The 144,179-nt window shown below is 40.9% G+C and overlaps 2 pseudogenes; one reads left to right on the top strand and one right to left on the bottom strand.

Moving 5' to 3' along the window:
• Positions 1–33,778: 33,778 nt before the first annotated feature.
• On the bottom strand, positions 33,779–120,005 carry LOC114224069 (dnaJ homolog subfamily B member 6 pseudogene; annotated as a pseudogene).
• A 6,174-nt stretch (positions 120,006–126,179) lies between these two features.
• LOC114224068 (solute carrier family 38 member 6-like) lies at positions 126,180–128,693 on the top strand (annotated as a pseudogene).
• The last annotated feature ends 15,486 nt before the right edge of the window (positions 128,694–144,179 follow it).

The raw sequence follows: 144,179 nt of genomic DNA, 5'->3' as shown, positions 1-144,179 counted from the left end.
ACCTCTGAAACAAATAATACAATATATGTTAAAAAAAGAAGAAGAAGAAGAAGATAGCAGGAGGGGAATAATGAACGGGGGGAAATCAGAGGGGGAGATAAACCATGAGAGACTATGGACTCTGAAAATCAAACGGAGGGTTCTAGAGGGGAGGGGGGTGGGGGGATGGGTTAGCCTGGTGATGGGTATTAAAGAGGGCACATTCTGCGTGGAGCACTGGGTGTTATGCACAAACAATGAATCATGGAACACTACATCCAAAACTAATGATGTAATGTATGGTGATTAACATAACAATAAAAATTTAAAAATAAAATACACAGAAACTACTGTGTGTACATGTTAATCAAATTATGAATAAAAAACAGTTAGGAAAATAAGTATCAATAATGTGGCTCTCAGTGTCAGTGCTTTGCACAGTTTCATATTGTTTTATCCATTGAACCTATTCTTCAAATTACATCTCACCCAAAAATTCAAAAAGCAGAACAAACAAAAAAGCAGAATTTCTATTATAGAATCAAGCGCCATACTCCCCACAACAGCGCTGAAGTTCCTCAGAAGAGGGTCTGAGAACTACTACATTTGGCTAATATTGGTAGGCACTAGCAAATCCTTTATCCCGTCCTTCTTTTCAGTGCTCCCAGCAACTATTTTACAACACAATGACACTATACGCATTAAATAACATATTCATATTCAACAACAACAAAAACAAAAGAAGTGAGTGAAGAATCACAGGAACAATGCCATGTGATTCTCCTGTCCACTCCCCTGAGGAGCCAGGGTCCTGCACACGGTGAGCATGAGGGGCAAGAGGCGAAAATGCTATGTTATTCAGTCTTGGTTCCCAAATATTCTCATGGTAAAAGTATCTTGCCATGACAAATATAATTGTAGTAGTTAAAAACCCATCCTTTTCTAATTAAATTCCAGGAGTGTGTCCCATTGGTGGGGAAAATCATGACTGGCTTGGCTTTAGTGAAACATGAAAATGTCAGTCATCAGCAAAAATTTCAAGAGAATATTTGACAATGTAAATTTCTGCTTATCCTACTGACTTGAAAAACTACCTAATTCCCATGGAATACGCAATCCCAAATGCATAGAAGGTGAAAGCTTAGATGTGTTCAAGGATCAAAGTGGAGAGTTAATTGAACTAACTCAGGTGCAGCAGGCTTCAGGGAGACCAAACTATATCAGAACAAAGACACAGGCTCAGTCATCAATGCAACAGAACACACCGGGCGAGATGACAGGCAAGGTGTGATGGAGCTGGTGACAACAGTCAGAGGGAGCGCATTCAGGGAATTTAGCGCAAAATCAGAGACCACAGAATCTAGCAAGAATTTGTGATCCAGTTGGATGGCTGCTCGTGGGTGAACAACAGGTGTGTCCCTAGGACAGATACATGGTGATGGGGAGTCCAGAGCTGAAAAATGTGCAGAGATGCCAGCAAGCAGCTGACCCCAGGGAGTCGTGGAGCTAAGACGGCACAGGCACAACCTTGACACTCAGGGTTAGGATTTAGCAAAGAGTGACCCAACAAGACGGTCACAATATGGGCAGAACAAAGTAGTCAGCAGGTTAACCAGTCAGCAGCTAAACATCCTACAGTCGACAGAACAGCCCTTCACGACAGACAATTATCTGCCCTAAATAATGCAACTGTTGAGAAACCCTAGTATAGGGGATAAGATAAAAACATAGTCATAGAAACTGTGACACAAAATGTGGGAATAGGAGTTAACCGCACGACCAATGTAGAAAGGCAAAATTGAAGCAAGAAATGAAACCACAGCAAAAGTGAGTTGAAACTGAGTCACCAGACCTATTAAACCAGGTCTGTAGTTTCCTCCTAATTAGGCACCATGTAGGTCTTAGGATCTTGAGCACAAAGCACTGCAGCAGTCGATCCCTGTTCCACTAGCCAAGGGACCTTGAGCAATTTATTTAATCTCTACACCTCAATTTCCTTTTCTATAAAATAGGGATAATAATAGCATCTGCGCTCAGAATTGCTACAAAACTAAAATAGGATAAATGTGGGATAAGTGCTTCTAATACCATGGCCAGCTCATATTACATGGTTGATAATTAATAGTTGTAGATGGGGGCCAAATAGCTGCGCTTGGGGGGAATGTTTTTAAATAGGAGAAGACAGAAAAGAAGTGAAGGAGGGCATCGCTGGCCCATTTCATCCCAAAATTACCTGGCAGAAGGTTTTCAGAAAAATAATTAAATCAGGAATTAGATTTACATAAAACTAGAGTTTCATCATGGGTTAGTGAAAACTAAAAAATGAGAACACCAGAAGGAAAGTTCTCTAATACACTTGTTTAAAGTGTTTCCATCTTTAAACTCCTATGAGAAGGCTAACCCCATCTTTCCCAAAGTGACAAATTGTAGTATTTTGTGCTCAGCCTTGTATTCTGGGGTTTGTTTGTTTGTTTGGAGGGGGCATTTTTTTTTTAATTTTTATTTTCTTTTATTGTTCTCAGACCTGCATTCTGAAACATTCTGGGCCTGATATTTTTCCCTTACTAAAGATATTCTGGAATATATTCAATCCCCCTTCTTCTCAAGACATTAAAATACAACACTGGACTATGTGCTGGAGCATCTAACACAGACGAACCAAGGACTCTGACCAACAAGGTCCTGCTTGTCCTATTCTAATGCATGATTAATTTCCTGGAATTCACATAATGAGAGACCAAGAAAAAAAAATGAGAGGAAGTGGAATATTATTATTTTGTACATTTGTTCCTAAAAGTAGCTAGGCTAGGGTTTCCAAACCCCTGCTAAATCCCCAGACAGATCAAAGGAAGACACCAACATCACCAACATGCATTGAAAACTCATCTTCGGAAAGATGCCAACAGAATGTCAACTATACTTCAATTAAGAATATACATATGCCAATAGAGAAAAGTCACATCAAGGTCTGGCACTTTGGATCCTATCTAAGGAAGGAGACTGAGCAAGATTCCAAAACACCCTTTCTACAGAATGTTTTGCCTCCCCCTTCAGCATGGACCCCAAAGATAGCATTTAGAAGGTACCTAAGTAGTATCTCCTGAGTTAGAGAAAATGAACATTGCCAGTCACCAGAGATAGAAGTCTTTACATATTTGAGTAGACGTGGGCATTTCAAAATTCATGAAGTCACCCAATTGGCATATATATGTGTCCTTAAATACGATGATTTCAGATCCAGGGCAACCAGGGCCGCATCCTGCGTCATGGTCACCTTATGAACTCAACTGGCTCAGGTGTCTAGTCTGCCTTCCTTGGAGTGTTAAGGGTAAGAGAAAGGCAACATGCTTCTTGGCCTACTAATTGTTTCCAGGAAGAGGAAATGAGCATAATGCTGGATGACATCTTTGATAATAACAACTAACATTATGTAGTTTTGCCACCTGTTTTCAGATATATTATCTCATCCGAGCTCAACATGTCCATTTTACAACTTTCAGAAAACTAAGTCAGAGGTGTTAAGTGACTCACCCAAGGTCATGCAGCTAGAAAGCAATGAAGACCCACACCTAGACCCAACTGATTTCACATCACATTCTTGTGATCCCACACATCATGCTACTTCCCAGTATCTCAAGAAATTGAGAAGGGGAATAAGAGGTATATTTCAGCTAAGAGACTGCCCCCCACCCTTTCTACCATAGCGTCAGGAAGAGGATATTTTCCAGCTTCCTACATTTCAACCATCAATATGGAAGGACTTTACAATATAATCCAGCCATCTCCTTCCTGAATATTCTCCCCACTCTCGTTCACACAGGGAATGATGCTTTCTGGAGTTATCTATGAAATTATTTTCTATCACTATGTCATATCCAGTTCATAATGTTGTACCCCAAAATTAAATGGCTTAGATCCTCTTATTAGCAGTAGTTTTCATCTCCACGCTCAGATCAAACTGAGGAAGAAAAACTGAATTGTGTCCATGTAGTTAGAGTTGACCCTTGAACAAAGTGGGGGTTAGCAGTGCCAACTCCAGTGCAGTTCAAAATCCACCTAGAACTTTTGACTCCCCAAAAACTTAAATACCCATAGCCTACTGTGGACCAGAAGCCTTACCAATAACATAAACAGTCAATAAATAACATATTTTGTATGTTACATGTATTATATACTATATTCCTACAATGAACTAAGCTACAGAAAAGAAAGTGTTAAGAAAATCATAAGGAAGAGAAAATACATTTCTATTACCGTACTGTATTTATTAAAAAAATCCACAGGTAAGTGGACCTACACAGTTCAAATGTTGTTCAATGGTCAGCTGCATCTTATTTTAAAAAACAACACTTTAATATTACTGTATATATGAAAAAATTCACCTTGGGAAGAAATGTGTGTTTGTGCATGCACGTGTGTGTGTGTGCACAGAGAAAGGGGCAATCCACAAATTTCACAATGCAAAAAGACTTCAGAATATAAATACAAAAGCTCAAAGTGAAAAATCACTTGTTTTTAATCAGAGTAGTAATGACAAACCTTTGGCATGCCAAATACAGATGACTGTTTAAGAATTTACCATTACAGTGTATACTTATTTAGAGTAGTTTTTCTCAATTGAAGTTATATTTAAACCTTTAAAGTATGTTCTAAGTTTCCTTTGGTGCTAAGCTGTGAAATAAGTATGTGCAATTATGGGCAATAGCTGAGCTGCAGATTGTAATTTTTATGGGTAATGACAGATTGATCATCTTTAACATAATAATAATTTTTGTAACTTCTATAGTAACATTAACCTTCAAAACATTAGCTAATTAATGCTTTAAAAAAATCCTCACAAACCGTAAGAACACGTAAATTCCTCATGCCCTATTGATGCTTTATATACTTTCCATTAACTGATTAACTTTTATTTAAATAACTTGAAAAACATCTGAGAACTCATGTAACGTGAAAATAAAACCTGAAGATTATTTTTCCTGGCATTAGGAAGACAACTTCTTTGTTTATTATTCTTTGCTTAAATTGCCTTTATCATTTAGGGAATACACTCTCCAGACCCCACCCTTCACTCTCCTCATTGTCTGGGCTTATGTTACATAAGGAGAGAGTCATTCGCCTTTGACAACCAAAGTGAGAGGCAAATTGCTTTAGCTACGTGGGACATAAACTGCTAGTCCAACTACTACCAAACCCACATCCCCATAAAATATGTCATGTGGGTTAACAGGAATAAGGGGTTCTTGTATCATATCTTAATAAATTCAAAATGCCTCTCCCACTTCTCCCTTTATTCTCTATTTGTATGAATATAATAATAATTTATTAAGCACTTACTATCTACCAATTACTGTGGGTTCTATGTACATTAACTCATTTAGTAATTATAAAAACTCTATGAGGTAGATATTATCATTATCTTTATTATTGTTGTGATATCATTAATCTAAATAAGATAGACTCAGAGACGTTGAAAAATTTGCAAAAGATGAAACAGAGAAAGCCAGATCCACCTGATCATAAAGCCCATTATACTAAGCAATACACCAGTGGTTCTCAAACTTTGGCTGGCATCGGATCACTGATAAAAAATATAGATTTCTAGGCCTCACCCCACAATTTCTGATTTGGTACATCTGGGATGGGTCCCAAGAATTTGCATTTCTAACAAGTTCCCAACTGTTACTCATGAAGCTCAAGGACCACACTTTGAGAACCATAGCAATACACTAATCGATGTTAAAATATTGATGCTTCCTCCCATAGATGGTCCTGTCAAAAACATAATTTGAAATAGAAATGTTTATTTATTTTAGTGGATGTTGGCCCATGTTCTTCTGGCAGGAAAAAAAAAATATAACAGGTACTGGTACTCAAAGGGGCATGTTTTATCACAAAAAAAAATACCAGTCCTATGTAAGATTTTTTTTTTTATTTATTTGAGAGAGTCTCCTGTCCTCACGTATCAAATCTGTAGGGGAGATACTCCCTTTAATTCATGTCATTCTTGCTCTTTCTTTAAGAAGCCTTTAGCCATTTCTTTATTCCCCTGAGGACAAGAACATCACCTATGCATCCATTTTCTGAATCCCATCCTTGGACCTCCCCAGCCCAGGTCTGTCCTGGATGTACAGCTCGTGTGCAAAACTAGCAACAAGGAGGATGCTGCCCCCCCCTCACAAACCTGCTGCAGGGCCTTTTCCCCATGTTAACGTGGGTTCGCTCTTCATTCCATAGGTTCAAGAACTGAGCACATGATTTACTGCTATGGTAAATCTGCTTATGCTAAAAACTATGCCAAGTCTAAGCTTGGAACAAGATTTTATAGGCCAAGTAGTAAACCCTGTAAAATCAGGGTTTAAAATGGAAAATATTATTCAGACTAATTATGGGTCATGCAATTGGGTATTGCTATAGCAAGCTTTTCTTTTCTTAAATGTTATCCCAAATGAGACCATCAGAAGAACATATGTGCTACAGACAGAGCCCAAATTCTTGGCCCGTAAGTAGAATAAGCCTGTGGTGGCAAAGGCGTGTGACTACCACCAACATCCCTACGGCAGTTTCCTCATTAGACAGCCACGTAATGAGACTTCTCAAGCCCTCGTCGACAAAGGATAACGGTCTTTAGTTTTTAAAGTGTGGGGTAGAGGAGAGGGGAGAATGGAGAAAAACAGAAGAAATCACTCCTAAGTTGGGAAAAAGCATGTCTGCTTTTTATGAATAAAAATAAACTTGCTATGAATTCAAGAGCTGAAAAGATTTCATTTCTGGGATGGAAACAAATTAAATGTATGAAAACTGTTTACTATAATGGCTACAATTGATATAATCGTAATGATGGCCTATTATTTTTGTTCAACTTCATTTCAATTGAAATAATAGCTTCATGAACAAATCCTAAAGTCCAAAATGACTGATTAATTTATACTCTAAGAGATGAAATGAGTTCTAATTTGAAATATTCTTTCCTCTGCTCACAATGTACAAATGGGGTCTTTGCTGCTAATTCTTGGTATTTGTGACAAAATCAGTCCACATTTCCCAAGTAAACTTACTTTCATTTTATGATATAATTAAAGGGCTTCACTGAAAATGATGGAGGGGGAGGAGCTTTGTTTAAAAATGTTCTAAGAGCCAAGGCAAAATCATGACATGCAAAGTAAGCTATCTGAAAAAACAAAGCTATAAGGCATTTCACTCAACAAGCATATATTATCTAACATTTTTTATTTCTTTATTTATTTTTTAAGAAGAATTAGCATATACCTCAAACTTCATCTTCTTATTGCACACCTTAATAACATGAAAAAATACATACTAAGAGAAAATGCAATTATTATGTCCTTAGAAAAAATTAAATTTATCACAACATTCTTTCTCAGTATATAACATTTGCTTCCTAGAAAATCAGAACAACATCCAGAAAGGCAGCACAACCTAGCACCAACACATCTAAGGTTCTAATAAGAACTCAAAATGGATTTGGAAAGACATTTAGCATTTGGCTACAATCTTGGTTCAAAACCACTGGAGCATCTCCAAGTGAAATCTGAAATTGGCCCTCAGACACAGGGGGCAAGGAGAGACCAAAGAAAGAAGCAGGCGACTCCAGACTGGTAGGTGACGGGTTTAATAAGCAAAGGAACTTACCTAGGAGGTTTGTCTTGGGTCACCACAAGACAAATAGATTTCCACCCCTGTGTGCCAGAATCTTCGAAGTTTGTAGAGAGGCCTTACCTGGGTGAAGTCACGTATCCAGTCTAACACCTTAAACTCTCTTGAGGCTGCACCCTTGCAATGGCTGCTAGCATGGAAATAGGCAGAATGTATGTTCCAAGGACAGGGGAGGAAGTAAGGAGCCTCCAATTGCCTGGGTCCCGTTCATGGGTCAGCTGGTGGTCACGTCCTCTCAGTGACCTTTTCCAACACTCCACCCCTGGCACTCAGCTTTTACAATCTTATACGTCCTCCTCCTCCTCCAGAATGTGTCCTGAGTGGTCAGAAAGGGGTTTTATTAGCATGGAGGTGGCTCATTTGATGGCTGTCTTGCTACACTGCAGGAAGATGCCATAGCAACAGTTTAAGCATGTAGAAGAGAAACACAAATTAAGATAATGATTCTCAATATAAGTAACCATTTGTTCCACCAAGAGCCCCACCACCTGAACCATTGATTTACTAAGTCCCCCAGGCTGCGGGGGGGGGGGGGGTGTCAGATCTCTCAGGGTGTTCCCTTGAGTCCTCATACGATTTAATATAAATGATACATTAGCAGATTCATCAGGTATGAACACACAGCATTCTGTTTGGATAATAGCCCAAGTGCCTTGTGAGGCAGTAATAATGTCCAAAGCCATCCTATTTTGGAGGACAACTTTTCTCATTGATATATTCCAGTGATCAGTAAAGCCAGACTTTGTTGGTTATCATTTAAGTCTTCCTAAGTGAATTTGGAAAGGGCTTCTATGTGTATCATATCCTCCAGACTCTAGGAGGGAACAAAGATGGCAGCCAAATGATCATATCGGTGGAAAACAACGTGCTTACCTGGCTTTGAGGAGAGGGAGGTTGGCAGGTTTAGGAACTTGACCAAGTTGTTGGCATCATTACATGCTGGAGGCAGCACTGGCAGGTGTGAGGAGATAGACTGGGGGCAGGATATGCCAGACCAGGACCCTCACCTTCTCCCTCTTCCCATGGTGCAGGTTTCATTCCAGACACAGTGTATTTCAACAGGTCCAGCTTGCAGCAGGACAACAGGATCCCAGTGGAGACTGAGTAGCTCCTCCTTACCTAGGGGTTCAAAGAAATTCACCCATCCAGGTGGGACGCCCGATCACAAATGCCGGTAGATGACACCTTTGTCAGGTGTGATGGTCTTGCTGTTCTTAGCAGTATAGCACGTTGGTCCACCATTGGAGTCGGGCAATGGCTGTCTCTCCTGACTTCCATACTTCTGTGTTAGAGGTCAGACAGCATGGGGCACTTCATCCATTTCACTGTCACCCACCACAACACCCAGCGCGATCTCACCTCGCAGCGTTCTAATCAGGCTTGGTCACAAGCACTAGGACCTTAATCCTCTGCAGTTTGATGCACGCCCCACGCCCACGCCCCGCAACTCCAGCTTGGCAAAACAGCACGCTAAGATTCTCAACTTACCCTGCTTTCCCACCTTGTCTGCCAGACCAGAAGCTAGCAGAGTGGCAGACACCAGCATGTGCTTCTCTAACCTCAGCTCTTCTTCCCAGCTTTCTACCCCGAGTTTCAGCCTCCAGCCGGGCCTTGCGGGCCAGCCTAAGCACTCACAGCAGAGGCCGGCCCACAGTGGCAGCCATTTGCTTTCTTTCCTTCCCCCTCCCCACCACCCCCCTTGCACTCCACAGTTTCTCCAACAAATGCATTAGCCCAGCCAATGTCTTCGGGGCGCCCCAGACTTGGCGCAGAGATTCCTCAAGCAGCCAACATAGGGGCCGCTCCTCCGCACACAGACCTCATCGACCAACTCAGGATTCCCCCCGCGCATGCTCACTCGCCAGTCCTCTTTTTTTAGTCTCCTGGGGGGCCCCCAGGTGTTGGTTCCTAACCAGGGGAGTTCTGCGGGTGAAATCCCAAACACGCCCCCTCCGTGGAGGGCAAGGAGAGAGGAAGAAGGAGGCGGGCCACTCCAGATTGGTCCCGGTGGGTTGAATAAGCAACGGAACTTACTTACAAGGCTTGCTCAGGCAGCTGCAAGATGGGCAGATCTCCACCCCCACCCGTCAGAATCTTAAAAGTTTGTGTAGAGGCCTTAACTGGGTTCAGTCGTTACCATTCAGATGGTCTCAACAACACCTTACTCTCAAGGCTACTCCTTGAAATGGCTCTGGCTGTGGGACAGGTGGGCAGAAGGTACGTTCCAAGGACAGGGGAGGAGCTGAGGAGGCTCTAATGGCCCAGGTGCAGCTCAGGTGTCAACCTGAGCTCCGATTGCCTGACCTCAACATGGAGTCTAGATTTAAACTTAAAAAAAATAATAATAATTCTGATCCCATTAAATTTGTAAAGGCAAATCACTTCACCTTTTGGAGGAAAAGGATCTATTGTTACCATTTTTATATAAAGATATTGATAAGAAAGTGCTATCAAAATGCAAGAAGCCTATTAGCCCAGAGAATTGTCACTGCATCACTTTTATACCTGAAAAGACTAGAAATGCCACAAATCTATTTTTTTTGTCAGCAAATATGTGTGATCACTACTAGGTGCCAGGCACTGTGCAAGATGAATAAGACAAAATCCTTGCCCTTAAGAAATGTACAGTCTAGTAAAAGGATAGAGTGACATAAACAAATAGAAGAAATGAAGTCATATAACTGCTATGATAGAAGTTGGTGCAGTGAAATATAAAGAAGAGAATAGTTAGTTCTTCCAGTTGATGGATGAGGAAGGTGAGGAAATGTTTCAGGAGTTTTCAGCTTCACGAAGAAAGTAACTTGAACTAGGTAAGGAAAGATGTGTAAATCTTCCCAGGTAAGCAAAGATGTTCTCCAGAATTAAGGGATCCAACCTAGAGGAAGGGAGGCCATAGGACAATACCTGGGACAATCCAGGTTGGAGACAACAAGAGGCAAGCGAGGGTAGTAGCTTGAGAACGGGACCTGGATTAGAAAGTAGGAGCAATCAACTTTAGTGCTTGATTGGCTGAAGGAAGAAAGGATAAGGAAAGGCGGGAATCATAAATGACTCCCAAATTCCTAGGAGGATAGTGGTTTCCTTTCCTAAAACAGCGAATTCATCTATTAGCTTTGGAGTAAAATAACAGTGAGTTTAGGTTTGGCCATTCTGAGTTTCAGGAAAATGTGATCATCAAATATCAGCCACAATCATTCACAATTAAGATGTCAGGCCACAGTCTGTCAGTCCACCCCTACTAACACCAAAGCTTCTTCCATGTTAATATTTAAAGAAGATGGATAGCTCAGTTTACTCTTGAAGTTAAAGAGTAAGGTGGTCTTGCTTAAGTGCAGGTGAAGCAGAATGGAAAATGTGGCAGAAACATTCTAAGAACATACCTCCACTCCCATATTCCTCCCTGCCTGATATAACCCCTTATGTAGGGTTACTCCCATATTCCTCCCTGCCTGGTGGAACCCCTTATGTAGGGTTACTCCCATATTCCTCCCTGCCTGGTGGAACCCCTTATGTAGGGTTACTCCCATATTCCTCCCTGCCTGGTGGAACCCCTTATGTAGGGTTACTTGAAGGCCAAGGTTATGTTATACCATGGGACTAGAGCATGACCCTGACCCTGGTTAAGCCAGACTTTGCTTCAGTTTTTGGTTCACACTATGATATCTGATTAATGGAGCCTTGACTTACCTTTTTTCCCCTACCTATATTTTAGATCTTGTACCTGACTTCTAATATGTGATGGTCCCTAACTCTCTGGATAGGCCATCTGAGTTCCCTACCCCATGCTTTAGCTAGGTAACTTGACTTTCCTAAACCAGTCAATCTACCCAGTAAACCCCTTCCTCCAACACCACCCACAAGCTTAACATAATCAGCACATTTTATCATTAAAAACATATATTAAATAGCCATAATGAAAGACAGTTGAGCTCAGTCTATAAAGAAGCAAGCTAATTCTGGTACTGTCCATTAGAAGTTTGTAGATGAATACAGCACACACAGACAAATGAAGCAGCACTAATCAAATACATACTTTAAATGAATACAATAAAAGTGCCAGAGACCACCTATGTCCACAGGGCACCTTTCAAAATAGCTAAGGGCTCTGAGCATATCGTTTATTTCCCATCAGAGTAACGTGTTTTGAACTTGCCTTAAGAGACCACCTGCCTAACATGAATGCAGGCCCTTTACCCAGTGCATTAGGCAATAAATAAATAAATAAATAAATAAATAAATAAATAAATAAAAATTTTTTGAAATTCTGAGAGAAGGAGTTAAACAAAATGCATTGCTTAGCCAGCTCCAGCTTCACATTTGCCTGTCTCCATAAGCAATGCTTTCCTTAAAACTATCCCACATGAAGTCTCAAGCTCCCCTGCTGTGTCCTCAGACCCCTGAGAACTGAAACAGGCTTTCAGCTGTTCCACAAGCTGAAGTGATGCTCAGCAATGACCCTACTTAATGGCTTATGGTTGGTGGAGAGGCTACGACCAATCTTGCTACAGGTTTCCTGGGGTCAGTTAAGAGACCCCACTCCACACAGGATCACCCAGAAAGTTTTGGGGATAATTTGGAGGATGTGCAGGGCCCTCTACATTGACGTTAGCATAATTATAGGTTATGAAGCCCTGAAGAATCATTCTACATGTGTTAGAAGCATGAACTCTATGAAGCATTGTTAAACTGAAGACCACCAACCAGAAAGACCACTTAATTTTAGAACCCAGGGTGGTCTCCATATGCAGATTTCATAGTTTTTTATTATGAGCAACAAAAGGTTAAATACATGGTGCCAGGTGCTAAGTGAAGAGTGAGCCTGTTGAGTACAAGTAGAGTTGGAAGAAAATTACCACCTCTCACCTAGTTACTTAAGAAAGACACTTCAAGCAGCATACAGCAGCCAAAGAAGGCAGTAAATAAGCCTGTGTAGCATCAGAAATCAGAGGTGCGGTAGTCTCAAATGCTTCTGATCTGAGGTTTTTCTTAAGCTGGCATGGGCCGCCCCAGGACAGTGCTACCAGATGCCCCCTCTAATGTTGCTCTTGCCTACCCTACATCCCCTCTCTACCCTCGGGAGGAGGGGGGTGGAGAAGAAGAAATCAGAGTTGCTTTAGAGGAGCTGAGTTAGGGGGGAGAAAAGTGCAAGTGCTAGACCACTAAATACGGCAGGCTGTACTCCAGGGCCCAACTCCACATGTGAAGGATCTCTGTCCACTAACACTTCTGCCAGTTCTCTCTCGGGCTTTAGCAGCCAATGGAATGCCACAGGAAGGCACAGATAAGTACTTATCAGGCTGTAACCTTTACAGAGATAAATATGACTGCAGATACATGCACACAACCATAAGCCTTTACAAGTAAAGTTCAATTAACAACAGGAAAATAAGGAGGGGGTGACTGCTGGTGGTCCTCTCGAATTTGGAATGTGTGTGCGCATAATAATAATAAAAAAAAAAGCATCTCACTACGTCCTTAATAAGCCTTCTTTTCCTAATTTCTTTCTCCAGTTATCAAAGCTTACATAAATTCTCCACCAAAGGAATTAAGGAAGCCATTTCTGCCAGGCTGCCAGCATAAAAGGAGCAGAATTTTCCACTACAGGTTGCTGGAAGGTATATTTATCACTGCTTCCTCATGCATGCTGCATGTGAGCTCTGAAACGAGCATATGGCAAAAAATGTTTTATTGTGGCAGGGATGTCCTACTAACTTGACGAAACACATTAGGCTTTATTAGGCTTTATAGCTGCTCTTTGCACATTGTTAACAAATCCTGTAAAATCCAGGAGCCCTCCTTTTAAACAGTTATGAGAATTCACTGACTTCTAATGTCTCATCCTAAAACAGGAGAATGGTCAATGAGATCCAATCGGAGCACTTTCTGAAAACTTAATTTTGAACGTATAGGCCCTAATAAAGCTAGATTAGCAGCTAGTTGATACACTGTCTGAATTTTACTTTCACAGTTGAAATTGTGCATCCTACTTTCTGCACAGGACCAGCTGGCTTATTTTGGTAAGTTGGTGTTTTCAAAGAGTTTTTTAAAAAATCCCATAACCTTTTTTCTTTTAGTTGGGCTGGTTTTTGCTCAGCACGAGTTGGCTAATGAAATTCAATCTTTTGAATTCACCTTTTTTAAAATTGGCCCTATTTTCTGGAAAAAAAAAATGATGCGCCACTATTAAATGCTTACAGCATAGTGTCCCAGGGACATGAGGTATTCTGATTTCTGTTCCTCCATAAACAATCACAAAAATAAATAAATAAAATAAAATTGCCTGCAAAGCACATCTTAATGATCAAAGTCCCAACTGTTGCAAGGTAAAATGCGTATCATTAGGGGCCACGAAACCAGCGATGCTGATATTAGCTGTTCCTGTTTCTGAAGCATCATCCAATTCCTTCACACTAGATCCGAGCAGTGGTTTGGCTTTTTAGAAATCCCTAGACACTTTGAATCAAATTTCAGAGACTACAAAAATTTAGCTCTAGTTTAATGTTCTCAAATCAGGGATGAGAGAGACCAAGGTCCAGCTAGATTCAATCACGTGCTTAAAATCAACTAATACCGTTAAAGAACTAATACTTTACTGTGCGCCAGATGCTATCCTAAATATCTCACAGGGATTATCTCATGTGTACCTCTAAACAACCCTAGGGAAAAGTGTAATTAGCATTTGGTATTCGTTTTCTATTGCTGCATAACAAGTCACCACAAACTTATGGGCTTAACGCAACACAAATTTTATCGTCTCACTGTTTCCGTGGGTCAAGGATCCGGCACATTTTGGCTGGATTCTCTGCTCAAGCTTTCACAAGGCTGAAATCCAAGTGTCAGCTGGCCAAATCCTCATCCAGACTCCGGACTAGGAAAACTGGGAAAAGATCTATTTCCAAGCTTGTGTGATTAAGTCCTTCTTTTCTTGCTGTTTTCACGTTGTGTAGAAACTAGGAATTCTTGAGAGTCTGAATTTTGTTTTCATTTTTTAGAAACGCAAGGAATTGTAGTTCAGACGCACTAAGTTAGAGCATTTACTTGTGAATTGATGTACATGAGTCGGTTTCCTTTCTTAAACATCCACTTTTTATGGGAAAGGTATTCCTATTTCTTACTAGTGCTGCTGTTGGTTAGGTGCATATTCTAGTTTCAACAGGAACAGGAAGTTATTTGCCTCCTGATTTAGTAAGCACCCAATTCCACATTTCTCTGAAGAACTAGATGGGCCAGACCCCCAAGAGTTTATGAATGCACAGGGCATACATGAAATAAACAGCGGAATAAAACTGTAAAATCATCATGGCAATGAATATAATGCATACGTTTAATTAGGTAAGGTCAAGGATTAAAACATTTTAGGATGGGGCATCTGGGTGGCTCAGTCGGTTAAGCATCTGCCTTTGGCTCAGGTCATGATCCCAGGGTCCTGGGATCCAGCCCCGCATCTGGCTCCCTGCTCCGCGGGAAGCCTGCTTCTCCCTCTCCCACTCCCCCTGCTTGTGTTCCTGCTCTCGCTGTGTCTCTCTCTGTCAAATAAATAAATAAAATCTTCAAAGAAAAAAAAACATTTTAAGGATGAGAGGCAAAGAAAGCACACAAGAGGACAGGGATATATTCTGTTTCCTTATTGTGGATCACACTTGTCTGCTCCTTACTCCCTGATCCTAACCCCTGCAATCAAACTCTATGCATCTTTCAGATCCCAGCTCAGGTACTATCCCTTCCAAAGAGACTTCCCTTACCCGAGTTCTAGGTTAAAGGTTCCTCCTGAGATCTGTACTTGTCCTATCATAGCACTTACCATACTGTGTTATCATTACCCATTTTCAAATATATTTTTCCAAATATTCCAAATATATAGGACACCAAAAGGTCCCCAAGAGTGGGGGATGGGCGGGGGAATCTCCATCTTATTCTCCATTATATCCTCAGCACCTAGCACAGTGTCTGGCCTCTAGTGGACACGAATTAAATGTATGTTAAGTACTTGAATTAACTTGAGCCTGGTATCCAAGAGAATCCCATAATACGATAGAGCTGAAAGGAAATAATCTGTTCCTTAACCAGTCCAGAAACCCCTAAGGGTAAAGATGAGGTTCCAGAAATCATCATTTGAAGTGTCCCATTTAATTAACACATTCAGCTCAAGTAATCGGTACCTTCCATTCATTGAGCATCCTCTATCTAATGGCAGGAGCTGTGCCAAGCATGGAGCTCAGCAGAAGTGGCCTGAGGTTTGCAGTGCTGCTAGTGAGCCCATGCCTCCATCTGGCCCTCCACAGAAGGCATCACAGTATCTTGTGCTCCCCTGAGATCATTTCTCCCCCAGAAGAACCATCCAGTGGCTTCACATCTCACTGACTATCTAGGACAGTAACCTAATTGGTTATCTACATCTAAATGATTGTAAAACTAAACCCATCATGCCTTCCAACTCTGTCGCCACCAAAATTCCACATCTCCAAGGTCACCCATCGAGACCTGTCATCACCTACTGCCACCCAATTCCACTTCAGCCACCCATGTCCAAGGTCATGCCCTTCATTTTATCTCAAACCACTGAAACCCCTCTGAGAACACAATTTCAATCATTCCATTCTGATAACCGTCTCCTAACCTCCCACCTCACTTGTGCTATTATTCTTATTCCAGGAGTTTGTCAAACATACGGAAATCTCCAATCCACTATTATTACTTTGTTACTGTGTAGCACCTCTCCTATCTTCCCAGCTGTGATATAAGACCTACAATTCAGGTTCAATATTGTATGTGGCTTTGACATCTGGGGACAGTATAGGACGGGCGTCAAATGGCCTAAACCGCAAGTTCCCCTCTCCACTCTGCTGCTGCAGAGAAGGTCCCTAGCCAAGCAATACTCCTGATCATGGGAACCGGGTATAGTTCCTGCTTACCCTGAGTAGTACCTTTTAGCTCCCTGCAAGCCTGCTAAATGATTAAAACAGGCTAATCACATCCTCCAGCAGGAAGCAGGGGGCAATTTATCCTCTTGTTAGCACCACAAAACCTGCTTCCAACAACCACTGGTTGTTCACTCTGTTTCCAAGTGCAACCCCCGTGTGGTCCTGCATAGCATTCAGCGTCCTCTCCCTCTCTTGGCCATAAGTATACGTCACTAATAAACTACTGTAAATCTCATCTGTCCAGTGTTAAGGGTCATGTGTTCAGCCATCCTCATAACCCTAAGGCAGGAATCCCTCCCTCACCAATGGGGTAAAGACACCAGTCCTCATAACCCATCTTGGATTCCATGACTCATTGATACAGTCATCATACAACAAACTTTTAGCTACCTCGCCCCTCATTTTCATCCTAATACCTTTGTAGAAAGCACAGTTAGTTAAACTCAATTATGGGTTCCACATCTACAAGAACTCTTTAGTGAAGAAAGTCACGACCACACATTTTAAGTGAGTACTTAACATGATCTACAATCCTTTTATATCCACTTAGTAATTCCCCACTCTCTGAGATTAGTATTTCATACTTACATCCTATAATCCCCAGGCTCCCTACCCCATTCCCCCAACTAACTACACTCCAACCATACTAACCTTCTTTTCATTCCTTGAACTCATTGAAAGTGGTTCATTCCTGTGTCTTTCTTCTTCCTGTTGTCTACCCAGAATACCCTTCCCGAAATATTTACATGACTACTGGCAATAATAATTCATCTCAAATGTTATTTTCTCTAAGAAAAGACCTACCCTAACCATACCAGCTACAGGGGCCCCCTATGTACCAGTTCACTCTGCCACATTATCCTGTTTTATTGTTTTTAATGCACTATCTGAAATTATCTATTTATTTACCTTTTTTTTAATAGTCTATTTCTCTCCCTTCAAAATAAAGCTGCTCAAGAATCAGACAGTTTCCACCACTTCATCCCAAGAGTCAAAACAATTCCAGGTGCATAGTAGGTGCTCAACAAATATTTGTTGAGCTAATGACTAGGAATTAATTTTCACATAGAAGAGGGAGACAGTGGGAATACTAAGTATTTCACATCACATGATGGCAATACCAGCTTTCCAACTTTATTTCTTTAAATGGACTTCTGCTTATAATTTTTAATCATTTGCAAATTGACAGATCTTGATTTAAGCAAATTATCAGTCTGAACCACCAATCATTTATGTTTTCTTAACAGTCACATATTTATATTAGCTCTGGAAAATTTAATAATACAAATTTTAAATAATATAAAATAAATAAATATAAATATAAATAGTATAAAATATAATATATTATATGATATTATAATATAATTATAATTGTACCTATTATAATATATACTATATATTATTATTATATACCATTATTATATATAATATATAATTATTTTATGGCAAAAGTCTAATCAAAAAATTGAATCCAGGGACGCCTGGGTGGCTTAGAAGGTTAAGCATCTGCCTTTGACTCGGGTCATGATCCCAGAGTCCTGGGATTGAGTCCCGCATTAGGCTCCCTGCTCAGCGGGAAGCCTGCTTCTCTCTCTCCCTCTGCTCGCTGCTTCCCCTGCTTGTGCTCTCTCTCTCTCTCTCTCTCTGTCAAAAATAAATAAAATCTTAAAAAAAAAGAAAGAAATTGAATCTAGACCCTAATCAATATCAATAAATCCATGTATGTCCTGTACCTTCAATCATGTATATTATACTGATTTGGCTTAATGATGACTGGCATATTTGCAATAAGAGGAAGCAATAAAATTTTTCTAATATATATATTAGTGTCCTTTAACATTTTGGTCTCAAATGTTACCCGGAACCAATAGTCTCAGCTGCCTAGATTCCCTATATTACTATGAACTGTTTAGTTTTTTTTAAAGATTTTGTTTATTAGAGAGAGAAAGTGCACGCACAAGCAGGGGGAGGGGCAGAGGAAGAGGGAGAAGCAGGCTCCCCGCTGAGCCAGGAACCCAGTGCGGGACCCTGGGATCATGACCTGAGCTGAAGCAGACACTTAACCTGCTGAGCCACCCAGGCGTACCTACTATGAACTGTTTAAACTTAATCTACCATTCCGCTATATTCCATTATATTCCACCAAAATTTGTGACATGTGACTAAATGTAAGGGAGACTTTGTGGCAGGAGGCAGTATTTAAAAGTCATTTAATTCCATGAATATTCCATGGTGCCAGGCACTGTGCCAGATGCTGCGGGGGTTTCTAGGGAGAGTAAAGTATAACACCTGCTCTCAACACACAGCTCTCAGAAACACTGGTTTGAGATATAAGGGACATCATTAAATAAAGAGTTTCATTAAGGTCATCCAATTGACTAAAAACACCAACAATCTGATTTAAAAGCTATGTATCTGATGACAGAAACTTGTTACAGCCAAAGGTTAAGTGTAGCTTGACACCCATAATTTAACAACTAAAATTATCTTGTCTTTCTATATTTTCTTTTAAAGAAGTTCAGGGGAATAATATTTGGCTTGGGTGTAGACACTGGCTGACCCTGAAAATTGTTCTGCAGCATTTATAAATGGTTCTAATGTTATTTTTCCACCCTGTATTCTCCAACAGAGATGATAATATAAATATAACCAAGTAAAATCAATTTATTCAATAAGATTTGGCCCAAATCTTAGTTTGATGAGTCCAATAATTCAAGTTACCTCTGGAAACCCGTTACCAATAGACCATAGTTGGAGAGTTCTTGTCACATCAAATTCCTCCTATAGCTCAACAACTATTAGTAACTAAAAGCATTTGTAAACAATCTTTTAAGTTTTGTTAAAATTGTCTGGGCATACTGTGTAAGGAGAGAATGGTTTTTTAGAGTTAGGTCAAGGAACCCACAACAAGGAAAACTCCATTACTTTGACTTTCTGGTGGGATATCCTCCATAAGCTTAGAATGTTGTGTCGGGAATGATTTATCCTACACATCAACTGGGCTTTTGGTCCATGGATTTGGCCAGCCAGTTTGTGTTGAACGTATAGTTCTACTTAGGAAAAACAGGGAGAATAGTGGGACCCATTGACCCACCAACAATGCAGATTTTAATTCTAGGATGCTTTCAAGAATTGAGGTGGAGGGGAGTGTGTTACTTGGCACAACATAGGTGTTAACTTAAAGCTTAGATATATTTCTCATTACTTTTCCTTAAAAGGGGTAGAGAGATAAAAGAAACTAAGGAGTAGGGGCATGGATCTTTTTCAAGGAGAGAAGAATTTTCTTCTTTTACTTCTTTGTTGTCCACACGTAAGTCTCCACAGCTGTGATCTTGGGGGATGTGTCCTAGAAAGTCAGCAATTAGAACGTCAAATAGGTCTAAAAAAGTCAACCCTGATGCAAAGACATTGGCAGTGGCCAGTTGAAACAATGCTCTGAGAAATACATGTGCCATTTTTTGCCACTGCAGAACTGAACATAGGGCTCTCCTCAACCCACACAATCCTTGAATCCAGAATTCAAGGTAGCATCTTGACCCCACTGGGCAGAAGGAAACTTCTAGGCCCCATAGTCTCACTTCTTGGCCTATATATTCCCTGTTTATCTTTTAAGACCCAATCCAGACCCCAACTTCCTCTCAAGCACCCCCCTGACAATTCCAACCCCCACACATTATTCTCTCCTCAGAACCTTTATTACATGTACAGTATATGTGACATAAGTTAGCATTTTATTACGTATTGTAATGTTTTCTAGCAAAAGCCTAACTTCAGTAAAACTACAAGGGCTTGTATTTCTTTCATTATACATCAGAGGGTCTAATACCCTGTTAGTCACACAATATGTGCTTTGTAAATGCTTGATCTTGTGTTAAAAGTAAGGTCATGAATGCCAAGCTGTTGGCAAGCTGCTCTCAGAATTATCAAGATCATTTGTCTTCATATGGTCATTCATAGAGCAACCTACAGACAAGGAGCAATAAAAAGAAAACGTGGCTTTTCTTCTCAAAGGGGTTGATTTGGCAAAGTAATGATAAAGCAAAGTAATCTCAGTTTTAAGTTAGGCCCACATTTTCCAAATGACATCAAAGGCTCTTCTTTTTTCTCCAACTACTTCTAGTGTCACTGAGACCCATGGCCTGCTGATCACTTCCCTTGTGAAAGGCTGAATGTTCCCTGCTGTTATTGAGGGATGAAAACAAGACTTGCCTTAGGGATCGCGGAATCCAGATATTAGGGCTAAGGTTTATCTCTTCAACAGTGAGAGGGCAAGTCCTCCTCAGGCCTGGGATTTCATGGACAATGTGGGTAATAATGCTCATGCCATAGGGCTGCCTTACCCACGCTCATGGGCAGTGATGGGCCCCTCGTTGGACTCCTAACACCATCAGGTAGGCACTCAATAAATGGGGAGTGCATTGCTGTTGTTGTTAAATTCTTGATTTATTTATCCCTCTCCGACTTCAGCATGATGTTTTTGAAATCCAGTTTGTTCCGTTGGTTCTCATCATTTTTTAGTCAGGAACTTTTCTTGTCCTTGCCATTCCCCACCCCCTATAAGTCCCTGTCCAGGTGATGTGGCATCCATCCTATCTGTTGTCCAAGACTAAGATAGTGGTAATGTAATTACCGTGATTGACCTTTTCCCAGTAAGCTGGTTCACACCTACCAGTGGCAACTCTCAGATAATGTAAAATTTTCACATTCTTATTTGTCCCTCTTTCTGGCAAACTGCTTTTGGGTATCCTTGTACCTTCTAAAAACCACATCACTTTGGGGGGGAGGAAAAGAACTAAAAATCAAAACAGTGTTCATGAGCTGTTTGTTGCAATTCTGGGAAAAGATCAGACGGGATGTGGGCAGAGATTCAAATGAATGGATGAAATGAAGTAACGAGGCTCGGAAAGTATCTGTCACTACCAATTATCTACCTTCTTTCATGCTCTCCTCCCCACTCATTCTCCTTCCCCCATTACCATGGGAAATTGAGAAAATGAAATACGCAAATTAAGTGTTATCGAATTTGGAAAAGAAAAGAAGAGTTGTACTAAGGAGCTATATTATGACAAGGAGGGAAAATGTAGTGAAGGCATTATTTGCTCATTCTAGAATATCATCATTTCTTATCCAGAACTCTGTCAGGAAAGATAGTTTTCCTTGTGTCTGACTTTCATATCAAACCGTGTGCCACTTAAGGATGCAGGGACATTTACTTAAGGTCCAGTTCATGTCTAATTTTAAAAGCAAGAGCAACTTTTTCTGAAGCCAAATAAAAACAGAACTTCAACCTAAAACAAATGAAAATTTCCTATCTTGACAATTAAGTCCAGTAGAATTTTAATTCTCATACTCTGTTCTACTTCCTAAGACTTGTGTGGTCCTTACATAATTTCCTGGATTGTCCTACTTTATCTCTTCTTGCTCTTTTTATTTACCTAATAATCTAAGGAATGCAATATTCTAAATTGCAATTAAATACAAGATATCCTCTGGATAAATGGGTTTTTTATTTTTTATTTTTATTTTTTTAAGATGTTATTTATTTATTTGAGAGAGAGAGATCGAGAGAGAGAGAGCACAAGCCGGGGGGCGGGGAGGGAGAAGCAGGCTCCCAGCTGAGCAGGGAGCCCAACTCAGGGCTCGATCCTAGGACCCTGGGATCATGACCTGAGCTGAAGGCAGATGCTTAACCAACTGAGCCACCCAGACACCCCTGGATAAATGGGGTTTTTAAAAATTATATTAAATTTGGCCTTCTCCAACAAAGAAACACAATCGGTAAGTTGGAATTTACTTCATTTATACTTGCTTTATGATTTCTCCTTTCCCCTTTCACCATTCAGCTGCATTCAGCAAGAGTTAGTTGAGCATCTACTCTGTACCTCAACCTACATAAAGGAAAAGTAATACATAATTCCTAACGACAGGAGCAGATAGATAGTCTAGTTGGGATTTATTTAGTTCCTGATATGTGTGAAGTGCTACGCTAAGGCATGTTCACATTATATTAACAATTACATAACGTTACACAACAGAATACTAGGGTTTATGAAAAATGGGATTCAGTCCTATATTTGCTCAGTTCAGTCCTATCTATGCACGCACGCTCTCTCTCTCTTGCTCTCTTTCTCTCACCCATTTTTGAAGTAAGAGCTAAAGAGACTACAGTCAAGAACTTAAGTCACTTACAGATAAGGCAAAGCCAAGTGTGAGGAGGAGTAAAGAAAGAATGAGCATTGTAGTAGTTCAGAAGAGTGGCGGGATTCTTATTCCCATAGGCAGGCACATTTGCAATGTGACTTTGTAGCTCCTCACATCAAGGTGAGGTTCATTTCTCCATACTTTGAATCTAGACTTGGTCATGTGCCTTGCTTTTGCCATGTGACACAAACAGAAGCTTTGAAAAGTGCTTCTGCACTGGGGTTTGCCCTCTCCTTTCCTGTTCTTTGGAACCTTGAGACCACCATGTAAAGAAGCCCAGGCCAGCCTACTGGAGGATGAGTGGCCATGGAGAGCAGAGATGTGCTGCTCAGCTGAAGACTCTCCCCCAATACCTTCGCGCCAACTGCCAGGCATGTGAATGAGACCATCCCACATCATCCAGGCCAGCTGAGCCACCAGCTGTCTACAGATATCAACAGAGCTAACCCAAACCCCAAAATCTCCCAGATGACCCACAAAAATCAGGAGAAATAATAAAGTTGGTTTTTTTAAGTCATTTAGTTCGGGGGTATTTTTTGTCTGTCTGTTTGTTTCACTAAGATTATGTGGCATGGATACTTTTTGACACCTTAGTATTTTTTTTTTTATTTGGGAATGATGCTACTTCTCTGCGGGGGGACCTGTCAATCGCATGACTCCCACTTTCCCACCATAAGGGTGCACATGGCATTTTATGACCAAAGTTTACAGGACTCAGTCTCTATTGCTTGCTCTATAGAGAATGTTGTAGCAGAACAGGACGACTCTCCACCAAGGATCTTTGTTACCCTCCCACAAGTTGTTTCTGGTAGACACTGCCAGGACTCCATTCCCAAGGACCCTGCTATCCTTGCCTGTTCATGTGACTAGTTCTCATTTATAGACTATGAAGGGCAATGTTGTGTGTCATCTCCATACCCAGTGGTTAAGAAGTAGGGGTGACTTCTGCACCCTTTCTTCCTGTGTGGATAAAGGAAATATTGACACCCAGGGAAACCTTGGATGTCACACATTGAAAATGGTAGATCCTCCATCAGCTTGGGTCCCTGTGGACCAGAGTACCACCTCCTCCCCCCTTCCACATGACCTTTACTTCCACCACCTCTTGGCCTTTATGAGAAACTACTATTGTGGTAAGCCATGGAGATTTCAAATGTTATCTAGGACAGCAACTGGCAGTACTCTAACTAATACAAGCCCAGGCAATACAAATTAAAATGTAAAAGTATTTTTATTAGCATTTTGAAGATTCTGAAACAATTGGGGAAAGCCTACTTGGTAGGGGCAAGAGTCATCCGATACTTCACCCAATAATCCAGCTGTCAGGATGCCAAACACTGACCTTCTCACTCTCCCTGCCCCTACTCAGTTATCTCCTTACCAGCAGAAAATGGCATTTTTCTCTCTCCTCAGCCAGAAGCTGCTTGATATGTTTGCTCTCCAAGATGAATTCCGTTCCGAGGTCAGTGTTGACTTATTAATGACATCATGGGGATATCTCAACACTTCTGCCTTCTTAGCACTTTCAAAGCTTTCAAAGGGACCCTGAGCCAGAAAGATGCAAGTTGGACAGATCCAAATAAAGACGCCAGTAATATGTCCTCTGAGAGAAAGAGCTTGGAAAGAAGATGGAGACCTATGGTTTCCATTAGTGTGTATAATCATACTTGAACAAGACTAAAATCTTTGAGATATAGTCTTCAAAAGTTCTAAATTTTCCACACCTGACTATATTAATGTGAGGTAATGTTTGTCCTCAGTTTTGTTTTGTTTTTGCCTATAGTCTTTCAATAATAATATATTACCATATATTAACTTGTGGCTTTGTGGGGTGTGTGTGTGTGTGTGTGTGTGTGTGTGTGTGTGTGTGTAAAGGCTCAAAATGAATAGAAATACTTATCTAAAGACTTCTGAGTGTTGTCTAGGCACCTGGTCAGTAGCCCTCCCTGAGCCTGATCCTCAGGTCCTGGGCCCCACCACTTGCATTCTTTGGAGGATATCTGTTTGAGGTAAGGGAGTGGGACCTGGGTTAGCACAATCCCATTCAAACCATGGGTCAGCCATCAGCCATATATAAATCCAGAACCTCACTATGAGCTCTTCCCTCATTGAAAAATAGAGCTGTGATATTTTCCTGGCCTCCCCAAACAGAGACTGGAAGAGAAGACAGCAAAATGCAGAAGTGAAAACTCATACTGCTCTGGAAGTCAGGGCTCAGAGTCAGGGTGCTCCAGTGCCTCTCAATTCGTGTGGCCCTGTAGTCGTTGCCCTAAAGCTTCTGTCCTCTAACGGACTTTTAGCTGGAGAAGGAGTCAAAGAGTAAATCTATTTCTCCCGTTTCTTCAACTATAAAGCAAGGAAAATAATACACCCCTGGCTGGTTTGTTGTGCCCACTGGATCTGAGGAGCTCAGTGCAGTGCCAAGAAATCTCCATAGTGAACCATCAGTACTGGAACAGTTGTAAATATTATGCTTTGCCGAAGTCAAGCAACATCTCCATGAAGTCTTAATGCAGAGGATGTCCACACTTCTGACAAGGTTTTTCCCTGACTTATGTACTCCAGTTTCATCTATTGACCCTCATACCCCAAGGTTTTGTGGGGTCTTTTAGAACTCAGCTGGGGGGGGAGAGGGAACACAGCCCCATTCTCTTCCCTCCAGAGACTACCCTGAAAAGTACTCTCTTTGAAGCCCAAATTAACCAACTCAGTTACCCTTGGATCACTGGAATAACCACTTCATGATCATAATTATTCTCTCTCAAGTGCTTTTTACCTTTACAAAGTTCTTTGCAAATATCTTTCTCTTCAGAGTAATGTATATCTTTATATACAGAGATCTTTATCTTTATTATACATATCTTTATATATGTTTATATGTATAGATATCTTTATAGATATAGTTATCTTTATATCTATGTGTGTATATATATATATAAAATTTCCATTTCTACAGTGTGGAAATGGTATTTGCAAAATTCTTTCTTGTAAGCTTGATATTTAGAGTTAAGACATTTTGGGGGAAGATTGCTAACGACATAAAAAAGTAAAGTGACTTACATTAACTATGTGTGATCACATGTTTGATTTTGTATAGATCTTAAGATACCAGGTTCTTAAAAGAGCCTAAGAAATATTATCCGATGATAACTTTGATGGTTTTGAGGCAAATTACACATTCTAAGAACAAGATATAAATTCTTGTCCCCTGCATGCCATAATGTCTCCTTTAAGCCACCTTGTCAAAACCCATTTACAACCTTCTTACTAGGTTCATAACTCTTTGTTCTTACTTAGAGATTTCCTACCCATTAGAGACCATAAATTAAAGCACACCAAGATAACCATTTGAGGACTAAGCTTTCATTATGAAAGCTTCTTGGATAATACCCAGTATCCTTGTTTCCAATTCCCAGGAAAACTTTTCTTTCTCCAAAACCTCAAAGCCCCAATTCACGTAAATGATCAATGCCCCGTACATCTTCTATTTGCTAACACAAATCTCCTTTGAAGAGATAAAATTACAAATCACATATACCTTTCCTCCTTCAATCTAAAAAGTTTCAGTTCTGTTTTAATATTATATAAGGTTTTAACACAAATCATCACCAAGCTGTGAAATCAATACCTTGAAAGAACCAAGATTTAGCCCTAAGGAATTTACTTTGAATTACAGTTACAGATTTCAAAAGGTAAACACCTTGGAAGACTACTGGAACATATATACCCCATTTTGTCTGACCATTTGATCTCTATCAGCAGTATGTGGAGAAGTGCCTAGAGGAAGGAAGAAGCAAGGAAGAGGGAGGAAGATGAAGATCATTGTCTAAGTTGTCAGGAAGTTGACTTGCTTCATCTTTCAGTAAGTGATGAGGCAAGCTCCTTTCCACTTCCCATTTCCCAGAGCTTCTCAGGAGAAATTTCTACAAAACAAATTTCCCAACAGCAGAACAGTTGCTTCTGAATCTTCACATTTTGGAGAGGAAAATTTGAAACTCTTTTGTTCTGTAAGGAAAAAAATATGCTGTGGGAGTCTACAAGTCTATTTTTCCCCTCTGTGTATATGAAATATGATTCTCTCAGCCCAGATTGGAGATTTTAGCTGCTCTGATTCAACAATATAAAATGTAAAAAAACTAGCTGTATTATACTCTGGAGTTGAACAATCAAAATTCTGCCATTTTTGTGTTTTTGTCCACATACACAATCTAGCTTTAAATTACACTCACAGAGTAGAATTCAGTTAAACAAAATCTTCATTTGTCTGGGTTGTGATAACGATGTAATAAGCTCAATTTACATAAACCAGGAAAGAAAATGAATCTTGTAACTTAGTCATTCTATTACATGTAGATGTCACGTAAGTAGTTCAGCTGTTTTTCGCTTCTGTGCTTGTAACACAGCCCTTATAATTCTGCCTGGAGTACCTTAGTGACAGTGCATAAACATAGGGAAGATATTTACATTTCTTCGCAGAAAAGACTACATATTTGCTACACCACCGACTTCCATCTCTCCACCTCCCCAGATGAAAGGGGAAGAGAGGCCCTGAAAACCTGCTGATACTGGTTATTAGGGTGTGTAAAAAAGGATTTGTCAAGAGGTCACTGACTTTCTCTTTCCTACCTGCCAGACTAACTAAAGCAATGAATTCTTCTCCTTCGAATGCATTCTTTGGGCTGCATGGACTTTGAAGAGTCACTGAATATTAATATGTTTGGCTCTTTTTTCTGGCAAAGGAGGCTTTCTGAGCTCAACTCCAGAAGAAACCTTCTCTTCTTGCCTTCTGGCAGTCTGTAAATAGGTTAAATCAACTCGTACATTTTTTAAAAGTCAAGGTTCAATTGATATACTGAGATTCTGATTTTCAGAGCCTCAGTGGAACATATACTGATTTTTCCATTTTAAAAAAAAGGTACTTTTGTTTTGCATTCTAAAAGAATTTTTTTTTAAATACAGTTCACATGTAACTTCAGTTATGCTACTTTAGCTCTTGGCTACATTGCTTTAATGAGAAATAAAGTTTAAGAGCCTCACTGAAGCAGAGAGTTAATTTTTAAATAGGATGGAAAAGAGTACAGTAATCTGAGCATATACATAGATTCTGTATACATAAATAATTGTAAATAACATAAAACCAAGTATTCTTTCCATGACTAAAGAAGAGATATTCATGCAAAATCTTCAAAATTATTGACCCTTTTCCTTCCCCATGTATAGCCCAGCATCACATCTACTCCTTTCCTTCCAGTGCATATTTTCTCTGTTCTCTGGGTTATGGATGTCAATCTCTTCCCACAGAGGCAACTACATCTTCAACCTGATGAAGTATTAATAGAGCCTTGCCTCCAAGCTGGGCAGAGAATTCAGAGAGTGTGAGCCACAGTGGCTCAGGTTAGGTCATGATAGGCATCACTGGGGCTGGAACAGAAAATTCAGTGATAAAATATTGTTAGGTGCACAATTAACCATCCCCCCATGGACTTTTCAATCTAAAACCATTATAGCCCTTGGGCCAAAGGGGCCAGAGGTGATGCTTATCCCCTCTCCTCCCTGAGGAGAAAAAGACAAAAGAAACGACAACTCAAGGAGAAAGAGACGTAAGGCTCACTTTGCCCTTCTTGCCTACATTCTGAGAGGCTCTAAGAGCATTTTTCCACATTGGGAGGTGCTTTTTTGCCCTAAATCAGCTGCCCAATTTCATGAGTTGGCTTGAAATTCTTTGCCCACCCTCAATACCCCACCCCCATTTCATCTGGTTTCTCCTTTGCTTTCCCTAAGTCTCAATCTTGATGTCACTTTCTCTAAAAAGCCTTCCTGATTTTCCAAAGCTAGACTAGGTACCCCACCCAGGGCTCCCAAGGCCCTTCTCCCACTGTTTTTTCAGCTGTCTGCCTGGAGTATCCCTGACGACTGAGACCTGGGCTGGTATTGGGAGGAGAGAGCAGAGGAAGAGCACATGATATACAGTTGCTGAGTGAATAAGTCACAATTCTACCTCCCCATTTTCTCCACCCCCCCGCCCCGTTCTCTCATCATCTATTCCTTGTCTTTCCCAACTACCTTCATGATAGCAAAGATAAGAGAGTTGTAGAGAGGGGCGCCTGGGTGGCTCAGTCAGTTAAGCATCCGCTTCTGGCTCAGGTCATGATCTCAGAGTCCTGGGATGGAGCCCTGCATTGAGCTCCCTGCTCAGTGTGGCATCTGTTTCTCCTTCTCCCTTTGCCCCTCCCCTCTGTTCATGTGCTCTCTCTCTCTTAAATAAAGAAAATCTTTTTAAAAAGAGAGAGAGAAAGAGAGAATTGTACAGAAAAAACGCTATATTTGGCTTCAGGAGCCTTAGAAGTCCTACCTCATTTATTGTACTATCTGTGCTAACTTGGACTCAGTTTCCCCTTTAGTATCTTCCAGATTTCTTGTGAAGATAAAAACATAACACACTAAAAAACAGCTTGTAAACTTTAAATTGTCATTCAAATGTAAAATACTGTTTGAAGTCTTATTTTCCCATACCCACCATTTGACTAGAACAGCTGGTATGGTTGGATAAAAGTTATCTCTAAAATCTTTTATAGCTATAACATTCATCCTACTGAATGTATTGGTCAAAAACATAGGAACAGATGGAAGACAACATGAGTTGGTGCCACAAATATCTGGATATCTAAAATCCAATTCAGGAATCAAGAATATGGCTCACCTCCACTGGGCCCAAGGCCATGTTCCTTGGCTCTATACTGAAAGCCTTCTGGATGCTAAACCTGCCTGTTAGCCAGCCTTATCCCGTTATTTTTCCCCCCACATAAACACCTTGCCTTCTCTGGCCCATACTTACTGCTCCTGTGGCCCTCCACGTAGACTGCTCTTCCCCTTACCTTTATCAATATCATTAATCCCCAGTACACATATTCCTTTGTAATAAGCTTCTTCCACTAAGTCACACATGAAGTCCATTCATTGCGGAGAGTCTATTCATATAATCATTCAATCATTACATAAGCATTTACTGGCCTCTTACCATGTGCAAAGCACTGCTCTGGATGTGGTGAGGAATACCAAAATGAACGACACCTACTCCTTCCTCAGAGGAGCTTACACCCAAGCAGGGAAGACATAGACTAAATGAACTGTTATCTGATGTTGGAGGAAGAAAGAAGGACAAAAGCCCTCTAAAGAGGTTCAGTTAATGCATTATGGCAGCATGAGGGAAGGAGTGATAGTTTCTAATCAGGGCAACCAGGGAAGGCTTCACAGAGCACATTTATTTGAGCTAGGCCTCAAAGAAGAGAAGCAAACAGAGATTAAATTATTCTGGGAAAAGGGAAAATATGAGTAAAGGAACAGAGCCCATTTGGAGAACTATGAGTGGCCTGCATAGGGCAGGTTGAGGGATGTAATAGGACTTTAACCTGGAAAAGTTAAATTGAAGTCAAACAGAAGTATCTTATGGCCATGAGATATATATGTCGTTTTATTCAGATGGGATAAACATAGCCCTAAAGTAAGCTGAAGGGATAGTAAATGAGCATCCAATAAGTATATAGGGAGCAACCTTAGTTGGGATTGTGCCAGGGGCTGGAAATAGAGCAGGAAACACGGAAGAGGCTCTACCCTTAAGGAGGTTAACTGACTGATAAACAGGTAATTCCCAGACAGTGCAGAGGTGGAAATTCAGAGTGCTAGCCATTAGAGAGGTTAGTGGGACAGGAGAGGTATGGTCCACATACCCCATGAGAGAGGAGTTGGTGTCTTGTTCACCCTCCGTCTCTAGTGATAGGAAAGGGTCTGGTTCATAGTAGATATATGGTAAATATGTTGACTGAATACGAAGTGAATATGAAGTTCCACCTAATCTCCACCATAAGAATAAATAGAGATAGCCTGTTGAGGTATTGCAAGAAGGTAGCCTATCTAAAACTTTCAGAAATATGGATTGAGTGACTTTTTCATCCCAAGTTCTTTAATTTTCAATTTATCCACACAAATTTACCCTTGTTGTTTGCTAAACTTCCACTGTTGCCAATGCGTCCTAGCACAGGACTTGATACAAAGTAGGTACTCAATAAAAATGTATTAGATGAATGGTTGGGTAGGTGGATTAATGAATGGATAAATGAGTGGATAGATAAAGGACTGAGTGAACTATTCATATACAAGAAGCTAGATATATTGAAGAACCTTTACATAATGTTACCTCATTACACATATTTTTCTGGTCCATTGAGATGATGGGGAAAAGTCAACAAAATTTAAACACTATTTAAAAAAAAAAGATATGTAAATGTTAATAATGTAGACTCTTTGTCCAATAATTACTGCTCTCATCAAGAGAAAAGAGCAAAAATGCAAATTCTATAACTAAAATACAGCCTAATATATCATAAAGGAAGAGGGTTAAATAATTTAAGCACCATTAGGGAAGAATACCCTGCTAAAAATTAACTACGGAAACCATGTGAGGAATTCCTTTCTTTAAATATATGCTTCTTTATTAAAAACATCACATATTCTCAAAGATATTAGTCTTATCCTCATGGCTCAACATTTCAAATGCAAAACTTAACTGTTATCGATATAAAGCATCTGCTTTCCACATATGCCAATTTTTTTAGAAGTTCTTCAAATATCCTATTTTAATGGAAAGTGTCTAAAGTGTCAAATCTGAGCTTGCCACATGTTCAGGACTTAGAAAGTCAATGAATTTGCATGACATTCAATTAGACCTCTAAAAAGTCCTGGATTTCAATGATAATAATTATATTCATAATAATATATGCCATGTATTGACCTCTACGATATTTTACTCTAAGCTACCCACACAACAAACATTAGTTCTAATATTCTTGATTTGTAGCGCAATCACAGTTGGCACGAAAAATACTTCCTCAGACCTTCCAAACTAACCATGGCCCGTATATACCAAAAATTACGGTGCAAATTGGGAGTAAACTGGAGAGCATTACAGACTGTTTCAAAGGTCTCCAAATCTGCATTTGCTTTCATCCAGAAATTATAAAAATTTTAGGACCTTAACCTAAAAAAAATAATTAAGGATAAGTTCAAAGTTTTCCTAAAAGGAAAAGTTTTTCCAGAGTTTTTAGAGTAGCAAAATATCGAAAACAATTTTAAATGTCCAACTACATCCATGGGAAATTATGCTATGTAAAAAAGAGTTATGGGTGTTAATATCATAGTCATGGTTTACAGTTAAGTAAAAAAAGTATGTTCTAAAATTTTAGGTCAAATAGTCCAAATATGTGCATGCCTTTATGTGACACATGGACAAGGGGGACCTATAAGGACATACTCCAGGGTATTAACAGTGGCTCTTCTAGGTGGTAGGACTGTGAAGGACTCCTAGTTCTTCCTGTTCACTTACCTGCATTTTCCATAATGAGCAACTTTTTGTTTTTTTTTTTAAGATTTTATTTATTTATTTATTTGACAGAGAGAGACACAGCGGAGAGAGGGAACACAAGCAGGGGGGAGGGGGAGAGGGAGAAGCAGGCTTCCCACAGAGCAGGGAGCCCGATGCGGGGCTCAATCCCAGGACCCTGAGATCATGACCTGAGCCAAAGGCAGACGCTTAACGACTGAGTCACCCAGGCGCCCCAACACAATGATCAACTTTTATAACTTAAAAAAAGCTACTTTAATTTTTTTTAAAGTATAGTTTTACTTTTAAGAAATTTTCTCACACCTCAAAAAGATTAGTCTACAGTTTAGGTCTGCTCTCAGAGGTGGTGGGATGCTTTAGCCATCTTGTCTTAAGAAAGACACCCCAGGGTTATCACCTCAACATTTTATATCCCTGCAAATTCATAATGTGAGCTATTTTAAAAGTTCAAAATATTCATATATCTTGAAAAATTACAGTACGCCCTTTCCATTCTTTCCATTTTTTCTTGCTCCTCTCCCTCTTGTATTTGTAGCTGATTTGGTGAGATTGGGTTAACTGAACTCTGAAATCTACAATGCTCCAAAGCTTCACATACACACACACACACACACACACACACACACACACACACATGATTTTTCCTATTCATTATTTAATAAAATCATTTCTAACTATAATTTTAACTCAATTTACAATAGTTATCAGTCTCCAAATTGACATTTTGCCACCTAAAACAAAAGAAAATCTAAAACTTAAGTTGTACCTTTTTTTTAGGCTCCACTCAAGAAATAATGCACCAAACACTTTTGCATTCCTTTTTCCTGTATTTTTTTAAGTAAATAACAAAGACTTTACTTTTTTTTTTACCAGCTTTACATTTTTTTAAGATTTTACTTACTTATTTGACAGAGAGAGAGCATGAGCAGGGGTTCCCTGCTGAGGGGCAGGGGGAGGGCTTGATCCCAGGGTCCTGGGATCATGACCTGAGCCCAAGGCAGATGCTTAACCAACTGAGCCACCCAGGCACCCCCAGCTTTACTTTTTTAAACCTAAGCTTAACATTTAAACAATTGTCAAAAGTTACTAAGAAGCCAATATTCATGCACAACTAGAAAACATCCTCAATTTATATCAAATGAGAAACATATTACCATTAATGCATTAATATCTCTCAAAATTAAATACCAGAAAAAATTGAAATTATTTTTGGAGAAGATTCATCCTGACACTGTTAACTTCACAGCAGGTTGACTCTACTTGGCTCATGTTTCAAACACAATGGAAAAGCAGGTCCACACTGGTGTGAGCATACAAGAGTCAGGTCACTTTGGATAACATTTAATAAAAAAGCAAAGTGCATACAGAGATTTACAACAATTTAAAAAAAAAAATTAGCTCTATTATGGGGTCCCAACCATAAACTCAAAAGTCTATGATAAATAGGGCTTCGATGAGTTGTGTATAAATAATACTGCAGTTACAGTTATACTGAAAGTTCAATTATTTGAAATCTTCAAAATAAATAAATAAATAAAATGTTCCTGCTAATCCTTAAATGGGCTGGATATAGTCAACATTTCTGTTACATACGCAGATTTAATCATTTGTTGTCCAATCATAGCAGCTGCTCCTTATCATTTATCATAAGGACTTTAACTGATGGTCTTCTTCAACTTCTACTCTTTCTGGACCATCCTCGACAATTCCCTTTCTAGTGATTTTTCTGCCATTAACAATTTTAGTTGTTAGTAGAAGGTGATATAGATTTGAAGTTACACATCTCACTACCACCAAAGGCCATGTAAGAAAATGAAATGAGTCCCCCTTGACCTGGTGAACCAAAGGAAGTAAATCGATTTCTGTATCAATGAAGAAAATCCTCCACCGAAAGATGTAAATCCACTGAAGGCAAAGAAAAACAACCCGTGCCTCAGCACCTGCTTCTGCAAGAACCCCTTTGATTGCCCCCCACCAAGAAGTCCTCCAATGGGTCTTTGAAGAAGCCGAATGAAAACGGGTCCCTTCCACTTCCACCAAAAAATGCCCTGAAGACGTGGTCTGGGTTGCGGAAGGTGAAGCCAAACTCAAAGGGACTGTCAAAATGACCCACCTCCACCTCCACCTCCATTTAATCCTTCTTTGACATATTTATCATAGATATCCCGTTTTTTGGCATCTGATTACACCTCATACGCCTCAGCTACTTGTCTGGGTTTTCTCTCCACTTCTCGTTTATTCTCAGGATGCCACTTCAGTGCCAGTTTCTGATATGCCTTTTTAACATGCTCCACTGAGGCATGTCGCTGCCCGCGTAGAACTTCAGAGTGATCCAGCTGATTTAACAGGCTGTGGACTGAGTCTGAGGACAGAGCCGTGGGGTGCAAGAGCTGCTGGGGGGCAGGGGCTGCAGGGGAGTTTGGGCGCAGGGGGAAGGAGGGGTGGAGAGAGGACTAGGAATCTCGAGTGGGGGGAGGGGCGGGCTCGGAGACGCGGCCGACTTGTCCCCTCGGCTTCCGCACGGGGGCGCTGGCGGCGGTGGCGGCGGCTTCTCAGGCTCTCCATTCCCTCCCTTCTCCAACAAACAAGCAGAAAAGTTGTAACTTTCTTATTCATCCCATTCCAAAGAAATAGATGCTTCTCCAATGAACCCACATATAGCTCCATTTATAGGAACAAACTTTTCAAGTAAAAACTTTTGTACACGTCTATTCCATCATCTTTTTTAGTTTGCTGGGTCATGTTTTCCAGAAAATGAAGAATATTGGAAGAAGTCCCAGAAAGACTGGGGCAGGGCCACTATACGTCATGAATTTTCACGTAGAATTCTACTTTCAAATAGTTTTATTTTCAGCTTTTTAGTTTGGAAAACGTTCTTTTCGGAGGAGTGTAACTAAGATCTCCAAACGACACCACAATGGGAGATGCATCTTTAATCTGTTTGCAGGTAGGACAATTAACCTCACTGTTAAAAAATATAAATATAGGGGCGCCTTTGTGGCTCAGTAGTTAAGCATCTGCCTTGGGCTCAGGTCATGATCCCAGGGTCCTGGGATCGAGCCCCACATTGGGCTCCCTGCTCAGCGGGGAAGCCTGGTTGTCCCTCTCCCACTCCCCCTGCTTGTGTTCCCTCTCTCACTCTGTCAAATAAATAAAATAAAATCTTTAAAAATATATATATATTATAAAATATATAAAATTATATAAAAGTCAGATCACTTACCTAAGGCTGGGATGAAAATTATACCCACACAAAATTTTACTCTGTAAATAATTGAAATAACAGAAGTGTGGGGGGAAAGGTCAGTATGAGTATATAGGAATTTTTTGTAGCATAGTGGCCTCTGAGTCCTACAAAACTGGGTTCATAACTCTTAGTTGGCCACTTTCTAGCTGTGTCAACTTGGGCTAGGTACTTAACCCCTGAAAAGCCTCAACATCCTCATCAGTAAAAAGGGCTATAAATTAACCTACCCGGCAAGGCCCTCAGGAGGATTAAATGAGATAATCCATGTACAACACTTCACAGTGTGCCTGACACATAGGAAGCACTCTATAAACACATGTCATCATCATTTCTGAGACATGGCAATCTGTTCTATAGGCTGCTTGTTACGAATATGTACCCAATGGAGACCATAAGACACCAAAAAGATGGCAACTCCTATGAATTGCATAATGATTTTCAGTGGCAAATCAAGTGCTAATCTGCCCTCTATATACCACAGTCTGACCTTGAAAGTGTTTTCCAGACTCTGGTGAAAGTCATAGGAGCTCAGGTCTGCAGTCACAAAAGGAATGTGGCTCTTAAAAGCTTACGACAGACCACAGATATGGGGCAGTTAACTTATCAAGAGGAAATGGGCTCTGGTTTTCTTTGCAGGCCTCAGATCCAGGAGCTGCAAAGTTGAGTCACCAGCTTGCTATCTGACCCCAGGCCAGCCACTTAACCTCTCCCTGACCCCATTTCCTTACTTAAAATCAACTCTCTGCTCATGTTCCGTTCAAGTCATTATCTCTACCCACAAAAATTGGTTGTGACTAAGGTGTCCCGAAGATTTTGAAAATTAATTATTCAGTGAGTTGGGTTTACAAAATAGAACGGTGAAAGGTTGGGAAATGAATAAGTCCAGCTCTGCTTTTTGGTGTTTTGGTATTATTTTAAGAGTTCTCTTCCTGGAACAAAATCAACCCAGACAATAAGCTTTGTCTGACACTGTGACCCTAGTTGCTGATGAAGTTTTCTTGTGTTGGTATTTCTGGGAGTGACAGAATGGAAGAGAACAGGAGCCCCTTTGTCAGAGGGTAGTCAAGAGGGAAATAAATTTTTGTTATTTAAAGAGAATTTAGGACAAGCGAGGCAGTGTCATTTGTTAAAGAACTAGACCAGCAGCTTGGATTATTGGGTTTTACATTCAGCCTCTGTCTCTCTACTTAACCTAGGACAATTTAAACAACTATGGATAACCATAGGAGTAGTGCCTGAACTAAGAAGCTCTCCCAACTACCAATTTACACAAAATAAATGTACATCCACACCCCTCAGTACTCACTGAGACAAATGTCTCACCTTCCTGGGGTCTACCGTGAACACCTTGAACACAAAAGTATATTGTGTCTGTTTTTTGTCCTCACTCACACAATGACTAGCTCCAGAAATATTGCGCACAAAAGAAGTGATGAGGAAGTGTCTAAAGTGTCACATCTAAAAGTAACTGAAGTTTACTCTCTTTGTCAGAGTTTTTTAAACATCAACCATCTTCCAAAAAAAAAAAATGTCTGAAATATTCTACACCTTTTCCTGCTTTCTTGCTGACTTGACGTCAGCCATATCACCATTAATTGACTTCCTGGCCTGCAATAATTTTTGGTTTCCTTACTTGCTAACAGAAGCAGCCCTTCCTGCTTCTAATTTAGTCCTTTTAAGCTACTGAGAAATCAAATTAACAAGGCGTATCAGTTCAAGTTAGGTTCAGCTATGAGTAACAGAAAACCGACTGTAGTAGCTTAAATGCAAGAGGCATATTTGTTTGTGTAAAGAAGCTAGAGGGAAGCAGGGCGCCTAGGTGGCTCAGTCCGGTAGGCATCTGACTCTTGATTTAGGCTCAGGTCATGATCTCAGGGTCATGAGACTGAGCCCCATCTCGGGCTCCACACTGAGTGTGGAGCCTGCTTAAGATTCTCTCTCCCTCTGCCCCCCCTCCCCCACTTGCTCGCACTCTGTCAATCTCTCTCTCTCTCAAAAAAAAAAAAAAAAAAAAAAGTGTAGATGTAAGCAATACGGGTAGGAGGACTCCAGACCACCTTCTGAGGCCTTCTGTCTTTACTCTGTTCTATGTGACTTGTCATAGTCTAGGAAAGCTTTTGGAGCTCTAACCATTACAGCTCCCTTGCAAGCAGCAGAAAGAAGGAAGGAAATAATAACAAAAAGGTACAACTCTCCTCTTTTTACTGAACTGTTCTGAAAGTCCTACCAACATTTGTATGACATTTTATGCACCAAAACTTAGCCACACTGACTCCACCTAGCTGAAAAGGAAGCACGATTCTCCAAACCAGTATATTACATATATATATTCAAAGGCTCTAAAGCCTGTTTACTTTATTATTTCCCTGTTCTCAAGATGTAAAGATTGCTAGAAATCTTGCCTTTTGATAGGCAGCAATTGTCCTGAATTATCAGGAATGGAGCATTACATGTAGGGTGTTATCACATGTGCCAGTGCTGGGTGACATTTGGAAAGCAGACAAGATCTCATCTTCTTTGTAAATTCTAAGGCCATGTTTTACAATCTCTTAAAATCCATGCCTTCCTTTAAAAACATAAAAATCATATGCCTTCTTTTATTGTTATTTGAAAAAATTAAATTAGATATTATGATTCAAACTTTGCAAACACTCACATACACCAGTGGAGATCCTGAATTCACACCCACCACACTACCACCACCTGCTTTGAGACTCACTGTTCCAAGGCAATGTCAAGCAAAGGATAGACACAAAGTGTTGGTAGATGGTCTCACAAGAGGCTTGGGATGAAGGCAGTCGTGTCTCTAGATTCAGGTCTGATTATTTGGCCTGCTGATTTACTGGACACCAAATTGGAGAGGTTAACTGGAGATCTGATCCAAATTAACTGTAGTACTTTATGGACTAAAACAGAGACATGAAGGCTAATGAGACCACTAAGTAGATAATGCACTTCAACCAAATGCAAGGAGATGTCATATTTAATGGAGAAGAGGATTGTGAGAAAGCATATGTAGAGCTTCCGAGTACATGGAGATGGCTTCTTGCATTTTGAGGACCCAGTAACTCATTGAATGAGTGAATGAATGGGCATCGTACACCGGTAGGCACAGACCAGGAGATGAGGAGAGTGGGATGGTCAGATGAAAGGAACATCAAATAGTTTGGTGGTTTCCAACCAGTAAACAGAAGATCCCAGAGGGGGCCTAGTAACTATTGCAAATGTCTTCAACCCCTTATGTGCAATAAGCAATAAGCACATTTCTGTAGATTGAAAAAGAAAAGTACAATCACCTTGGTGATGGGGTGGTACAGTGTGTCAGAATATACCCTAGAGTCCACAAAGCTACTACAAGATTTCACGAAAGAAAATCTTCTCAATCTCCCAAATGCTCAGAATCTGGTAGGGAAAGGACAGCTTCAGGTTTCTAGCTCTGAGGAGCATCTCCTATGTATAATGCTTTCTGAAGATTTCCACCAAAGTAGCCCTTGAAGGCTGAGAGTTTACCAGAGCCTGAAAGGCTTCCTAGCACATCCCAAAGAAGTGCCCAGCATGAAGCTTGGAACTTCTTTGAAGTTGTCCTTTAAACATGCATGTAAATTGTATTCTATCCAATAGATAGTATTTGTTTTCATTTTATAATTTTCGCCAACATTAAAGCATGATTGCCATATTCTCCATCTTATACATAGCTCATTACACATAGCTCATTTTAAAAAACTGAAAATCTGACCTGCAAATAACCCAGGGGGTTACTGTGCTTAACCTTGCCTGAATGTTTTCATCTGCCACTTAAATAATTTTTAATGGGGTTAAAAAATACTCAGCCCTTGGGTATTTCTAAATTATATTCTGCCATCACATTTAGCTGGGTCTCCCCTCACTTTACCAGCTGAGGATGGAGAAAGGGAAGATTGTAAGCTGTCAGATGATAGTAATCACCCACAAAGGGAATGGAGAAACGGATTTTATGGAATAGCATTTCTGAAAGATCACTGACATGAAATCAGAACTATGTTTTTCAAACACAAGTAATGTAGGAACTTCTTTCAGATGAAAACTACCCATAATTTTAAGTGCAGACCTAACCATTATGACTTAAATGGCCTGTATCAGAAAGCCACCAAATGTAAATAATAATAGCATAAAACTTGGTAGTATTTCTGTGTATGTTCTTACCCAACTACATAACCAAAACAAATTTACATATTAAATAAAGGCAGAACCAACAAATTAATAGTTTTAATTTTTTTTTAAGATTTTTATTTATTTATTTAACAGAGAGAGAGAGAGAGAGAGAGAGCACAAGTAGGCAGAGCGGCAGGCAGAGGGAGAGGGAGAAGCAGGCTCTCCGCTGAGCAGGGAGCCCAATGCGGGCTCGATCCCAGGACCCTGGGATCATGACCTGAGCCGAAGGCAGGCGCCCCACAAATTAAGTTTTAATTTTATGTAACCTACAATGTTGTATAGAAAATAAATCTTTCAGTGTGAATAAGATTACATTTGATTTTTTTATGTAATAAAAACTTGAGCATAGAAGTTGCAGAATGTTAGTTATAAATTAGTCATCCAGATGACCAAGAATATGCTTAAAATTTTTTAATTATCATCAAGGTGAATGAAAAATATATTTTTTAAAGAATTCTGCATTCTTTTTTTGAAAAAGATTTTATTTATTTATTTGACAGACAGAGAGAGAGCACAAGCTGTGGGAGAAGAAGGAAGAGGGAGAGGGAGAAGCAGGCTCCCCACTGAGCAGGGAGCCCAATGTGGGGCTCGATCCCAGGACCCCAGGATCATAACCTGAGCCAAAGGCCGACGCTTACCCAACTGAGCCCCCCAGGCACCTGAATGGAAAATATTTTAATTATCGTAGAAAATACGCAGCCTTCTAAGAGTACATCCATACACTAGCACTCCTCCATGCCAAGTTTAGATGCATTCATTTAGCGGAAAGAATAAAGAAATATAAATATAATGAGAGTTCTTAGCATGCTGCATTGTTCTATCTGTTTCTGTGCCTGTCTCCAGCACTAAAGAGAGTGTTGCAAAAAGAAATGCACAGTCTGGCTCATTAGCATCTTCCTAAGTCCTAGTACAGTGCCTGACACATAGAAGGCCCTAAAAATATATTTATTGAGTGAATGAATACCTTTCCTAGAATTTCCTAGAATTCTACAGAAGGGTTTCAATCTAGGTGCTGATCAACAGAGTAAGGAAAAACTGCCCTAAAAGTCAGTGGAAGGTGTGCATTGATAAAACTTTGGATATCATTAATAGACTTCTCTCTCCCCGGGAGGATGGTCACAGCAGCTGGTGGGATGTAGAGGTCTGGGAAATGACGGGAGTTAATAGTGTTGCCAAAAGCTTTGGAGGAAATTGTGGTTCCTGAAGCCTGAGGCTAGAAGCCTGTGGTTCCTGAAGCCTGAGGTGATGAGATTGGTTTATATTTTACTTTCTTAAAAAGCTCTTTCTGGAACCCAAGGAGATAAATAGGTATATCTGCTAAATAATTTTCAATTTATGTCGATGTTAAACTCAAAAGGGAGGTGGAACCAGTCATTTTAACCCATCTTTAGGGGCGCCTGGGTGGCTCAGTTGTTAAATCATCTGCCTTCGGCTCAAGTCATGATCCCAGGGTCCTGGGATCGAGCCCCTCTTTGGGCTCCCTGTTCGGCAGGGAGCCTGCTTCTCCCTCTCCCACTCCCCCTGCCTGTGTTCCCTCTCTCGCTGTGTCTCTCTCTGTCAAATAAATGAATAAAATTTTTAAAAATACATAAATAAATCCATCCTTAAGTAGTAATAACATAATTGTGAAATATGATGATCACATGATACTAATTTCATTTTCCTGCCACTTGAAGAGAAGCTGAGAAAGGCATTCATTAACCAAGATAGCCAAATTTCTTTTCTTTCTTTCTTCTTTTTTTTGAGGGGGGGAGGAGGTGGGTTAAATTTCTTAAACATAAAAATAATCTTTTCTTTTCCTAGGTATGAATTATAAAAGAAAGTGAAATGATAAAAAAAAAATCTTCTTTTAAATGAGGCAGAAGATAACTTTTGGTGTGCCCAAAAAAAAAAAAAAATCAGAATTCAATGTGTAATTTCCAACCTTTTCCCCCATTCCTAAGAAGATAAACAGAAATATTTTCTCTCTGCAAAGGCCTAACAACTGATAACACTACTTGTTTTACCCATCCTAAGGGACAGGTGTGACAAGAGAGAAGGATCATATGATCTGATAAGAATGGAGGAAATTACATAAAAACACTTTCTCTGTGTAATTGAAGATACAAAGGAAAATTTGTTTTAACTAGAAGCTTTCATATTGAGAGTTTATAACTTAAATATTACTTTCTCTTCATGTTTTCTTGTTCAAACTCCCTTTTTTAATCTTAAAATGTAACCTAATTTCAATGGTAGGTTTTTGAAGTGGAAATTCATAGCTCTAGAATGGAATCTATAAACATAATGTGTTTGTTTTTGGTTTTTTTAATTCAGTTTAATTAACATATAGTGTATTATTATTTCAGAGGTAGAATTTAGTGATTCATTAGTTGCATATAACACCCAGTGCTCATTACATCAAGTTCAGCATCTCTTATGGTTTGCCTCCCTCTCAATTTTTATCTTATTTTTCCTTCCCTTCCCCTATGTTCATCTGTTTTGTTTCTTAAATTTCACATATGAGTGAAATCATACGGTATTTGTCTTTCTCTGACTGACTTATTTCCCTTAGCATAATATATTCTAGTTCCATCCATGTCATTGCAAATGGCAAGATTTCATTCTTTTTGATGGCTGGATAATATTCCACTATAGATCACCTCTTCTTTATCCATTCATCTGTTGATGGATGTCTAGGCTCTTTCCATAGTTTGGCTATTGTGGACATTGCTGCTATAAACATTGCGGTGCATGTGCCCCTTCGAATCACTATGTTTTTATCCTTTGGATGAATACCTAGTAGTGCAATTGCTGGGTCAGTGGGTAGCTCTATTTTTCACTCTTTGAGGAACCTCCATACTGTTTTCCAGAGTGGCTGCACCAGCTTGCATTCCCACCAACAGTGTTAAGAGGGTTCCCCTTTCTCCGCATCCTCACCAACGTCTGTTGTTTCCTGAGTTGTTACTTTAAAACATTCTGACAGGTGTGAAGTGGTATCTCCATTTGTATCTCCCTGATGCCAAGTGATGTTGAGCATTTTTTCGTGTGTCTGTTGGCCATTTGTATGTCTTCTTTGGAGAAGTGTCTGTTCATGTCTTCTGCCCGTTTCTTGACCGGATTATTTGTTTTTTGGGTGTTGAGTCTGATAAGTTCTTTATAGATTTTGGATACTATAAACATAATGTTTTTGCTGGGTTGCTACTTGATCAATCAAAAGTTGTTTGGGGTCCTTACCACGTGACTAACATAACATGTTCTTATGTATATATTCCTTCATTCTGAAATTTTTACTTTTAATTTAACATTTTAATACAGTATTACTTGTAAGTTCCCTCACATCCTTGAAGGAATAATGTGGTGGGTGGGTGGATAGATGACGGATGAAAGCATGCACAGATGGATGGGCAGACAGCTGGACAAATGGGTAAATGGATATACAGAGAAATAAAATGCTATTAGCACATGATCAGTAAAGATTGTAAGACAACATATAAAACAGCACAAAGTGTGCAATACAGATTCTGGTGCTGCAGAAATCAGGAGAGTTGATAACTGATGGGATTGATAGAAAAATGTTTTATGTCTTTTAGTCTCACACACGCCAAAAAACTCCAACACCACATGGAATCCCCAGATGTTTCTTCTTTCTGTTAAGGCCTCACTCACGACTGGGGAAAAATCACATGGTGTCTCTCCCCTTCCTCTCAGCAAAGTTTCCAACTTTTATAGCTTTCTTCTTGGTCTCTAGTCTTCTTCTTTCTCACTCTCAGAAGACTGCACTCCTACTTCCCACAGAAATGTGTAGAAATCAGATATGAATTTCCTCAACCTCTTTGTTGTCAAATCCAATGAATACATTTTGGTCCTTGACTTGCTTGACCTCTCTGAGGCCTCTGACATGACCAAGGCTTGTCTCTTCATGAAACACTCCTTTCTTGGCAACCATGAAGTTCCCCTTGCCTGAATTCTCTTACTTGTCTGGCTCTTCCTCCTCAGTTCCTTTCAGGAGTTCTTCTTCATCAGTTTAGAGTTGCTGTTTATACTAGTTAGCAATTGCAACAATAATGGTGCCTAACAAAAAGCCATTCCCAAATTCAGGTGTTTACAGTGACAAGCATGTATTTTCACCCTCTCAAGTCTGCAGCTGAACTGCCGTTCAGTCAAACTAGGGTGGGCTCTCTGCTTCAGACTGTGCGTCAGCTGGACTTGATTCTGAGTTGCAAGTCAGGCTCCACCTGGGGGCCAGTCTGCCTGTTTTTATTCTGGGGCCAGTCTGAAGGGACAGCGGCAACTGAGGGCATGTCTCTCTCACAAAAGATCACCAGAATATAAGAGGGAAGCTCAACGGCACATGTACATTTTATTTTTTTTTTAAGATTTTATTTATTTCTTTGACAGAGAGAGAGAGGGAGACACAGCGAGAGAGGGAACACAAGCAGGGGGAGAGGGAGAGGGAGAAGCAGACTCCCCACGGAGCAGGGAGCCCGATGTGGGGCTCGATCCCAGGACCCTGGGATCATGACCTGAGCTGAAGGCAGACACTTAATGACTAAGCCACCCAGGTGCCCCGGCACACGTATGTTTTAAATACTGTTCATATCATGTCCACTAACATTCCATTAGCCAAAGCAAGTCAAGGTATGGGTGTCTCATATATCCTCCATGAACCCACTGCAAGGATGTGGATATATAATGGAATTACGAGGAAGTAAGTAATTCAGAATAATCATTCAATTTTGTTTCCCAGGGTTCTTTCCTCATCCCCTTTCCCTCCTCATCTCTTCTTGGGTTCTTACCCTTTCTCATTACATGTTAACAATCTCCTCCCTAATCTATAGCTTCAATGCAGATTTTCTTGCCAATCTCCAGATCTATACAACCAGTTGCCAAATCTCTGGTTGGGCAAGGCCTCTGAAATGCAAGATAAAAGGAAAACTTCAGGAACTGCATGTCTTATCTTTCCATAGATAACCCAAATTGTGACTCCCACCTAATTAATATTTAACGAGGGGTTATTATGTATCAAGCACTGTTCTAGGGGCAGGAGATAGAACGATGAAGAAGAAAAGGGAGAAAGAGGAGGAGGAGCATGGGGAGGAGGAAGAGAAGGGGGAGGAGAAGAAGAATGCTACCCTCATGTTGCTTACATTCCACCATGCTTGTTAAATAATTCTAAATTTTTAGGTATCAGTTAGGGTTGCATCACTGTATCACTACAAATAATATAGAAAACAGATTTATTATAGGGATTAGACCACATGTGACTGTGGGAATAGTCTCTGCAGGCCGATGGAGGAGTCTATACAGGCTGTTTTCTCTGTGACTAGGGTTGATCCAGTATAGCTAGTTATCTCAAGGTCAGCCAGACTGGCAATAGGGAAGGAAAGCTGAATCAGAAACCATGAGGATGGACTGGGACCTAGGTCTGCCTCACATCTCAACCTCGGTGCCTTAGGAGACCTGCCGGTGCCCTTCCCCATGGAGCTGCACATTCACTTGGCTTAGCCCTCGGGGAAGCTGATGGAGGGAACCTGGTGAAAGGTGGGAGCCACAGACCTGGGAGCTACCCTGCACCAACTAGGTGAGCCAGCAGACCTGCAACTGCATGGGCGAGTTGCTACAGTGGCTCGTGCCCAGCACTGACCTGCAGAACTCAATATGGCTGCAATTTCATTTGAGCTTTCTTGCCTAGAATGTCTCCTGTGGCCAATACAAACCAAAAATCATCCAGGAAAGAGAATGCTGGGAAACATAGTTCCAGAGTAAATAAGGTGACACAGAATAAAGCCATTATAGTTTGTTAAAATATATATATTTTATATATATGTAATATATATACATATGTTACAAAAATATAAGTATTTTATATATATGTATGTGTATATGTACATATATAATATGACTTCAGGGTGACCTGAGTGGTGCATAGAATTTATATAATCCTAGAGATGAGACGATTCACCCAAAAGGCAAAGATCAGTATAATGGTTTATCACAATAAATGGTTTGGCCAAGCTTCAGAGGCTTATCTTTTAGAAAAATGTGCTCGATAATACACTTACCTGCTTAGGGACTTTTTAACATTTGATGGAACCTGATCAAAAGATGCTAGTAAATCAATATACAAATCCCTAGTGTTAAATATGTTTAATTATTTGGAGGAAAGATATTACATAGAGACAAGAGGATGTGTTCTTTATATGTCCGAGAACTTCCGGCCACCCAGGAGCCATTTACTCTTCCAGCAGAGTAATTTATTGGGGGCCTAAAAAAGTAAATGCACCAACCCCATGACTAGCTTACTTGCGGGTAGTAATTTACTCTCCTGGAAGCATCTGGCTCATCACTTTTACTATAGTTTTCACACATATTCTGAAGAAGGTGTCAATCACTTGACTATCTGGGTACAATTGACATAATTTAGAACAGATGTCACATCTCACTAATGGAAAGAAGGCTCTGCTTGGAGAACTGCTGAAGGGGATGGGAAGCGCATGCAGCCGGCAGGCCCTGGAGCAGAGCCCGTGGGCACAGACACTCTAGGCAAAGGTTTAAAGTAGAAGCTGACCTACAGTATACACAAGACACCCACTTTCTTCACCCTTCTTCCCTTTGCTCGCCCTCTCTCATTGTCTACTCCTCACGCCCCCTGGATCTAAGGAAAGAAGCCAATAAACTAATTCACACTAAGGTGTAAAACCCTGATAAGACAGCTATGGGATATGAACAAGGTCAGAAACCAAGGAAAAACATCCAAGTGATGAGATTTGAGGGAATCTTGAGCCAATAAGGGAGGATGTAAACCTTCAGATTCCCTCAACTTAATCCCTCCACGCACTTAGAGCCTGCCTTATGCCCTAGCACGGTGGACTCACAGATGGTAAGAATGAGGACCGTTTTTATTCAGCTCTAGTGCTTTCCCCCAGACTCCAGATGTAGGGGAAACCTCAGCCCACCTTTTGTGCTTGTTTCTTATGAGCAATTTAGGTGCTCTAACTAATAACAGGCCAGCACTGGCCTTTCCTGTATGCTGCTTTTTCTACTGACTGAAACTCAGAAGCAGTATGCTCAAAATATCTTTCTCGATATTTATTTCTCTCACTACTAAATTCTTTCTCCAAAACTCATAGGACAGATGTAGAGAAAGAGAGAGTCCTATCACAACAGGGAAATATGAATTTTCAAATAAGAGAGCAAAAGGAAATGAAATACAAAATAGCCTGAAAAGATTTCCTTTCTTGAGATTGGAGAGGCTTTCAAACCAATGCTTGAGTTTACACACTGTACAGTACTGTACTTTCAGCCCTCTAGATTCCTAAAGAAGTGTCCTTAATGGTCTAGCCTTGAATTGCCCTACCCTGTTGTCTGCCCTCCCCACTGTGCCAACCCTCCATATCCCCAGCCCATAAGCAGCTCAGATCCACGTTAATGCCAAGAAAGCCCTGCATGGGGTCCCAATTTCCTGGAGCCAAGGGCAAAAATAAAGCTATGAAATTGTTTGCAAGAGCTTAAAATAACTAGTCTGGCAAAGCTAAGCTCCACTTTGAGAGAGACAACAGAACAGCAGAAGAGAATTTTAACCATCCCACTGCCCATAAATGACCTCCCTGCTCTGCTCAGCAGTACACTTCCTTCCTATGAGAACATCTCCCCTAAGGCAGGGACCATCATTCAGCTTTTTATTTTTCACCCACATAGCATCTTTGTAAACGTCTACTGAATAGTAAAAGACCAGTAGCAATGAGAGAAGGGCTCTTAATGTAATTTAATATGACTTCAGAAACCACAACCAGGAGACAAATACATCAGTGGATGCATTTTTCTTTTAGAATGACCAAAATTTACTCATCATGAATCCTCTGTTGTAAGCATGTCCCAAAGGATTGCAAAACAAAAGCTAGATTCACCGGCTTCTTCCGTGCTAAACAAGACTCACCCTGTCCCTTGGGGCAGCCAGCAACCAAAAAGGGTTTGCACCCTGCCCCAAGGGGCAAGCAACTGAGAGCAAAAAGGAGTCTAAAATAAGGAAGGCTGGGTGGAGGAGGTTCCAGCCCCACCTGCACCATCCAGGGCACTGAACCAAGTCCCTTGGATGGAGGTCCAACAATTGAGGGCAGGTTAATCAACACCAATCTTGGCGTTTCTCTGTAGCGGGCACAGAACCAACACGATGCACTGTCAGGCGCACAGACACATGCCTTCTTGCCAAACCCTCGGGCAAGCTGGATCCAGTCTCCATTATCTAATTTGATTCTGAGCCCCTGGCTACAATGGTGGATGAGGTCCAAGCCCTAGTAAATCCCCATGCACTGAATGGTTCCCAGGAACTCAGGTCAGCTCTGGCACCTCCACGGAGTCAATGCTTAGACTATGTACCCGCCCCTCTCCTCCACTCACAGATTTCAAGCTGGGCCCTGGAGACTTCCAAAGTGGAGGGAGCCAGGAATCAGACAGGATGTTCTTAAACAAATATGAGCCGAAGCTGGCATTAGCACCAGGTTAGGTTATCTGAGATGCCAGGAGCCCTAGCACATTCCTGAATACACTGACTCCCAGAATGATGACCAATGTTTCAAAGTTTTAGATCTCCCTCAAATGTCATATTAAAGACTAAACTTGCCCTAGATACATCTATATTCATCTATAGCCATCACCCAAGACATTATTTATGTTACTCTGGCTGCCTGATAAAGTCAGGGAGTTTAGAATCAATTTGGGGTCCATCTTCATATCCTAGAATCTAGCATTGAGTCTGGCACACAATATATAAGCAACAAAACTTTATTGAAGTGAATTATTCTTGCTGGTAATGTGGTACATATCACAGATCACATACTCCTTTGTGTTAAACATATTTGTATACTATGTTGAATTTACTTATATACCATATTATAAGCTTGTAAAGGAATAGAGGCATCGTAGGTGACCAGTAAATTTATGTTCATCAAATAAATGAAGTTGGAGAAATCATGAATTTCTCAAAACCATGAAATTTTTAGAAAACAAATTTGGACTTCATATTTTGAAATATCTACCACTGAATTCTTTAACCACCATTGCTAAAAATGTTATGTATTGTGTTGAAGATTGTTGCAGAATGATATATATTGGCTTTAACCACATCTTCTAATCAATATTCTAATGCGCATAAAGGGGAAAGGAGAAACTCCCCAAAATGTCAAAGGCCTAAAGAGCAAAAAACGTATTGCCTAACATTTTCTATACCAGCAAGTCTACTTAATCAGCTCACTGTAATGGGAAAGATTTTCATAGTGTTGGTAGTCTCTGGGTATCAGCACGTGGTCTCTGGGCTTGTTACTCAGCAGTTTGGAGCTAGGGGCAGATATCCCAAAGCAACTTTCTTCTCTCAAACACACTAGACATTTAGCTGAGCCAAATGGTTCCCATGGATACTTCCCATATCAGGAATTGTGTGATGTCCATATGTTACTTGATTAATATACTTTTAGTGTTAATAAATTCAAATTGGTGAATATTAATAGAAAACAGGAAACTCCTAAGTAAAGGTGAAAATTTAATGCAAATCAATGTCCTACGCAATATAGATTATGATGCAGTTTATTAAATGAAACAGCATTTCTCAAAGGGGCTAGAAAAAAGCGAGCTAGAAAAATGCCTGGATGGCATTTTAATATACACCATTCTAATTTTACCCAAGCTAAATAATTGTATGTTATTATAATGATACACACAATTACTAGGTAATAATAGGGTTGCATTCATATACTAAGCACTTTACAATCTACAAGTACAATGGTAATGCAGTAATGGTTACCATCAAGTTTGCAAAAAGTTTGCTGCCTCTGTTGTCACATGCTCACATGCCCTAGTACAACCGAATTTTCCAAAATCCTTACAAACGTCACAAAGGAGCGAGGTAACTCAAGAAAGGTGAAGGTGGTTTGCTGTTTGCAAACGGATCTTGGCTTATGAAAAAGAACATGAATTAAGGAGCGAGGTAATTTGAGAAAGGTGAAGGAGGTTTGCTGTTTGCAAAAGGATCTTGGCTTATGAAAAAGAACATGAATTAAGCAGTCAGACTAATCTGGATTTGAATTCTGGCTCTTATATACGAGCTGTATGACCTTGGGCAAGTGATTTCACTACTCTTTCCTAATCAGCAAGAGCGATGATAAAATACCCTTCCAAAAACTGATGCAAAATTATGCCGGAATAATGTATGTGAAAGCACCTTGCATCACACTTGGAAGATAGATAGTACATGCTTATAAATATTTAGTTTTCTTCTTTATGTAGAGTGAATTCTTTGCTTAAAATTCACAGCTGATACTGGGGAGTATGGATAGCTTTACCCACTTGCCCCATTTCCCCCACATTCTCTGAGGTAGTCAGGCCCCATCACATTTCTACCCTCATCTTCCCCTTAGTCTTCAGGTAAAATGAAATTTTGGGTCTCAGATAACTGAAATTTTAATGAGCTGAATCAGGATACTTTCCTACAGACAGGGGAGGTTTTTTAGGGGGGAAGGGCATCCAGATTTTTGGTTCACCTTCGTATCCTAAAACAGCATCAGATAGAGGAAGTGGTCTGTGAGGTCTTTCATCTAAAAAAATAAATAAATAAAATAAAACACAAGCTGAAAAATCTGGGTTCCCCTGTTCCAGAGATAGGGTGGTAACTAGTTCAGTGGAGACTACGGGGAAAATACTGCGTGTTAACCTAATGAGATAATTGTACAAGGTCCCTTCCATGTAGAGAACCCAGAGCCCTTTAATATCAAAAGCTCCACTTGTGCTGAGAATATATTTGCCCTAATTTAGAAGTTCTGGAACTCTCTCAGACCACTAAAAGGAGCAAAAACTTTAAAACTGAATGCTCCTCATATGGTTTCCCTTTAGGTTATATTTAGTTCAATAAAGGAAAAGTAATTTACCTGGAAGATTTATTATGCATTTCCAAAAGGTAGACATTTACTCTCTCCTCATCACCAGGATTAGGCACAATTATGTCATTAACCTTCCAAACATTCCTTTGGGATGGTGGTGAATTTCCTAATAACCATTATGGTCAAGCTGAGGTCAGAGGTAAACAAAAGGTTAAGTATCACAGACTCTAAGGTCATATAACTTCAGAGGCAAAAACCACGATTGGAATCTAGGTTCTCTGGCTAATTACCTCACTGCCGTCCAGACTGGTATGTCTCTTCTGATGCTTACGGAGACTTTTAGTTTCTGATGTTCACGGGTCATGAGGAAAGCGGGAAAAAAAAAAAAAGGAAAAAAATGAGCAAATAACCAGGGACAGAAAGAGGCACTCCTCAGCCTGCTTCATCCTGGTTATTTATGGCCTGCCTATCAGGGACACAGCTTACACAGCTAGGGCTTTATAGAGAAAAATCTAGACCAGATGAGTGAGTGTATTCAACGTGGTCAACCAATCTGGGACAGAACAGCATCAGCTAGTACAGAGACAAAACAGGGTTCTTGCAGCTGACCTTTTTCATGCTCTCTACCTAGGAAATAAACAGAAAATTCCTTCATATTACCCAGTTTGCAGCTCAGATCCTAAGTTTATGAAGTTAAAGTAAGTGGAATTTATCGAGATTCTACTGCATGCTATACACTATGTTGGACATTTTATAAACATTTTCTTATTTAATCTTTATTAGAACCTTTCAAATTCTACATTATGCTCCCATTAACCCACTGAGACCACCAAGGCTTCGAGAGACCAAGTGAAGCAAGGTTTACACTTACCAAGCAAGGTTTAGGAGCTTCTGAAGTCTGTGATCTTTCTGTTGTGTTTTAATTTTCTTACAAAGAAATTCTCTGTAAGGTGAAGGCCAGATCAAACCATTCCTCTCTCTGTAGACCACTCATCAGCAACTTTTGACAAGTGTCTTCAGCTGGGATTTCTTTGAAGTAAAGTCAGTTCAATTTCAGGGATCAGTTTGCCTCCTCCTGTATATGCCAAGGAAAGACTGTACATAGACACTGATCACAATACCTGTTTTTATCAAAGGATCCCCCATAACCCAAACTATAAACTTCCATAAAAGGAAAATGGTGGGTTATATGGCTGCCTGAAATGGCCATAGATTCCATTGCCCCCTAGGACAGTAGTATTTAATGTTATACTTGCTAGAAACCTAAGAAAAGCATGAAAGGTAATCTTTAAAATAAACAGGACCATTGTCACATCCTTCTCTTCTTTTTTCCCTCTACTCCTGATTTAGGACTTGCCTCTTCTCTCTAGAATCTAGAATGTCTAGAGCAGGGCTTCTCAACCTCAGCATTATTGACATTTGGGGGCTGGATAATATTTTGGTACAGTGAGTGGGGACCGCCCTGTCCACTGTGAAATGTTTAGCAACATCCCTGCCCTCTACTCATTTCGATGCCAGTAATAGCAACACCCTCCCCAGTCATGAAAATCAAAAATGTCTCCAGATGTTGCTGAATGTCCCCTAGAGGACAAAATTACCCCCTGATTAAGAATCACTGGTCTCAATTATGGACTTAGTTACCAAAAAGCTGTAGGAAGCTCTAAATAGAATGTTGTTATACTGCCCCGAGATCCTTTTCAGGACACAGCAATCCTTGCTCATCTTAAAAGGCTGATATTCTGGACTCGAAAGAAAAGTAGATGGCATTCTTCGGGTGTCATCTGCAGTGAAGGAGAATAAAGAAGTTCTGATCTTAGAGAATTTGGCAGGAAGCAGTCATCCATTTCCTAGGTAGTAGATGGACCCCCCAAAAATTATAGGATGAATGGAGTCATTCTTCAAAATGTATACCTTCTCAACTGAATCTTCTTAAACTGGAATAAGTTATGGAAATGAGAAAAACACAATTTTCCACTTCTTCCCATAGTGTTATTTTTTCTTTGGTGCAAATAAATCAAAGACTAAAACTTAAAGATATTCAGATGGCCTAAACAAAGTTTCTTAAAAAAAAAAAAAAAGGAAAGAAATGTCTATTGTTAATATGTTGTTTGAGCCTTGCAAAATTATTTTAATTCTGTAATGTTTTTGCCTTTATTCCTTGGCCTTAGGAAACTTATAAAATGAGGGGAAAGTGGCACAACATAACAATAGAAACATTGATCTCCACTTTTTCCTATTTTAAATTTTTTGTAATCTGACTTGAGTCAGTTTTACCAAGGATTAATCACTGAAGTTCTTGTTTGGCTGTTAGATTTGTCTGTGAATAAACACTGGATTGTAGGTGAAATATAAGCAAATATCTCCAAGCATTGTAGTGCAGAACCAACGATGGGAGGGTTGGATTAGGAGAGGCTGGAGATAGAGCTATTTGAAGTAACAGGATACATGAATTATCTAAGTCATTCCATACTGTTAAATAGATATAGAATGTTCTAAACTCTTAGGATTCAGAGGAAAACAGTGTATATAGATAAAAAATATGCACATGCATAATGATTTAATCCTCACAACAACCCAAGAGGCAGACTGTCATTATCCCATTTTTCTGGTAAGAAACAGAGGCACAGAAAGGTTAACTAGCTCAAACTCATATAGTAAGAGGCAGAGGTGAGACCTGAACCCTGGCAGTTTGACTCCCAAGCTCACTCAACTAGAGTACACAACTCTTTAGGAGATTTAGAAGCAAGGATCTAGGAAGGAAATGGGATCATTTGTCCCAAAGAAGTGTAAAGTGATAGATCATTAAAATTATGTCCATACGGAAGGAAGACCTGGCAATAATTCTGTTAATTTTATCACCATACAGAGAAATTCCTTTGGAGTCGGGAAGAAAGGGGCCTGACCCATCCCCTTCTGCTATCTATACGCATCAGATTAGCCCTGTAATTGCCAAATGCCAAGCCCACTTGGAAGATTCAGCCATAATGTTTCTTTAAAGATAAACAGTTTTGTAAATAAGCAATCTTCCCACTCCCACTCCCACTGACGACTAAGAAGAAGCCCTGTGTGGGAGGCTGAGTAATTAGCTCAGATCTGGAGTAAGGGACTCCAAACTCATGAGGAGATTCTTCATGGTTACCTCAGATATACTGCTGGGAGTTCAACTGCCCTGCTGCTACTATTTCTCTTTTCTCCAGTCTTAGAGGCACACATGCTCCTCCTCGGTCTCTCCTACCTCCACCTGCCCTCTCAACATGGACTATCCAAGGCTCCATCCTCAGTCACCATCATGGATCCAACCATCTCTCAGAAAGCAATCCTACGTCTAAACCTCCAGCCTGACCCCTCTCCTGCCTGACTTTCAGAACCACATTCCTAACTTCCTACTGGACATTTCATTCATTTGTCCAAAACAGGACTCACATGCTTCCCCTCTCAAAAAAACAAAATAAGGAAAATCCTTATGTCAGTGACCATAGCTAATAGCCATTATGTCTGTCACCCAGTTCTCCCCACCATTCCTAGCACATCCTAACATTTACCTAATCCTGGTTTCAAGGTTTGTCACTTTTGTTCTCTTCTCTTCATTTTTATAACCTGCCTAGATTTCTTTAATGAGCTTCTAAAAGGTTACCCTGGCTCTAGATCACGCTGCCTAATACCATAGCCATGAGCCACATATAGCTATGGGGTACCCAAAATGTGCTTAGTCTGAAATAAGACGGGCTGTAAGTATAAAGGCATGCTCCATTTGAAGCCTCGGTAGGGAAAAAAAAAAAAAAAATATATATATATATATATATACACATATATATATAATATCTCATTAATAACCTGCATAGTGATTATGTGTTGAAATTATAATGGTTTTTATATATTGTGAAAATCTTGAATTATTCCATGTTTCAGCTTATATTTTTTAATGTGGCTGAATAACAGCCTCCCAAAGATACCAACATCTGAATCTTCAGAACCTGTGAGTATGTGACCTTACAGGGCAAAAGGAACTTTGGAAATGTGATTAGGTTAAGGATCCTGAAATGGGAAGATTATCCAGATAAGCCCAGTGTAATCACAAGGGTCCCTATGAGAGGGAGACAGGGGAAGAGTTGACTGCAGAAGATATTACACTACTAGTTGGGAAGGAGGAGGTAGGGGCCATGGCCCAAAGAATGTAGGCTGTCTCTAAAAGCCAGAGTTGTCAAGGAAACAGATTCTCACCAGAACACTCCAGAAGGAAAACAGCCCAGCTAACACCATGATATTAGACTTCTGACTTCCAGACCTGTGGGAGAATAAATGTGTGTTGCTTTAGGCCACAACGTTTATGGTAATTTGTTGCAGTAACAGTAGAAAACTAATACATGTAGCTCAAAGGAAATTTAATTTATATGTGGCTCCCCTTTGCGGCTCACGTTATGTTTCTGTAGGAGAGCACTGCTCTAGAATCTTCTCCCTGTCAGTCAGTTCCCCAGCTGGAGTGATCTTATGCCATCACTCCTCTGCTCAAATGCTGTCAGTGGCAATGCAGGTGGATAAAATGAAGCCCAAATTCTTGTTTGGCTCTCAGACCTCCCTTCATCACTTCACATTTGCCAGTCTTTGCCATTGCATCAGCACCCCAACCCCCGCCAAATACATACACACATACACACACATACATATACATATAGACGACACACAATGTTACATTAGTTTCAGGTGCACAACAGTGATTCGACTTCTCTATATGTTATGCTACGTTCACGGCAAATGTAGCTACCATCTGTCACCACACAACACCATTACAATACTATTGACTATATTCCCTATGCTGTACCTTTTATCCCTATGACTTATTTTTTTAACTTTTTTTTCAAAGATTTTATTTATTTATTTGAGAGAGAGAGCAACATGAGAGGGGGGAGGGTCAGAGGGAGAAGCAGACTCCCCACCCAGCAGGGAGCCCGACGCAGGACTCGATCCAGGGACTCCAGGATCATGACCTGAGCCAAAGGCAGTCGCTTAACCAACTGAGCCACCCAGGCACCCATCCCTGTGACTTATTCATTCCATGTATGAAAGCCTCTATCTCCCCCTCCCCTTCACCTATTTTGCCCATCCCCCCACCTTCTCCCCTCTAGCAACCATCAGTTTGTTCTCTGTATTTATAGGTCTGATTCTGCTTTTTTAAACATCTAACCTTTCAACCAATTTGGTCTACCTCTATTGCCACAAATTTTCCTTATTTTCCTGTTTTTGCCCCCTTTTCCAAGATGCTCGCTCTACCCTAAAGGCATTTCATGTTCATTTTTGATCAACAAAATTCTGTCCATCCTTCAGAAATTAATTTAAATCCCAATTCTTCCATGTATCCTTCCACAGCTCCCAGGAGGAGTGAATTTTGCTCCCCTCTGCATCTCTTACTGTGTGTTGTCACTTGTCCCACAGAATTACTGATATCTGACTGAGGGACAGTCCGGTGCTGGAGCACTTCACGAGGCAGGAGCCCCCCTTACCCATCCTGTTCTGCATTCACCAGTGATGCCCTTCCTGTGCCAGCAGCATCAGTGCAGAAGGTGTGGGGTGGGCTCTTGAGGGGAAACTCGACGTTTTTGCTCCACTGCCATAGGATAGGAGCTGAGGACTGATTTCTGGGCACAGTGGGTCTATTTAGAGAGGGGGCTTCCAGGAAAAGACTGGACTGTCTTCGTGAGCTGGCAGAGTCTCAAGCTGGTAAGATTTGAGATTAATGCTTCATTGATCCAATCGCAACCATACTTATAAACTGGTGAAATCTGAAACATACTGGGGACAGAGATGGGCAAGAAAATTGTGATACCAAATAAAAGACTCCAGACAGAAAAGATGGGTTGCCCAAAGAGCTTGGATAGTATCTATGCCAACCTCCTCATTTCTGACAGAACCACAACCAGAGGGCAGGTGTCAAGGCTCCTTATCCCTAATCCATTCAACTAGTTTACCTTGCCCAGTCATTTTTCTGTAGTGAGGTCTTTGAAGAGATTTTTTTTTAATTGACATGAGTAAAGTATTTTAATAAGCCTCAATTTTAAACTTCATTCATTTAAAAATAGGTATTGGAAAAAAAGTCCAGATGAGAACTGTTGTACAACTTCAACATTAAAGGTCCCTTGATTATATTCGTACGTGATGACAACTCTCCATACTCAGTTCCCTGAGTGACACCAGCTGCCCACTGTGAAAATTCTGAAACATTTCCCCAAAGAACAATGTGTTAAATTATGCTACTTTCACCGCCTTGTGAAGTCCTAGCCTCGTGCCTGTGACCTAAAACTTCTGCTTTCAGATGGATCCAATGAAATTGGACATAAACATAAGAAATGTGCCTTACATTCATAGAGTGATATACAGGCCATGTTATTTTGGTGGATCCACATAGTAACTTTGGAAGGTTGGTAAAACAGACATTTTTATCCCTATTTTATAGCTGAGGAAGTTCCTAAAGCTTGGATGTGATAGGAAATTCAAACTCATGTTCTAACACATGATCAGAAAGTGTATCTTAAAATTACAACTCACCCAGGGGGGTGCTTGGGTGGCACAGTTGTTAAGCGTCTGCCTTCGGCTCGGGTCATGATCCCAGGGTCCTGGGATCAAGCCCCACATCGGGCTCCCTGCTCTGTGGGGAGTCTGCTTCTCCCTCTCCCATGCCCCCTGCTTGTGTTCCCTCTCTCGCTGTCTTTCTCTCTGTCAAATAAATAAAATCTTAAAAAATAAAATAAAATAAAAAATAAAATAAATAAAATTACAACTCACGAACTGTTAGATTTATAAAGAAATCCCTGTTGGGACTGCATCAAAATAAGAAGCTTTTGCACAGCAAAGGAAACACTCAACAAAATGAAAAGGCAACCTACAGAATGGGAGAAGATATTTGCAAATGATATATCCGGCAAAGAACTAGTATCCAAAATCTATAAAGAACTTATCAAACTCAACACCCCAAAAAACAAACAATCCAATTTAAAAAAGGGCAGATGATATGAGTAGACATTTCTCCAAAGAAGACATCCAGATGGCCAATGGACACATAAAAAGATGTTCAACATCACTCATTATCAGGGAAATGCAAATCAAAACTACAATGAGATAACACCTCACACCTGTCAGAATGGCTAAAATCAACAACACAGGAAACAACAAGTGTTGGTGAGGATGCAGAGAAAAAGGAACCCTCTTGCACTGTTGGTGGGAATGCAAGCTGGTGCAGCCACTGTGGAAAACAGTATGGAGATTCCTCAAGAAGTTAAAAATAGAAGTAGCAGATGATCCAACTATCTCAGTACTAGATATTTACCCAAGGAATACAAGAACACTAATTCAAAGGGATACATGCACTCCTATGTTTATAGCAGCATTATTTGCAATAACCAAGATATGGAAGCAGCCCAAGTATCTATCAATTGATGAATGGATAAAGAAGACATGGATTATTATTCATCCATAAAAAAGAATGAAATCTTGCCATTTGCAACAACATGGATGGAGCTGAGAATATAATACTAAGAGAAATAAGTCGGTCAGAGAAAGACAAATGGCATATGATTTCACTCATGTGTGGAATTTAAGAAACAAAACAAACAAGCAAAGAGAAAAAAATAAGAGAGAGACAAAGCAAGAAATGGACTCTTAACTATAGAGAACAAAGTGATGGTTACCAGAGGGGATGGGGGTGGGGGGTAGATGAAAGAGGTGATGGGGATTAAGGAGTTCACTTGTGATGAGCACAGGGTGATATATGGAAGTGTTGGATTACTACATTGTACACCTAAAACTAATATAACACTGTATGTTAACTAACTGGGATTAAAATAAAACTAAAATATAAAACAAAGAGAAAAGAAATCAAGGGAAACTCTAGTTCAATTCCCTGGTTTTACTGGTAAAGGTAAGACTAGGAAGTGCTTGCTCCTTTTATCACTGAGCTTTTGGCCCTGCAGGTCCCACTTGATAAAAATACTCTGCCAGCTATCTTCCTACCCCTTTAGCCCAAATCCTCATACAGAGGCTTATTCTAATGCAGGAAGCCTTGACTGACCTCCCTAACTAATCTAGATTCCCCTATTCAATGCTCTACTCACACCACTGACTTCTCCATAGCACTTACCATGACAGTAATTTTACATTTATTCGTGGAATTCTTTAATTATACAAGATTGTATAATCAATTTTAATGTCTATCTTCCCCACTAGTTTATAAGATTCATGAAGGCCCCATTGTATCCCCAGCGTCTAAAAGAATGCTAAATTTGAATAACTATTTATACTAAGTAGATTCATTCATCTTGAACTTATGTCTCCTGACTCTAGTCAATTCTTTTTATCCACTGCATCATGGAAACCTGAGCTATTCCTTCTCTAGTTATATTCACAAATTGCTCAGAATCTTGATGATCCTGTTCCAAGTAGAGTTTCTTAAGAAAAAGTGAAAATTCCACACACAAACTTAAAGTATCCCCTCTTCCAGCCTTAGGCCCCTATGCCTAATAGAACCTGCCTGTGGAGAGAATCTGATTCGTTAATCTTGTTATTCCAGATGTAGCCCAAGTATCTCAGGCTTCACTAAATGGTGAATATAGATAGATTCCTGCTAATATTAATAGCTAATTGTCTACGACTTCAAAAGGTATGTAAACTTTTAGAAAGTCTTCCTTCAGCCACAAATATGCAAGGGAATCTTCAGGACAAATATACCTGGCCATTGCTCCCCACTCACGATCAGGTGACCCAGGAAAACACAACTTTAGCTCCCCAAAATCTAATCGAAGTCAACTCTGGGTCAGAGATTCTGCTTCTATGACATTGCTCCCTGAAAATTCTGTGGCAATGAAACTAGCATACCACGTGAGGGCTGAGTAAGAAGAGACTATTCTTTCTGTATCACCTTCATTTGGGGTCCATAGCAATGTGGCTTGATGGTGGTCTTCTCCTCCACAGGTTGACTCTTTGTCCCAGAGTACTTGGGTTGGAACGACAGTCAGCTGCCATACTTCTCCCCTCTAACCTCCAGGCCAAGGCTAAATCTGACTCTGTGAGCCAGCTTCCCTCTCCCACTTTGATGAGCCTCTCCAGAGGCCTTCTGGGGGCTCTAGATGTCCCAAATCCAAACTCCATATGTGTTGGTCTCATCCAACAGACATATTTTCATCAGTCTGGCCTATTGCACATTTTTTCCCAGTAGGTCTTTAGACCCTTTGTAAACCGAAGGGGGAAATATACCTGAGAGAAAGACTACCCCCTAACTCCATCCAGTCACCAGAAAGATCTGTATCCAGCTTCTACCCAACAAAATACCCTGTTTGAATAAGAATGGACAACTAGGTCTTCCAGGTATTACAGACACTTGAAAAGCTACCTAGAATATCAGGGAATATCACAAGATCTGCAATAAGAGAGACCTTTACCTACATCCCATCATTTACTGTCTAGGTTACCTCCGGCAAATTTCTTAACCTCTCTGGGCCTTGATTTCCTTGTCTATTAAATGGGGATCAAAATATCTATCTCAAATGTTAGGCCACTTTACATACTATATGTAACACATGTATACATACATGTAATATGTAAAATGGCCTGGCACAGAGAAAGTAACACAGACATTATTGTCCTACCACCTCCCTCTCAAAGACATCGAGACTAGAATGAAGAGAGAGGATGGGGACCCCTTTACAGACACAAAATAGGAGGAAGGGTCAAGGGCCCAACCAGTGTCCATAGATTTACCCAGCACAAGAATTACTTCCTCTGAAGTATATTCCTGCCTCGCCATCAATTTGGCACCTATGTTTCTAGGATTGATTGATGCAGCTACTGCTATCAAACCCTTCTTGAGAGAATTGAGGCAGCAAAGAAGGGACCTTCCAGGTTCATCCAGGATGCCATTAGAAGTAAAGTAAAATCGAAGTTACCATAAAGTATAGGAGAAAAATATTAAAAGGAGCTATATTTTTAGAATTCTGGGTATTTTTAAAAAACCAATCTAATAGCTGCTCTTTACTTAGAGCCTACTACCTATCCCATGCTCTGCTAGGTGCTTTATACAATATTTCTATTCAACAAATATTTGTGGAGTATTTTCCATAATCTAGGCACTATCCTAAATGCTGAGAATATAATGATAAGCCAAAAGAAATGTGTTCTCCATTCTCATCGAGTCCTCCATGGAGTCTCATGGAGCCAGAAACCCATCAAATAGTCATGCAAACAAGTGAATCATTACACACTGTGATAAGCACTATGGAGGAAAGTTATATAGCATGAATCGGGTGTACAAAAGTGTGTAAGAGACAGCTTCCCAGAAAAAGTGGAATTTGAACTGAAATCTAAAGGATGAGTAATAGTGAACTAGGGGATCGTGAGGGAGAGAAGTCTCTAGGCAGCAGAAATAGCAAGTGCAAAGGCCCTGGGGTGGGACAGAACATGTAACATTCAAGAAGTTAATTCCAGGATGGCTGGTTCACGGATAGAGAGGGAAGAATGAGGTCAAATGAGTCTGGAGAGACCCTGCAGAGCCTAGTGTACAGTATTGGAAACTTTAGGCTTTGTCCTAAAAGTGACAAGGAGTGATTGAATCAGTGTTTCAGGATTTTTCTGAAGTATCATCATACTGCAAACATATCTACATAATATGTAGTATAGAACTCAAATCCACCAGACCACTAAATATTTTGTGCATCTGATTCATAATCCAATAGCCCTCGTGAGCTACTAGCTGCCAGATAGGCCTAAACCTTTTCATGCACAATTGGTGGTGCAGACTTTTAGAATCAAACAGGCATGATATTCTCTGTGCTATGCCACTCAACACATGGGTTCAGTAGAAATGGAAAACTTATTCATGATGCTGAGGCAGATCACTGCTTCTCGTATACATTATTATAAAAGTAAGACATTTGAGGTAAAAGCTGAATTTTTGGCTTCAAAGGTTCTCAAGACAGCTACATCTGCACCACTCAACATAAGCAATCTGGAAGTTCTCATGGTGAGAATTAAGCATTTCTCACTCTGCATAAACTGTGAAATGTATTTGAAAATAGAGTTTTCTATTAAAATTAGCATTTTTTTCCTACTTGGCCAACAACTGCCATCTTTTTACAAAGTCCCATTATTTATAGAAGGAAGATTATTGAGAGAGGCTGGTGCTCTCTCATGGCTCTGAGCTGTCCCAGGCTTAGGAAAGCACATCACGCGAGAACGCGTTCCACTGGCTCTCAGCCCAGCACTGAGGTGGTGTGAGATCAGAACCCAGTTCATCAGAAGACTACTTGAAGGCAGTGCTTAGGAAGGTCGAAATTTAAGCAAAGTCAAGTTTCCAGATGCAAGAAATGTCACAATGAGTCCATAATTTCTAAATGCTTTTCATCTCCCACCCCCTCTACCAGAGAATTGCAAACATTTTCAGTGTTTCCAAGCCCATTTAACATTTAGCAGGATCTCTCTCTTTCCCTTAAACTCATTTTATTTCTCTTAAGTTCACTTCATGAGTAGCATGCCACTTTTTCAATTAAAGTGAGTTTAATTTAAAAGTTTTCCATTTTAAGAATTTTCAGATATCCTAAAGGTAAGCACACATACCCTTGGTTTTTTGCCAAAGTGTAGTTAAATAATCACTGCTCTCTATCTTGGTTAGACTAAGGACCCTAGACCATATACACAAAAGTTAAAAGAGATGGAGGAGAAAAAAAAAATCTGTATTGAATATTCAGGGTCAACTGTTTTCAAGATCATGAATATTTGAGCTCTTATGAAAAATACATGTCATTGTTCAGTTAATTCTTAACTTCTGAACTGGCAACTCATCCATGTCCTTTATTTTTTTCTGTCCACCTTTTAGCTATTATGATGACTATTACTGTTACTCTCAGAATATTGTTCAGGGAAAGGAAAGAAACAAGATGGAAACAAATCTCTATGGTATCTTGTTAGCATCTCTGTGACAGGTTAGTCAGCTAGACACAGAAACCCTCCAAACCAATGAGATTTCTGCTTAATCTGAGGATGGTCTGTTTTCATGCTCTCCCTGTCTATTGTTAACATGTCTACTCAAGACCTTGACTTGCATCTCTTTGGGATTTAGAGAACACAATGGCACAAGAAATTCTAACTGCTGAATTCCCAGCACGCTCAACTGTACAGCACAATTCAACAAAGAAAGTTGGGTGGTGTCATGGAAAGAGCACTGAGTCTGAATCAGGAAAGTTGGGTCTGTGACGCTGCCTCTGCTAGAAACTTGATCTTGATCTTTCACAACTGAAGATTCAGAGCACATTCCTCCACCTTTCACAACTGTCCCAAGTAGCATGAGACATTTTGTCATCCTCAGTACTTCTCAAGCACCATTCCCATCTCTATCATTGGGTCTATAGTAATAGCTTGTAAACATATAAATGTCTCTTTATTCACCTCCAGTCTTTCTTCATCCAACACCTTTAGTTTCCTTGGGAGCAGAAACAAATCATGTGTTTTTATCTTCTCAGTGACTCGAATAGTGCTTACACAGAAAAAAGGCTTTTGACAAATGTTTGCTGCCTAAATGGGTGCCCATGAATTCTCACCTCTGTTTTACCTAATAAAAACTCCTTTTTTCCTCTCTATCACTCAACACCCCTTCTGAACTTCTCCTATAGATTGTGTTCTGGTTGTTACTGGATAAGTTTTAGGCTGTCTTAAACTAGAAGGAAATTTAGCAAACTAGAAGGAAATTTAGCACTAACTTTGAGATATTAAATTCCTCTTCATCATGTAACACAGATGGGTTCTTAAATGAATTTGATTGTAATTCTCTCACTCCCCAGCAGAAAGAGTGTAGCAAACAGCCACAACGTTTCTTACCCCACATGTTCTTCTAGAAACTTGCCACCCCCTATCAAAAAATAGAATCTATGTTCTCCCCCCACTGAAGGTGACTTTGTAACTACTTTGAATAGCAGAGTACAGGTGAAGTAATGCTATGTATTTCCAAGTTAGTTTATAAAAGAAAATACAACTTGGCTCTCTCCTCTAACATTTGCTCTTAGAATGTAGCCACCATTCTGTGAGGAAGCCCAAACCATATGAGTAAGGCCATGCAGGGAGAGAAAAGCCCCCCACCCTCAGTCCCAGCTAAGCTCCCAGCCAACAGTGCCTATTTGCCAGGCATATGAGTCACCTTGGAAATAGATCTTTCTGCCTTCAGTCAAGCTACACTAGCTGACACTGCATGGAGCAGAGACAGGCTCCACCCAAATTATAGATTCATGAACAAAATGAAGGATTGTTGTTGTTTTAAGCCACTAGGTTTGTTACATAATAAAAGGTTACTTGAACAATAGAGCTATGGTGAGAGCTAACCAAGATGGCTAACTTTGCTTTCGAATTGATTCAAAAGGAAACTCCTGCATTCAAACACTTCACATCTTTAAAATGTTTGTGACGATAAAAAATTTTTAAAATTTTATATAAAAATAAATAAATGGGCACCTGGGTGGCTCAGCCTTTGGCTCAGGTCATGATACCAGGGTCCTGGGATTGAGCCCCGCATCGGGCTCCCTGCTCAGCGGAGAGTCTGCTTCTCCCTCTCCCTCTGCCTGCCACTCGCCCTGCTTGTGCTCTCTCTCTCTCTCTGTCAAATAAATAAATAAATAAATAAATAAATAAATAAAAATAAACCAACCTGAATCCAAATTCACTTCTGAATGGAGCCTTCGGCATGCAAAAGCTTTTTCAGTCTTATTTCCTGCTATTTGGGGTCCTAAAATAGTAAACTTTTCCAATTTTACGAGTCTCCGTATTTTTTAACTCTATTTTTATTTATATTTATAAACAAGTCCCGAGTTCACCTCTAATTTTCTAATACTTTTTGACCACAGCCAGTAATAAGCAATATGCACTACCTACCATTCTGTATTTCAGCCACTTCCCAAGGGGGTAGACACTGCACAGGCACTTGGTCTGTTTTCCAAGCTATTGCAGATAATGGTTTTACCAAATGCTTTGCACATGATGCGTCACTACTTTTCCAGCCTCTGATATCTATTTCCTTGATGTCCAACTCACGCCAACTTCCACCCAACTGCTAAGCCAATATCGCCTCTTTTAGGCTTTGTTAAGACAGAACATCACTTTGAGTAGCAGTATATATATTATGATCACACACATATACAAATAAGTCTTAGCGGCTTAACCAGTGGTGTGTTAGTAAAATGACTTTCTAAAAAAAAAGCCCTTGTTTGTAGCATTTGCCAGCTTCTGTATTGTAAATTCTCCAGGTATAATAACTCAAGCTATCAACTTGATGTCGACTAGCTTATAAAATTCCTTAAGGCTTAACCTCAGCTCTTGCCAGCCAGTACAAGCCAGAGGCAGCACACGAATGTATAAAATCCAGTCAACAGTGGGAGTTTCTTCACAGGGACTCAGGATGACGAAGGCTCTACCATGTTCAACACATGGTTGCCAAGGTCATCCTAATAACAGCATCCAGACAGCAGAAAGGGAGGAAGGAGAGTAGAAGATCCCAAGGGAAAATTCTGTGGGTCCAGCCGGGCAGTGATGTAAATACTTCTAGTCACATTCCATTGGCCAAAATTCAGTTCATGGTCACACCTAACCTCAAGGGAGCCAGGAAAATGTTTAGCTGTGTGTCCTGGTGGAAAAGAAAAGGTTAGGTTTGGCAAACACCTAACCAGTCTCTGCCACATTCCCCCAGACCCAAGCTCCAGCCAATAAGTAGTATCATTAATATCAATGGTCACTCGACAATTCAGTTTCATTAGCCACAGAGAAGGCAATCATGGGGGCACCTGGGTGGCTCAGTCGTTAAGTGTCTGCCTTCGGCTCAGGTCCTAATCCCAGGGTCCTGGGATTGAGCCCTGCATTGGGCTCCCTGCAGTGTGGGAAGCCCGCTTCTCCCTCTCCCACTCCCCCTGCTTGTATTCCCTCTCTCTCTGTCTCTCTCTCTCTCTGTCAAATAAATAAATAAAAATCTTAAAAAAAAAAAGAAGGCAATCATGGTCGCCTTGGTATCAAGTATAACCTAATGGTGTCAGGAATTATGCAAGAATTGTCATTGCAAACGCTAAGCAAATATACCTCTGGTTGGCACTAGAGGGAGAGGTATGCAATATACACCCATGTGGCCAGTGTTCTACCAGATTCATGGTAGAGGTCACCTGTCCAAGTTATAGTAACAGAACCACTAGCCTTCATATCTGCTTGTGCAACCTCGGACACCCAGGATGACGAGAGAAACATTGACCTTGGAATGCAGGGGAGTCCAACTCTTTAAAAGGAGATGGGGTTCGAGTGGTCTGAGACTCCCATCCCAGCTTTGTCACCATCAGCTCTCCCTGATTCAAGTTCTTTACAGAAAAATAGAATACTTACACCTAATTCACCGAATAATGATAATTAATTTAAATAATTATTACAAAATGCTGGCACATAATAGGGACTCAGTAAATGTTATTTCCTCCTCCCCGTCCTAACTAACAGGGCAACTCAGCCATGTCTATCAGGCAAAATTAGTTGCTGGTGCTCTTTTTAGCACCTATACCTCTTGACGTGATCTACCCCATGTTCTAAAGTTTCTCTCTCTTCACTTTCCCCAAGAAAATCTCAGTGGCCTTTCTGTCTGGATTATGCATGGCTCTCTACTAACCTGGCTGATGTGTTTAGTAATTCTTGAACATTTTGGAGACATTGTTGTAGCCAAAATAATTGAAGGGAGAAAGTCAGAGATGCTAAATATTTCACTATACCCAGGAAATTCCATACAACGAAAAATTACCCTGCCATAAGGTCAAGAGTACCTCCCACCATAAGGAATTCTTGAATAGCAGAAATTTCAGGATCCCTTATGATGGAGACACAGAGAAAGGACTTTTCTGAGACACCATATGATGACCACTGTTCTGCCCCTATATAGTCTTTGACTAGCCCTCTCCCTGAAGTATTTCTGTGAGAGAATGAGCCTTATACTTCCAACATCCCCCACGTAACTGGATCGTGTCCCCCACCCCCCATCTCTACTCCCAGAGAATTCTGCCCACTCTTTCGGTACATCTGACCTCATGGTCTAACTACATACAATAAACTCTGTGGGAATCATCCCATGGGTTAAGGCCATTTCTTTCCACTTAAAACGGTGATGATTGACCTGGGAAGCAATAATTAAGTCTGAGTATAGATAAACAATAGGCAAACTTGCACAACCAAATTTTTCATTACAACCCGGTCAAAGTTAAAACTAATGACAAGTTGTGTCAAAAATAATGACACACAAAACCCCCTCGTTCAAGTGTGTTTAGTTCAAAGACAATCACTTCTGAGCATAAAACAGTCCTCCTATTCATTTGGATGTCATGAAATGATAAAGTTTATGCTGCCTAATTTGGAAAACTGTTAGCTGATGCATATTTATATTTCTGTTTAAAAACTAGAGTGTTAAATCTTTTCCCCTAAAGAGATGTTGAGTTGATCAAAGATACAGGATTGTCCTAATTCTTTCCAAATGTAGAACATCTTTAAAAAGTTATAGCAGGAAACGTGTCTATGATTAAATAAATTAAAACTCTTATGATGCTTGCTATTTAAGATTTTTATCTTTTTTGATGGGACTAATCTCAAAGCATTTTATTACTGGGTCAAGTCCCTTTTTCCATAGCCTGGGTTCTGTGTCCAGGACCCAGCAGGTCACAGGTTTGCCTCTCAAAAGATATAATTTATGGAATCAAACTCCTCCAATGCTGAGCTAAAAAGCACAGAAGATTCTCAAGGGCGGCAGTCTGCCTTAAATCCTGTGTCTTCCCAGGCACTGGGCATCTGGCCCTCTGGCTCCAGACCAAAGAAGTTGCTTCAGAACTAGCTGGTTCATCCCTGGGGTCATTTAACCTTCACTCCTCAGGCAGAGCTTGTTTAAGCGTTTTGCTCTTCAGATCCAGTTTTTGGCCCCCTCGTTCTTGAGGGGCCCTCTAAACCTCTTGTTTCTTGTCTTATGACCCACAAAGGACCTCTCTGGTTAGAATGAAAGAAGCAGATGAAGCTGCACCTAAGCGCTTTTCCATGAGCCTGAAATCTCTACTGACATCGCCTCTGCCCTTCAGCCAGGACACTTTGAATCAGCCAGAACTGATCTGATTTCCACATTTCATGTGATTACCTGAACACAGTGCATCAGGAGCCCTAGACAAGATGCACATGGTAGTTATAAACTGAACCTCCTTGTTCCTTAAGATTAAACGACATATGCTAATTCTGTATCCCAAGGCCTGAGGCATCAAATTTCTCCCAATGCAGACTTCCCCCAAGTTGGAAGGGAACTGTCATTAAAAAATGTCATTAAAGATATTCTATTTCCAAGCAGGGCCCAGCAGCCCTTAAGTCAGACACAACTGCTTTCCTGCTGCCTGAAGACCTGTTCCTTGGAACCTTAGACAGCACCCCAAGGGGCAGGGACGTCCCTGGTTGTGTTGTCCCCGGGTCCTTGCTGAACACAAATCCCCACCCTGATCCTCCCAGTAAGTGCCTGCATCAGTCTCTCGGTGCCAGTGACTTGATGGTCCTCACCATGACCTCCCGACCATCTATGAGGTCCACGTGATTTCCTCCATTTGACACTTAAGAAAACTGTGGTGTGGCCTCCATAAGTGACCAAGGGGGGAAGGAAGAGGAGAGCGGAGATAAGATGGAACCAGAGTGTCTGGCCCCAAGATTGATGCCCCTACAGCCCCCCTGCAGCTGGCTTCTCTCAATGCCTCTCTTTCTGGCTGCAGCAAAGAGCACCCACTGTGCCTGAATTCTTGTTTACTGAGTGGTGCTGGTGGGTTGACTGCAAGAAGCTAGCAAGCATTAACTTGCAACCAAGGTAGGTCTCATCAGCTTTGTATATGAGTTCTTTAATCACACAAATCTAAATAGGACACTAGTATGGGTATTTATTGTAATTCAGCCTCCAGGACGCAAATGGAGAGCATGTTGCTGCTGGTTCTTAGGTCAATTAGTGCATCCTGCAGGAGCCATATCCTGCTTTGTAATATTTCGCCGACACATACGCCCTTAAATTCTAGGCATTGAACTATAACACATTACATTCCCAGGTCCACACAATCAAAGGGAACCACCCCACGTTCCATCAAAAATGGTTCAGTTAGGCCCTCAATTGTTTAGGTAGTTGAGGGCAAACCGAAGCTGCTTGTCCAAATTACCCAGTTGCATGCGATTTTCTGTGCTCTGTAAACAAGCCCTATCAACCGAAGTCACTCTTTTGAGTACTTTATATACTTTCATACACTTTATATACTTCCATACACATTATCTTTGCAGGCTTATGTAAATTTTCGGATCTTATGGGCTCAGTGATTTCCATGGATATTCAGTCCTCATTGAAATGGTTCTTTCACAAGCCACAATTTCAGCAATTGTAAGACACATTGCTAACGACAGGAGTGGACCTACCTGAAAACTTGTCATTTCACTCTTCCGCCTGAGATACTAATGACATACACAACCAGCAGCCCCTGCATCAAGTGTAAGTCCAAGATGGGCAGAAAGAGGCTCATCCAGCAGCAGAAGGAGGAGACCCTCATTGTTATTTAAGTGGCCTTTGTCATTCACTTCATTTCTCTTGCCCCCAAGTTGCAATTTCTTCCTTTCCCTGAAACCAAATCCTTTTGAAAAGGTTATTCTCTGGGACATTGACACCATTTACATCCATCGGAGGGGAGAACTATAATAAGCTAAAAGTGAATGGGTCTGTTCTTCCCTTCTATGTGAAAGTAACAATGGGATGTGTTAAATATTATTCTCTGGCTCTTTTTACTGTAATGTTCTCCTGCATCTAATCACTTCCCTTCTGCTGTCTGCAGCTGAAGAGACAGCTGGAAGTCAGCTGCATTACGTCTAGTGTGGTCTTTTTTTTTTTTTTACATGTTTCGCTGTTAATTGTGTGACATTGTCCCTTATTCAGTTTTGTGAATGGACTGCGCTGTATGCTGGAGCTCGGCAGACAGCTCAGCGAAGTCCACCATTGCTTCTGTAGACCAGCAAGCTTGTCCTGTCATGGCCCGCGGTCAAAGGTAGAGAAAACCGGGTCGCAGAGAGTTAGGGCAGTAGGGAGGCTGAGAGGATATCCCGGTGCTGAAGATCCTACTGCGGCCCTGCTGTCCCGAAGCATCGGAGCGCTCTCCAAAACCAGTGTCCAGGTTCATTCTCATTAATGGTTTTGGTCACCCACATCATTCTTTTTATTGCTGGAGAAAAAAAAAATCTCCATTTTTATGATTTTATAACCCTGTCATTAGAAATGTTTGAAACAGCATTCCACCCTCAGGTTGCATTGTGTGGTTATGAACTTCATTTGATCACCGCACCATCAATTTGACGTTAACTGCTGCAATTTACAATTGCTCCAGCTTTCTGTCTACTATTGTACCTTCTGCATGTGGAAGCAGGAAGGGGAGCGTCGGGGAGACCTCTGCTGCCCAGGGGAGGTTTAAAAGAATGTGATGTCTTGTCAAAACCTGAAGGGGCAATGAAGGTGGGGAGGGGACATCTCTAAAGACAGCGAACCCGAAGCCCATTAATGAATAATGCCTTGATCCTGCTGTGAGCATGTGTGACCCGGCACGTCCTGCAAGGCCGGGAGTGAATAATTCCCGGTGCGAGTCACAGGCCTCCTGGTAGGCCACAGCATTGCTTTGTCTTACAAATATGTTCTCCCACAGAATCAGACTTGACAGGCGGGTTTCGCTCAAGAAATGTTGAAACAAAAGCCTTGTGTGATGGAAAGAGCACCTTGTGATTTTGGCACAAGGCTCCCGGTGCTGAGGTTCCCGGGGAGCGCTTGGCTGGCTAACACATCGGCAAGCATCAAAGCAAAGGTAATCAAAAATGGAACAGGTCAGAAGACGCCGAGGCCTTGTTCGTGTCTAATGAAAGTGTGATGAAGTCAGACAAGAATCCATTTTCACCACACACACAAATTGAAGTCACATTCATTGTCTAACTTGGACCCATAAAATGAAGAAAGTATAACGCAGCTGGGAATCCCAGATGACTTCTTGACTTTGGCTGCAATTTAATTTAAAATAGAAAAAACAAAAAAAAAATTTCTCTTTGAATGAAGAATCAGAAAGTCATCGAGACTGGTTGGTTGAATTTACTCTTTCTGGTGGCCTGAAAGTAGATTACAGAGCATTTTTTGAAGGCCAAGGCAATTGGTTGGTTCTCTCACGTATTGAAAAAAGGAGGGAATCAGTGTCAGACCAAAGAAAAAGATAGTTCAAGTTCTCGACCCCTCTGTCTCCTTGTTTGGGGACCAGGCAGCCACGAAGAGGTGAAAGGAGTGGGAAGAAGTGAGAGCCGACCTCAAGGATGAACATTTCACAGACTTACCTCATTCATAATGTTCCCCTTTCTGCTGGTCTGAGGAAATGTGGTGTCACAGAAAACTGGAAAAGTACAGAGAGATTGCCCCCAGTTGCATTCTGATACGCCCTTCCTATAGATCAATATTTCTGTAACTTAGCTGATTTGTAAGTACACGACTGCGCACATATCAGATTTGAACAAAGTTTACTTAGTGCTGAATTAATGCTTAACCATAACTAAATTGCTTATTGGTATGTATCATAAACTGCAAACTAAGCTAATCCAGCCTTAAAACAGACTCCTCACGCAGCACTCCCATGACTGGGAGCAGAGACTCAGATCCAGGCCCATCTCGTGAGACAGGGTCCTAAAAATCCTAAGATGAGGTAACCCATGCTTGGTAAAAACAGTCACCCCTCTCAGCCTCCCCAAATAGGCTCCAGTGTGGAAGTGACTGGAATTATCCACAGGCTCTTTCCCACTATTCAGTGTGTAAGAGTTAGTATTGGCCCACATCCTTGCAAACCTTTGGCATTGCCGGTCTTTTTCATTTTGATGTGTAGTGGTCTCTCACTGTGATTTTAATTTGTATTTCCCTGGTAAGTAGGGCAACCACAAAATGTATCATCTAAACCAAAAGCGAAGGGGTGTTTTTAAAATTTTAGCAAGTAAAGCAAAGTAAACTGGGATTGTTACTAGCAAACCGGGACATAGGGTCCCCCTACTACCAACTAGCAAGGTTCAGTACCATATGTTTATTGGCCATTTGGGTGTCCTCTTTGAGAATTTTTCTATGGGGTTATCTGTCTTTTTCTTATGGATAATAGGAGTTCTTAATCTAGTCTTCATGCACTGTAATGAATATACGTATATATTCGTTTTTATATTTTCACATATATTTTATATTATTTAATTAATTTACCTTTATCTTAATAAAATTCCATTCATCTGTTTTATATATTGGAGTTTGGTATAATACATTACTAACATGCTTAAAACTCAGTGCTCTAGCATGTAACAGTTAAAATGGACTTTCCTTTGCTTTTATCTGCATCATACAATAAATCTATCAGTCCGTGGTGTGACACACTAAGTTTTTACTCAGAGTCCATTTTTCCTCATTGAGTCTTTCTCATAAACAAGGTTATACTTTATTTTTAACTATGAGATATTTTTATTGAAATTGAAATTTTTTCTATTGAAATTATAGAAGATAACAATGGACATTCTTGAACATTGGCCATACTTGCCTGCTTTGTTATGCTTTCCTTTGTTTGGAAATAAAACATTAGGAGTACAGTTGAAAATTCCAACATGTCACTCCCCAATCCCATTCCATTAATTCTCCTCCAGAGAAAACCTCTATAATGTACTCTATGTTTTTCATTTTCATGCACCTTTAGTAATGTTACAAATTTTATAAGTATCTATAGATTTATGTAGTGATATTTTACAATATATGTAACATATATATTATGTTTTATATCTATGATAACCACTCTGCACTTTTTTTTTGCTCAACATTTTTTTTGAGATTTATCCATATTAATACACATGGTTCTAATTAATTCATTTTAAACTGGTAGGTTAGAAGTCTCTGTTGTACGACTGTATCACAAGCGAGGCACCTCCTCTATTAAAAACAATTCAACAGTACATGAGACTCCTTGCTCACAAGTGTAAAGCCCCTCAAACGGATGTATCTTGAAGTAGGAGAGCTACTTCATAGAGCATACTCAGGTGAAACATTACAAGATATTGCCAAAGTACTCTCCAGAATGTTTTCCCTAATACTGCGTGTTCTTCTCCTTGTGTGAGTGTTGCAAATGGCCCACATCCACCACAGCACTTGGTATTGTTCATTTTTACTAACCTGACAGGCGTGAAATTGTATCACACTTTTAATTCGCATTTTGCAAATTACAATTTAGTTTGAGCATCTTTTCATATGTTTTATTCTCCATTTTAACTTCCTCTTATTAGAATTATTTATTTTGCAGGTTTTCTTTTGGGTTGTTTGTCTCTTTGTATTAATTTGTAAGATTAATAACCTTTTTGTTTGTTTTATGCACGACAACTATCCCCTTCCACCCTGTGGCTTGTCTGTGAACTCTAATAGTGCCTTCTGTTGAACATTTTTTTTATTTTAATGTAGTCAAATATATCAATCTATTCCTTCATGTCTTGTGCTTGTGATATCTCTATCAATTCCTTCCCTAAACTTTCATATTTTATTTTATATATTTATATTATATATTTATTTTTTATTTTCATCTAAAATCTTCTATTTTTTTCACTTTATATTTAGACCTTGAGTATACCTGGAATGATTTTTGTAGTTTGAGATAAGGATTCACTTTTTTTACACGTGGCTGATTCTCCCAGCAATATGTATTGGTTATTCTCGCCATTCTTCTATTTGATGTGAAATGTAACCCCTGTCACATATACACATGGGTCTGCTTCTGGGCTGTTTGTTTTTTTTGATTGGTCAAATTGTTCAATTTTACAGCGTGTAATAGGCCTTGACATAGGATAGGACAAGTCCTCCATGTTGTTAATCTTCAATTTCCTTATTTTTCACAATTTGCTGTTTAATATTAATTTTAGGATAGAGCACCACAAAATGTCCTTACATCATTTCATTAGAATTACACTGAGTATATGGATTAACTTGAGGAGAATTCCTGTCTTTACAATATTGAATTGCCTTACTCATGTTCATTATCTGTCTCTCCATTTATTCAGTTTTCTTTTGTGTCCTTCAATGTTTTATAATTTTCTCCATGAAGATTCTACACATTCTTTGCTATATTTGTTTCCATCTACCTTCTATTTTTAGGTCTTATTATAAAAGGGATATTTCAATTTATTCATTTTCTATTTGTTACAGAATGCTATTGATATTTTTATGTTGATCTTATAGCCAACAACCAATGTTGCTAAACTCTTTTATTATTTGTAAGATTTACTTGTAAATTCTTTTTGCTTTCCTAGGTAGTAAATCCCATCACCTGCAAATAAGGATAGTTTGATCTCTTCCTTTTTAATCATTTTTCTTTGACCTATCCTATCTCATTGTCTAGAATCTCTAGTACAAAGTTGAAAAGAAATGTTGACTAAGGACACCCTTGGATTCTTCCTGACTTTAATAAGAATGCTTCTAAGGTCTCATTATTGAATATGATATTTATTACAGAAGATTAGTAGGTACAATTTATTAGGGAAAGGAACTTTCCTATTCCTATTTTATAATAATTCAAATCAAGAATTATCAAATTAGATACTTTCCCTACATCTTTTGAGATGTTTTTATTTTCTTATTTAATCTACTAGTTTATGTGCCTTATATTTTTGGCTGATAAATGATTTTTATATTCCTGGCCATAGCCTTGGTTTAATTTTTACTGATGGAATCAGCTTATTTAAGGGTTTTTTTCTTCAGTTGGAAATTCTGTGCATAAGTAAAAGAGATCTAAAACTTTTTTTATGCTGCTCTTGTTAGCATCAAACTTCTACTAGAATCATAAGTGAGCTAAATGGATTTACTGTTTTTTTTCAATTCCCTGAAACTATTTATATAATATAAAAATTATTTGTTCTTGGGGCTCCTAGTGGCTCAGTTGGTTGAGCATCCAACTCTTGATTTTCGCTCAGGTCGTGAACTTGGGGTTGTGAGATTTGCCCCATGTCAGGCTCCACACTCGAGGCAGAGTGTGCTTCTCCCTCTCCCTCTGCTCCTACCCCAGCTCTCTCTCTCTCTCAAATAAATAAATAAATAAAATCTTTTTAAAAAATTATCTATTCTTGAACATTTTGTCAAAAATTGTCAGTAAAATCATCTGGGCCGGGGCACCTGGGTGGCTCAGTCATTAAGCATCGGCCTTCGGCTCAGGTCATGATCCCAGGGTCCTGGGATTGAGCCCTGCATCAGGCTCCCTGCTCCAAGGGAAGCCTGCTTCTCTCTCTCCCACTCCACCTGCTTGTGTTCCCTCTCTCGCCGTGTCTGTCTCTGTCAAATAAATAAATAAAATCTTTAAAAAAAAAAAACAGAACAAGATGGCGGAGGAGTAGGAGACCTGGATTTCTGGTCTCAGGAATACAGCTGGATAGGGATCAAACCATTCTGAACACCTACGAACTCAACAGGAGATCGAAGAAAAGAATAGCAACAACTCTCTGAACAGAAAAGCGACCACTTTCTGGAAGGCAGGACCTGCGGAGAAGTGAATCCGAGGCGATATTCGGGAGGATAGACGGCAGGGGAGGGGGCCTCCGTCGGCCGCTTCTGGCAAGTGATAGAGCCGCGGAGCACAAAATCAGAACTTTTAGAAGCCGGCTCTGCTGAGGGATGTCACTCCAGTGGCTAAGCGGGGGGTGGAACACTCGCGGGACAGTGTGGTCTCAGGACCCTCGGGGTCACAGAAAGACTGGGGGTGCCTGAGTGCAGCAGAGCTCCCAGGTATCAGAGCAGGGAAGCCAGCTGCAGAGACGGAGCCGAGGCGCGGGCTCTCAGGATGGGGTTGCCATAAACTGTGATCCGCAGCCCAGTCGGGCCACTGCTCCTCCAGCAGGGACCCAACAAGCAGCAGAGCCGGGGAGACCCCTTCCTCCCCCAGGAGGAGTGGCGTGGGAGCACACCACAGGGATCTGCTGGGTTTGGAGACTCCACACGGGGTCGGGTGCCAGAGATAGAAACACTCGGTCACAGGCCGGGTGAGCATGGAGTGCAGCCAGAGACCGGGGAGACGGGAGTGACTGACTCTTTTTCTCTGGGGGTGCACTGAGGAGTGGGGCCCCGAGTTCTCGGCTTCTCCCGGGGGAGATTGGGAGGCTGCCATTTTCACTCTCGTCCTCCAATGCTGTACGGAAAGCTTACAGGGAACAAAAGCTCCTGAGAGCAAACCCAAGCAGATTAATTAGCCGGGACCCGGCAAGGGCGGGGCAATTCCACCTCCGGCAAAGACATCTGGGAACCACAGCAACAGGCCCCTCCCCCAGAACATCAGCAAAAACAGCCCTCCAAGACCAAGTTTACTGATCAATGAGAATGGCAGAACTCCAGCGCTAGGGGAATACTGCACATAGAATTCATGGCCTTTTTTGTTGTTGTTGTTATGTTAATCACCATACATTACATAATTAGTTTTTGATGTAGTGTTCCATGATTCATTGTTTGTGCATAACACCCAGTGCTCCACACAGAACGTGCCCTCTTTAATACCCATCACCAGGCTAACCCATGCCCCCACCCCCTCCCCTCTAGAACCCTCAGTTTGTTCTTCAGAGTCCATCATCTCTCATGGTTCATCTCCTCCTCATGATTCATTAGTCTTTCAAAGTTAATTTTTTTAACTGTTTTTTTTTTTATTTTTCTTTTTCCCATTTTCAACCAACATCTTATCAATCCCTTTTTTTAAAAAAACATTTTTATTTTTCATTCTTAGAGTCATATAATATCCCTTCATAGTAGTTACCCTTATTTCTGGCATATATATATATATATATATAAGTTGTTCTCTCTTTAAAATTTTGAGATACAGTTTCTTCTAACTAATCAAAATATACCCTAAATCTCTAGTGTATGGCTTTGTTCTAGTCTTCTGCCTGATCACATTCTCTCCCCTTTTTTTTTTCTTTCTTTCCTTTTTTTTAATCCTCTTCTTTCTTTCTTCAAACACCTTCTTATCAATTCCTTTTTCAAAATTTTTTATAATTTTCATCTTTACAGTCATATTGAATCCCTTCATGGTATCAAACCTTATTTTGTACATATATAAATCTTTCTTTCTTTTAAAAATTTTAGGAGGCACTTTCTTCTAAGAGACCAAAATACACCCAAAATCTAGTGTGGGGCACTGATCCATGCACCAGCCTGCTCATATTTGATCATATTCTGTTTATTTTGTTTTGTTCTGTTTTTGTTTGTTTTTATCTTTTTCTTTCCTTTTTTTTTTTCTCTTTCTTTTTTCTTTCTTTCCCTTTCTTTTCCCCTGGTTTCAGGTCTTTTCTGATTTGTATAGAGTATATTTGCTGGGGACGTTGTTAACCTGTTAGCATTTTGTTCTCTCATTCATCTATTCTCCTCTGGACAAAATGACAAGACGAAAAAAATCACCTCAGCAAAAAGAACAAGAGGTAGTACAGTCTGCCAGCGACCTACTCAATACGGCCATTAGTACGATGTCAGACCTAGAGTTCAGAATCGTGATTTTAAAAATACTAGCTGGGCTTCAAAAAGCATGGAAGTTATTAGAGTAACCCTTTCTGGAGAAATAAAAGAACTAAAATCTAACCAAGTCGAAATCAAAAAGGCTATTAATGAGGTGCAATCAAAAATGGAGGCACTAACTGCTAGGATAAATGAGGCAGAAGAGAGAATCAGCGATATAGAAGACCAAATGATGGAAAATAAAGAAGCTGAGAAAAAGAGAGATAAACAACCACTGGATCACGAGGACAGAATTCAAGAGATAAGCAATACGATAAGACGAAACAACATTAGAATAATTGGGATCCCAGAAGAAGAAGAAAGAGAGAGAGGGGCAGAAGGTATATTGGAGCAAATTATAGCAGAGAACTTCCCTAATGTGGGGAAGGAAATAGTCATCAAAGTCCAGGAGGCACAGAGAACCCCTCTCAAAATCAATAAAAATAGGTCAACACCCCGACATCTAATAGTAAAACTTACGAGTCACAGAAACAAAGAGAAAATCTTGAAAGCAGCTCGAGAGAAGAGATATGTAACCTACAATGGTAGAAACATTAGATTGGCAACAGACCTATCCACAGAGACCTGGCAGGCCAGAAAGGACTGGCATGATTTCTTCAGAGCACTAAACGAGAAAAATATGCAGCCAAGAATACTATATCCTCCTAGGCTGTCATTTAAATAGAAGGAAAGATAAAAGTCTTCCAGGACAAACAAAAACTGAAGGAATTTGCAAACACGAAACCAGCCCTACAAGAAATATTGAAAGGGCTCCTCTAAGCAAAGAGAGTCTAAAAGCAGCACAGAACAAAAGGAACACAGACAATATACAGTAAAAGTCACCTTACAGGCAATACAATGGCACTAAATTCATATCTTTCAAGAGTTACCCTGAATGTAAATGGGCTAAATGCCCCAATCAAAAGACACAGGCTATCAGATTGGAATAAAAAACAAGACCCATCGATATGCTATCTACAAGAGACTCATTTTAGAACCAAAAACACACCCACATTGAAAGTGAGGGGGTGGAAAACCATTTACCATGCTAATGGTCACCTAAAGAAAGCTGGGGTGGCAATCCTTATATCAGACAAATTAGATTTTAAACCAAAGACTGTAATAAGAGATGAGGGAGGACACTATATCCTACTTAAAGGGTCTATCCAACAGGAAGATCTAACCATTGTAAATATCTATGCCCCTAACATGGGAGCAGCCAATTATATAAGGCAATTAATAACAAAAGCAAAGAAACACATTGACAACAATACAATAATACTGGGGGACTTTAACACCCCCTTCACTGAAATGGACGGATCATCTAAGCAAAAGATCAACAAGGAAATAAAGACTTTAAATGACACACTGGACCAAATGGACTTCACAGACATATTCAGAACATTCCATCCCAAAGCAACGGAATACACATTCTTCTCTAGTGCCCATGGAACATTCTCCAGAATAGATCACATCCTAGGTCACAAATCAAGTCTCAACTGGTACCAAAAGATTGGGATTATTCCCTGCCTATTTTCAGACCACAATGTTTTGAAACTAGAACTCAATCACAAGAGGAAAGTTGGAAAGAACTCAAATACATTGAGGCTAAAGAGCATCCTACTAAAGAATGAATGGGTCAACCAGGAAATTAAAGAAGAATTTTAAAAAATTCAACCAGTGAAAATGAAAACACAACTGTTCCAAATCATTGGGATGCAGCAAAGGCAGTCCTGAGAGGAAAGTGTATAGCAATACAAGCCTTTCTCAAGAAACAAGAAAGGTCTCAAACACAACCTAACCCTACACCTAAAGGAGCTACAGAAAAAAACAGCAAATAAAGCCTAAACCCAGCAGGAGAAGAAAAATACTAAATATCAGAGCAGAAATCAATGAAATAGGAACCAAAAGAACAGTAGAACAGATTAACAAAACTAGGAGCTGTTTCTCTGAAAGAATTAACAAGATTGATAAACCCCTGGCCAGATTTATCAAAAAGAAAAGAGAAATGACCCAAATCAACAAAATCATGAATGAAAGAGGAGAGATCATAACCAACACCAAAGAAATACAAACAATTATAAGAACATATTATGAGCAACTCTATGCCAGCAAATTAGATAACCTGGAAGAAATGGATGCATTCCTAGAGATGTATCAACTACCAAAATTGAACCAGGAAGAAATAGAAAACCTGAACAGACCTAGAACCAATAAGGAAATTGAAGCAGTCACCAAAAATCTCCCAACAAACAAAAGCCCAGGGCCAGATGGCTTCCCAGGGGAATTCTATCAGACATTTAAAGAAGAATTAATACCTATTCTCCTGAAACTGTTCCAAAAAATAGAAATGGAAGGAAAACTTCCAAACTCATTTTAGGAGGCCACCATTACCTTGATCCCAAAACCAGACAAAGACCCCATCAAAAAGGAAAATTACAGACTAATATCCTTGATGAACATGGATGCAAAAATTCTCACCAAAATACTAACCAATAGGATCCAAGAGTATATTAAAAGGATTATTCACCATGACCAAGTGGGATTTATCCCTGGGCTGCAAGTTTGGTTCAACATCCGCAAATCAATCAGCATGATACAATATATTAACAAAAGAAAGAACAAGAATCATATGATCCTCTCAATAGATGCAGAAAAAGCATTTGACAAAGTACAGCATCCTTTCTTGATCAAAACTCTTCAGAGTATAGGGATAGAGGGTACATATCTCAATATCATAAAAGCCATCTATGAAAAACCTACAGTGAATATCATTCTCAATGGGGAAAAACTGAGAGCTTTCCCCCTAAGGTCAGGAACGCGGCAGGGATGTCCACTATCACCACTGCTATTCAACATAGTATTAGAAGTCCTAGCCACAGCAATCAGACAACAAAAAGAAATCAAAGGCATCCAAATCGGCAAAGAGGAAGTCAAACTCTCACTCTTTGCAGATGATATGATACTGTATGTGGAAAACCCAAAAGACTCCACCCCAAAACTGCTAGAACTCATACAGGAATTCAGTAAAGTGGCAGGATATCAAATCAATGCACAGAAATCAGTGGCATTCCTATATACCAACAACAAGACAGAAGAGAGAGAAATTAAGGAGTCAATCCCATTTACAATTGCACCTAAAACCATAAGATACCTAGGAATAAATCTAACCAAAGAGGCAAAGGATCTGTACTCAGAAAACTATAAAATACTCATGAAAGAAATTGAAGAAGAGGGCGCCTGGGTGGCTCAGTTGGTTAGGCGACTGCCTTCAGCTCAGGTCATGATCCTGGAGTCCCGGGATCGAGTCCCACATCGGGCTTCCTGCTCAGCAGGGAGTCTGCTTCTCCCTCTGACCCTCTTCCCTCTCGTGCTTTCTATCTCTCGTTCTCTCTCTCTCTCAAATAAATAAATAAAATCTTTAAAAAAATTAAAAAAAAAAAGAAATTGAAGAAGACACAAAGAAATGGAAAAACGTTCCATACTCATGGATTGGGAGAACAAATATTGTGAAGATGCCAATGCTACCTAGAGCAATCTACACATTCAATGCAATCCCCATCAAAATACCAACCACTTTTTTCAAAGAAATGGAACAAATAATCCTAAAATTAGTATGGAACCAGAAAAGGCACCAAATAGCCAGAGGAATGTTGAAAAAGAAAAGCAAAGCTGGCGGCATCACAATTCCAGACTTCCAGCTCTATGACAAAGCTGTCATCATCAAGACAGTATGGTACGGGCACAAAAACAGACACATAGATCAATGGAACAGAATAGAGAGCCTAGAAATGGACCCTCAACTCTATGGTCAACTCATCTTTGACAAAGCAGGAAAGAATGTCCAATGGAAAAAAGACAGTCTCTTCAACAAATGGTGTTGGGAAAATTGGACAGCCACATGCAGAAGAATGAAACTGGACCATTTCCTTATACCACACACAAAAATAGACTCCAAATGGTTGAAAGACCTAAATGTGAGACAAGAATCCATCAAAATCCTAAAGGAGAACACAGGCAGCAACCTCTTCGACCTCAGCCACAGCAACTTCTTCCTAGAAATGTCACCAAGGACAAGGGAAGTCAGGGCAAAAATGAACTATTGGGATTTCATCAAGATAAAAAACTTCTGCACAGCAAAAGAAACAGTCCACAAAACCAAAAGACAACCGACAGAATGGGAGAAAATATTTGCAAATGACATATCAGATAAAGGGCTAGTATCCAAAATCTATAAAGAACTTATTAAACTCAACACCCAAAGAACAAATAATCTGATCAAGAAATGGGCAGAAGACGTGAACAGACATTTTTCCAAAGAAGACATCCAAATGGCCAACAGACACATGAAAAAGTGCTCAACATCGCTCGGCATCAGGGAAATCCAAATCAAAACCTCAATGAGATACCACCTCACACCCGTCAGAATGGCAAAAATTAAAAGTCAGGAAACAACAGATGTTGGCGGGGATGCGGAGAAAGGGGAACCCTCCTACACTGTTGGTGGGAATGCAAGCTGGTGCAACCACTCTGGAAAACAGTATGGAGGTTCCTCAAAAAGTTGAAAATAGAGCTACCATACGATCCAGCAATTGCACTACTGGGTATTTACCCCAAGGATACAAATGTAGGGATCCGAAGGGGTACGTGCACCCCAAGGTTTATAGCAGCAATGTCCACAATAGCCAAACTGTGGAAAGAGCCAAGATGTCCATCAACAGATGAATGGATAAAGAAGAAGTGGTATATATACACAATGGAATATCATGCAGCCATCAAAAGGAATGAGATCTTGCCATTTGTAATGACGTGGATGGAACTGGAGGGTGTTATGCTGAGTGAAATAAGTCAATCAGAGAAAGATATGTATCATATGACCTCACTGATATGAGGAATTCTTAATCTCAGGAAACAAACGGAGGGTTGCTGTAGTGGGGGGGTTGGGAGGGATGGGGTGGCTGGGTGATAGACATTGGGGAGGGTATGTGCTATGGTGAACGCTGTGAATTGTGCAAGACTGTTGAATCACAGATCTGTACCTCTGAAACAAATAATGCAATATATGTTAAGAAGAAAAAAAAAAAAGAAGATAGCAGGAGGGGAAGAATGAAAGGGGGTAAATCAGAGGGGGAAATGAACGATGAGAGACGATGGACTCTGAAAAACAAACTGAGCGTTCTAGAGGGGAGGGGGTTGGGGGGATGGGTTAGCCTGGTGATGTGTATTAAAGAGGGCACATTCTGCGTGGAGCACTGGGTGTTATGCACAAACAATGATTCATGGAACACTGCATCAAAAGCTAATGATGTAATGTATGGTGATTAACATAACAATAACAAATTTTTAAGGAAAAAAATCATCTGGGCCTGTTTACTTGTGAGAAGAGAAGACTTTTGATTTGGCATTAAATATCTGTAGTAATTGATTTTTTTAAAAGATTTTATTTATTTTTGACAAAGACAGTGAGATCACAAGTAGGCAGACAGGCAGGCAGAGGGAGAGGGAGAAGTAGGCTCCCCACCAAGCACGGAGCCTGATGGGGGGCTTGATACCAAGATGCTGGGATCATGACCTGAGCCGAAGGCAGACGCGTAACTGACTGAGCCACCCAGGCATCCCTGTAGTAATTGATATTTAATCAGGTTTTCTATTTCCTTTTATCAATTTCAATAACATATTTTTTTAAAAATACTAATCGCGAAAAAAATACTAATTGCATCTAAATTTTCAAAATTATTAACACAAACATGTTCATGGTATTTCCTTTTTTTGTTTTTAAATCATGATAACTGTAGTTATGTTCCTTTTTGTTCCTAATAGCACAATGATTAAAAGCACAGACTACTTGAAATCAAAGCCTGGCCCTACCATTTATTAGTTTTGCCTTGAAAAAACTACTTAATTTACCTGCATTTCATTTTTAAACAATATTCTGCCTCATTTTAAATCAAGATCAACAGCTCCTGCTCTCTTGTCTTCTGGCATCTGTTGTCACTGACATCAAAGCAGGTGCAAGTCTGAAGGCCACTCTTTCGTCAGAATCTTTTCTCATTCGTAGCTCTTAAGATTTTATTCCTTATCCTTGTGTTATGGGCTGAGAATTATGTATGCCCCTCAAAATTCATGTATGGAAGCCCAGCACTTAGTACTTCAAAGCGTGACTGTGTTTGGAGATAAGGCCTTTAGCAAGGTGATTAAGTTGAAATGAGGCATTAGGGTGGGCCCTCAGCGAACCTGATTTCTACCCTTATGAGGAGATTAGGACACAGACCAGCACAGAGCAAAGATCATGTGAAGGCACAGTGAGGAGTTAGCCATTTGCAAGCCAAGAAGAGACATCTGAGAAGGAACCAACCCTGCCAGAACTTTGCTCTTGGACTTACAGCCTCCAAAATGGTGAGAAATTTAATTTTTCTTATTTAAGCCATCCAGTCTTGGTACTTTGTCATGGCAGCCCTAGCAAACTAATATGCCTCTACAGTTCCACCATCATGTGTCTACTTCAGAATTTATTTTTATTCATTCTGGAGCACAATTTTAATCCAAAGGCTCTATTCTTCAATAATGGTATATTTTTAAATTACCATCTTTTGAAATACTGGTTCTCCACCATTACCTCTATTTTATTCTTCTTGTACTCCTTCAAAATAAAGATATTTGAAACCTTTTAATCTATTCTCCATTTTCCTTAATGGTTTCCTTTATTCCTTAAGTTTTTTTCATTTTTACCAGAACTTGTTTCATAATTCCTTGCCACTTTTAATGAAAATCATTCTTTCATTTATGTCTTTGTGCATTCTATGTTAATGTCTTATTCAGGCTGCTTCATGGAGTAAAGTTCACGTTCAGTTCATTGCTTTCATAACTGTATTACTGAGCTTATGATTTCTTTATTTGTTTTGGAAATTTGGTGTGTAGGCTCTTTTTCAGTGAATGGATATCTCCTCGCACCCTCCTCATTGTTACATATCCAGTAAAGAGAGTGTGCAGCAAAGTTTCACTACATTTAAATTCATAAAACCAATTTATACACATAGCATACATTCTTAACAGTTTACATATTAGAATTCTGTCTAAGTTTTATGCCTGAAAGAAGTATCTTATTGCAAAAAAGAAACCACTGTAGTCCAGGCTAGGATCTCCAGCCCCAGGGAATACAACTTTCCTTAGAGATTTCCCTCTTAGAATGCTATTGTTAGTGTTTTAGGCATGGTTCAGCCAGAGAGAAGCTCAAGGTTTCTACCACCTGGGCTCGCTATCTCCTGAGAGGGGACATGGCAACTTTGTGCTGAGGAGGTTCTATACAAAACGAAATCCAACAGAGGCAGCTGGAGATTTCTGTAGGGCCAGTCTCATGTCCTTTCACATTCATGAGCATAGCACTCACTCACTTTCGAGTCTGTCTTTAGGATTATGCTTTCTTGTCTTATTCCTATTTATACTTATTTTACCTTGAATTATCTTTCAGCTTTTCCTATTCTGCCTGAACCTAGACCAGCAAAGGGCATGCTCACAGCTGACATATATTCCAACCTACTGGGGATTTGCGACCTAAACCCCATCGCAGCAGACAGGGTCCATTTGCCCCTACTGTGTACTCCACTCTTCTCTTTTTAAAAGCTAAGTAGCAATTATGAAATACTTGAACACTGGGGGTTTAGAATTAAATGTTCTATTTTTCTTCCCAGCTACCTAGCAAAAGTCTTATTCTAAGCAAACACACTTGCCTTAGAAGCTGAACCAAAAGTCACCCCATAATTCCTTGCCTGCTTGGAAATATAGCAGCGCACCTGAGGAGCACTTGGTCCAGATCTTTCCCCAGTCCTAGAGAAAAGATCTGGAGTCTGCCATGATGCAGGGTTCTGGCAGGGCCATTGCAGTGAAATGACCACAGGCAGATTCTGGGGCTCCCTGCCACTTGGTTCCTCACTCTCAGATCAAGGAATTGCTCCGAGATTCTAGTCCTTTTCAGATGTCCTCAGTTATTCATCCCATGAACATAACTAAATACATTATCTTCACAGAAGTATTCTATTTTTCATTAACATTATCCCACAACACTCTCCATTCCCTAATCTCTCTCTGGCCTCCAACAAGCTTCTTTTCCCAGAAAGTATCCATGAGGTATACACAAATCTGTAACCATACTGCCAGGAACTTCCCGCATTCCTGCAAAACATGGAAGGCCTCCTACAGTTCCCCAGAGCCTGCTCCAGTTCCTCTGACCTCCTACCACATGGAAAACCACAAGACACAGTGCAGAACAACACCTGCCACCTCAAGCAAGCATAAAAGTGGTATAGGACATGGCCAGAGACATGGTCTCTGAAAAGCAAGGGAGAAAAAACTACTCTCCAAACCCCAAACTGTTCATTATCCCAGACCTATAAACAGGGGTGGTGGTGTCTACCCATCTGTGATTGTTGGGAGAATTAGTGAAATAATATAAGTGCTTGGCAATGGGACTAAAGCAGAGAAGGTGCTCAAAAAGTGGTATTATTTTTATTCCTCCCACAGTCGGGTCCTTTGTCATCTAGTAGAATGGGAGACTGGCCAATCCTTAGAGCAGAGCTTCCTGTCTCTGGTGGAGAGAACATGTAGCCAACCTGTATGAAATACTTCCTATCTGCCAGTCACTCTCATAAGGACTTTGCATAAGTGGTTATTATCTGCCACCTTATAGATGATGTCTCAGGGACATTGAGTGGTTCATCCAGTTGCCCAAAGCCACCCAGCTAGAAACTGCAGAGATTGGTCAAGGTTAAGAAAATGGGATGCTTATGTCAAAGTAAATAAAACTATGTGCAGAAGATTACCAAAAGTACAAATATGTAAGCGACTGAGGTTCATTTGGAGATAGAAAGGAATTAGGTGTGAGGAGTAGCCCAGATGGTACGAAATAGAAGAGTTAGATATTTGGGTCAAAAATCAAGCATTGTAGGAACAGGCAGCTGAGAATGTAAACACAGGAATACACATAGGTACAATCTGATAAGAGCATAAATAATGGACCAAGAGTTCAGTTGTGAGTCATTCTGGGCTAAATTTGCTGTAACTGTAAGACAAGGGATGATCTTTAGCATATTTAGACTGAGAAAAGTGCAAGTTTTGCAGACCAATTAAAATTTTTACAAAATAGGGGCGCCTGGGTGGCTCAGTCGGTTAAGCTTCTGCCTTCAGCTCAGGTCATGATCCTGGGGTCCTGGGATCGAGCCCCACATCGGGCTCCCTGCTCAGAGGAGAACCTGCTTCTCCCTCTGCCTGCCGCTCTGCCTATCTGTGCTCTCTATCTCTCTGTCTACTAAATAAATAAAATTAAAAAAAAAATTTTTTTACAACATAATCAATTTTGGAAAACTTATGAGATGACTCATGAATATTTATGAAGGAGCTCAAGAAGTTGCATTCCTGAACTTTAAAAGTTACATCACAGCTTTTAATTTTTTCCTAAAATGCAGATAAACTACTCATATTATTTAATGTGCTTTTTTCTCTGTACAATCTGAATGCTGATCTCAGTCCCCTCTTTTCCCACTATCTAGTTAAATCCCTAGCAAGCTGAGTAACATACCCGGAACCAGCTCTAGCACAGCAGAGTAGACTCAGGGGGACTGGACTGATACTGGCCCCTGCCAGGTGATATGGGCAGTCACTTTACTGCCTGCGATGGGGAGATGCTCATTTCAGGAAGGAGCATGGTGTCCAAAGCACCAGGCAACAGACAACAGTATGGTTTCATAGAGCTGTCAGTATCAGGAAGTCTCATCAGGGAGGCCCAACATGAAGGTGCCGCAAGAGGAGACAGAGCAGAGCTACAGGGGATCCAGAGGGGGTGGTGGGTCACACTTGGCAATCAAGGCAGGCACTGAGCATAAGAAAGGTCAGTCTTCACACAGTAGAAGAGTGTTATATCTAATGTGTGACTGCATTCACATCTCAGCAAGGGGCTCAGTGATCTTGGGCAACTTATCCATTCAACCTCTTTGAACCTCAGTTTATCTACTTATAAATGGGAATATTATCTACTTTACAAAGTGTCTATAAAAATTCAGTAGGATGCTATATGTAAAGCACTTAGCACTCTTCCTGGTACATTATAAGTAACTAATATATGTTAGCCGTCATCTTTATTATTGTTGTTGTTGCTGTTGTTATTAATCAGGGCACTGTCACCTGTCTGTGATTAGTGAAAGGCCCCCCGCCCTGGAAGGTAAACCAGCAAAACCAGGAGAGAACTCATCTTTAGAGGGACCAGGGCTCTAAGTGACTTTGATCAGGAGTCAGCAAATGGGAATAAGAAGGTCTGGAAATACAGTTTTCAGAGCTGGGACACAGACTCTAAGCTAGACACAAAGCCAGACCAGTAGGAACGGGGACTTGATACCAAGCCTCAGAGTCTGGGATAGACCTTCTTCATGCCTCTGCCTAGGGGCAGTTTTCGTCATAGAGACCAGCAAGAGGGGAAAAACTGGTGGGGCTGGAGGACAGCCAGAGGAGACAGTGAGGGATAGAGATCGAAGCAGCTGGAACTCGGGGGAATCCTGAGCAAGACACATACGCTCCCCGAGCTGTTTTCCTTCTTCTGCACAATGCACTCACTGTGCAACTGGATTCAATTATCCACAGTTGATAGAACGATGGATGTTCAGTATGTCTTTCCTCTGGGGACATGTATCACAGGATTTCAGATCAAGTTTTACAATAATGAAGTAACCATGAAAATGTGGGTGTCCCAGATCTCGGCTTTCCAAAAAATGTTATGTCTTCCAGACCTGGTACATTCATGAATGGACATCAGAAGTTCATTTTAAAGTGCATATTTACTTGATTCTGGGCCCACAGGAAAGACTGCAATTAACTTAAAGTGAAAAGTTTTGAGGAGTTCCAAGGACATAGCATTTCTCTTAAAAAGGCCTGCGTCTTTAACAGAGTAGGCTTATAAACAGCCCCAGGCAAATGCTGAGTGCTCCAGAATCACAAGACTTTCGTTATGAAGTGTCAGCCTGCTTGGGTCAAGTCCTCAAGACAGACATAATTATCTCTAGCATGATGCTATTTCATACCAATACCATATATAGCTTTGGGTTTAGGCTCAGGAAAGAGCACACAGTGGTTTGGGGCCCAAGAAGAGTGTGTGATTACAAAAACCACTCCCTTACACCTTTTATTTTTATTTTTATTTATTATTTTTTTTTTTTACAATTCCCCAGAACAAATATATAATGGTTTTCTGGCTGTCTAGCAAGAAACCTGGTGCCCCCTAAGCTATCCTGGCAGAGCCTCTGAAAAGTTTTAAGATGAGATGAAGTTAAGGAAAAACCGATCTGGGTAATTAAAAGACACAAACAAAAGATCACTTACCAAAATGACTTGAAACCCTTTAGTAAGATCATTGTAAACTCTGCTTTGGGGAAAACAAAACAATAAAATATTATAGCAAGTAGACACATCATTGCATTAAATATAATCTCAGAGCTATGGACTTTCCCATTTCTGCTTCTATCATTTGCTATAATCTTCATTATTTTCAGTTTGACAAAAACCCTGAGAAGTCAGTCTTCAAAACAATGATCCTTGTTACAGTGTAGAGACAGTGACACAATGCAACAAATTAAAATGGGACTCACTACAAAATCTAAAGAGAACCCCCTCTTTCTTGTACACCATGTACACACACACGAACACACACACACACAATCACAATCTTTCACCTTTCTCCACTGAGCTGAGTGTATTGGCTTGGCTAACAAGGGCAAGCTCTTGAGCAGGAAGGAAGGGCGTGCTTTGGTGGGACAGAGGAAAAAGCTATCATGTGGCCAGAGAGAACAGCAAGGAGGCCTCACTCACGTACTCTATCAGCAAGGGGAAGGAATACACAGAAGCCTCTCATTCCTACCCACTGTGAGGTCCCCTCATAGTCCATGGGCCAGGAAAAAAACAAATTTTGAATTGAACATTGCCCAGGGTCACCATGCTTCAATTTACCATTGGGTCGACTAAGGCCAACCCCAAATTTAGTAGGGTGAGGCCAAGGTGTATCTGACTTATGACTAATATGAAGAGAAGTTTTCCCAAATTGTAAAGATCCTCAGTGAAACCAGATAGGAAAATCACCAGTAATAGAAATACAGAACTTGGTTTGGAAGTTTGCCAGGGTACAGGAAAGCCAATATTTTCTGAGATTCACTATGAGCCATAGACTATGCTGGTCCCTTTACATGGCTATGTTATTTGATGGCTACATTATTCAGTGGTTATGTTATTTAACTCTGAAAGAGGGAACAGATCCCTGAATCCTATTAGAAAAAAAAATTTTTTTAAAGTACAGACTTCCTCAAGGATAGGCTAACACCACGTCTTGCTCAGGAAATTCCAACCCAGTGACATTTTGACAGTCAAATCATATGCCAAAATTCCCTACACGTGGGTTATACGTTTTCTCCATCTTTCTTTTTGTTGGGTCAGAACTAGGCACTGGAAGTCAGGACATGCTCAAGATCAAGGAAGTCCTACTACCATCAAACTGAAGAACCAGACTTCCTAGATGAAATTATAATAATACCTTCCATTTGCATTACACACTTTAGTCATTCACTAAACGTTTATTGAGCAGATAGAAAAAGGAGAGACATTCCCCCACCCCTCATAGAGCTAACAGCTTGACGTGGAATGTCACATCAATGCCTGCTATAGAAGCAACCACAGGGCCTTGCAATAGAGGAAGGAGAGGCTGATGGGAAAGAAAACAGGGGGGTTGCTCAAGTCAGTTTCCCAAGGTTCAGCTTCCCAGAACCCTCTGGCACCAGGTGTCATTGTCAGTTTTAGGGATGAGGAAACCAAGAATCAGAAAGGCTAAGTGACTTGCCCAAATCAAACATATATATTCAGAAGTGGAATCTTGATTACATTACACCATACAGCATCTAGGTATGAAATTTCTTATCCCTGATGCAATAATTTATTGAATTTATTCCTGGAAAGCTCTGATGCAGTTTTCAAAGGTCCCTAACTTAATCTCGGGGACAGTTTCAGAACTTGAGGGGTTTGATTCAATATTTTTAAGTCTCTATTTTTGTCTTACATTTTAACCCCACCAAATGATGAGCCTCGTTCAAATTCCCTTGCAGACTACTGGGTATTTATCCCAAAGATACAAATGTAGTGATCTGAAGGGGCACATGCACCCCCATGTTTATAGCAGCAATGTCTATAATGGCCAAACTATGGAAAGAGCCCAGATGTCCATTGATAGATGAATGGGTAAAGAAGATGTGGTATATATATACAATGGAATATTATGCAGCCAACAAAAAAATGAAATCTTGCCATTTGCAACGACGACGACAGAACTAGAGGGTATTATGCTAAGCGAAATAAGTCAATCAGAAAAAGACAATTATCATATGATCTCACTGATACGTGAAATTTGAGAAACAAGACAGGATCCTAGGAGGAGAGGGAAAAATGAAACAAGACAAAACCAGAGTGGGAGACAAACCATAAGAGACTCTTAATCTCCGGAAACAAACTGAGGGTTGCTGGAGTGGAATGGGGTGGGAGGGATGGGGTGGCTGGGTGATGGACATTGGGGAGGGTATGTGCTATGGTGAGCACTATGAATTGTGTAAGACTGATGAATCACAGACCTGGACCATGAAACAAATAATACATTATATGTTTAAAAAAAAATTTTTTTTAAAGCTTTTTATCTCAACGAAGTGCAAAAAAAAAAAAAAAATTCCCATGCAGAAACCACCGGGGATTCCACTTCTTTATGTAGAGGATCTTTACTATTAATACAAACTAGAGTTGACCTTAGCCTTCACAAAAGTTAATTTAACATCAGGGGAAATTTTGAATAATCATATTTGCAAATGCCTCAACAGCATATAATTTTCTCTATAAAAGGTAGTCTTTCATCCACTCCTTCATTTAAGAAACATTTTATTGAGGGTCTACAACATAAGCCAGGCAATAAAATGTAACCAAACAATTTAAGTGCCTTTAGAGCAGAAAACAACACAGCTGGGTTGAGATTAGATACTAAGTGGTCATTTAGGCTCCTTCACCAGTGAAGTGACTTATCTCAATGTAACAGCAACACTACAATGGCATTCAAATCCCTGTTTTGGCAAAATAATAAATACTACATGTCATGGAATTTAGGTCATTGGTATGTAATTAGAACTGTAGTCTATATCTACAAATGTCACAGGGATTTGGTTTCTAGTGCTGTGTGGCACTGGGCCAATCACTTGACCTCTCTGTGCCTTAGTTTACTCATCATAAAGACTAGAGTTGACATAGATCATCTCTAAGATTTCTCCAGCCATAAATACTAATTCTGTTGACGAGGGCAGCTTTGGAGTTGTGAATTTTTATTTTAAGGGTTGTCTTTGTCTGATCAGGCATCTATAGCAAAATACCATAGCCTCGGTGGCTTATAAACAACAGAAATGTATTTCTCACGGTTCTGGATCCTGGGAAGTCCGGAACCCAGGCACAGAGTCGTTGTCTGGTGAGGCCCTTCTTCCTGGTTCATAGACCGACTTCTTTTCACTGTAACCTGACTCGAGGGAAGGGGTGAGGGGGCCCTGAGGCGTCTTTTATAAGAGCACCAATCCCATTCAGGAAGGTTCCACTGTCATGACCTAATCACCTCCCAGAGGCCCCATCTCCAAATATCATCATATGAATTCCGGGGGAAGGCAAACTTTCAGTCCATAGCAGGCACGTTTTTTTTGTTAGAACTAATACACACATTATCACCTCAATCCATTTCCATAAAAAAATATATTTTTATTCTCTTTAGGGAATAATCTCTTAAACTTGGCTTTTGTTACACCATTATGAAATCCGGAAAGCAAGCGCTTATGACTGTGTATAACAGAGGATCAGCAGTGGCAGTAGCCATACCCATCAAGCAAATAACTATTTTGCTGTTTCCATGAAACCAGGTAGCCGCCATATAGATTTACCTGTACTAAGTCTTCATGGAGTGCAAACTACTCCGTTCTTCAATCTAGAGAACTTCAAAAACTATTTTACAATATCCCAGCCCTTGGACCACACTATAAGCCTATTTCTCTCTCTGCTTGTAAGCATGTGAGTGAAATCTAATTCTAGATCATCATTTTCCAGAGTAGTCCCACAATTATTACTGTTGCAGGGTTGCGGCTCGCGGCTCCACAAGGCCTTTGTCAAGCTTGTATGATGGTGCTGGTAAAGCTACTGCTGATGATTAATATTCATCGGCTGCCCACAATACGTCTACGAAACCATATGTGCCGTGCAGGCCTTCCTGCTTCATGGACTCAGAGACAATATGTTTCACAGAGTGGGACAGTCAACTATGAATGTGCTCACTGATCCCATTCAAAGCTTAGTTTGAAGCACTGGCCCCAGACTGGGCTTTCTGCACCCAGGATATAGCTCACAGATGTGGGCTTTCCATTTTTTTTACTTAGTTGACAACAGCTTAAAAGCTGGCATATGCAACATTTAAAACTGGATTTAAGGGGCGGCTGGGTGGCTCAGTGGTTAAGCGTCTGCCTTCAGCTCAGGTCATGATCCCAGGGTCCTAGGATCGAGCCCCGCATCGGGCTCCCTGCTCCACATGAAGGCTGCTTCTCCCTCTCCCACTCCCCCTGCTTGTGTTCCCTCTCTCGCTGTGTCTCTCGTTGCCAGATAAATAAGTAAAATCTTTAAAAAAATAAAAAAAGAACCTGGATTTTTTTTTTGCTTCACTTGATTTGGAAGATCTGACACCAAGGCCCCCATGGTAACAGTAGGCTGGGACTGGCTAGCCTCTCAGGTGGGCTTCCCCAGCTCCCCTCTTCGTTAATTTATAATATATTTCTGATGGACCTTACGTTTTCAACCCTTGTTTAAGCCTATTTTTAAATAACCTATTACAAAGAAATATGGACATTCTGGCCTAAGTTAACTCAGTGGGGCTTTTCCTTCCTAAGTGCTGGGCACGTGCAGAAATGTCAGTGAGACCAAATTGAACTGAATGCATAGGAGGCAAACTGAATACCTGGGTTTAGCATTTTGTGACCTATGGGAATGTTGGAAACAACCAATTTCATTCAAGGGATAATGTAACCGTGGGGATGGACTCCTTTGTTACACTGGTATAGGGTAGCAGTGTCCTATTGCCCCGTCTCCCTAACCCTAACACGCTGTGCACTAAAGAGTTTGCATATCACACCCAGGACAGAACACTCTGGTTAAACTAATGGCCTCCCCAAAACATCCAAAGCTCTTCAGTCAACACCAGGATCAGAGCCACATGACTGGCAATAAGGCCAAGAGGTTTGGGATTGTGTGTATCATCTGCTCCCTACAGTGAGTAGCACCTGCCATTATATGAGACACCTAGGAAGTATTTTAAGTACTGTCCCCTCAGCTACTGGGGTGACCAACTTGATCCCCAAGTTCTACAGGCCTGTTGCTCCCACAGCCTGATGCGAGTGAGCACATGCACACATGCCCGCACACATCTGGCTCATTCACACATGCTGAGGTTGCAAACTTGCAAAAGTGAAACAACGGGGACACAGAAAAGAGGCCATAGAGATGCTCTGTTCGTGGCTTTCAAGCCAAGAAGTTTTGAGAAAAGGATGCTATACTTATTACATACTGTCTAAGTAAGAAATTCAAGTCTAGGTAAAAAATCTCTATATTTGCAAGTGACACTGAATTAAGACATAACATCTCTCTGGGCCTCTATTTCCGTAAAAAGACAGGATCAGTGGTTTTCAAATATTTCATTGGAAAAATGACAGAACCTTCTTCCCTAAAGAAGTCCTGCTTAGAACCCCAACGTATAAAACAAAACCTGACTTGTGCTTTTTGAGAGGGACTGAGCCGCCTTTCTGGCTCCCTTCCCCCAAAATATGTACGCTGGGGAAACTTTGAAACCCACTGCACTAAAGGATCTCAAAAGCTCCTTCCAGCCCTAAGCTTCTATGAATCCATAAGCTAAACTTGGTTATGTCTACTTGTAGCCCATAGAATATAGAATAGGATAGGATTAAACAGTAACACCTTTCAGCTGGTTTAGTCAAGTAATTGGCAGGAGGCTTCTGACAGCTTATTAGCTTTCCGGCTTTTGCCAATGGAGGGCATGTTTCAGCCCGGTTACCCTTGTGCCAGAAGCAGTGGATCACAAACCTCCCCCCACAAGAACCTGGGGAGAAGGAGGAGCTCAGAGAACAGGAGCCTCAGGGGGGCCAAGACAAAAGATGTACTGAGAGAGCAGAGCCCAGGATGGGCCACACAAGGAGACAATATGCCATCCCCAGCGTTGCTTTGTCAAGACATTTCTGCCTTTATCCACACCACTCACATGTCTACCTATTTTCTAATGTGAGGGGAGTTATAGCATATACTTGATGTTCATTAAATTTCAATCTGAATTTCCCACTTCTGAAGTCTGGATAGAGATGCCATGCTGTCACTTTCACAGGAAAACCTAAAAATTAGCCATCTGTTTACTCAACCCTATGAAGAAGCAAAGGTGGGCTGAGCATACCACATTAACATAAAGATTCTAATTAATTTTTTCTACAAATGTAGAAATTACTCTTGGAATATCACTAAACGCTCCCTTCCTTTGACAGTCGCTTGGACCTGAAAACAATGAATGGATGAATGTACTCAAAGAACACATTTGAGTAGAGAATTTTAAATGTGAAACCATCTTCATGTCAAAAGTGGATTCTGCATAAAATATTCATTTCACATTCTTAAATGTATTATAAATGCAAATGGATTATTTTTAAGTAATTGTATTCCTGATATTCCTTTTTATACTCAGATACACTTGTTTTTTGAGATGCCACTTAATCATTTGAAAACTAAAATGTGAATTTCTAAAGGTAAAAGTGTTCAGGTATAATATTTGCAATCATTTAAAATATGCTTTGTTTGAGCTTTAAAAATGAGAAAAATGTAAATTGTACTGTATCTTGCAGTAGGTTAATAACCAAAACAATTTAACTGCAAATATTGTAATTAAAGGAACAACAGATTATCCCCTTTAGAAATCACCCTGTCTTCACATTGTTGCTTTGCTTATCTCCTTAATAAGACTTCCTACTCATTCACTCTGGAAAATGCTGCACTTCAAAAGAATAACAAATAGAGGATATCATTAATGATTAAAAGAAAATAGGGAAATTTTGAAGATGCGCCTTGGCTTTGAAGTATAATTACGAAGACTTTACAAAGTAACAACGGCAGTTTTATGAAGACTATCAGGCAGTTAATTCTCACTCTTTCACCTTAATTCAAGCCCTTCTTTTACTGCCTCTAAAAATTTTGTGATAATGCTTTTCCAAAATTTGCCCTAAGATACGTTCCTGTGCTACGATTTTCAAGATTATGGATTTGTCGAAAAACCCCCAGGCACAGACCTTACAAACTGTGAGCCAGGTCAGCCGTCTCAAGGCAGGATGCCAGGTCTCCCCCTGGGCCGCTGGCTCTGTTCTTCTAGCCTCAACCGCCAGGAACAGTATTAAACTTCTGGCTAATGGTACTTGCTACTAAGTGAAACTTGCAAACTCGTGAAAATAACATTACTGGCCTATTATCCAGAAATAGTCATTCCACCTTCTCCAGTTCACCTGGATGGGGAGCAGCACGTGTCCAGCCTCCATGGTGAGCAGTCAAGGGCAATTTCAGGGAACAGGTAGGTTAATGGCCCTTGGTTGAAGTTAATGTTGTGAATTCCTTCCAGCTGGTCATTTATCCTCAGGAAATGTCCTGATTCTCTTGTCATTATTTTCTAAATCTTGCAAGATAATCTCTCTTAGAATCTTTGAGCTGTCAATACGTGGAGGTCTTTATGCAGTTACTTGAGAAACGGTGCCAAAATTTTTCAGATCTAGGAAAATCTGTTTTCTCCTCCAGGCTTGCAGGCACCAAGAAAGATTCATGGCAGATCTCACGGGTTATATTCTGTAACTCAAAAAAAAAAAAAAAAAAAAATTCATGACCAGCCTAATGATTATTTGTTTCTGCATTTCTTTTGTTTTCAGATGCCACCTATATATTCCTAGCTTTTTCAAGAACTTCTTACAAATATGCAAGCTCTTCCTAAGGTGATTCCCAAGGTGACTGATCATATAGACCTTACTCTTAACAATTTGCATAGCTTTCCTCATTCAGGACACATGTTGTGGTGAGATCCTCCTTCTCACGGGAAAACGGTAGAGAAGTCTATGAATTTGTACCACTTCTAATGACAGACTTACAAGAAACCATTTGAGGGGAATTCATGAGCCTCAAAAAAGATTAAGGAAACTTTAATAAAGAACAAGTAAAGACGTCCCCATGATGCCTAAAAACAAGTCAGACATTGTTTTATGTCAGAAATGTGACAGATGGTACTTTGTAATTTTTTAAATATTTACTATAAACAGCATTAAGAGATTTTACTTCTTTCTTCTCTGAAGCACTTTGAGTTTTTGGTAAATGTCACTAGTACCAAACCAGATCCTCTTACTAGTGTGACTTAGGTGCTGTAGGGTTAGGGTTTAAGAATACAGAGATGGACTCCTAGGAAACCAAAGATGGTTTAGAAAACAATTGATCACCATAAGATCATCCCTAGAGTCCATTCCATGAAGCACCTCCTCACTACTAGTCTCTGCTCAGACCTCACTAACTTATTCTCACTGGATTAGAACTGCCTTTTGTGCTACAATTCTATCCTTCCCAGATCTAGAAAATAAACTGTGGTCTTGTTTCATATAAACCCCTAAATTTTTATTCTATGTACATGTATGCTATTTGCTTCATTCGCTAAATGCTTTATCATCATGGTTCTTCCCTTTGCCTCAAAGGGAAGCAGCAGATAGTCTCCCTAACTCTCCCCTAAACCCATGCAAGGAAGAACAGCTTTCCCCGAGAAGCCAGGCAGCCTACAGGATTCCCAGGAAAAAGATCTTCTTTCCAAAAAGTCCTCAGAAGAACCCAAACGTGAAGCCCAGTGACATGCCCTTTCTCATCAAATGCTACCCTGGTGAGAACTCCTAAGCTTGGAGGTCTAGTCTTTTTGCATAACAGAACTGGCTAGAAGGAGAGGAAGTCCAGGAAAAAGCTGGCAATGAATGGTCAGGAATCTTCCTTGAGACCCAGAATAAACCCAGTGCCGAATAGCTATTTTGGTCTTGGGCCAGCTCTGCTACAGAACATGCTGGGGCTGACTGTAGCATGGGGGTGAGGACTGTTCCGTTCACTGAGTGCATTTTGGGAGACACTGTAACCGAGAGGTAAAGTGTCAAAATGCCTTCCTAAAATAGATGGTGCTCCTGCCAAGGATAAATGCTACAAAACCCAGGCTGCAGAACTGGGGCTCTAGACAGTTGTTGGAAGCATCTGCTTGCGTCTCAAGGAGGAATATCAATCCTGCAGGGTGCGAATGTTCTGGTGAGTCAACCTATGACACACAAGTTAATTATAGTTATCACAGATTATTGCATATTAGCACGGCAGCAAACCTGTTAGCCTGGTCTTTAGCTCTTCTATTAACAGGGAAAGAAGTCCCCTTGCGTTTTATGGTTATACGAGCACACTGAAGCTTGCCAAAAGAGTTTAAAGGAAAAAAAAAAAAGCCAATGCATAAAGCTGGTTGATTTTTGATAGCTGCTGTCTAAAGCTTCGATAAAGCCTGCACTAATAAGAAAAGATTATGTTCAAAGTTGTGATTTGGAAACCCAGAGAGAAGACATGTCCTACAGTTTAAAAGAATCACTGGACACCTTTCATCCAAGTATCACACAACCTCAATCAGAGCTTGAGATGGTGAAAATCTAAATTCATTATCAAGATTGCCGTGACGATTTTAAAATGAGAGAAACCATACATTACATTAGAGCCCTAAAATAGAAACACGTTCAAATCAAGTTGCTGCCCCGATAGTGACACAAAGGGACACTTAGTAAAGTCAAGGATCACGTTCATTAGAGAGAAAAAAATCATGAATTGTCAAATTACTATGTTGTATACCTGAAGCTAGTATAATATTGAACATCAACTCCACTTCAATAATAAAAGTTTTTAAGAAATAATCATGGTTGGAAGGGGGCATAGGAGGCAGCTAGTGCAGCCTCTGTCCTGCCCCCCTCACCTCTGACCTTACTTTGCAAATGAGGAAGCCAAGGCACGAAGAGGCAAGGGCATTTGCCCACCATCACACAGCTACTTGGCGCCAAAGCAAGAACAGAGTGCAGGCCAGCAGATTCCCGGTTTGCTGCCCTTCCAACCTCCAGTATGTGATGAGATGCCACCTATATATTCCTAGCTTTTTCAAGAACTTCTTACAAATATGCAAGCTCTTCCCAAATTTCTGATCCACAAAAGCCACAAATGATAATAAAAGTGTTTACTTAAAAAAAAACTATTTTGTAAAATATGATACAAACCCAGCTTTAATCCTTTTTGACAATAAACCCATTAACGGTTTTAATGCATGTAATATGGATAGCTCATTATTATATGTGATTAGCCTGGATAGAAAAGAAAATGGAACACTGATGCCAAAATAATTTTTCATACCAAAATCCAAGATTAAAGTGAAGCTAAAAGCCTCTCTTTGACTATGTAAAATCCCAGATTCAAGTTTGAGAAGATAATAGCATTTCAAAAAGTCTGACCGGTTGGCAGGTGTCAAAATCACACTAGTAGGGACATGAAAATTTGGGGTTGGTGGATAGTGAATGAGCCCTCATTTTTATCCCAAACCCAATTTAGCTCAACCCCAGTCACAAGGGATGAAGCCATACCCCACTAATCCCAGCCCAAATCAACCCAAAGAATGAAGGAAATGGGGCCAGGTCATCCCCCAACATGTAATTGCATCCAAGCCACAGAATAGCCCAAGGAGAACAGGTCCAAAAGGGAAAGTACTAGATTTGCCAGGAATGAGGCAAGGCTCAGATTTTAACCAAAATTGAAAAGCAAACAACAACATGGAGTCGTAATAGTAGTGTTCTGCCATCATTGCCGTCACATGAAGATGTATAACTAGACCAGTGTTCTTGTTGTAGAGCCAAAGTTGATTCAACGAGAGCTAGCAGAAAGGACCACCCTTGGCAAAACAGTGAGGTTGGCTTTGGTTCACCACCATGTCCCATTCTGAGGGGCCCCTTTCCTTCCCCGGGGGAATCACAGTCCCTGGGAGTCTCCACCTTCCTCTCCATCCCAGTTTTCCAGAGTCCTTGCTAAGACCTTGCCCTGCCAGCCTGCTGCAGTCTTGGCACCAGACAGGCCTTCTCCCGCCTTCTCCCGCCTTCTTTCTCCCGCCTTCTCCCACCATCAGAGGTTAGCTTCTCTGCATCCTGCTTTCAGAAATCCCACACCCATGGAAAGATGATGACAGACAAAGCCATTCTGGCTTGTTAATGATTGAAGGTGATTTAATGCTGGATTGACAGCATTCTAAAGATAGAAAAAAATGTGACATGCCCAGGTACTTGCCAATAACTGTCAACTCTCATCAAACAGCAGAGGGGAGGAAAAGAACAGCAGGTCTGTAAGCAAGAGTCCCAAAGGGCAAGAAGAGAAGGTCACAGGCGTCAGGAACCAGCCCAGAAGAAAGAGAGCTATGGTGGGGGAGGGAGGTTGACTATTTTGAGCTATAGTGTATCTAAGTGTGTCTAAGGCCCTTGCTCAGACTCTGGCTTTTTTCATCAGGGAAGCAGAGAGAGTCAGGATTCAGAATCAGACCTCGTAAGTGTGAATCGGGTTCTACCATTGACCAGTTGAGTGACTATGGCCAAGTCGCTTAAGCTCCCTGAACCCCAACTTTCTCATCTCGTATCACTGGATGATTTTGAGGATCCCATGAGCTAACGAATCTAAGTGCTCTGCCTAGTGCTTTGCAGAGAGCGGGCACTCAACAGAGTTCAATCATTACTATTACACTTGTTATATTAACCATCATTGTCATCACAACAAGCCTGTGCAGTTTCCATTTCATTGTGCTTCCTCTGCCATCAGGGGCAGCAGCCTCACACCACCACTGAGGGAAATCTCTAGCTCCAAGGAGTGCAGACTCTGCCATGACATGGAGCTAAGTCTGATTGCCCACTCTGCCACTCACTGGCCGTGTGACCTGAACAAGTCGCTTAATCTCCCTGAGCTTCCTCAGCTGCCCCATCTCAAAGTAGGAGTCATAACATCTATCTCCTGGGTTTCCTGCCAAGATCGAATACAGCAGAGCACATAAAATGTTTAACACAGAGCTGACACATGGGAAATGCTCCTAAATAATAGCTGATGTTCATCATCATCGTCATCATCATCACTATTCCGTCAGAGGCATGTGTGCTGCAAACGACTTATCAATCTGCCCCAGTTCCAGGCATGACCCAAGACCTTCTTCCATCCAGTCCCAGCCCCACTGCCACCCCACAGAGTGGCTTTGCCTAGCCCTCACCCTTTGAAGTCAGTCTCTCCACCCATTACTTTATTTCCTTCATTGCAATTGTCATGATCTGTGATTAACTTGGGGGTTTGGGTTTACTTGTTTATTTCGTTTTTCTCCTTACTACTCCTCACTACTCTGTGAGAGAGGAGGGGTCGTGATCTGTCTTGTTCATTGTAGAGCAGAGTCTGGCTAAAAGAAGATACTTGTAAAATATCTGAGGAATAAAAAAGAAAAATGAAGAGAAGATGTTGATGAAGGGACTATTTCCAGCTTCCTTAAGTTATGTGACGAGACTGTATGACCCACAGAGGCAGAAACTGTTTCTATCTCCCTAACTCCTCGTCATATACCCATACCCAGAAGGGTAAGCTCATGTTACCATTCGTTATATGAATACAAGTACGAGTTCTACTCGTAGGCCCAGCCTTGCTAGAGCCTGTGGCCCCAAAGGACTTGTTCTGAGGGTAATTGAAGGGTATCAGTGGGAAGTTGTCCAAGCCAGTCATCAAGCAGCTACTGCACACCTATGAGGCTATGGTTCTCAAACACCAGTGCATAGGCATCACCTGGGGAGACTGTTAAAATTCATATTCTTGGTTCTCACTTCAGCCAATACTAGGTTAGTAAAAATGGGTGGGGCCTAAGAATCTGCACTTACTTAAATGTTTCCAGATGTTTCTGACATAGTACGTGAGAAAATTTTGGTTAAAGTATCCACCTCGAGAAACAATGTTTAAGACCTCACCTCTTCCCATAAGGTGAGCTGAGACAATCTAGTTGAGGAAATAAGACAGTAAGCCCTGAGAGAGTAATGCAAGACAGTTTAAGGATTCAGATGAGTATAGGAACTCATAAGCACTTTAGGAGTGCAAAGAATGGAGAAGACTGGTGGGCTCTGGGGCGATAGTTCACCTTTTTATAGGAAGAGCAGAAAAGGCCATTCCCTTCTTGGTACCAGAAAACCACAACTAAAGAAGTCTCCCCTTCATATCAAGCCATTTGCCTGAGCAGTGAGTTACCAGTACTGTTAATTTCCTCAACATCTTGGGGGGAAAAAATGTGTCCTGATACCAGAAGTCTGACCTCTTTCCATGGCATGACCCACCCACTAGGCTCTGCTGAAAGAAGTTTCTGGAGAAATGAGTTGATTTCCAAAGTTGTTTTGTTCTATGACTTCGTTTTTAAAGAGTGTTTTTGGTACAGCAAAACAACTTCAAAAATCTCATTTCTTTTTTTCTTAGTTTCTTTTCAAGAGCTGGAGGGACATAGGAGAAGTGGAATCTGGATGAGTGTTTAAGAATTACATAAAGAAAAGATGACAGATTTGAGGGAGAGAAGTTAACAAGTTCTTACTTCATTAGACGAAAAACTGTGAATTCAATTAGTACTTATTTCATTTCTGCAGAAGGTAGGACATGACTCTATGCAACGAAATACTGAAGAGGAGGGTTTTATTTCATAAATTAAATAAGTTCAAGCTAATTAGCAATCACATTCACTTCCTTCCAAAACTGGATCATACTATGGCACAAAATATCTAACAATGTTCTATTTCACAATTGGAAAGTCCCTTGTTAGCTGCAAAGATTATGTTACCACCCTACCTCAACACTTAGGAGAAAAATCATTTTAAAAATCATATTCAGAAATTTCTCTCTGTGTCTAACCATTTTACTTCATTTTGCACACTTACTTAAAATCTGACCCATGACCAGGATGAGGGTGGTCTTTCTTCTCTGTCATCTTCTAGTAGATTATCCTAAAGATATTTAATCTGTGTAAGAGAAAGGAAATAGACAATGTTGAAAGTTTTCCTGGTCAATGTGAAGTGTTGGCAAAATTCCACTCTCTGTTCTGCAGGATTCTAAAAAGATGAGCTCATGTATTTAGTGTAGGCTTTAACTCTCACTTCTGTCCCCTAAGGGATTCTTCCATTCATGGAGTGCCTTCTGAAATCAGGACAGAAGATGAGTTTGGGCAACAATACCTAAGAATGTATGAGGGTGAAAGTGGGTGGTGTTGAATAATCAGCTTACTGGGATATGGGGAGGGAGTAATTCTCAGGATTGTACTAAAGCTGGTTAAGTCTGGTTTGAGGGTATATTAATTTAAAACAGGTCAGTTTAGACCACTTTGTGCAATTGCCCTATAATCTATAAATAATGTCAATCTCATTGCTGGATACGTAAAACGTAGAGGGGAAGCCAAGTGGATTTGCTGCTTTCTGTGATTCCAATCAACAAGGAAGGGCTGATTAGTGGTATGGAAGTGACTGGAACCTTGGAAGAGAATAACAGTGTTTCTTGAAATTGAATAAAAACAAATGAAGAAGGAATATGTATATGTATATTCTCATAGACTGCATAGGATGTTTAAAAATCAGAAAAAAAAGTTTATGGAAGACAGAAACTATAAAAAGAAACATCTCAAGAAACTCTAAAAATGACAATCCCTGCTAAAAAACTTGGAGTGATCTTGGTGAGAAAAAAAAAAAAAGAGCTGAATTAACTATTGTGGTTGCACAGACTGCTCTCAGAGAAACTCCAATTTTAGAAGAACTTGAATGTGAACAGTCCCACTGACCCCACAGGCCAGTCCATGCTTGCCCTGCCAGAAGGCCCCCTCCATATCCCACACCCCCACGACACAATTAAGAGCCATCACTTATTGAGCATTTACTATGTGTCAGAAAAGATACCAGCCCCCTCTTGACACATCATTTCATCTGCACCACAACTCTGCAAAGCAGTATTACTGTCTCTAGTCTGAAGGTGAGACAACAGAGGTTCAGAAAGATTAAGTAAATTGAGGGGCGCCTGGGTGGCTCAGTCGTTAAGCGTCAAGCATCTGCCTTCGGCTCAGGTCATGATCCCAGGGTCCTGGGATCGAGCCCTGCATGGGGCTCCCTGCTCAGCGGAAAGCCTGCTTCTCCCTCTCCCACTCCTCCTGCTTGTGTTCTCTCTTTCGCTGTGTCTCTCTCTGTCAAATAAACAAATAAATAAAATCTTATTTAAAAAAAGGAAAGATTAAGTAAATTGTCCTAAATCACACAGCTAATGAGCAGCAGGGTTGGGATTCCTACAAATGGGGTTTGGTGATGCTGTAAACAACCTGTGAGGAAAGTATAATGGGAAGAAGGGAAGATGACATAATGTTAGCAGGTAATAATTAGAGTGCTGAGAATAGAGACTTACTGTGCCCTTGCGCCACATGTTTCATCTCTACGTATCTCATCCACATGTATTTTTCTGCATATATTACTTCACTTAATGCTCCCAACCCTAAGCTCTTATTACCCCATTTTACGCAGGAGGAAACAGATTCGGTAACCAACCCAGGGCTGAGCAGGTAGGATTTTCAGTCCATGCTCTTACGCAGTAGGTCATAAGGTTATAATTCTTTGCAAAAAGAGGCAGCCCTGGCAAATCCTCCTTACCTTCACTTAGTCATTCAACAAAGATGTGCTAACCCTCTGCTGGGGGCCTAGTGCTTTTCTAGGCACTGAAGATATAGCAGCAAGCAAAACGAACACAAGCAAATAAAAGTCTTGCTCTTGTGGGAGAGCCAGATTTTTTAAAAAAGCAATATAAAATATATGTTATGTTAGATAGAGCTAAATAGTACTAAGGAGAAAAAGCAGAGAAGAAAAAGAAGGAGGGAAGAGAGAGAAAGAATACATAGGAGAAAAAATTTTAGATACAGTATCTATAAAAGACTTCACTGAGAGTTTTAAGTGAAGATCTGAAGGAAACAAGGGCATGAGCCATGTGGCTATCTGGATAAAGAGAATTTGGGGCATAGGTATAGCGTGTGCAAAGGTCCTGAGGCAGTAGGCTGTCTGGTGAATTCAAGGAAGCAGTGTGGCTGGAACGGAGTGAGAGAGGAAAATGGTAGGAGAGGAGGCCAGAGAGCAGCTAGACATAGAAGTTACAGGGAACCAGATCATATCATAATGGATAGGACATTGGCTTTTACTCTGAGTGAGCTGGGAAGCCATCGTAGGATTGTAGGTAGGGAAATGACACAATGATTACTTTGGCTGCTGTGTGGAAAATAGACTAAAACAGAGCAAGGGTGAAAGCAAGGAGACCAGTTAGGAGGCTATTACAAATATTTGATAAGAGATAATGGAGGCTCATCCAAGGTGGTAGGATGGTGGCATCTGGAATGGCTCATCTAGGAGGCAAGGAGTGATTAGATTCTGGATATATTTTAAAGGCAGAACCAATAGGATTTGTGGATATTGGGGGGAAAAAAGATAAAGCTATGACTCCAACTAAAAGAAAAGAATTGCCATTATAGAGATAGGGAAGACCATGCGGGTAGCAGGGGGAAGGACTGTATATCAGGTACTCAGTTTGATCTTGTTCACCTTGTAATGCCTATTTGATATCCAAGTGGAGATGCTAAGCAGACAACTAGAATTTGAAGTACAAATCAGAACTTCTGGGGAGCGTTTGGGCTTAAAAACATAAATTTGGAAATCATCAACATAAAAATGTTACTTGAAGCCATGAGACCAGCTAAGATCGGGTAGGGAGCAGTAGAAAAGAGAAGAGGATCCAGGACTGACTCTGGGGCATTCCGGTATTTAGAGGGGAGAGATGAGGAAAAACCAGTGAAGAAGTCACTGTGGAGAAAAGTTGGTAAGAGGAACCTAGAAGAGCGAGTGTCCTGAAACCTAAGTGAAAAAATATTTCAAGAAAGAGACACCACCTGCTATGTTAAATGCCTCTAATAGGACCAAGGAGAGGAAGGGTGATCATTGATTGCAGGGCTGAGCCACGTGGGTGACACTGGTGACCCTAACAAAGGCAGCATTGGTGGAGCAGGGAGGGGCAAGCCTGGTCAGAACCCTGGAGCTCTCAAGTACGGACAACACATCCAAAGATATTTCCTATGAAAAGAAATCGAAAAATGGAACAGTGACTAAAGAGGGAAATGGGCCCTATGGAGGGCTGTGCTTAAGATGAAGGAAATAACATCTGTATTCTGCTAGAAATGATCCAATGGAAGGCATTATTTGGTGAGAAAGAAGAGGGCAGGGAGAATTCCTGCAGCAATGTCCTTGAGTAGGCAAGAGCAATGAGATCCAGGACCCAGGTGGACCCCAAAGCCCAGCAGAAGAGGAGGCCCGGCGTGTGAACACAGTAGAGGTGGGAGGGCGGGTGTGCTGGGAAGAACGCGTAGAAGCGCTCTTCTGGTGGCTTCCATTGCCTCAGTGAAGAGGAAAGTGAGGTCATCAGCTGAAACTCAGTGAGGGAGGAGGTGTTAACCTTTTGAAGAGAAGGAAGAAGAAATGAAAGAATTATCTAAGGTGATAGAGAATTTGATAAGAACATACAGTATAATTGATGGGTAGGATTATGACCAAGTTACGGTTGGTGCTCATGAATTTGAGGTAATAACAGGCAGCACGATTAAGTGGTTTCCCTTGGCCAAGTGAGTAGCAAAGCTACAGCCATGGAGGAAAAATCATTAGTTGGATTTAGCCAGCGTTAGAGTTTAGCCAGGAGAGTACAATGAAGAAAGAGAGAGTCATGGGAGTTGAGTTTTTATGCAAAAGAGTGATAATAATGATTGGCCATGGAAATAAAACTAGATAAAGACAGAAACTTGATCCTAGGGATGCTGGAAAGGAACAGTTGAAATGTGATAGATGGGATGGATGGAAACAGGGCTTTCATGTACACTTGCCAAGTTTGTGCCCAGCTCAAAGGAGTGAGTGGGGACTGAAATCTACCCTGTGTCCCGGGTCATGAGCCCTGGCGTGGGGCTTCATCATGCAGAGAGGACAACTCTTTCTCATTCATCCACCCAGAAGGGCTGCCTTTGGTGTTTGACCAGTGGAGACACTAGATTGAAGGTCCTAGTGGAGTCAGGGTGCCACAGGAAGTGGGCTATAAAGATGAAAATGGTGCTCAGGGAAGTGAATGTTTGAAATTAAGACTCTGGCAAAGTTTACGTTAAGGATAAGAGCAAGGTCTCCCAGACTATGACTGACGATGAGAGGGAGGTGCCAAGATAGAATAGCAGACAAGATAATTGGAGGAGAAGAAGCTGAGAATCCTCTACATGTACTTTTAAGTTGCCAACAATTAAGAAAGAAAGAATGATGAGGGAATGGCAGTGATCCAAAGCTAACATCTTCAAGAAATCAGGCTGAGTGATCCTAGTTGTGCTAACTGCCTGCAACAAGGCAGTGGGGGCTACTGGGTGAATCAAGTTGATGACATGAGATTCATAGCTGAGTGATTTTAGTGACAAGAGAGAGAGTGTGGTCTAGAGGTGGAAATGAGGAGCTAAAGAATTCACCTACCTCACTTCCAGGTCCAACGGTGAAAGAAAGGGAGAGAAAGCAGCAATTTCTTGAGAGGGCTGCAGGGGACGCAGTATCTTATGGACATCAAGGAGGTGAAGAAAAAATTCAGAGAAGCCTTGAGGATATGGGGGATTATGCTGACAATTGACCTTAGACCTTAAGTTCTAAGAGGCCAGTGAAATCCTTTAAGGAGAAGAGGATGAGTCATAGGGAATTAGAGTCTAGGGATGAAGATCCCCCAGGCAGTCCTAGGCTTCATGGATGAGTGACATGATGGGAGTAGTCCTGGTGGTCCCAGAGTGGCAAAGGAGGTAAAAGATATATGTGTTGGAGGTGGTTATAAGAACCTAATGAATTCTACAGTACTCTCTTGACTTCTACTGATAAAGACCTCCAAGCCAGCAGGGGGCCTCCTATTCTTTTGACCAGCTAACCCAGAGCTGTACAGTAGAGTTTTCTGTGATGCTGGAAATGTTCTGTATCTGCACTGTTCAATATGGTAGCCACTAGCCAGATGTACCACATTGGAGAGCACAGATCTAACCCCATCCATATCCCCGACCTTTTGACCATTCTCTTCACCACCAAGAGGAAACTACTTATTTGGCCACCAAAGAAAACACTCCTTCTGAAATTAGAAAGCATAGAGTGAACCCCAGAAAACAGACTAGAAGCCCAAGGGAGTGAGCACCTATTCCCTCCGAATAACTTGAAGTCTACAGTACCAGAGAAATTATTAGAGGTGATAATTATAAACGCACACACAGTATCATAAAGCTTCAGCTTAAATAATTCTAGAATATTATTACAGAGGTGATTTCTGACCCCCTCCTAAAGGATGTTCACCAGAAGCCAGCACTGGCTCACTAAGATACCGCCACGGTAACCTGTCTAGGGACCATTTTCCAATCACTCAGGAAACATTATCTGCTGCTGCTGACAGCACACTTTCTCCCCAAGCATGCATGCCTGGCTCAGAAACAGCCTGGGGTCCCAGGGAGTCAAAAGAGAGGAAGGGCGACCTGCACCCGGGAGCTAGCAGAAGAGTAACTAGCCTATGAACTAAGTAACTCCAGACTCAGCAAGCAGAAAAAGAAAGCGAAGCACATCAAAATAGATTAAGAATCACTGCATCCATGGGACACCAGAGAGAAGGAGAAAATAAAACCAGTTATTTCCCATGCTTCATTGAAAGAGAGGATAACATCGCGTTTTCCCTCCTTTCCCAGTTGGTTTGATCACCGCTTCAGTGGTAGCCACCGCAACACTTGTCTCTAGGATGCTTACCGTCCTGTGTGCTGGACCCAAGCAGTGCTCTTTAACAAATACAGATATTAAAGACAGAGAACAAGGGATCCAATTTTGAGATGTCCTACCAATAAGCTACGCAAGGAAGAAAAAAAAAAGCAAAGGGTATTCTTTTCTAATCCTTTAAGAAAACACATCTTTTTTTCCCTCGTCTCTAGGGAACCACGGCCATCTGAGGATGGCGTGTGTGTTGTATCACCTGTCTTTCTCTCAAACGTGACATCTCCCTTTGAAAAGCCCCGGCGACGGCTGCTGGTCGAGGTTAACACAGGCGTCGCCACCACTGACCCCCAGGCAGACGCGGCTTAATGAGTCAATAAGGGTTAACCTTCAGGAGCTGTTAAGTCCCAGAGAGGGGAAGCCAAGAAACATCTGTCTCCTCTGCTTGACAACGGTGTCATGTATGGAACATGTTTTCCTGGCTCGAGGAGTTAGCCATGCAGCTAATAAGCTGAATTCCAGTGAAAGGGAACTCGGTGGGCTGCTGATAGAAAGCACTCTCTTTCTGTCACTCAGTCATGGTGTTATGCCCTCGACCAGAAAAAAAAACAAGTATTCTAGACAAGGCTCCAATTAAAATTTTCAGTTACAAATGAGTAGTGTTTTGCGGGCAGTTCCTTTGTGAAATTTTCTCTCAGCATAATTAAAATCACAGCTACCATTTACTGAGAACTGTGGACTAGGAACCATAATAAGCACTTTAGATGCCCTTTCTGCTAGAATCCTAAAAACGCCTTATGTTCTTGACAACACTTAAATGAAGAACAAACTGAGATTCCATGTAAGATTTCATCAGTGACCCTAACCAAGCTGATAAATGGTGGAGCCAGGGCAGTCTGGCCCCAGAAGCCCTTAATCATGATGCAATTGGATAAATGATGTCCAAGGTGAAGGCAACAATCAGCCACCAGACGCTAAATAGCAGGGAAGGCCTGAGTCCTGAATGTTCTGTGATGTAATCTAATACAAATTATCCTGGATAGTCTTGAATTTCTGCATATCTAATTTAAAAACTCGGCTCTTGCAGAATCAGATTAGTCTTCCCTCTCCCCCATACCCAAATTAATGATATTATTTGTATTTGTCACTAGGCTAATCTAGTGCTCTACAGGAAGTCATAATTGCTCTCAGTTGCTACTTCAAACAAGTCTCTGGGCTCATTTCAAAATCATTGCCAATTAATCCTTTAAAAGTCTTCAGAAATGAGAAAGGCTCCAGAAGATCCAAGATAGGAAAATATGGTAACAGTGATAATGAAATTTCAGTCTATGTGGTATCTAGTGGATGTGATGGAGAGATGAAATAACATCAAATAACTGACATTTATTAAATGCTTACCATTTGTTTGGCACTGTGATTAACCTTCTATATGGTTTGTCTTATTTATCCCTCACTTCAAGTCTAGTAGGGAAATATCTCTCCTGTTTACAGTTGATGAAACTGATGTTCAGAGAGGTTCCACAACTTTCCCCAGTGTCAGTCTGCTAATGGGTGAAGAGCTTCAAACTTGGCCAGCGACTCAAGTCTCTGACTTGTAGGAATAGTCAGCTGGTCCAACCCAAAAGCCAGAGAGTATTGATTATTATTGTAGTCAGAGGCTGGAGCATGCTCTTTTTCCCTTTTCTGAGATAAACTCGTGCTTATCAGAATTACAGATGGCACAAATACCTCTAATTGGTGAATTCAAAATCACATCAGAGAAGAGGTGAGCTGAAGTTCTTTAAAATAAATTCATGTGAATTGTTGCATGTAGGTTCACAAAACCAAATGCATAACTATGGGGTGGAAGAAACCTGGGTGGATAATGGCTCATTTGAAAATTTTCCTTCAGAAGCTAAAATAGTCTTAGATTAGTAGATGTGGAGTCTCATGCTACATGTAGTGAGTTGCAACTTCATCTTTGTGCTACATTTTAAAAAGAAGATTCAAGCCTGAGATTCTTCCCAAGAAAAGCAATCAGAATGGCTGAAAATGGGGAAATCATGCCATTTATATTGAATGATGGGAATCTGGAACAAATGAGTCTGAAAAGAAAAAGACTAGGAAGATAATATATGTCATCGTATACATAAAATAGAGATTTGACTTTTTACAAAACCAGAATAAGAACCACCAGCTGGAAATTGTTTGGATAGATTTATCATGCTGTCTGATGAGACAGTAGTAAAGTCTCTGTAGCCCAATGAGTGACTGAATGAACAAATGAAGAAAATGTTAGAGCAGAAGCTAAATGACTATCTCTCCACATAATATCCAAAAAATCCTGAATTTGGATGAAAGGTTACAATTTCTGGGAGTCCATAGTCCTCATGCTAGAAGGCTGTCCTGTTGCTAAGCCTCGCTAACTCCAAGGATGTGGACTCTGAGAACCCCACACTCATGCCAGCATTCTTCCCTAGAGCATCTCTTCCTGGGCCAGAGGTCTTAGTCCCTCACAGGCCCAGAATATCAGGAGAAGACCGTATCTTATCATTCCTTTTCCTTTCACAGCACCCAGCCTAGTGCTGCACCAACCCCCAGCTGAGGGACAGGCTGGGGACTGACCAAAAGCCTTGCTTAGCAAGGTAGGGAAGTCACAAAGAGGTGGAAGCTAGGAAGTTCCTGCAGATGCAGGAGACACACTCCAATAACAGACTGAATAACGATGCCCCTGGTTACCCCCACCCCACCTAGGAGGACCTTGGCATTGGAAAGAAACCACAGAGCAGCAAAGTAGATGTCCCACATCCTAAGCTAGTGTTCCAAATACACTACAAATGGTAACTCATCTAATTCTCCTATCAACTCTGGAGGATCTTACAGGCTTTCTATGGGCTAGGAAACTGAAGCCAAGGGACCTACAAAGTGGTAGAGCCAGGGTTAGAAGCTAGGCAGCCCAGGGCGCCTGGGTGGCTCAGTTGGTTAAGCGACTGCCTTCAGCTCATGTCACGATCCCGGAGTCCTGGGATCGAGTCCTGCATCGGGCTCCCTGCTCAGCGGGGAGTCTGCTTCTCCCTCTGACCCTCCCCCCTCTCATGTGCTCTCTCTCTCTCATTCTCTCTCTCAAATAAATAAAATCTTTAAAAAAAAAAAAAAGAAACTAGGCAGCCCAACCCAAACAAAGGTTGGGCTCCTAACCAAGCTCCGTATTGCTCACTGAGTTGTGAATTTGTGCTTCTGCCCCTTCTTGTTCAGGTGAAACTCCCTATAGGCACCTTCTGACATTGAACACATTCTATGTGATCAATAAATAGTTATTGAATTCAATCCATACTTTCAATCATCTGGAATCTGTTGACAGTGACCAGGATATTCAGGCCTAGAGATGTCCAGATACTTCCTTATGCTGCAGCTTAATCCCTGGCATAAAATTTGCTTGTTCTTCACATTCTGCTTTGTCTTTGTGGTTTTTATTTTATAGGCATGTTATTGTTATTTAGCTTGGGACACACAGTCATTTATTTGGGCTTAAGCAAACCAAAGATAAATGTTGAGACCTAAGGTTCTAGCCCCCTCACTTTCTGAAAACACACACACACACACACACACACACACACACACACACACACCCCAAAACAAAACACCTTAATCTAAGCTTGTCAGCTAATAATTCAGTAAAGAAAGTGACTCCTTTTACCCAAGGCTTTCCTTGAGACAAGGCTTAACCCTCAAAAGGGTGTACTGTTTGTGAGTTTAGTTGAAAGCCCCCAAATTAAGAAAATCTCGGTTTTCAAAAGTTCAGAGTTGAAAAGTCCTGAGAACTCATTCAGGAAGATCTGGGAGAGAAGGACCCACGCCCGCGCCATCATCCAGCTGTGGCAGGGCCTGAGATTTGGCACAGCAGTTACAACAGCCTCAGTACTGCAGCCAGCGGATGTCCTGGGGGAGCAGAAATGGACTTCACGGGAATCCACAGGCCCTGGCCTTCACTTGCAGTCTAGCTGGCTCACAGTTGCAACAAGGCAAATTCCACCAGCTGAATGACCCCCAGCAGCTGTGGTAGCCTGAAGGCTCCATCCTGTGCAACTCATCAGGCAGCTGGCCAGTTCTGGGCCAACTGCCTTCTTGTGATGAATCATCCCTGGCCCTCAAAAAGGAGGCATGTCGATATGTACAAGGTCTTTATTTTTTTTTTTAAGATTTTTTTATTTATTTGACAGAGAGAGACACAGTGAGAGAGGGAACACAAGCAGGGGGAGTGGGAGAGGGAGAAGCAGGCTTCCCGCTGAGCAGGGAGCCCGATGAGGGGCTCGATTCCAGGACCCTGGAATCATGACCTGAGCCGAAGGCAGACGCTTAACGACTGAGCCACCCAGGCACCCCTGTACAAGGTCTTTAGACTGTACGCGTCCCTTAACACGGTTCTCCCGCTTCAGCCTCACCCAGAATGCCCACCATCAGGCAGGCACTGCTCTGGGCACTGAGAATTCATCAGTGGGCAAACCAAACAAAAACCCTGCTCTCATAGTAGTTACACTTTTAATCCTAAAGAAAATAATCAGAAATATACCCCAAAACTTGGCATAGAGAATTATTACAATAGTGAAATACTGGAAACAATCTAAATAAACAACAATGGTAGACTGGTTAAATAAGTTCTAGTACATCCATTTGAAGTCACACAAATGACTGCTTAAAGAACATATTACACTAATGATTTAGTCAAATATTTTCAATACGTTAAATGAGAAAAAGAGAGATTACAGAGCAAAGAGTAAGGTATAACTCCAAAGTTGTGAAGGAAAAAAAAATTCATATACATATGAAAATAATCTAAAACGATATATACCAAAATATTAACCACAGTTATCTCTGATAGTGGGATTAGTGATGACTTTATATTCTTTGTTGTAGTCTACAAAATTCTCCTTTGGCCAAATTTCTACAATAAATACATGTCTCAGTCAGTGTTCAACTAGGAAACGAGCCCACACCAGGTAGTTTGACGTTAGGAATTTAATATAGGAACTAGCTATAAAGGCTTTGTGAAAAATGAAAGGTACTTAGGAAACAGTGAGCCCAGCAATTAGCAGCATCACGAAGTGGGAGGGGAAGGAGATGAGGTGGTGTCACCAAAGCCAGCTGCCAGAGCCACTCATTGGGATCTGTGGCTTCTAGCAGAGAAGACATGGCTTCCTCTGGAACACCACTTGAAGCAAAGAGAGAGGAAAGAAGATATCCTGGTTCTTCGGCACTGTACTTACACCCTTGGATTAAGACTGAACCTCTCACCCAACCTCTGAACCCCAAGAAACCTCACTCCGTTTTCACCTTTCTTCTTTATTTTAATCTGTCCCTTTCTAGTGGTTACTTTCCCTAACATGAAAAATTCCTTCAAATGTTCTCAGTTTACAAGAAAAAGGGAAGAAAAAAAAACAATCACCTAGAATCCCACAACCCCTCTACTATTCTATGGACTTTCTCTTCCTGTGACAATCAAGGTTCTAGAAAAGCTCATTTTCCATTTTGCTTTTGTTTTTTGCATACTACCTCTACCTTCACACCTCCCGTTAATTTCTCAATACTCTGCCACCTGACTTCCACCCAGAGCAGCCACTGAAATTGCTGTCATTTCTTTTTTCTTGAGATACATTTGACATATAACATTACATTGGTTTCAGGTATGCCAACATAATGATTCAATATGTGTATATATTGTGAAATGATCACCACAGTAAGTCTACTTAACATTTGTTCCCATAAGTAGTTACAATTTTTTTTCTTGTGATGAGAACTTTTAAGATCTATTCTCTTAGGGATTTTCAAATATGCAACAGAGTATTACTAACTGTAGTCACCATGCAGTTCATTATATCCCATGACTTATTTATTTTATGACTGGAATTTTGTACCTTTTCACCTTCTTCACCCATTCCCCTGCCCCGCACCCTCCTACCTCTGGCAACTACCAATCTGTTCTCTGCATCTATGAGCTTGGTTTTATTGTTTTGTTTTCTCTTGATTTTCAGAATCTACACATAAGTGAGATTATACAGTATCTGTCTTTTTCTGTCTGACTTTTCACTCAGCATAATGCCCTCAAGGTCCATCCATGCTGTCACAAATGGCAAGATTTCCTTCTTTTTTATGGGTGAATCATATTCCATTGTGTGTATACACCGTATTTTCTTTATCCATTCACCCATTGATGGACGCTTAGGTCTCTCCCATGTCTTGGCTATTGTAAGTTGCTCTCATCTTTTTGGGGTCAAATCTAGTAGATACCTTTTGGTCCTTAATTTATTTGTCCTTTCTCATCCATATAACATATGTCAGCCTTCCTTTCTGCATGAAACCATCCATTTATTGCCTTCGCAGCTCTAACTCCACTCCCTGCTTATTTCTTCCTGTCTCTCTGCATGCCTCGCTCTCCTCCAGCTCACAGTTCTAGTATGGGGGTCTCCCCACGATCCTGTCCTTGGTTATATCTCTTCCCACACCACATACTTTTCCTTACTAATTTCATCCATCCTCATGACTTCTGTTCTAATCTATATATGAACAATTCCCAAGTCTATCTCTTCACCCTATGGATCTCACCTCCAAGATTCACGACTGTACCTTCCACTGCCTTTTAGCATAAAAAGCACCGCACACTCCATAAATTAAAATCTCTTCGTCTTTCCTCCAAACTTGCTCCTGTATTACCTAGGGCTCTACTTTCCATCAGGCTAAACCAAATGCTGGAAATCATTCTTGATTCCTCCTTTTCTGTCAGTCATCATCCAGTCTAGCCTGCTTAACTTTTTAACACGTCACATATGCATCGCACCGCCATTACCCTAAACCTAGCTGTCAGCATCTCCTTTCCACTCTCTCTCTGTCCACCGTCGCCCCCCTCCGACCCGTTACCCATCTGTGCCATGGTGATCATTATAAAAAGTAAGCCTGGCTAAGACTCTTAGTGGCTTTCTTTTGTAAACAGCATAAAGGCTTTTTGTTAGATTGCGGAAGCTGTCCCTATCTGTCCTACCCTAGCTCTCTGTGCCTGTGATCTTACCTCCCTTTCTCCACCACCTTCACCCTTTGGTGCTTCTCTCAATCCCTGGTGAACTATTTAACAGGCTCTTTGTCACAGCTGTCTAGACTGCCCACCCCACCTTGTCAAGTACACAACAGTTACAACATCAGGTTCTGGAGTGAGAACACCTGGATTTGGCACCGCTCCACCACTTATGAGCTGGGTTACTTTGGGGGACTTGTTTAATTACCCTGTGCCTCAGTTTCCTTATCTGCAAAAGAGAAGCTATAAGAACAGTACCTTTGTCATAGGGTTATTTATAATATATATACAACACACTTACAATAGCTCCTACCAATACTCTAGACATGGTGGTAGTTGCTGTGATCAATATTTTTCACTGATTATCTTTTCTTAATATTTATTCGTTTTTATTTGAGAGAGAGAGTGCATGCACATGAGCAGGTCGGGAGAAGTAGAGAGAGGGAGAGAAGCAGATATCACACTGAGCTCAGAGCCCGACATAGGGCTCAATCCTAGGACCCTGAGATCCCAAAATCAAGAGTCGGAAGCTTAACTAACTGCACCACCCAGGCGCCGCACCTTATTATCTTTTATTTGCCACAGCCTCTAGAAAGATTTTCCTGATCCCTTGCTCTAGGCTCAAGGCTATCCAACTAACCCATACGTTCCTCTATCATAGCATGTCTCATACTCTACTGTTTGTTTGTCTGTCTCCCCCACAAAACTCAGAGTCCTGTGTGGGTAGGAACTCTTTCTTACAAGTCTTAGTGTCCGCAACACTAGTCCAGCACTGGACAAATAGGTGGTGCCGAGTAAATGTAGGATTAACAGATGAATGAATGATATAATGGCACATCATTAAATTTTGTTCGCAGACTTATAGTGCAAGAAACACCTTCACACATTTCTCTCGTTCGTTCCTCACCTCAACCCTATACAGGTGGCAAGGCAGGCATGATTCCTACCCTCATTTTAAAATTAAGACATTCAAGGGGCGCCTGGGTGGCTCAGTTGTTAAACGTCTGCCTTCGGCTCAGGTCATGATCCTGGGGTCCTGGAATCGAGCCCTGCATCGGGCTCCCTGCTCCGCGGGAAGCCTGCTTCTGCTTCTCCCTCTCCCTCTTCCACTCCCCCTGCTTGTGTTCCCTCTCTCACTGTGTCTCTCTCTGTCAAATAAAAAATTTAAAAAATTAAGTTAAGACATTCAAGTTCAACTATATGAAGTAACTTTCTCAAGGTTACAAAGCTAATAAAGAAGCCCAACCTGAGAACTAGGTCTTCTGACTTCAAATGCCACGCCTTCTTCTCACTGCTGGAGAATTATGAGGTGAAAGAGTTTGGGCCTGGGATGAGCAGAGCTGTGGATGGCATGGTATCAGCCAATGTGCACGTATCAAAGAGAATGTCCCCGGAGAATGGAAAAGGCTAGATCTTAGAAATGTCTGATCCTACTCACTGCTGCATCATTAAGAGTTGTTTTCAGATGCTAATAAAAGGACTGAATACAATGGCTTTAATAAACCAAGGATATGTCCTTCATCTAAAAGAAGTTCATCTTCCAGAAGTACAGCCCATGGTGGTAGGGAGGCTACCTGGTCATTAAGAATCAGACTCTCTTCATTTTGTGGTCCACTGTCTTACTCTAAGATGGTCCCCAGATTCCTGTCCCTGGTGTACATGCCCAGAATAATCCCCTCCCTGTAGTGTGGGCAGTACCTTGAATATGATGGATCTCACCGTTGCAATTAGGGTACATTCTATGATAAAGGTGAAGAGGTTTTACAGATGCAATTAAAGTCCCAAATCAGTTGGCTTTGACTTAGTCCAAAAGGCAAGTCAGCTATTCAAATTCCAACATCTACATGGTGAAAGAAAGGAAGAAAGGCAAAACAGGGATCTCCTCCTACTCAGTTACCTCCCACTCTTAAGTAGCCTTCTCAGGAGCCCTACGTGAAACTCCACTTAGATGTCCAGGCGAGACACGTGTAGCTATGCCTCCTGCCAAGAAGGCTGGGAAATGTACTTATTTCATGAGGCACTTTGCCACCCCCGATAATACAAGGAAGGAACATTGGCCACCAGGCAGGCCACTCAGAAGTGAGACTCAGAGAGACTGAAGCCCTGAGATGTTAGTGACTTGCTTGCCCACATCTTCAAGCCCTGTCTTGGCCGGGACTACAATGTCTTGACCCTGACTTGGTGTGCCAGGACTCCCGGGAGCAGGAGTTCTGTGGGAGGCCAGAGGCTTTGACCAATGCCCTGTGTCCAACTCTCCACCTACCCCACCAGCATCCTTTCCAATTGCCGTGCTTTGTCTTCCTCTCCTATGACCTCAAGCACGAGTGCTGATCACAGGAGTTCTGCCAACAAAGACTAGGAAATTGGGTGCTAAAAAAGTCTGAAGGGGAAATCAGTCATGCTCAGCAGGAGCCAAGAGCCATTTAACCTGGCAGAGGCATTAGAGATACAGCTAGAAATGATGCGATGATAGGGAAATTGGGGGTAAAAGGGTAGATCTGGGAGTTGTTCACATATAGAAACATGAACAATGTCTGGGGTGCAGTAAATGCTAATTGCTTAATCGTTCTATGGGGTGAAACATTTTGCAAATGGAAGTAGGATATCATTGTTCTATCTATGCAATTACAGAATATCATTTCCCTCACCTCTAATGAGAATGCCAGGTGAGTTTCCACAAGATTTGTTACATTTCCTGGTTGTTGGTGATCTTGTAACACCAGATCTTCCTTTAACTCTGGGCATTTCCTTCAGAAGGTAAATGCTTTCAATATAACAAAATCTGTTCCAGTATGTATGATACAATAAAGTGATGCCACGGTTGCATGAATCTGGAGAGGTATGCTGCAATTTTCAAAAATTAAATGGCCCAATCATCTCCCCATGACCTGTCTTCATAAAAATTATTATGTTTACAAGTGCCCATATCACTTGCTAGGCACCAGAAATAAGAGGAATTGCAAAGACTAGTAAAGCCAATATTTTGTAATAACCATATGACTAGCTCCCTACAACATGACCTCCCACCACCCCCCTCCACAAAAGCAAAAACTAAGAGAAGGGCAGCCAGTGGGTGTTTATGAATGCAGATCCTGGAGTCAGAGAGCCTGGGTGTGACCTCAGGCCCAGAGCTTAGTAACCTAGCTCAGCGACTTGGTTCATTATTTAACCTCTCCAAGACTTAGTGTCTTTATCTGTAAAATGAGGGTAATAATAGTACCTGCCTCATAAGGGTATTGTGAGAATTAAATAAGAATACATTTTAGGCCCTCAGCACAGTGCCTGGCTTAACAAATGTTAGCTATTATCATTCCGAGTTGCCTCAACTCTCTGTTTTGCTGTGTCTCTGAAGTACTAACCTATAATTCCAATCTGCTTACTTCCTTCCACCTAACTCCACAGGTCACAGCAATATCCAACAACCCACACATTTCTGGAACCAGAAGACATCTCATAAATTGTGTATCCAGCTGGATACACAACCAAGGCTGTAACCACTGGGCACCAGTGGTATTGAAAAAGCATACCCCATCAAGAATCACTGACCTACTCTACTTTTCCTTTTCTAGAGGAGGAAACTGAGGCCCAGAAAAGTAAAGAATCTTCTAGAGTCACAATACCATTTTCAGGATCTGCTTATTGGCAGACCTGACTCAGACCTGAGACTGGGAGCCAAATGTCTTGACTCTGATTGCACAATTTTGGCACTACCTCAGGTACCTTGTGGAATTCAACAAGTATTTCCTGAGAAACCGCAGTTAGGGTCATGAAGGAGAACAAGATGGTGACCTTGCCAAGAATGGCATCGAAACCTAATCAGGGAAACAGGCATTGGCGGTGTTAAGAATTCTAATTAGAGAAGTGCCAACAAAGTGCTAAGAAGTTTTAAGTCCTGCATCTAACGCACGACACTTTCATGAGGAAGGTAGAATTCCTGCTAGACTTTGAAGGCTAGGGAGTGAAGGGAGACATTCTTGGTAGAATAAACCATCTGAGCAAAGACTCAGAGGTTTAAAGAGAAAGAGAGCTTACAATCCTCTTGAACAGATGAGGAGATAGAGCCGAAGCGTCTGGGTGCAGGAAATGCCAATTGTCCAAACTATCTTACGAAGCTGCAGAAAGGAGAAAGACTTCCTCTATTCTCTTCCCCAAGTATCCACAGAGCATCTGCTTTCTGCCTGCCCCTCATTCTGAAAGTTGGGTTGCCAGGCAGTGTAGCACTGAAAACAATTCACATAGGATTCCACTCTGAACACATTCAGGAGGACGAAGAGGCTCATTTCTCATTGCTTGGAAAAGTAGAAACAAACAGAAATACAGCCAGCCCCTCTATTCAAAAGCTAAGGAGAGTATGCTGTAGGTGATTATGACTTACCATCATTATATTTGATCCTACTTGAAAAAAAGTAGGAACTCCAATATTTTTAGGTCTCTGTTGAGGTTTCTATTTTTAGATCTCTGGTCTACTCACTCTGGAGTTCCAGTGAGTAGTTCCATCACAATGTAAAGCTATCGAAATAATAGAAATAACACAGTTCCAATATCTTTACAACCTTTTTAAGATGTTAAGAGTAGGTTGAGAATAGATAAATCCTCCCATCTTGTGCTGGTTGGCTATTGCTGTGTAACAACCTACCCTAAAACCTGATGACATGAAACACTTACTTTACTATGCTCACGGATTCTGGTAGATTGGGAATTTGGACAGGGCACAGCATAGAGGGTGTATTTCTGCTCCTTGAGGAGACCCAGAGGCCAGAGGCTGGAATCATCTGGAGGCATCTTCACTCACTGGTGGTTGATGCTTACGGTCAGCTGCTACCTCAGCTGAGCTGTCCACTGGTACCCCTAACATGGCCTCTCCATAGGGGCTAATAGGGGCTTTCTCCCAGCCTTGGGGCTGGGTCCCAAGCATGAGTGCCCCAAGACAGCAAGACAGCAGTGCATGGCATTGTGTGATCCAGTCTCAGAAGTCATATTCACTCTTACCACACTCTTTCGGTGTGTCACATTGTGGCCCAGGTCCAAGGGGAAAAAACATAGATCCCACCTCTCAATGGGAGGAGTGCCAAGATCACACTGTAAGAAGAGCACATGGGATGGGAGTTATTGCTGCAGCCCTCTTTAGAACATACAACCTGCCACACAACCCAAAGAATATCCTACATCTGCCTTCCTACCTGCCTGAAACTTGCACCATAAAAGGAGTATTCTGGGGTGATCAAGTGTTTCCTCAGCAAGAGTTATTTATTTCAAAAAAATAACATTCAAATAGCACTTTTCAGTTTGCAGCTCCCCTTCATGGTATTCACAGTAACCCCACAGGATGGGAATTATTCTCACACCACTCTACAGAGGAGAGAACTGAAGTTCAGAGAAGTTATATTAGCTCAGCAGAGATACCTGAGAGGTTATGGGCAGACTCAGAATTTGAACTCAGAACCTTGGACTCTAAAGTCTATATATTTTCACACTTCCTTTCAAGTAAGTGAAAATGTGTTTATCCAAAAGATGATAAATACACACATAGCAATCAATAAAAACCAAATGAATGAACAAATCAATGAACAGTAGACCCTAAAATTATTTTAACAGAACCACCAGTCGTTTATCAGAGAACTAAGGAAATGGGACATTAACAAGGTGAGGTTTGATGAAGCAGGAAAATCTCTTTGGAGGTTAAGTCCCAAAAAATGCCACAGTAGAAAACTCTGGAAGCCAATGCTGATTCTCAAATGGGGGAGGGACTCAGTCAGTGCCAACGATAAAATTGTGAGTGCTTCCAAACTGCACAAAAAAGCTTGTGAGGGAAGGAGGTTTCATTTCTATTCTTTTCAGTAACAACTTGAACATGCCATAGACAATTTAAATAATCCCCAGTTGGGTTACAGGTAAATTCTTCTGGGGTAACTAGATACCTTTGGAACACTGAGAGAGCTGGTCTTCATGTTTAATTCTTTGGACAACGTTTTTCTTCAACCACAGACTGCTAGAGTATTGCTTGCCTAATCTAGAATTTGAAACAACTTCTCATCTCTTCCTGACATCACTCCCCAATATTATGCTAGGAGACATTGCGTTAAACTTTTGAAGAAGACCATCTTGTGGTATTTTAGAATTAACTAAATCTTTCTTGGAAATTAATTCTCTGAATATCAGTTCTACTTCAATGAACTGCACAATGAGAAGTGATCAAATGACTTAAGATCTCAGTGTTACCTTTAAAAGGTATTCAGGGACTAATAAATGAGGAAATAAACTCTCAATTCCTCAAATGTTTTCAGAATTGGCCAAGTAGGCAAAAAACTAAAAATCTTCAAGTACTCTTAGACATAAGTGAACACAGAAGACGACAATAATAACCTTCAGATTTCCAGACTACAACTATTTTGCCCTAAAACATTTTATGTCAGTATCCTTCCCATGAAAAGTTCATTAAAGGAGTTGAACATTGGTCATTTATATCATTTCAGTATTTATAAATCTGTCCCAGATAGGTAATGGAGCACAGAGACCAATTCATATTTTCACATAATTCAATATGCTTCTTTTTATTTCTCTGCTGAATAGAAAAAATAGTAACTCTCAGGACTGTAATCTCCTTTTTAAAATGGGCCATTAATGATTTACAAGGGTGGTTTGTTTTCTTTTTCCAAAGGAAGGGAAATAAAACTTTGCATGAGTTCTCTTCTAGACTGGCTTTTCAGAGCACGAATATGAAAAGTTATAAAAATATTGTGAATAAGTAAAACCAAGTCCAACTTCTCCCCTTGGCACCCTGGGCCCTTTATAAACTTCTCTCTATTTGCTTTTCCCATCACGTCTTTCCCCAGCATCCCCTAGCCTCTCTACTCTTAAGCTCAAGAGAACCCTTCTCCAAACCTTTTTAAACCCATATCTGAGTCATGCTCCTCTGCTTCTCAATCTATGGCACCCCTCGTCCTCTGCCAAGGTCCAGATCAAATACTGCCCTTGGCTGAAGCATCCTCTCCTCCACCCAGGGATCTGTAATCGCTCTGATCTCATCTTACCATATAAAAACAATACAGCTTCTACTTCATTCTTGTTGAGTTTTTTTTTTTTTAAGATTTTTTTATTTATTTGACAGAGACACACACAGAGAGAGAGGGAACACAAGCAAGGGGAGTGGGAGAGGGAGAAGCAAGCTTCCAGCTGAGCAGGGAGCCGGATGTGGGGCTCGATCCCAGGACCCTGAGACCATGACCCGAGCCAAAGGCAGATGCTTAATGACTGAGCCACCCAGGCGCCCCTGGTTGAGTTTTAAGTGGTGGCTCTTAACATATCTGCGGCTCCAGATAGATTGCAAATTGCAAACTCCCTGACGAAGGAGCCATATATTATTTCATCGTTATATTTCTGCACAATGCCTTAAAGTAGGCTCTTGATTTTGTTAATGTATATAATAGCCCATATTTATTGAACACATGCTATGTATCAGTCTTGGTTAAGCATTTTAAGGTATCATTTCAATTAGCTTTCACAAGGACCCTGGATATAAGTACTATCATTTATCGTTCCCACTTTACAAAGGAGGAAGTAAGATCATATCATTTAAGTACCTTTCCCAATGTCACACAGTTAGTGGAACTAGGATTTGAATCGGAGTCATCAGAGTCCGTAGCTTAAACTCCTATATAAACTTCCATTTGATAGTTTCTAAATCAATTTAAATGAAATTCAAAAAAACACATAGATTTTATTTATTCACTGAAAATGAGGCTTTAAAATGGGCAGAAGGAAAAGCTCCATTTTCTTATGTATTATCTTTGCTGGCTACAGACAACTGGGATTTGACCTTTCATAAGCCAACACCTAAATTTTCTTAAAAGAAGATTTTTAAAAATCCATTAATCAAAGTAAATCCATCTTCCCTTAATATCATGACACCACCCTGAGTATAAGCAGAGCACACTATTAATCATTTCACTCAGATACACAATTATGGAATGTAGAAGAAGAAACACTCGTTTTTTCTAAATTTCTTATATCCACTAAATGATAAAGAAGAGAATAAATAGGTCAACATAAGCTGTGACTACAAATCACTGAGTTAAATATCTAAGAAGCCGATTGGTATATTTTTAAAATACTTTATTACTCGGATTGGTCAAATCAGTTGAATCGCTTCCTGTATGCTAGCAATCACTGTGTTAATGCTTTGTCCATGTACCTATTGGTTGTGTAACAACACATCCTAGAACAATAAGAGATAAACTAATTGAGAAACATTCAACCCAAATTTTTTCTTGTCCCTTCAGCACATTCTCCACATTGTTGCTGGAGCAATCTTTCTAAAATGCAACCTTGAATGAAAAGAAGTGGACCTCATGTTTATAGCAGCCTTATTCATAATTGCCAAAACTTGGAAGGAACCAAAATATCCTTTAGGAGGTGAATGGATAAGTAAACTGTGATACATCCAGACAATGGGATGTTATTCAGTGCTAAACAGAAATGAGCTATCAAGCCACGAAAAAGAACAAAAAACAAAAACAAAAACCCAGAGGAATTTTAAGTGCATATTACTAAGTGAAGAAGCCAGACTCAAAAGATTATATGTTATATGATTCCATAGATATGATGTTCTGGAAAAGGCAAACTTAGAAGAACAGGAAACAGATCAGTGGTTGCCTGGGATGGGAGGAGAGTTGACTCCAAGGGAGCAGCCTGAGGGATCCTTGTAGGGTGCTGGAACTATTCTACATTTGTCTGTGATGGTTGGTATATGACTGTGTGCATTTGCCAAAACCCATAGAACTGTACAACAAGAAGAGCAAATTTTACAGTATGTAAGTTTTTACAAATAAAAATTTTAAACAATTGATTTTATAAATCCATCCATCTCTCACCAGCACCGACAGGAAAGGCTCTACTTGCTCTTTTTTAAGATTTATTTACTTATTTTAGAGAAAGAGCACACAGGTGGGGGGAGCTGAGGGCGGGGCAGGGGGCAGGGAGAGGGGCAGAAGGAGAGAGAGAATCCCAAGCAGACTCCTCGCTGAACACAGAGCCCGCCATAGGGCTGGATCCCACAACCCCTGAGATCATGACCTGAGCAGAAATCAAGAGTGGAACACTCAACCAACTGATCCATCCAGGCCCAGGCCCCAAGGCTCTGTTTGCTTTAAGCCAGCACTCTAGGCCCCTCCTGGCATGGCCTTTCCCTCCTGTCTGGTTTCTCCTCCTTCCCCTCCTCCAGAGTAGCCAAATCACGTGTGGTCTCCAAATGACCTCACTGCATCTCACCTTCCTGCTAGTGTGTGGCCCCCCAGAAATGCCCCCACCCCCTGCCTCCTCAGACTTTTCCATCCCTGTGCCACAGAATAAATACCTGAGGCTCCAATCAGGCCAAATCCCTTGCAGTTCTGCAAAATATGCAGGGCTATCTCAAGGTTCTCTGCCTTTCTGTTTGCTCTGCCTGGAATATTCTCTTTCCCTTCACCCTCTTTCCTATCAGTCTGATAAATAGTCACATATCTATTAAAATTCTCTTCTAACATTACCACCTTTATGGAATTTTCCTGAAGCTTCCCCAAAACTCCAGGTATAGACCTTCTATCAGGGCATTAAACACATCTCAGGCATTTGTTTCTATATCTACTGTGAGCAGAGACCATTCTTACTCACTTTGTATCGCTATTACCTAGAATATTTCTGGCATATAATAGGTATTTGATGAATGAATGAATGAATGAATGAATGAATGAATAAAAAAACAAGTGAACCGATTAATGAGCGTATAAATCTTATCTGGAATGCCCTGCTATTCCATTTAGGAAACTCTAAATTATCCTTCACAAGAATGCTCAGCATCACCCCACTTCTGAGCAACCCGATCCAAAAACATGCTCTGTGCTTTTTTGATATTTATAAACTAGTGTGAATATCATCTTTTTACTGTACACACTTATGTAAGTAGGTAATTACACTAGACTGTGAGTTCTTCCAGGGCCTCCCTAAACCATAGATCCCCAGCATCCAGGAGACAATGCCTGACTTGAGTAGTTACTCAATAAATCTGAGCTTTACAGATGAGTAGAATCCATGCTTTCCTCACTCTCCTCTGAATCGTGGGCCAGATGCAGGGATGCCTGTAATAGGAAGTGTGTGAGAAGAAGTTCTTTGCATAAGAAAAAGACACTAATAACCCAAGAGTAATAAATATGGGGAATTAGAAATTACCTTGAACCACTCTTTCCCCTAGGAAAACAATCCCTGAAAGAAAGCAAGAGAGAAATGAGCAATAGTTAGGAGAAGCAAAACTGCTTATACCAAAAGAATGCTTGGAAGATAGAGCGCGAAGTGAGGGGACACACATTAGCTCTTCCCAAAGGTCAGAATTTGTTTCAGGTCTGTTGCTCAGCACCATCCCTCCCACAGCACGTCTGCAAGGCACATGGCTTCACCTCAGCCAATGTCTTCAGTGTCCCGGGAATGATTTAGAACCTGCAAGGGGGAAATGATTCCACTAATGAAGGAGTCCCAGTTCAACTTGGCCGTGGACCATTCTGAGTCCAAGCTCAGTAACACATGCTCTTCCAATCACTGAGAGAGGGAGTTTCTAAGAATTTGACCAAAACAAATATTTATGTTACAGAGGAGGAATCTGTGAATATTGAATTTTTCCAAAAGTCCCCCGCTGGAGGAGCACCCACAATTACTCGCTGAGATCATTGACTGAATGCTGATTTTTTTCTCTCTCTCTTTCTCTCAGAAGATAGCACTGCCTTTTGCCCTCTTGCAGCTGATTAGTTCATCGCCCAACAGATACTACAACATTACAAGATTAACAAGATGGCTCACTCCACCATGTAATCCCAGTCTGCACTCTCCCTGAATATAAGAGCCAATACTCCTGCTACTCATCATAAAATTTCCAGGAGTCATACTATTTTCGAACACCATAATTTTTATCAATCCTTTGACTTTTCCTGGGTATGTGTGTCTGTGTCTATGTTGATTCTTTCATTTCATCAAATTAGTCTTGAACCTGATAAGCAGTAACACATTGCAAATCTAAAATGTGTTAAGTTCACATGCAGGGCCAGGCTTGGGTGAGGCAAGAGAGATGCCAAGGTTTGCAAAATGTAAAGAGACACTCACTCTCAGAGAACCCACACAAAGCCTTTTCGCTGCCAGTCCTCCTTACCGGAGGCCCTGCAAAGGTAAGCCACACACCAAGGTACTGTGTGGGAAACTTCACACACATCCTCTCAAAAAAATGCTAAGTGTTCCCTTTTCACATAACTGCCTACTTCTCAAACTTGGGTTCTAGCTCAGATGACTCCTCCTCAGAAAGAACTTTCCTGAACACCTTCTCTAAAGTGAGCATTCCTGTTGTAATCTGTCAGAGCATTCTCTTCTATTTCTTCTCTGCATTTATCAAAATGTAGAATTACATCTTGTTTACTGTCAATTTCTCATTAGAATCATCTCAGGTCAATTAGAAGAGAAGCTCTCATGTTCTTGTTCGCTATTATAGCCCCATTGCCAAACACATACTGGACACACGATAAAATATTTGTTGAATGAATAAAATTTAATGAATAGCTTTTGGAATGTTTCAATTTCAGTTGTGACCTCACTTGCCCTGTGATTTTGGATAAGTTGCTTAATTTCTCTATGGCTCATTTTTCTCACCTTAAAACGGGTTTATTCATTGATCCAATCATTCACCTTGCAAGGCATGTGATATAAAGCAAAGAATAAATGAACGAATAAATTCATGTCCATTTTCCCACTTGGAAACCAAGAAGTTACATGCTGTTCAAGTACATGTGGCCAGTTTGCTGTTTATCTATGACTGTATAAGAAATCATCCTAAAACTTAGTCCCTATGAATCAGAAATTTGGGAAGGGCTCTGCTGTGCAGCATTGGCTTGCGACTTCTCATCCAGTTAGAAGGTGGCTGGAGCAGGAGCAGTGGAAGGTCTAAAGAAATGGAGGATTGACTAGTCATCTCTTATATTATATATGTGTAGATGATGATATATTAGATAGATAGATGGGGAGAAAGAGACATAAAAGATAGATAGGTAGATACACAGATAGAGATACCATAGAGATAGAGACATTGCTCTGGGCTCCTTTCTGCAATCTCTACAGGTAGGCCAGTTGGGTTTCCTCAGAGCCTTAGGACAGACAGACGGCCTAACTGCCAGCATGGGGTTCCATTGCAAGTAGTCCAGCAAACAGGACAGAAGTTGCATTACTGCTTATCACTTAGCCTTGGAAATTAATGCAGCATCCCTCTGCCCTATCCTACTGGTTGAAACAGTTTCCAAAGCCCACCCAGACTGAAGCCCACCCTCCGGCCTTCCCTGAAATGCCTGGCAAGAACTTTACAGACGGGGATCCCCAGGTGTTTCATTTGGTTTTTCTGTGTTTAATTTGACGAATGCCATCATAGGAAGTGGCATCCTTGGCTTAGCTTATGTTATGGCTCATACCGGCATCCTTGGATTTAGTTTTCTGCTGTTGATAGTTGCTCTCCTGGCTTCTTACTCAGTTCACCTCCTGCTTAGTATGTGCATTCAGACAGCTTGCTTGGTCTTCATATACATTGGTTCTATATGGTTCTTCATATACATTGACGCACCTGTCTTCCATTGAACTCCTTCAGTCATTGTAAAATCTCTGTGGAACTATGACATCTTATGAAGATCTTGGACTCTTTGCATTTGGATTACCCGGAAAGGTGGCAGTAGCAGGCACCATCCTAATTCAGAATATTGGAGGTCTTGGTATCTCGATAGACAAACACTACTACTAATCATTTGTGTTGGCATTGTGTTCCCTCTTGCACTTCTTCCTAAAATAGGTAATGATTAAAAACTGGTCCATTCCTTGTCCTCTGCCATTAAATTATGTAGAGCAATACTTCCAGATTTCAAATGCTACAGATGATTGTAAACCAGAGCTCTTTCATTTCTCCAAAGAGAGTGTTTATGCCATACCTACCAGGGCTTTTTCATTTCTCTGCCATACCTCAGTATTGCCAATATACTATGAACTTCAAAGCCCTTCAAAGAAAAGAAGGCAAAATGTAACCCACACAGCAACTGCTTTAAGTTTTCTCATTTATTTTACATCTGCACTCTTTAGGTACCTCACTTTTTATGACAAAGTGGCGTCAGAATTACTGCAAGGTTATAGCATATACTTGCCCCGTGATGTTGTTGTCATGACTGTGAACTTATGCATACTATTTACTGTGCTTTTGACAGTCCCTCTAATCCACTTCCCTGTAAGGAAAGCTTTAATGATGATGTTTTTCTCCAACTTTCCATTCTCATGGATTCGCCATTCTCTGAGCACTCTAGCAGTCAATATTATCATTGTTTTACTTGCATTATATGTTCCTAACATTAATTAATGTTAGGAATAGAATGTATTTGGTATAGTTGGTTCTGGTACATCAACGTGTTTGATTTTTGTATTCCCAGGACTATTTTATCTTAAACTTAGCAAAGAGGATTTTCTCTCATGGAAAAAGCTTGGGGCTTTTGTTTTGCTCATCTTTGGAATTTTGGTTGGGAATTTTAGTTTAGCACTAATCATTTTTAATTGTATTAATAAATGAAAGAAATATGAAAAAAAAAGCCCACCCAGTTCAAGAAGAAGGAACATAGACGAATCTTTTGACAGGAGGAGCATCAAAATACTTGCAAACACATATTTAAACCATTGCAGCTTACTTTCTGACACAAATTATACAAGCAGAATATATTTCCCCTTTCCCAAGACCCCTATAGTTTCATGACATTAAAGTACCAGACATGAGGTTCAGATGTGATCATCTAAATCAGATCCAAGAGTGGATGGCATTCCTTGGGTATGGTTCCTTGGGTACGGTTTCTCTGTGTCGGAAGCCTTACGGAATAGAGCGGTAAGTTGTTTGGCCCACAGGCCTCGCAAACAATGATGGGACAGGCATAGGGTAACCATTGTGGGTACTCCCATCTATGAAGGGGGAAATTAGGAGTACATGAAAGTCTCTGGTCCACGGCGATCCTGAAGTCCAGAGGGGCACATGTTGCCAGTTTCTTGCTTAAGGCCCGGTCCTACTTCCAGAGAATGATTCTCTGTGGTTCTTGGCCTTGGCCCCTTGCTCTCAGTTTACCCCCTAAGTCATTTTTACTCTTTCAAAAAAATTAGCCCACATTAGCTCAAAGGAACGACGGCCTCCTTCAATTTTGTCTTTGTCCTTTTTAGTTCAAGCTGATACGATCCCTTTAAAATTTTTGTGGGATTTTTGTATATTAATGTATAATCCACTCCATTAAGCAGAAGCTATAGAAATCTCTCTAAGGAAAGCCTTCTCTACCTTGGGCTTCTGTGAGGTTGCTATAGGAAAATTCCAATAAGATTCCTAAAAGTTCTATTGTTTAACAGAGAGGGTCTGTGAGATGTGCCCTTAAAATCCTTGAAAGATGTTTTGTCTGAGTGAAAGGATCTATGAGGCCCCACCTGACATCTTTCTGAGGTCTTAATAAAGGATATTACAGGACCATCATGGATTTGGCCTTTGCCCTGAAATTATTACTTAATTTGAGAGTTTTTTGCCATCTGGCTAGACTAGAAACAGTTTTATTTTCAAGCATAGGGAGTTGTGGCATCTTAATATGTCCTCCAAATTTCTAAAGAAAACTGAACAGTTGCATTTTTGGCTTGCCTCTCTATTTATCTGAGTACACCAATCTAAAAGACTTTTCAACATTTTTTTCAACATTCTGCCTGCAAATTTTCTTAGCCAGGTCCATCAGTTCATGTGGCACATTTTCTCTTTTCCACATGACTATAGGTGACAATTGCGCTAAACTTCCCATTGCCACCTAACAAAGGTCTTCTTTCCTCCCGTTTTCAATAGTTTTGCTCGCAACAGATTCCTTGAGGCCCATCAAGCTTCTGCTAACAATTTCTGCAAGTCTCTTATAGCATCTGCCCGCGGCCCAGACCCAAAGCTAATGCCACACATTTTAAGGTTTTGTTAGAGCAGAAACTCACTACACGGTTTTAAAAACCTGCTCCATGAATCTACTGATGTGCAACAAATCTCCCAATACTTAATGTCTGAAAACAACAAACATTTTATCATCACTTACGGTTTTTGTGGGTCAAGAGCCTGGAAAGTGCTTCCCCGGGGAATCCTGCCTTGGGGTCTCTCGTGTGGCTGCCGTCAAATAGTGGCTGGAGCTGGAGCAGTGGAGGGGTTGCAGCAAATCAGGAGGGTGAGGGGGTCAGTGGCCAGGCGTCTCTCTCCTTCCTCATATAGTCCCAGTGTTTCTCCATGAAGTCTCTTTACAGGAGCTAGCTCGTTGGGCTCCCTCACAGATGATGCCTGGGGCTCCAGCCTGAGTATTCTGGCAAGCAAGGCAGGATCTGCATCACCTTCTCTGTCTTCCCTTCAGAAGTCCTACAGCATCACTTCCACCACATTCTGTTGGGCAAAATCATCAAAAATCCTGCTCAGTTTCAAAAGATAGAGCATCAGCCCCAGCTCTTGATAGGAGGAATATTTTTTTAAAAACTGCAGGTGTATTTTCAAGCTGTCACCTCTATTAAGTATAAAGTTGCAACTGAATCACTTGTTTTCTATTACATTAAAGGAAATAGGTAGGTAGATTCATTCACTCATTCCATTATTCATTTATTCCTGCTCCCTAATCCTCTCTGTATATCCTGTTGGTGGATTGATCACATTGTCTTCAAATGACCTGCTTTTATATCTGTCTCTCCCCTTACACTGTTATATCCCTGTGGGTAGATGTTTTATTCATCTTTGTATCTCCATTATTTAGTGCAAAATCCGACTCATATAAGATGCTCAAATAATATATGCTGACTAAATATTTGGATGAATAAATTAATAAATTGCAGTTTTACCTTGTTTACAAATATCGAAATGCAATATTTCCTATTAAGCAATGAATCATCAAAAACTGTTCCTGTTTCCTATTGCAGAAAATTCTGTTCCTAGTAAGAAAAGTCAATGGCACCATTCATGTTTATTGGCTTTATTTTACAAGTGTGCATTTTTACATGATTTTTGTGCCACTTTCGATATAGTCATTTACCTACACATAGATGGCAGAGAGGGTACACCTTGCCTCAGAATCCAAACAACTGAGACAGATATCAGAAATACTCCCGGGAGCAGGTTAACTGAATCCCAGCACAGCACTGGCTGCCCAACATGGGGAAAATGGCAAGGCCACAGACTGTTGAAACAGCAGCGGCAGGAGCAGAAGAAGCTATCATGGCAGAGGTATGGGCCTGGTGGGGAGAGTCACAGAGCTCTGCTATAATTCTGAGTATACATCCATCTCAAGGAGACTGAGCTAAGGAAGCCTCAGGGCTTAATAAATCTTTAAGCACAAAAATCAGATGAATAAGAAGCCAAGGTGGTGGGAAAGATATATATAGCTCCAAGACTCTTGACTGTTAGGAATAAGACAATATAGCAGAATATCAGGCTATTTCAGAAAAAATTCAGGGGATGGAGGAAATGAGGAGGAAAGACACACTAATTATGCATGTTTGGGGCCTGTGTGGGGAAGGGATGTCAAGGAGGGACAAAAACAAGAAAGGAAATAGAAGAGGGCACTTAACATGATGAGCACCGGGTAATGAATGGAAGCGTTGAATCACTATATCATACACCTGAAACTAATATTACACCATAAGTTCACTATACTGGAATTAAAATAAAATAAATAACTAAAAGACCAAGATAAAGATTTTAGCCGAAGAAGATGATGGAGGCAGGCAGATTCCCTCTCCGAACCTCCACACCCTCACCTAAATTCCAAGTTCCTCCCGTGATGAGGATTGGTTCTGGAAGCTTCCATATGGTCATCATCACTGAATGGGAAAGATCTGGCTACCAGTCACTGCAGCTCTAGAGCTTAAAGGCAAAATAGGGTGTTTTATTGTTGTTGTTGTTTTTAACTCTGTTATATAATGATCTATTAAAGCAGGTGGATCCATTTGGCTAGTCACTCATGTAACTGTTTGGCTCCGTCTATCAGCTCATCTCTTTGCCCCTGAAGGATGGTATGAAACAACTGTTGAGGAACAACACTTACAGCAGAAGACATTTTCCACACTCCTCTTGCTAGCAGCAATAGGATCTTGTGTTTTCCCATGGGTTGTGTAAGTTCTGGGATTGGTTGGGTGAGCCCAGTAGGTTCATGGAGAAGGGTATTGAGAAGCTGAGAAAGAGCTAGAAGTCGTGAGAGATAAACAACTGTAAAATTAAAGTGCATTTTTTCACGAAAAATTCTTGTTTGTTGAGAATTGTCATTTGTTCCTCACCCTTAAAAAATCCACTTATTTTTCCCTATTCAAAAGTTATATGGAGAATTATCAAAATTATCAAAATAAATGGATTGCATTTATAACATTCTTTGGGAAAAACTGAACCTTATCTCAAAACACATCAAATGTTGATACCATGAAAACTAATTCTGTTTGCCATGAACGTGATTGAGGTGAGGTTAGCAGAGCTCCCCACGGTACTCTGAGATGGAGAAGTTACACAGGGCAGAGTCACTGGAGGACATCGTAATGACCTTAGCACTCACATCATTTGATTTCAGTCTCTGATCAAAATGGTGCCTTAATCAAGTTTCCTATTTTTTCCACCCTGTTACACAATGGTCCATTAAGGCAGGTGGATCAATTTGACCAGCCACCCATGCAACTATCTGAAAACAAAATTTACAGTTAATTTGCAGAAGTTGGCATCATGTAGATACAATGCCTGAGAGCCAGTTTGGAATTTACTGTACAACACCATTTCCCATACTATAAATCTTTTCCAGTGAACAAAGAAGAAAAAATATCAGGTCTTTAATTGCATTTAAATGAGAACCCTTTTTATTTCCTTATACACACTTCAATCAAAGAACCTAAAGGCACTAATGCCAAGTGAGTTATTTTATGCTTGCATATGCAAGCAACTCAGTTTTTTCCTACATTTTGGAACGAGAACTTTGAAACACTTCTAAGCTTCACCATATATTTAGTCGAGATGTGCCAGACAACCGCAGAGATGGAGTTATTTTCTTGGCCAACACAGGATGGATGGCATGTGATTCACCATACCTTTTACTGTAGCAACAAGCTGCAGGGACTAAAACAAGGTGGGAATACTAAATTTATGAGAAAATGATGCTAGAGTTCAGCATATCCGGAATTTGATAATTATGAGTTGGAAAGCAATCAAGTTCTAGTATTTTGAACCATAAAAGCAATATAAGTTTAAAAGTAGGATTTTAGGAGCGCCTAGGTGGTTCAGTCGTTATGTGTCTGCCTTTGACTCAGGTCATGATCCCAGGGTCCTGCGATCGAGCCCCACATCGGGCTCCCTGCTCCGCAGGAGGCCTGCTTCTCCCTCTCCCACTCCCCTGCTTGTGTTCCCTCTCTCACTGTGTTTCTCTCTGTCGAATAAATAAATAAAATCTTTTAAAAAATAATAAAATAAAAGTAGGCTTTTAAATTTTATGTCTCAGTAAGTTTCCCACCAAGAATAATACTTAGACAATGAATGTACATATATACCATTCAAAATAAAAAGGGTTAGATTTCAAAATAACCATGAGATATTTTTTCATCAAAATCAAAAAAAGAATGGCAATAATAAGCTGAAGAGGTACTCATATATTTCTGGCAGCATGGCATATGGGCAAAACCATTTTTGAAGGTATTAAGTATCATGATCCATTAAAGTATTTGTACTGTTTGGCCCAAATTTTACAATTTGAATAATTAATCATAAGAAATAATGTTTAAATATATGGAAGAAGATGCTTTCAACAATATTATTTATAGTAATGAGAATTGGAAACTATTTAAATGTCCCAAAATTAAGGGAAAATTACATAATTTGGGACACAGCCAGCAATGTGGAAATGGTTAAGTAAACTGTTCTACTGTTTGGGCAATAAAAGCAAAGGCATATTTTTCCTCTTTGGTAAGCTCCAAACTTGCTATAAGGTGGTTATGACATAGTTACATCTTTTAAATAATTTTTTAAAGTCCTACAGATCTCACCAATGCACTGGAGTGTCATGAGAGTTTCAACAGTGAGGGAAATTTACAAATAACTAAAGAGTAACCCCACCCATACCTCTTGACACTTCGATTTCTTTAGCAGTCAATGTGTTTCTCAATATGAGGGCAGCCATTTGAACAGAATTCAGTAAAATAGCTCTCATACAGTTTGTCAAATAATTATACTTACTGCATGCTTGCCACCATATCAGGCATGAGGAAGAGAGAAGGATGAAATGTCCCAGCCCTTCAATGGCTGCTGACAAATAATCACAGAAAAGGAACAAGCCCTGAGAACGAGCATGCCCCTGGGGTACCGTGGGTGCACAAGGCGGCTGGATGAGGCAAAAGGGGATGAATAGTCTCTCTCTGTGTGGTTTCCCCAAAGGCATTACTTCTGAGCTGACACTGGAAGGACAAGCACCGTTTCCTCAGGCAAGCAAGCTGAGAAAGGACATTCCAGACAGCAACCACCAAGCAAAGACAGAAGAGCAAGAAAACCACAGCAGATTCAAGGAGTTGCAACTACTTTGACAGTTGGAGGGGGCATGAGGACGTGAGGTTGGGATGTCAGGAAGAAATCACGTCATAAAGAACCTTGCGTATGGTGTCGTTGCAAAGAGCTTGGGCTTCAGCTAGGGACTCAGATAGTTTGGGTCTTTCAAATCTTTCTATTTTAATTACAATTATAAGAAAACTCAAACAATAAGGTTTGATGCATAAAACTGTGATGTATATTATACTTTCAAATTTGGTTTTTTCAATGAGAACGATGGAGTTTTGATAAAGTGTAAATATAAATACAAACACAAAAATATAAGTACAAAATTTGAAGCTGGGGTTTGTGGATAATAGTTGCAATCAGATAGCAGCCTCAGCACCCAAATTATTTCTGTATTTTATTTTGATTGTGTAGAATCAAAAAAAAAAAATCCCAATTCAAAAAGCTAAGAAGGTTCACATTGTAGCAAGGTTTGGGGTTTGCTTTGATTTGGGGTGCCCCAATTTTTCATATGCAATCTCAGCCTGCTCCTGAGATAAATGGAAGCTGAAAGCATCATATAAATTTTGTTTCAAATTTGAGTCACTAATGTATTGACAAGTAAGTCCTATACGTATCACAAATACAGATCTAAAGATTACATTCTGCTTACTTGCAATGGGAGATTAAAGGGGCTTATGTTATAATTTCCCTTTTAAGCTATCCCTTTTAAACTGTGTGTGTATGTGTGTGTGTGTGTGTGTGTGTGGTGTGTATGTGTGTGGTGTGTATGTGTGTGGGGTGTGTATGTGTGGGGAGTGTGTGGTGTGTGTGTTCAGATGGCATAGTCTAGAGGAGAATGACTTCCATCACCTTCATCTCTCTGACTTGACACCACTGAAAGTGAGCAACAGCCTTTCAAGTAGATTTGCTCTTCGAGCAGGTAGAGGAGAGGGAGAAGGGGTAGGGGAGGAGAGGAGAGGAGGGCGGGAGGAGAGGGACTCTTCCTTACAGTGGAATGTCAGTTAATAAAAGTGAAGGGCAGAGGGAAGGGGGAAAATCATCATTTTTGTAACCATCATAGTAGAGACTAATTTAAACAAAAATCATCAATGGATGCTTAATTTATATGAGAAAATTTGGTACGGTGCCAGATCAGTATTTGTTCTCAAAGTGTCTTCCCGGGGAATGCTTACTAATTGCGAGAGAAACATAGTAACTTTGCAGTCAGTGAAGAAACTGGACAATATCATGACCAGATGACCAAAATTAATGTCAAATGCCTCTGGATGGGATGCCCTGAGAAAGACACAGCATCCATTTTTAGTATTCATGCAGGAATTGTCCAACTGAATCTAATCAAGACAAAGTATCATAAAACTCACATTGAGAAACACTTTATAAAACTAATGGCCTATAATCCTTTAAAAAATGCCAATGTCATAAAAGACAAAGAAAAGCCAAGGAAAAATTCCAAATTAACAAACTAAAGAAACATGACCCAAGAAAATGCAATACACGGTCCTGTACTGTGTCCTGTACTGGAGAAAAAAAGATTCTGTAAAAGACATTATTGAGACAGTTGATTAATATGGCAAATGGAATATAGATTAGATAACGTATTATGATTCCATAAGAGAATATCCTTGATCCTAAGAATTACACACTGAAGTATTAAGGAGTAAGAGAGCAGGGTATAAAAACCAATTCTCAAATGACTCCAAAAAAACGACCACAGGTGGGTGTGTGTGCATGTGTGTGTGTGTGCACGCTCGTGTGTGCTGAAAGTTAACAGGTACAGACAAAAATTGATAAACCAAACACTATTATAATTATAGAACCCAATTATGATTATTGTATTACTTATATAGAACCCTATTACTAAATTATTTATATATTATTATTTATATAGAACCCGATTACTAAAAGAAATTGAAGAGCTAAAGGTGTTTTTTAAGATTTTATTCATTTATTTGTCAGAGAGACAGAGAGAGAGCACAAGCAGGGGGAGCGGCAGGTAGAGGGAGAAGCAGGCTCCCTGCAGAGCAGGGGCCCCAATGCAGGGCTCGATTCCAGGATCCTGGGATCATGACCTGAGCTGAAGACAAATGCTTAACTGACTGAGCCACCCAGGGGTCCCAAGCTAAAAGAGTTTAAAGTGGTTTTCTGTAAGGACCAGAACTGGGAAGGGAAGGAGTAAGGAAAGGATTTAGTGCCTTTCCGTACCATTTGGCTTTTTAACCACTTAACAAAAACTGAAGAATTTAAAGAAAATGACAATGACTGCTCTAAGTATTGAGACCAGAGGGACTACAAGCCAGGGAAAGATGTGACCGGCCTGTGTTTTAGGAATAAACCCCTGGGGGCGTCTGGAGAGTGGATCAGGAGCTGAGAGAGAACAAAAGCTTTCACGACTATTCTTTACCTTTGTGTTGTACTTTGTAGTATTCTTTCACTCCATGATCTAATCTGAATTCTCACAATTTAAAAAGGCAATAATTAAACATCAGGTTTCAGAGGAAATGAGCATGCGAGTGAGAGGCATCGCACAAACCCGACCCCCACTTAAAATCCACAATAAAAACAGCAACAGTCTGCAGCTGCCAGGAAGCTCCAGGGCACTTCGTGTTTCGTGGGAGGATCGGCAGCGATCTACATTTTAAATGGATCTGTTCTGTCTTCTTCCCCCAAGTCTCTTGAGACTTTATTCTTATTAGAAAATCTTCCTGCAGTACCCAAATGCCGGTCGTTGTCCCATCTCTGTCTTTCAGCTACCATATTCCAATGCCCCCGCCTCCCCCACTCTCACCCCGAAAAGGAACAAATGGTTGGTTAATCATGGCTTTGGACAGAGTTGTTCTCTATTCCCCCAGGATCTTTTTTAATCCTTTCCAATTTACCACCCTGTCCACAGAAAAAGAAGCAGTTTCCCCAATCCAGGATGTTCCTCCCGCTCAGGCTACATCAGCTCCACCCACCCACCCACCCTCCTCCCCAGGAAGAAAGCAAAGTCCGGGTTATGATCTTGAACCTTCCGTCTGGCCTTGGGCTAGCGCTTTACCTGCGTGGTTTTAGCTAGGTTTCCTACAGTCCTGTGGAGTAGGTATTACTGTTCTCTGCACTTAGCCACGCAGAAAATAAAGCTAAGAAGGATATGGTAGCTCGCTAAGGGCACACGGCTAGTTGGTAGCAAAGCTAGGGTTCAAAGGCAGGGTGTGTAACTCCAAAAGTTTATGCTTATGCATTGTGGTAAAGGCGGCATTATTCCTGGGTGTCTTCCAGGCCACATGTCCTTCATTCCTTTAGCTTTCACTTAAGGTTGAGTAGAGAAGAGAGTCTTTGTGAAGCAACAGAATACACCTGGTTTAAACAGGCTTTGCTTCTTGTTAAACCGGAGAGGGGTAATGGAGTTGTCTTATCTTAGCAGTTGCTTAAATGTACAGATTCAATTCCTGGGTTTTAACTAGTGTATAAAGACAGGCCTATTCCTGAAATGCTACGATATGAAGCATCTGAGTCAGATTATACCAGAGCATGTGCTGGGCTATTTTTAGAACAAGGCTGTATATAGGACATAGTTTTCTGGTTATGTCACAATCTTGCAGGTGTGCTTTCTATTCACATTTTGGACAAAAATAGATGCATACATGGGTGATAAAAAGATAAATGCAACTCAGTTCCTGCCCTTGAAGAGTTCCAAGCCTGGTTACAGGGACAGAGAAAGTAGAAATCAAGCAAAAGAATGTAAAAAAAAAAAGTGAGAGAGGTAGAGGAGCAGAGATAGTAGCAAATGAAGACCCCTGAACAGCCTGCGTCATTTGTGCAACGAACTCAATTAGGTGCCAGGCACTGGGAAGACCAAGATGCCCAAATAGACACAGTCCCAGCTCTCAGCACAGGTCCACCCCCCTGGGAGGCAAGCGGACCGGGTCAGACTGCCGCACCAGAGCAGAGCTACACACTGAGAGAGGTGCTCCGAAGGAAGGCAGTGACTGCATCGGAGCGGATAAGCTTCCCTGACTCGGAAGCCTTCCTCTGAGGGGGTGATTCTGGAGCTGAGTGGTGAGGAAAGAGTTAAGAGGAGGCCTTACCTTAAGGAGAGGAAGGGGGCGGAGAGCATTACAGAGGAGGCAATCACAGGCCAAGGGCCTGTTTTAAGAGAAATCAGAGCCTTTCCAACACATTGGAAAAACCCATTGACAAGTGCAGCGAGCAAGAGGGAGGAGGTACCAGTGATGGGGGAAGCAGGAAAATGAATCAAGGGAAACCTTACTAGGATGGAGTCGCAAGGTGAGGCAGTGCACTTCTCCTGCCCTACCACTGGTGGTCAACTGCAAAGCCAACAGGAAAAGACAGGACCGTGGATTGGACGTTACTACCAGAGCAGGAGGAAGAAAGGCTTTGCTCCCAGCTTGGCAACAGCCCAGCCAATGAGAGACAGTCACAACCCAGCCAATGAAAAGCCACTATACTTCCAGCTCCCAGTTTACTCCAATGGGCTTTTCGTTTATAACGGCTTTCCCAGCGTCCCCCTTTCCTCTGGAAAAGAGCATTACCTTCCCTCCTTCGGCAGAGTTGTCTGTATCCCAGGCTGTACTCGGCAATTCCCGAGTAAACCTGTTGTTGCTGGTAGAACAACCGGCAGTTTTATTTTTAAGGCTAACAAAGCCTACGAGGGCCAGCCGCTGCAGGACCTGACCAACGAAGGTAAGGCTATGGGTGGGGAGCTGTAATGGTCTATAAGACGCTTCACGTCTCCATTTACCACTTGGGTACCCTACCACTTAGGCAGCTGCCTTTCGGTAGCCAAGTACTGTCAGAGCACTGTAAATATCAGACGCCTCACGGAAGCTTAGTCTCTTCAATAAATACAAATCAACATTTTTGGTTCAGATAAATGTTTTAAAATCTTTTCAGTTGTGTGAAATTTTTTAAAAAAAGTTTTCAGACCTTCCCCCCCACTAAAAGTTGGTACTACTTTCACTAAATACTAAGAAAATATAAATAGCTAGTATGCTTTCAGTCCGGATTTTTTTTTTTTTTTAAGATTTTATTCATTTATTTGACAGCACAAGTAGGCAGAGTGGCAGGCAGAGGGAGAAGCAGGCTCTCCGCTGAGCAGGGAGCCCGATGCAGGGCTCGATCCCAGGACCCTGGGATTGTGACCTGAGCTGAAGGCAGCCGCTTAACCGACTGAGCCACCCAGGTGCCCCTCAGTCCGGATTTTAAATGAATTTTAACAAAGTTCATCATAGTAGCATCCATGTGTGTTTGAAAAATGATCATGTATGTGTGTGCCAGGTATGTGCTTTCTTTCATGTACAGGGCAAAGTTCGTGACCTATGGATTTAGGGACCACTTGTAAAAACTGGCCCAGGGCTTGGAAACCACCGGTCTAGAGAAACTCTAAGGTCCCTTCAGCTCTGAAATTCTGCTTCTTTCATAATTCTCAATAAGAATGGTCTTAATCCGGGGCACCTGGGTGGCTCAGTCGTTAAGCGTCTGCCTTCGGCTCAGATCATGATCCCAGGGTCCTAGGATTGAGCCCCGCATCGGGGCTCCCTGCTCCACGGGAAGCCTGCTTCTCCCTCTCCTACTACCCCTGCTTGTGTTCCCTCTCTCACTGTGTCTTTCTCTGTCAAATAAATAAAATCTTTAAAAAAAAAAAAAAGAATGGTCTTAATCCTTCTATATAATGAAGCAAACAGCAAAAATAACTTCTCTTTTGGCTAACACTGCATCTAAAATCTTTCAGAACACAAAGCCAATTGGGAAAGTCTGCTTACACTGACCATGACTTAGTGAGATTCTAAACATGTGTGCTCTGCAGCTGATTAACAATTCTCTTTAATGTGTTTTTTAAGCTTCCTGAACCTCTTAACCTCAGCTGTTTGGAACCTTGATGTCATCAGCCTTGATCTGTGTTCACATTTTCTCTGTGGGCTTTGCTTTCAGAAGGAGCCCTTTTCACGAAATGGCCCAAACAGCTCCAAGGCTGGCATCCTCCAGCATTGCTATTCCAGAGAAAAACCAGCTTCATATTTCCAATAGTTTCTATAAAAAAATCCCTGCGTCAAGTCTCTCCGACCTGGATTATGTTCCCAAACCAATTACGGTGACCAAGAAGATGGAATTGACCAATTGTCCAAACCAAGTGCCTCCACCCATGCACTTGAGAGTGGGGGCGGGGTGGCGACCAAAAGAACCAATAGTCCAAAACATTGCCTTTTATGTCCTTCTGGACTTTTTTTTTTTTTTTTTTTACTGCAAAGGAGAGAAACCCAATTTATCCAGTTTTAGCAAAAAAAAAAATCTTAATTGGCTCATATAACTTTAAACCCTCCAATGTAGTTTGGCCTGTGGCACAGCTAGATTCAGGGATTCGGTTAATGGAATTCTCAATCTCTCTCTCTCCTTTTTGCTGTAATTTTGCCTTCATTATCAGGCATGCTTTCTCCACGTGGAAGTCTATATACTGGTTCAGCAACCCCTGATGTACATGATCTTAGCTCCTGAACTTTCCAAAGGAGCATGATCCTCTCTTCCCCTCCATATTAGACTTTGAGGAAAGGCCCAGAATAGTGCAGCTAGGGACATATGTCCGCCCAATGACAAGTCACCTTGACCAGCAGGGCATGAGCTACTCTGCCTGGAAAGCTTAGAGCTCTTGTATTAGTAATCTGAGTAAACACTTAGGCAGCACTTATAACCACCAGGCACTATGTTCACATATGTTAAATCACTCAATTGAAACCATAACAGAAGCTAGGTGCTCTAAATATCACCATTTGACAAATGAAAAATTGAGGCACAGAGAGGCTATCACTTTCCCAAGATTACCACAGGAAGTGTTGATGCTCTGGGATTCAGAGCAGGCATCTCATTCCAGAATCAGTGGACTCCTAAAGCACACTCTAAACAAAAAGGTAAATAATTTCAGCCAATGACAAGTACAATGAAGAAAACCAAAGAGGTGGTGTAAACATGCCTTGTTGTGTGGAGGCTCCATTTGATGGGAAGTCAGGGAAGGTCTTTCTGAGGAGGTGACACTGGAGTTGAAACTGCAAGGATGAGGTGTGTGGGAACAGTGTTCAGGCAGGTGGAACAGAATGTGCAAAGGTCTGGAGGTGGGAGTGAGTTTCGTATATTCAAGAAACAGCAGAACAGTCAGACTGAAGAATGAACAAGGGGTGGGGTGTGATGGGCACCAAATCAGAGAGTCAGTCAGGGGCCAGGGCATGTAGAGCCTCAAAGGCCATGGGACACAGTGTAGGTTTTACTATAAGTGGATAGGAAGTCACTGAAGCCCCTGGAGGGAGCTAATTCAGTCATTTCATAATCACCGAGCATGGGCCATAGGGGTAAGAATAGGAGCAGGGGGTAAGAGTCTCTGGGGTGTCCTAGGGGGACAAATGGGCAGAATCTTCTCTCCAGCACTTATAAACAAATCCTATGTAAGTGCATGAAAGTCCTTTGTAGAGTTAATACGTTTTGAAAAAGCGTTTTAATAATGCTGCTTCCAATAGCTAGAGTTTCTTGACCTGTTAACTGGTGCTAATTTTAATGTTGACTGACACAGATCTGGTCTTCATGTTTATGGAAAATGGGTTGTGTTGACATGACTGCCTTGCCCCCCTTTTAAGGAACTGTCCTCACTGGTGGTGGTGGCCTTTGTGGCCTCTACTGATTCTCTTAGGTCTCCCTCATTTGAGAGCCTCCCTTGTTCCAGCCTTCTCCTTTCTACAAATAGAGCAGTCTTCTGTGTTGTTTGATAGAATTCTCTGAATCTGCTTCATCTGAGAAACCTCTTTCTTGCTAAAGTGTTAATGGATTCTTTTTCCTAGTTAACCTATTTATATTGGAATAGCACAATTAAGAGAAACTGCTTTAAGCCTGGATGAGTGCTCTAATGCTAACAACTTCAAGAATTATGGAAGGGTAAGGGGTGGTGGGTGGGGTCGTCATTGGACCCCCTTCAAATAGTGGTCACACTGCATGGCTGCTATCTATATCCAGAAGGATGGTGGCTCACCCGTTAACCTGGTTCCAGGAGCAGCTAGAGAAATTTTAGCTCTTATTGGGATCCATCGACCCTTGTAGTCCAAGTCCCCTCCTTGAGCTGCTCTGTGTGTGTGTGTTTGTGCGTGCACATGCATTTAAATTCACAAACAATAAAATTGACTTTTTTGGTGTCTATTCTATGAGTTCTAACACTTGTACAGATCTGTGTAATCAACACCACAATCAGAATGCAGAATAGCTCCATCACTCAATCAGTCCTCTCCCCTCGCTCTAACCTCTGGCAAATAATGATCCATTCTCTATTATATGTGTACATATTTGGAGAATGTCATATAAGTGGAATCATACAATATGTAACTTTTTAAAGATTTTATTGATTTGACAGAGAGACACAGAGAGGGAACACAAGCAGGGGGAGTGGGAGTGGGAGAGGGAGAAGCAGGCTCCCCGCGGAGCAGGGAGCCCGATGCGGGGCTCAATCCCAGGACCCTGGGATCATGACCTGAGCCGAAGGCAGATACTTCACAACTGAGCCACCCAGGCGCCCCAATATGTAACTTTTTGAGACTGGTTTCTATTCTGCATAATTCCTTTGAGATTCATCCACACTGTGGCCTGTACCAGTAGTTCTTTTTTATTGCTAAGTAGTATTCCATTGGAGATTTATCCATTCACTCATTTGAAGGGCATTTGGATTGTCTCCCATTTTTGGTGATTATGATTAGAGGTGCACACAGCTCTGTGCAAATGTAGGTTTTCATTTATCTTGGTAAATACCTAAGAGTGGGATGGCCGGCTCCGATGATACACGTATTAAATAGGATAAAAATAATGGTCAGAAATTGTCAAACCATTTTCTTTTACTCCAGAATAAGTGATGCTATAGAAATGGCTCTCCTGGTGCCCCTGAACTCATTCCTCTAAAGGCAAAGTGAAAGAGTAATCTTTCTTCAAAGAAGCAGACAGTGATCATTTGTCTTACTCAGGGCTTATTCCTATTCACTGCTGTGAGAATTCACCCCAGGGAAAAGCAAGCACTTGGAGTGTTTCTACACAAAAATGAGCTGACTTTGTGTTGAGCCATGAGTGGGTGTTGCTTAGAGCTTAGGTGGGGGCACTGTCTGGGTCTACAGAATCAAGCGGAAACCAAAGTGAACTGTGCGGGAGGAACTAGAGACCCATATGCTTTCTGCCTAAGCCCAAAGATTCTGCGGCATAACACTTGGTGCATATTAAGCAAGCAGCAGAAATCGGACCTGAATCCTTGTCCACCACACAGTATCATGAAAATGGAAGCAGATAAAATGACCATACTGTAGCATTTCTGCTGTTGGTTGCCTCTCCTTCTGATTGGTGTGAGTGCCCAAAACAATTCCTGCAAGCCTGCATTGCTGGGGATTCAGATTAGCCAGCATCCAACCAACCCTCTAATGGAATCCATCCGCAATTGCACACAGCAAGGGGTTAAGCAAATCTTAGGAAAAGCTTTTTACTAATCACAGAAAAAGC

The sequence above is a fragment of the Eumetopias jubatus genome, unplaced genomic scaffold, assembly GCF_037043125.1.
Source record: "Eumetopias jubatus isolate StellerSeaLion01/CBP00866 unplaced genomic scaffold, mEumJub1_p1.0 scaffold_8, whole genome shotgun sequence".
Taxonomy (NCBI): Eukaryota; Metazoa; Chordata; class Mammalia; order Carnivora; family Otariidae; genus Eumetopias; species Eumetopias jubatus.
Note: the sequence above shows the minus strand (reverse complement) of the source record. Positions and strands in the feature narration are given on the sequence as shown.